We start from the raw sequence: 144,179 nt of genomic DNA on the forward strand, positions 1-144,179 counted from the left end.
AAAAAAAGAAATTGATACACCTGGGAAAACAAATAAAAACTGCACATTTGAGAGAAAGACGGACCTTTAAGCATATAAATATTTTCGATATGTAAGTGGTGGCAAACAACTTGAAGAAGTCTATGGAAAGTTTGTCCATTCCTCAAAAGCTAAAAAAACATTTAAGCAAAATTTTTTTAAAATTATTTGTATAAGAAAAATGGACTAATTAGAGTACAAGGGTACCTTTGCTCGATACAAGAAGCATTAAAAATTTAAGAAGTCTCTAGGACTTTTACATCAGTCATAGTATCTAACACACACTCTATTCTTTACTCCAATTACAACCACAACCACGAGATCAGTTCAATGTTCGACACAATATCATCAACAAAACTAATTATGTTATTAAACATATATAATGTTGTTTCTCATCAACCATAAGCTAAGCACCACACAGTATCCATCCAAATCACACCAACATTAGATTTTCTTGCAATACTGTAAAAAAAAATGGAAATGATTTCTACCGTCCTCATTCTTCTCCTCCTCCATATCTAACCAATGGAAAATATTTTCCCATACCTTTAGCCCTATTCTACATTGAAAGAACAGATGAGCTAAAGTTTCTCCATCTTCCAAATAGCAAGCATGTACCTTAACATGAATATCATGCAGAATCCCTCTCCTTGAAAGTTGATCTCTGGTTGGAATTCTATTAAGCAACATCCTCCATACAAAAATCTTTATCTTTGAAGGAACCTTTATCTTCCAAATTCGTCTCACATCTCCTATAGTTTCTTCCTCCCACTCATCTTCCTTCTCTACCAACAAAACTTATTTGCTACATCTGGCTTCAGTTCAACTCCCTTCCGAATTTCTACTAGTTGTAATCTCTACTCTCTAACTTCTACATTTTTATCACTCACTTCGATGTGGACAAACATATTCCAAACTCCATCAAGCCAACCTTCCATATCACTAATCAAGCCATTTGGTTTGGCAGTCGCCTGGAACAAACAGGTAAAGTAAAGATCAAAAGCTTACTACCTAACCATCTATACTTTCAAAAAAAATATCCTACTTCTTGCACCTACTTTGCTTTAAATACTTGTAATAAACCAATCATCTTGAGCTTGATTTTTCCTAATAATTTATTGAATGTTAATCCACTAATTTGGTGCCTTTCTATTTCCTCTCGGTCCATTACCTCACAGAATGTACTTCTAAAGGTTTCCATACATAAACGTTAGAATATCCCTCCAAATTGCCTCATCTTCAAGCAACATCATCCATTTCCACTTGAAAACTAAAGCAATGTTAAAAGATTACATGTTCCTTACTTCCAAGCCACCAGCCTCTTTTGGTTTGAAAATATTACTACATTTTATCCAATTGATTCCTCTCTTGTCTTCATTACCACGGATACGAAATATGTTGTCAATTTGGATAATTTCCTTGATGATCTTCTTAGGAGCTTTATAAAAAGACATGAAATAAAAAGGTAAGCTTGGAAAGACATAATTCATCAATGTTACTCTTCCTCCTAGTGATAGCCAATTATCTATCCAAGACGAGAGCTTCTTATTCATGCTATCAACCATAGGTCTCCAAGTTTCACACCTTCTTGGATTAGACCCTATAGGAATGCCAAAAAACATGAAAGGTATAGACTCTACACAACAAGATAAGAATTGAGATGTTGCCTCCAAGACATTCTCCTCTATATGAATGCCAAAAAGCTTGCTCTTGAAGAAGTTCACTTTTAACCTTGACACCAATTCAAAACCCCTTGGAGTTGCAGTAAAACTCAAAAAATTCTCCCAACTACCTTTCCGAATTATAAGTGTGTCATCTACAAATTAGAGAATCTTATGCTCAGTTTGATTATCTATTTGGAACCTTGCAACAACTTCTAACCAAACTGCTTTATTGATTAGGAAAGCCAAACCTTCTACTGTTATGGAAAACATAAAAGTGGATAGAGGATCCCCTTGTCTTAAGCCTCTTTTAACCTTGCAATCATTTGTCGGGCTCCCATTTACTAAGATTGATATTGAAGGATAGAAAAACACTTAGAAAGGGGGGGTTTGATAAGTGTAGTCTAAAAACTTGAACGATAAAAACAATTTGCACAATTATTTTTATCGTGGTTCGTTGTTAACTAAACTACTCCAGTCCACCCCCACGGAGTGATTTACCTCTCCTGAGGATTTAATCCACTAATCGCAACAGATTACAATGGTTTTCCACTTAGCCCACGACTAAGTCTTCTAGAGTATCCTGATCACAACCTGATCACTCTAGGAACAAATGCTTAGACACAAGCTAAGACTTTCTTAGAGTATCCTGACCACCACGTGATCACTCTAATTACAACTGCTTAGACACAGGCTAAGACTTCCTAGAGTATCCTGATCAACACTTGATCACTCTAGCTACTTACAAATTAATGTAATCAGTTCTAAGAGTATTACAAATGCTTCTGAAAAGCTATAATCACAACAGTGATATTTCTCTTAACGTTTAAGCTTAATCTCACTAATATATTACAACAGCAATGTAGTGAGCTTTGATGAAGATGAAGTTTTTGAGATTTGATTTGAACAGCGTTTCAGCAAGTTAATATTCACAGAAATCGTCAAGAATTGGTAACCTTGCTTCTCATCAGAACTTCATATTTATAGGCACTTGAGAAGATGACCGTTGGGAGCATTTAATGCTTTGCGTATTCCGTACAGCATTGCATTTAATGTTTCACGCTTTTGTCAACTACCTCGAGCCTTGTTCACGCTGTGTCTACTAACGTTGCCTTTAATAGCTTCCAACGTTCCTTTTGTCAGTCAGCGTAGCCTGCCACCTGTACTTTCTTCTGATCTAATGTTTGTGTATACAACGTTTGAATATCATCAGAGTCAAACAGCTTGGTGCATAGCATCTTCTTGTCTTTTGACCTTGAAGTGCTTCTGAGCGTGATACCATGAGAACTTCAGTGCTTCTGCTTCTGATCTCAAGTTCTTCTGATGCTTCCATAGACCCATGTTCTGATTCTGCTTTGACCATCTTCTGATGTCTTGCCAGACCATGTTCTGATGTTGCATGCTGAACCTTCTGAGTCAAAGCTTCTGAGCGCTGATTTGTGCATACTCTTTATATATTTCCTGAAAGGGAAATTGCAATGTATTAGAGTACCACATTATCTCACACAAAATTCATATCCTTGTTATCATCAAAACTAAGAATATTGATCAGAACAAATCTTGTTCTAACAATCTCCCCCTTTTTGATGATGACAAAAACATATATAAATGATATGAATTCGCGATCCAAAAGAGCAGACGGCTAAAGACAATTTACACAGCTATAGCATAAGCATGTGAATATGTCTCCCCCTGAGATTAACAGTCTCCCCCTGAGATGAATAATCTCCCCCTGAAATTAATACTAGAAGAATTTTATAAATAAAAGACTTCCCTGAGTATTTCAGTAGAGACGTTCATAGTGCTTGATCTTTAGAACATTCATGACTTCTGATTTCTGCTTCCATAGGACAGCTTCAGAACGTTGAGTTTCTTTATATCCTCAGAACATTCACAGCTTCTGATTCCTGCTTCCATCGGACAGCTTCAGAACTTGAATTTCTTTGATCTTTAGAACATTCACAGCTTCTGACTTCTGCTTCCATCGGACAGCTTCAGAACTTGAATTACTTTGATCTTCAAAACATTCACAGCTTCTGACTTCTGCTTCCACTAGGACAGCTTCAGAGCTTGAATTTCTTCTTTCATCACTTCATGCTAGAATGTATCAGAACATTGTTGAATGAACCAGAGCATCATCAGAGCATCTCTTCATCCTGAAATGTTACATAACAAAACTAAACGACAAAAGTCAGCATGAAAGAGTCAGAACATAGAATATGTTTCATAACACTTAATATGTATCAGAGCCATATGGTATGTGTCAGAACACATAGACATAATGTTTCAGATCATATTCTATCATCAGAATGTCTGAACATTCTTCCTTCTTGCTTCTGATTCTGAAGCTTCATAGCACTCAGCTTGCTTCATGAATCCAAGAACTTGATTCATCTTGTTGCTTCTCATGTTGATCTTTAAAGAGAATCTTCAATTCCTGCAACAACACAACTTAAAGCATAGAACTTTGCAAGTTCTGTTAGTAATGTGGGGCCTTTTTACCCGGTAACTGATAATATTAATCAGATCATTTATCATATATTTTTCTCCCCCTTTTTGTCATAACATCAAAAAGAATATAAAAGATTCAGATGTAGAAAACGACAAAGGAAAGAAACAGAATTAAACTTTTCATTAATTAAGCAAACAGAATTACAAAAGATGTATGCAGAACAAGCAGATGCAACAACCAAAGAAAACTACAAAGACCAAAGACTAAGACCCTAGCCTAGACAAAATCTGCGCCAGTATGTCATGAATCCGGTCAGTGATCTTCTGGAAGGTCTTCAGCCTCAGCATATTCTGGCTCGAGCAACACAGAAGCTCCAACTTTCAATGCCTGAAGAATAGCTAAGTAGGCGTCCCCTCAACTGCACGCACGCTTGTCTAGAAATAGTGAACACGTGTTTACCATCTGGATAGCCAGTTACAGCTGTTTTACTAGGACACATGTTGGATGCATACGAGTTTTGGCTTCTTTACTTTCAGAAAGATTAAACTTCTTCAGAAGTTCTTTCACATACTTCGTTTGATGAACATATGTTCCATCAGAAGTTTGGTTGATTTGAATCCCAAGGAAATACTTGAGTTCTCCCATCATGCTCATTTCAAATTCAGCCTGCATAGACTCAGCAAACTCCTTTTCAAGTGTAGCATTAGATGTTCCAAAGATGATATCATCAACATATATTTGACATATTAAAATATCCTTTTTAAAGGTTTTACAAAAGAGAGTAGTGTCCACTTTTCCTCTAGTGAAACCATTTTCCAGAAGGAAAGAACTTAAACGTTCATACCAAGCTCTAGGAGCTTGCTTCAATCCGTATAATGATTTCCTTAATTTAAAAACATGATTTGGAGACTTGGAGTCTTCAAAACCAGGAGGTTGATGGACATAAACTTCTTCATCTATATAACCATTTAAGAAGGCACTCTTAACATCCATCTGATAAAGAGTAATGTTGTGTTGAGTGGCAAAAGAAATTAATAGACGAATAGATTCTAACCTGGCCACTGGTGCAAAGGTTTCTGTATAGTCAATCCCTTCTTGCTGACTATAACCCTGAGCCACCAGTCTGGCTTTGTTTCTTACCACTTCACCTTTCTCACTCAGCTTGTTTCTGAAAACCCATTTTCTTCCTATAATATTGAATCCTTTAGGTCTTGGAACAAGATCCCAAACATCATTCCTTGTAAACTGATTTAACTCTTCTTGCATGGCAATTATCCAGTCTGTATCTTCTAGAGCTTGATCAACAGAAGTTGGCTCGATCAGAGAAACCTGACCTAATTGACATTCAGCATTGTTCTTGAGGAATGCTCTTGTTCTGATAGGATCATCTTTCTTTCCAATAATGACATCTTCTAAGTGAGCAGATGTGAGTCTAGATGATCTTCTGATAGTTGGTTCTTCAGAAATTCTCAGATTTTCCAAGGATGCAGCAACTGGATCTTCTGATTCTTTGCTGCTTTGGTTTTCAGCTTCTGAAACTTTTCTTCTTGGTTCTTCAACTTCTGAGATATCAATATCAATATCTGCAAAATTTTCAAACTGCTTTGGCTTTTCAAGACCAAGCTTATCATCAAACCTGATATTGATTGATTCTTCTACAACTGATGTATCAGTATTGTATACTCTGTAGCCTTTTGAGCGTTCAGAATATCCAAGAAGGAAACACTTTTGTGCCTTAGAATCAAACTTACCAAGATGATCTTTAGTGTTCAGAATAAAACAAACACATCCAAAAGGATGGAAATATGAAATGTTGGGCTTTCTGTTCTTCCACAATTCATAAGGAGTCTTATTTAGAATAGGTCTTATAGAGATTCTATTCTGAATATAACATGCAGTGTTTATTGCTTCTGCCCAGAAGTGCTTAGCCATATTGGTTTCGTTGATCATGGTTCTGGCCATTTCTTGTAGAGTCCTATTCTTTCGCTCTACAACTCCATTTTGCTGTGGAGTTCTAGGACAAGAGAAATCATGGGCAATACCATTTTCTTTGAAGAACTCCTCAAAGAATTTGTTCTCAAATTCACCACTATGATCACTTCTAACCTTTATGATTTTACACTCTTTCTCAGTTTGGGTCTGAGTGCAGAATTCAAAGAACACTGAATGAGACTCATCCTTGTGTTTCAAGAACTTTACCCATGTCCAGCGGCTATAATCATCAACGATGACTAATCCATATTTCTTCCCTTTGACAGATGCTGTTTTGACTGGGCCAAACAGATCAATGTGCAAAAGTTCTAACGGCCTTGAGGAAGAGACAACATTCTTAGACTTGAATGCAGGTTTGGAGAACTTGCCCTTCTAACATGCTTCACAAAGAGCATCTGATTTGTATTTCAGATTTGGGAGTCCTCTGACCAGATTTAGTTTGTTAATCTGAGAGATCTTTCTCAAACTAGCATGTCCTAATCTTCTGTGCCAGACCCATTGCTCCTCAGAAACAGACATAAGACAAGTCACCTTCTGATTCTTAAGATCTTGAAGATCTGTCTTATAAATGTTATTCTTTCTCTTGCCTGTAAATAGGATTGAGCCATCCTTCTGACTTACAGCCTTGTAAGACTTTTGATTAAAGATTATGTCATAACCATTGTCACTTAATTGACTTATGGACAATAAGTTATGAGCTAATCCATCTACTAGAAGTACATTAGTTATGGAAGGAGAGTTACCAAGACTTATGGTTCCAGAGCCAATGATTTTGCCCTTCTGATCTCCTCCAAACTTGACTTCTCCACCTGGCTTAAGCACCAGGTCTTGGAATGTAGACCTTCTTCCCGTCATGTGTCGCGAGCACCCAGAGTCCAGGTACCATGACATTTTGCTTTTTGTCCTCTTTGCCGCCAAGGATATCTGCAATAGAAATTATCTTCTCCTTAGGTACCCACAATTTCTTGGGTCCTTTCTTGTTAGTTTTCCTCAAGTTCTGATTGAACTTGGGTTTAGCATTATATGAAATAGGAGGAACAGAATGATAGTTTATGTTCTGAGTTCCATGATATTTATTAGGTTTTGTCACATGCTTCTTGGTGTGTTATGTGAAAGCTTTGAGCATGTGATGTGTGCCTAATATCATGGGAGTGGCCAAATTTAAATTGGTTATACAGAGGCTTGTATGATATTTTCATATCATCCACAGATTCAAGCTTGTATGGGATTTCACCCTCATAACCAATGCCAGCTCTTTTGTTTCCTGACACAGCATATATCATAGAAGCAAGTTGACTTCTGCCAATACTTCTAGATAAAAACTTTCTGAAACTTAAGTCATATTCTTTCAGAATATTGTTCAGACTTGGAGTAGATTTTTCAGAGACAGAAGGAGATCCAGTATTTTTGGATAAATTTAAAACTTTTTCCTTCAGTTCAGAATTCTCCACTTCAAGCTTCTTAGTTTCAAATTCAAATAGCTTTTTCAGCTTCTTGTATTTGATGCTAATCTGAGACTTGAGTTCCAGAAGTTCTGTTAGACTGGAAACTAACTCTTCTCTAGATAGTTCAGAAAATACCTCTTCAGAATCTGATTCTGATGTAGATTCTGATCCGTCATCCATTGTGGCCATTAGTGCTAGATTTGCCTACTCATCTTCAGAGTCTGATTCTGATTCTGATTCAGAATCATCCCATGTTGCCATAAGACCTTTCTTCTTATGAAACTTCTTCTTGGGATTCTCCTTCTGAAGTTTTGGGCACTCACTTTTGAAGTGTCCTGGCTCATTGCACTCATAGAAGACAGCCTTCTTCTTGTCAGATCTTCTGTCACCAGAAGATTCTCCTCGTTCAAATCTCTTTGAACTTCTGAAGCCTCTGAACTTCCTTTGCTTGCTCTTCCAGAGTTGGTTTACCCTTCTGGAGATCATGGACAGTTCATCTTCTTCTTCAGATTCTGATTCTTCAGGATCTTCTTCTCTAGCCTGAAAAGCGTTAGTGCATTTTTTAACATTAGATTTTAATGCAATAGACTTTCCTTTCTTCTGAGGCTCGTTTGCATCCAGCTCTATTTCATGGCTCCTCAAGGCACTGATAAGCTCTTCCAACGAAACTTCATTCAGATTCTTGGCAATCTTGAATGCAGTCACCATTGGACCCCATCTTCTGGGTAAGCTCCTGATGATCTTCTTTACATGTTCAGCCTTGGTGTAGCCTTTATCCAGAACTCTCAATCCAGCAGTTAGAGTTTGAAATCTTGAGAACATCTTCTCAATATCTTCATCATCCTCCATCTTGAAGGCTTCATATTTCTGGATTAGAGCAAGAGCTTTAGTCTCCTTGACTTGAGCATTTCCCTCATGGGTTATTTTCAATGACTCATATATATCATGGGCAGTTTCCCTGTTAGATATCTTCTCATACTCAGCATGAGAGATAGCATTCAGCAAAACAGTCCTACATTTATGATGATTCTTGAAAAGCTTCTTTTGATCATCATCCATTTCTTGCCTTGTAAGCCTTACGCCACTGGCTTTCACTGGATGTTTGTAACCATCCATCAGAAGATCCCATAATTCACCATCTAGACCAAGAAAGTAACTTTCCAGTTTATCTTTCCAGTTTATCTTTCCAGTATTCAAAGTTTTCACCATCATACCGGTGTTCTAGTATAACCATTGTTACCATTGTATTGCTCAGCAGAGCCAGATGTAGATGCAGCTGGATCTGTTGGAATTTCACCAGCCATCTTTTACTGAAGCGTTTTTCTCTTCCTGAATCTTTTCTAAACACGGTTAAGTGCTTGCACCTTAGAACCGGCGCTCTGATGCCAATTGAAGGGGGGTTTGAATAAGTGTAGTCTAAAAACTTGAACGATAAAAACAATTTGCACCGTTATTTTTATCCTGGTTCGTTGTTAACTAAACTACTCCAGTCCACCCCACGGAGTGATTTACCTCACCTGAGGATTTAATCCACTAATCGCTGTAGCAACCTGCCTAAAAATTTAATGTTTAGAGTCTCCACCTATTCTGAAGGGCGAATAGGAAACCCTACGTAGATACGAGATTCGGGGTAAGATACTATATTCAGGTCGAGGGAAGGTGTTAGGCACCCTCAACCCTTTCCTAAAGGCTAACACTTAAAGATAAAGGTTTACGGCAAAACATAAAGAAAGATGACAGACAGTAAAATAGGGTTAGAGGCTAATTATTTGAACATGATTAGGGTTTGAAGGAAGGGGACTCGCCTTGTTGCCAAGTGCCTACGTATCTCCTTAGGGAGAATCAGAGTCAACGTAGTTCGGGAACAGGGTTGTACGCCTTAGAATTGATTATGAATGTATTTGAAATTGTTTGGAGGCTTTTTGAATGGCCTATCGTAGTTTTGAAAGTTGTTAATTGAAAAGGATGAACATCCGTAGTATCGTGGTTTAGTGTTTTTTAGATTTGGGCGTACAACCCTGGTTTTTTGTACTATTAATCGCGATGATCAATAGGTTTGATCACCATAATTAACAGATTAATAAAAGCATTGCTAATTATTCTAATCGGTTGGTTCGATTATCACCGTTAGCAAATTGATGTGTTTTAATAATTGATTATTGATTTTATCGTTATCCCTCATAATCGATAGATTCGATTACAAATAATAACGAGTTTTAAAAGGTATGCTAATCATCGTAACCAATAGATTTGGTTAAAACCATTTAGCAAAATAAATGTTATTTTAATTATATTTGATTTGAATTTGAATTAATTGAATAACTGATTATTACCCACCGCGATTAATTGATTTAATCGAAGCGAATAAAATTCTGAGATTGTTGGGATAGAAGCTAAGTTGGTTAGAAAACCTAATCCTAATGCTTTGGTTAATGGTCAATGGGATTGAGTAAACCCTAATACCCTCGATAAACCTATTTAGGGTTTTTATAATTAAATTTAGATTAAATCGAATAATCGAGAAAATAATCCTAAATAATTACAACCATAATCCTTATCATATCATTAATCCTAGTTAAATAGACTAATTTTAATTAAATAAGTTAACTAATTTAAACATAACAAATTAATCTAAATAAAAAATAAATAAAAAATATTGAAGAACCTGGCTTCGATTCTATGCAGCGTGCCTAGGAATGTCCATGATGCACCTTCATCTCTGGCGCGTTGGATTTGATCTTGATGTGATCCAAGGGTGTTGATACAAGAGCACATGGTGAACGTGCGCGTGATGTATACATGGAATCTGCAACTGAAAGGAAACAAAGAATTTGGAAAAATTAATGCAAGGCGCTGGGATCGAACCCAGGCCTTCTTGGATCCCAATACGCATGCCTTGCCACTACGCTGCAGTTGCTTCGTTGTTCAAAGCCGCACGCACATAAATATATACAAAAACTAAATACGAATCAAAGGTTAAAATCTCCCGCGTTCAGCTTCGTCTCCTTCGTGGAGCTTTTCTTTTTCCAGAATTTTAGCTACGAACCTGCTACCCTTTAGCCATGGCAATACGCGTAGCGAATCTTTGCCAAAATTAAACCTTCAAAATATGTTAGATAAATTCCAAATAAATACATTAACCGACCATAAATCTTCTTCTGATCATGATAGAATCCGCGATTTTGGCCAATTTTGCCTATACAAAGAGCCCCCAAATTTGGAGCTTCCAAACCTAGCAATGGTGAATTCCAAAACCTGTGTCAAAACTCAAATTAAATACATCAGGCACGTTCCATACTTCATCATGAATCATAATATACAATAAAAAACTATTAATCACGCATGAATCAATAAGAACGAAATCAATTTTTTTATGGACAAAACCGTGATGTATACGTGTGTTCTTGATGCTGCGACTTTGGAGAATGAATGGCACACGTTCAGTCAAATCCCAGGAACACATATGGACCCTCAAAACGCCTTGAATCAACCCCTATCCTTGAACACAAATTCGTTATTTGTCGGAATTTTATGAACCCGATATTGGTCCTTGGAGGCCAAAAGAACCTCCCTTTTTGCAGTTGTTTCTCCGTTTTATATATCACTGAATTAGGTTAACAAAATTCTAGTCTATCAATTGTGATTGTCCTATTTTTGGGAAGATTTGATAGATTTCTTTGTATGAGAGATTTGGTCTGATATTGGAGATCTTGCAAATAGGGTCCCTTTTTTTCCATGAACGTGAGTGAACACAGACTTCTAAAATTTGGCCAATTTGGTTTTTTTTTCTTTTCTCTTTTATTTTTTTTATTTTTTTATTTTACTAGCCTAACAATAACAATTAATACTAAGAAAAAAAATACTAATTATATATTATTATTTACTAAAAGAAATCAAGTAAAAATAAAAATAATGGTAAATGACAATAATTAAAATTAATAACTATTCTATTCAAATTAACTAATAACCCTAATCAATAAATATTAACCTAAATAATAGTACTAATTCTAGATAATATTAATAATAATATCACATAATATTAATATTAATATTAATAATAAAATTAATAATATTAAATACTAATAGTTAGAAGTAATAAAAATTACTAATAATAATCCAAAAAATGCAAATGTTAGTAAAAAGAAAATAATATTAACAAATGATGAAACCCTTGAAACACCTGTTAATCGCACCCCATTTATTTCTCAGGATATTTTATAAGAGGGCGGGTTTGACAATAGGAATGTCAAACCCCATGACTCTTAATTTTGACCCTTGATGAATTAAAAGATATAGATCTTATCGGGCAAATTTTGGGGTATGACAGCTGCCCCTGTTCAATCTTCTTAAACCTGAAGAGTCAGATAGGCACGTCTGCCTATCGTGGTCTAAAGGTAGAAGATGATTGAACACTGAAATGCCCTGAAATTTGCACTTATTGGGAAGGATGTTCTGCGGGATATGGGCTTGAAGATTCCACCCAAGGTAAATACCATTTTTTTCTTGGATGTGAAGCAGATGCTTTCGAAAGGGACCCCTGTGTTTTGGTTTTAACACGGCCTAAAAAGGCAACCTGAATTTTATGCAATGATATGATGCATGTGATGTATGATGCGGTAGGCCTCTCAAAATAAATGAGAGCGATGTATGCATATGGATTATGTATGAATGAAGTATGTTAGTTGAATGATGCATGATTGTTAGTTGAGATGTGTTAGTAACTTTGAAAAGAAAGATAGAACCTTTACTTGTTGTTGATAAAATTTTGGGGAACATCACTGCCGAGGGACTAACGTGATAAACCCAATTGAAGTATCGTTTGAAAAAACCTTGTGCTTGAGTGTGAGAGTAAAGAACCGTCCTGCTAAAGCCTGAGTCTTACATAGCGAGGATTTGTAAGAGGGATCACTTATTATGATTCTAACAAGCTCACCTGCATCAATAGGGTCATTTGCGAGGGTTATCGCAAACTCACCTGCACCATTAGGATCATTTGCGAGGGTTATCGCAAACTCACCTGCACCAATAGGGTCATTTGCGAGGGTTATCGCAAACTTACCTGCACCATTAGGATCATTTGCGAGGGTTATCGCAAACTCACCTACACCATTTAGATCACTTGCCCTAGTTTGGATGGGCTCACCTGCACCAAAGGAATTGCCTGCCATGATTCTGACAAGCGTACCTGCATGAAAGAGATTCACCTGTTTTTAGACTCACGACTCGAGGGTCGGAGACTGGGCTGTTGTCACAGTCAGACGGGAACTGACTACCAGACGGGAACTGGATTTTGATGTAACAGTCAGACGGGAACTGACTACCAGACGGGAACTGGATTTTGATGTAACAGTCAGACGGGAACTGACTACCAGACAGGAACTGGATTTTGATGTAACAGTCAGACGGGAACTGACTTTGAAAATGATTTGGATGGCCAATAAAAATTGGGTTTTTTGTGATATGTGAATGCATTAGATGATATGCATATGCTAGTGCGTATGTATGTATGCTGATGCGTGAAATGAACAGCAAGGTTGTTATCATCGGTGAGGTTACCGGAAAACATCAATCAGGTGATTGAAAAATAAATCTCAGTAAGGTTACTGGCATCGGTAAGGTTACCGGGAAGCAAGTGGACAATGTAGCTTAGCACCAGAGTTTTGAATTGGATGTTTGGATGTATGGGATAATGCTTATGCTTATGCATGTGTTGATTGATGTATTGTGTGGAATGAAGCAATGTCTTCTATAAGACTACCTGAAAAGGTTTTCCGAGATGGATATGAATATTTGTCTTGAAGAAGACTACCTCAAAAGGTACTTAGAAAAGGAATGTCCTGAAGAAGACTACCTGAAAAGGGACTTAGAAAAAGGAATGTCTTGAAGAAGACTACCTGAAAAGGTACTTAGAAAAAGAATGTCTTGAAGAAGACTACCTCAAAAGGTACTTAGAAAAGGAATGTCCTGAAGAAGACTACCTGAAAAGGTACTTAGGACAAGAATGTCTCGAAGAAGAATTCCTGAAAAGGTACTTAGAAAAAGAATGTCTTGAAGAAGAATTCCTGAAAAGGTACTTAGAAAAAGAATGTCTTGAAGAAGAATTCCTGAAAAGGTACTTAGAAAAAGAATGTCTTGAAGAAGACTACCTCAAAAGGTACTTAGAAAAGGAATGTCCTGAAGAAGACTACCTCAAAAGGTACTTAGAAAAGGAATGTCCTGAAGAAGACTACCTCAAAAGGTACTTAGAAAAGGAATGTCCTGAAGAAGACTACCTGAAAAGGTACTTAGAAAAGGAATGTCCTGAAGAAGACTACCTGAAAAGGTACTTAGGACAAGAATGTCTCGAAGAAGACTACCTGAAAAGGTACTTAGAAAAAGAAATGTCTTGAAGAAGACTACCTGAAAAGGTCCTTGGAAATGACTATGATCGTCTTAAATAAGACTGCTTGAAGAGGTTCCTAGAAAGGATGATGAACGCCTTAGAAAAGACTACTTGAAAAGGTTCCTAGAAAGGATCGTAGGATTTGTCTTAAAGAAGACTGCGTAAAAAGGTGTGGTGTAATGTATTAGCCAATGTATGTAATGCATGATTTATATGTATTTGCATGATGCCCCAATGGTAGGTTGTTGATAACCAAGCGTATATAGCTCGTCGAGGTTGGATGGTCGTTGGATGCTAGCGCGATACCTATATTTTTTTTAACTTTGTAGTTAGGAGAAAGATTGATACGAGGTTGTAAAGCATGAAGATGCCTTTTCCTTTTGTTGTGCGTCTTATGGATTTGATATCCATTGCCCCAATATTTTCACGGGAAAAGATGCTTATGAGGGAAGTGCCCCGGGAAACAACCTTGTCATATGCTTTGATGTTTAAATTGAAGGGTATGCCTTTGATCTCCAGGATATGGAGGGTTATCCATGGTTTTCTATCCGTTTTGAATTTATCCCATGCTTGACATGCCCCTGATTGAGATTGCTTCGAGATGTGACCCAAGTCAATTGAACCTTAGAAAGAATGCCCCTAGTTAATAGGATATTTGATTGTATGCCCCTGTTTAGGAAAACCCTCTGGACGTGGTTTCCCCATTCAAGAGTCTTTATCAGAAATGATCGCCTTTGTGCTAAGTGTATATTCGTGGATGGCGTTGTACCCATTGAGAAGTAACTCTAATGTGATGCGCATGCAAGTTTTGAAATTGAAGGAGTGGATGATTAGAAATGAATGCTTGAAGAAGCGCAATGGTTAGAAGTAGTTTTAACAAACTTTAGGAGTCAGTATAACAAATCCTACTTAATATGCTTTCGTAGTTGACCTTGCCTCAATTAGGACTTTTGAATGTTGTAACTTGGCTTGGTTCATGGTTTAAGAAACAATGGATATAAGGCTCAGAATTTATATACCCACCCATTTCTCCTTGATGTTCTCCAAGTCCTAAAAATTCGCCTAATCCAATGGACGTGCTTTGTTTGTAAGAGAATTGTTTCAGTTTTAATGTTGAGCGGAAGCCTTAGTAGGGATCCAAGCACCGATGAAAAATGTTGTAAAGACCCAAGCATTGATGTGAAGCTTTGATGGTTTAGCAGTCACAAGACTATCCTTTGTATTTCGCTTTTATCCCTTATTTTTGCATGAATCAATTCCTTTGAATGTGATCCATCGGGATGCCCTAATTTTGCCTAAGTCATTTTCCTAAGATTTTTCATTTTGACTTAGCGGGCGTTTTTCTTTTGAATGCTCTTTTGATATTTGATCCTTGTATGTTGAATATTGAATATTGTGACTGCCATGTTTGTTTTTGATTTGTAAGCTTCGAATTTGATACTTCCTCGATCTTGAATGATGTATTGAGGAAGAAGATGTTGTGAATGTCATCTCCATTGCTCCCTCAGTCTTGGATGAACGCGAGGAAGAAAATATGCTTGAACCTTTGCTTTGCTTGATCCTTTGCTTGGATTGACTGATTCTCTTGACAACCAAAATACACCATTGAATTAATTGAAATCTACCTTGCCCCTGGTTAAAATCAAGGTTTATATGAAAAGTAGAAACAGGCTCCAACTCCTGGCTCGAGGGGGTAACGAGGGATTAACATCCTTATATCTCCACTGTTTGGGAATTGAAGCAATGCCTGTACATCCTCGGCTCGGTCTTACCTTGAAAGCATATGTTTAGCTGGACTTAGTTATTTGTGTTCGTCATTCTCCCTCAAGTTTGTTAATGATTTGAAAGATAATTTGAAATGGAAAGTCGTAGTAATGCAAGAGCGGAGCGAAAGAATTGATTTCAAAACATGCATGATTATTTTATTGAATTACTATTCGAAAGGTACAACGTTTTGCATCAAATAGCATTTTGTGATCGTAGGAAATACAACTTGAAATGATAAACCTAATGATCCTAAGGGCAATCTCCTTTGTGGATCCATTGATCTTGTTTTACTCCTTATCTCTTTAGACTTGTAGAAGTAAAAGGGTAACCTCGAATTCTTCTTGGGCACGTCAAACCTGTCGGAAGTAATTGTAAGCGATGGGTTTTCGTCGTATCGGAACTTCATGAGTTTCCTTTGACTAAACCTCTTTTGCTTTTCCTACGGATAGTATCACACCGTTTGCAACCTCCGGAGTTTGTAGATTGATAGAGAGAACCTATGACCCTTTTGCCCCTTGGTGTGGAGTTAACACACGTCGCCTTCTCTCCATCGTATTTACGCATCTTTGTTCAGGATTTTGCCCCAATTGGACTAATCCTTGCCCCCGGGTTATCGTAGAGCGTCCTCGAAAGTTTGATATGTTCTAAGATGAACCCCTTTATGACTAGATACATCTTGAGTGTATCTATGAGGGAACTCTTTGCTGAACTGGTCCTTGCTCGATGAAAACCTTTATTGTATTTATAATCCTGTTAAGCCAAGGCATGGACACGTGGCTGGCACGGTAAAAGACGTCCCCTTTTTTAGCAAGACCAAGATCTTTTATTCTCCTTTCTCCATAGTTTTTTTTTTCTTTGATTTTTTGGCGAGTTTCGGGAAACCGGCTAGCACGGTTGGTATGGATGCGGGTGAAGATAGAAATGCAAATGTGAATGTATGAATGCATGAAAATGCAAATGCACGCGTAAGCGAGAGACTCCTTATATTGTAACTCCGTGTATGCAATGCAGACGTGTAACCTATGATCCTAGGGATAGCCTTAGAGGCGACAGTAGACCCTCGTGGAATCTTTGCAGGATAAATGTTATGACATGCTAAGGGAAGTCCCTTAGATTCGAGAGTATGCAGAAGGTAGTTGCTGCTGACCGTTCAAGACAGTCACCAAGTTTCATGGCCATCGAGAGGCCAATCAACGTGTACCGATGAAGTTGTCCCTCGTGGGAAGGTTCTCTATGCGGAACACAACCTATCTAAGGACGACATCGGATGAAGGGAAATCCCTATAGGCTAGGGATAAAAGATGTATAGATGGAAATCCAAACCCTACAAGTTAGAGGGTGGCGGAAACAAACATGGAGTGACCGTTCAGGACGGTCACTAGATCTCATAGCCATCGAGAGGCCAATCGAACGCATGCTAATGAAGTTTTCCTTCGAGGAAGGACGCGTCTTTGTGAAAACACATGGATGTAAAAGAAAAATCCCTGCAGGCTAGGGAGTTCTTAAGAGCGAGCACGTGGTGACCGTTCAAGACAGTCACCGAATCGCATAGCCATCGAGAGGCCAATTGACGTATGCTAACAAAGATGTCCCTCGTATGAAGGATACGTTTTTAGAAATATAATCCCTACAGGCTAGGGAATACGTAGGGATACCTGTAATATTGAAACACATAGATACTCGAAGCATATAAATTGCAAATATATAATCAGCACATAAGCCCAAAAGTCCCAGGTTCATAGGTTCGACGTAGCGGCTCTTGGGAGCCAACCTTTTTATAGAGGGGTTCTAAAAGGTCTCATGGGGTCGTTCGTAGCCTTCGAGACTTTTTTGTCTCTTCGGATTTTAGAACAACTCATTTTATCCATGAGGTTCGAATTTTTGGGGTAGGTTCTCGGAGAGATCAGCCAAGTATCCAGTCCTGCCCTCAACAAAGTCAAGCCTCGTTTTGGACATTTCTGAATACTCAACCCACTCCGAGTGGAGTTATCAATGAGACTCGTAGGCGATTCATACTCCCCTATTGATCTCAAAGTTAACTCCCACACTTAGGGTTTAACACAACATAAAAAACACCAGCAAATATAATAGAAATAAATATTCACTTAAATAAATATTTAATTAAATTGCAGTAATGAAATTGAAAAGGAAAATAAATAAATAAATAAAATTTAAATATTTGAAACTAACCTTGAATCCGGCCGCTTGCAATTTAAAAAAATACAATACGCAGCAAATATTTAAATAAACAGATTTTTTTTATAAACAGGTATTTATTCAATTGATGTAAAAGATGAAATTATAAATAAATAAATAAAGTAAAAACTTTAAATATTTAAATATAAATAAACCCTAATTTTTGGCAAATTAGCCAAACCCTAAAAAAGTTTGCCAAAAACCTAAACCCTGCCAAAGCCTATAGGAGCATAGTATTCACTATTTAAGTGTCCCCAGCAGAGTCGCCAGCTGTAGCAACCTGCCTAAAAATTTAATGTTTAGAGTCGCCACCTATTCTGAAGGGCGAATAGGAAACCCTACGTAGATACGAGATTCGGGGTAAGATACTATATTCAGGTCGAGGGAAGGTGTTAGGCACCCTCAACCCTTTCCTAAAGGCTAACACTTAAAGATAAAGGTTTACGGCAAAACATAAAGAAAGATGACAGACAGTAAAATAGGGTTAGAGGCTAATTATTTGAACATGATTAGGGTTTGAAGGAAGGGGACTCGCCTTGTTGCCAAGTGCCTACGTATCTCCTTAGGGAGAATCAGAGTCAACGTAGTTCGGGAACAGGGTTGTACGCCTTAGAATTGATTATGAATGTATTTGAAATTGTTTGGAGGCTTTTTGAATGGCCTATCGTAGTTTTGAAAGTTGTTAATTGAAAAGGATGAACATCCGTAGTATCGTGGTTTAGTGTTTTTTAGATTTGGGCGTACAACCCTGGTTTTTTGTACTATTAATCGCGATGATCAATAGGTTTGATCACCATAATTAACAGATTAATAAAAGCATTGCTAATTATTCTAATCGGTTGGTTCGATTATCACCGTTAGCAAATTGATGTGTTTTAATAATTGATTATTGATTTTATCGTTATCCCTCATAATCGATAGATTCGATTACAAATAATAACGAGTTTTAAAAGGTATGCTAATCATCGTAACCAATAGATTTGGTTAAAACCATTTAGCAAAATAAATGTTATTTTAATTATATTTGATTTGAATTTGAATTAATTGAATAACTGATTATTACCCACCGCGATTAATTGATTTAATCGAAGCGAATAAAATTCTGAGATTGTTGGGATAGAAGCTAAGTTGGTTAGAAAACCTAATCCTAATGCTTTGGTTAATGGTCAATGGGATTGAGTAAACCCTAATACCCTCGATAAACCTATTTAGGGTTTTTATAATTAAATTTAGATTAAATCGAATAATCGAGAAAATAATCCTAAATAATTACAACCATAATCCTTATCATATCATTAATCCTAGTTAAATAGACTAATTTTAATTAAATAAGTTAACTAATTTAAACATAACAAATTAATCTAAATAAAAAATAAATAAAAAATATTGAAGAACCTGGCTTCGATTCTATGCAGCGTGCCTAGGAATGTCCATGATGCACCTTCATCTCTGGCGCGTTGGATTTGATCTTGATGTGATCCAAGGGTGTTGATACAAGAGCACATGGTGAACGTGCGCGTGATGTATACATGGAATCTGCAACTGAAAGGAAACAAAGAATTTGGAAAAATTAATGCAAGGCGCTGGGATCGAACCCAGGCCTTCTTGGATCCCAATACGCATGCCTTGCCACTACGCTGCAGTTGCTTCGTTGTTCAAAGCCGCACGCACATAAATATATACAAAAACTAAATACGAATCAAAGGTTAAAATCTCCCGCGTTCAGCTTCGTCTCCTTCGTGGAGCTTTTCTTTTTCCAGAATTTTAGCTACGAACCTGCTACCCTTTAGCCATGGCTATACGCGTAGCGAATCTTTGCCAAAATTAAACCTTCAAAATATGTTAGATAAATTCCAAATAAATACATTAACCGACCATAAATCTTCTTCTGATCATGATAGAATCCGCGATTTTGGCCAATTTTGCCTATACAAAGAGCCCCCAAATTTGGAGCTTCCAAACCTAGCAATGGTGAATTCCAAAACCTGTGTCAAAACTCAAATTAAATACATCAGGCATGTTCCATACTTCATCATGAATCATAATATACAATAAAAAACTATTAATCACGCATGAATCAATAAGAACGAAATCAATTTTTTTATGGACAAAACCGTGATGTATACGTGTGTTCTTGATGCTGCGACTTTGGAGAATGAATGGCACACGTTCAGTCAAATCCCAGGAACACATATGGACCCTCAAAACGCCTTGAATCAACCCCTATCCTTGAACAAGAATTCGTTATTTGTCAGAATTTTATGAACCCGATTTTGGTCCTTGGAGGCCAAAAGAACCTCCCTTTTTGCAGTTGTTTCTCCGTTTTATATATCACTGAATTAGGTTAACAAAATTCTAGTCTATCAATTGTGATTGTCCTATTTTTGGGAAGATTTGATAGATTTATTTGTATGAGAGATTTGGTCTGATATTGGAGATCTTGCAAATAGGGTCCCTTTTTTTCCATGAACGTGAGTGACCACAGACTTCTAAAATTTGGCCAATTTGGTTTTTTTTTCTTTTCTCTTTTATTTTTTTTATTTTTTTATTTTACTAGCCTAACAATAACAATTAATACTAAGAAAAAAATACTAATTATATGTTATTATTTACTAAAAGAAATCAAGTAAAAATAAAAATAATGGTAAATGACAATAATTAAAACTAATAACTATTCTATTCAAATTAACTAATAACCCTAATCAATAAATATTAACCTAAATAATAGTACTAATTCTAGATAATATTAATAATAATATCACATAATATTAATATTAATATTAATAATAAAATTAATAATATTAAATACTAATAGTTAGAAGTAATAAAAATTACTAATAATAATCCAAAAAATGCATATGTTAGTAAAAAGAAAATAATATTAACAAATGATGAAACCCTTGAAACACCTGTTAATCGCACCCCATTTATTTCTCAGGATATTTTATAAGAGGGCGGGTTTGACAATAGGAATGTCAAACCCCATGACTCTTAATTTTGACCCTTGATGAATTAAAAGATATAGATCTTATCGGGCAAATTTTGGGGTATGACAATCGCAACAGATTACAATGGTTTTCCACTTAGCCCACGACTAAGTCTTCTAGAGTATCCTGATCACAACCTGATCACTCTAGGAACAAATGCTTAGACACAAGCTAAGACTTTCTTAGAGTATCCTGACCACCACGTGATCACTCTAATTACAACTACTTAGACACAAGCTAAGACTTCCTAGAGTATCCTGATCAACACTTGATCACTCTAGTTACTTACAAATTAATGTAATCAGTTCTAAGAGTATTACAAATGCTTCTGAAAAGCTATAATCACAACAGTGATATTTCTCTTAACGTTTAAGCTTAATCTCACTAATATATTACAACAGCAATGTAGTGAGCTTTGATGAAGATGAAGTTTCTGAGCTTTGATTTGAACAGCGTTTCAGCAAGTTAATATTCACAGAAATCGTCAAGAATTGGTAACCTTGCTTCTCATCAGAACTTCATATTTATAGGCACTTGAGAAGATGACCGTTGGGAGCATTTAATGCTTTGCGTATTCCATACAGCATTGCATTTAATGTTTCACGCTTTTGTCAACTACCTCGAGCCTTGTTCACGCTGTGTCTACTGACGTTGCCTTTAATAGCTTCCAACGTTCCTTTTGTCAGTCAGCGTAGCCTACCACCTGTACTTTCTTCTGATCTGATGTTTGTGTATACAACGTTTGAATATCATCAGAGTCAAACAGCTTGGTGCATAGCATCTTCTTGTCTTCTGACCTTGAAGTGCTTCTGAGCGTGATACCATGAGAACTTCAGTGCTTCTGCTTCTGATCTCAAGTTCTTCTGATGCTTCCATAGACCCATGTTCTGATTCTGCTTTGACCATCTTCTGATGTCTTGCCAGACCATGTTCTGATGTTGCATGCTGAACCTTCTGAGTCAAAGCTTCTGAGCGCTGATTTGTGCATACTCTTTATATATTTCCTGAAAGGGAAATTGCAATGTATTAGAGTACCACATTATCTCACACAAAATTCATATCCTTGTTATCATCAAAACTAAGAATATTGATCAGAACAAATCTTGTTCTAACAGACGTGCTACAAATGAAGATGCATGCTTCCATCTACTTCATCCATCTATCTTCACAATCAATACTCATAAGAATAAACATGAGGTCATTCCAACTCACACAGTCGTGAGGTTGTTCAAAATTAATTTTCAAAAGCATACACTGCTTCTTGTCTTTGTTTGCTAAATCTATTATATCATTAAGCACTAGAACACCATCTAACATTTGTCATCCCGTAACAAAAGATGTTGTGATTCAGAAACCACCCTACTAAGAATACTTTTTAGTCTTGCAACCAACCGTTTTGAGAGAATTTCATAGAAACAACCAACAGGGAATTTAGGCTTATATTCATCTAACTCTTGAGGGCTCAGAATCTTTGGGACAAGAGCAATAAAAAAAGTTGTTATAGACTTGTGCATCTTAGCATTCAAATGGAAAATTAGTAAACAATTAAAAATATCTTCTTGTGTAATTCATTTAACTTTTAACCTTTAGGTCATTAGTTAAACTACATTCATAGTTTTCTCTTACTTAAAAGTGCTTTTGGGCTTATAGACTATCATATAAAATTAAATGAGAGCTTCTATAGAATTATAAGAATAAAATATATTTTTAACTTAGAGGAGATGTTATTTTAAAAATTCATAGTTATTGCAATATTATTTTAATATTTAATATATTATATTACCTTTTCTAAAAAGGTTTATTTAGATGTTTTAGATATGGTTTATATCAATTGCTTAATGGGTTTCTATTTTTCTCAAAAGTTACTGAGATACTTCTTGGAGGTAGTTCTGCATTAGTTGAGAGGAAATTGGAAACTGGACACACTCATTAGATACTTAATTTTAGAAACTCTCAAAAAAATAATACATGGCCAAGGCCAAATATGGTTGTGAATAGAAATAAAGGGGATGTTTAACGTTGGAGTGAAATATGTCATCATAGATGCACTAATAGAGCACTTTTAAGAGCCAACTATAGGATGTACATATAACAAGTTCTTGTGATAGGTAATGTTGAATGTTGCATTGAGCTTGTTTTTAGGAATTAGAGTTGGTTTGGGCTGCTAGTTAATATATCTAGTCGGAATCTTAAACCATTATTTAGTTTTATTTGGTTTGATGAGTTTCCTAACTATGCTTAATTGGAAAATAATTAAATTTCAATTTGTCTAACCTAATATTATTGTCAGTTCTCTAGATTTAGGATAGGCATTAATTTTAGTAAAACAAATATAGCAACACTGTGATAAATAGGATGTGTTATCTTGGTTAAAAGAACAGGTTGAACAAGATGTCCTATGAAGAAGCATGTTGAGTTAAGATGTTCTATCAACTAAAGCAACATGTCACACAAGATGTCTTATGCAGAAGCTATTTGACATCGTGATTGTTTTGGACTGGGTTGTTAGATAGGTTCAAGATTTAAATGATTCAGAATATTCTGGGAATATTATGCTATCCTATGTAGAGCTGACTGTTAGGTTTGGAAGATTCGAGTCTAAATCAAGAAGAATATTCACTTTCTAATTATGGAGATAATTTAGGAAGATTTGATTGAAGACCTATCTTTGTGCAGAAGTTTTCTGCTGATTTGTAGCAACCAATAAGCTGTGATTAAAAGCCCAAATCCAGTTGGGAAAAAGGTTATAAATAGAAGCATTGTAACCTAGGAAAAATTACTAGTCGAAGATGTAAAAGTTTAAATTATTAAGGTTGAGTCTGTAAGCCACTCTCTATAAGAGTTGGTATGTGCGAGCCTCTCGAATATCATGTAGATATGAGAGTAGGACTGATGTTTAGAGTTGTAATTCTCCATTGTTCATTCTTAAGCTTTTAAGCATATAATGTTTATTATTCTTGGAGGAAGCTTTTAAGCCACTCTAAATATAGTTCTTAGTCAAGAGTCTTAGCTAGGTATTGTTCTGGAAGTGTGTCTTCCTATTTTATATATCGAAAGTTTAACATCAGAAGCCTGCGGGATTGATGCAACCGTTAGAAGTTTCGGAATGGAAGTGGGATAGTATTTCTATGGACTTTGTGACGGGATTACCTAATACTTCAAGAGGACATGATTCTATTTGGGTGATTGTTGATAGGCTTATGAAGTCGGGTCATTTTATTCCTATTAACATCACATACCTAGTGTCGAAGTTGGTGGAGATTTATACCAGTGCGATTGTTAGGCTGCATGGCATTCCTTTGTGTATTGTGCCGGATAGAGATTCGAGTTTCACATCTGATTTTTAGAAGAGTTTGCAAGAGGCGTTGGGTTATAAGTTGAGACTGAGTTCGGCGTATCACCTCAGACGGATGGTCAGACGAAAAGGAATATTCAATCATTGGAGGATCTGTTAAGAGCATGTGTTCTTGAACAGGGCGGTTTGTGGGATACTTACCTTCCATTGATTGGGTTCACATATAATAATAGTTACCATTCTAGTATCGGAATGGCACCCTTTGAGGCATTGTACGGTTGGAGATGTAGGACTCCTCTGTGTTGGAATGAATTTGGAGAAAGTGTGGTGCTTGGACCAGAAATTGTCTGATAAGCTATCGAGAAGGTGATGTTGATTCGAGAAAAGATGAAAGCTTCACAAAGTAGACAAAAGAGTTATCATGATAAGCGATGGAAGGATTTGAAATTTCAAGCGGGTGACCATGTAATTTTTAGAGTTACACCTGTGACTGGTGTTGGGCGAGCATTGAAGTCTAAGAAGCTCACTCCTCGTTTTATTGGTATGTATCAGATATTGGAAAAATTTGGAAATGTGGCGTATAGAATAGCGTTACTGCCTAATCTTTCGATTTTGCATGATGTGTTCCATGTATCACAACTCCGGAAGTACGTTTTCCATCCGTCGCATGTGGTTCATATGGATGATGTGCAAGTACGGGATAATCTCATGGTGAAGACGATGTCGTAATGAATTGTGGATCGTGAAACAAAGACGCTCAGAGGCAAGGATATTGCGTTGGTGAAAGTGGTTTGGACGGGAGCTGCTGGAGAAAGCATGACTCGGGAGTTGGAAAGCAGGATGCGGGAATCCTATCCCGAGTTGTTTGGATCAGGTAAATTTTTTAGGACGAAAATATTCTAAGTGGGGGAGATTTGTAACACCCGTATATCGATTTATTATTTAATTTGAATTATTTTAGTATTTATTGAGTTTTGGCGTATTGTGAGCGACCGAGTTGGTATTTTTGCGGGATAACGGGTCGAGAGTCAATCGTGAATTTTAATATTTTTAGTATTAGAAATATTATTAGAATAATATTTGGTGTTTTGGGAATTTATCGAGTAATTAAGATTAAACCGAGAATTTGAGACTAAGAGTAAAGGGGGTATACTGTGAGTAAATTAGATGGGCTAGAGGTAAGTGCTGTACGTGAATAATTTTGTTTAGGCCCAAATTTAGTAGTGATGCACTTAGGGTATACCACTAAGGTTTTACAAAACCAGAAAACATAACATTGTGGATAAATAGCAAAGCAGCAGAGAAGAGGAAAATAGGAGAAGAGAGAATACGAGCAATATTCATAGCGGAACGATTTTGGGGGATTTTGACCGGAAGGTAAATTAGAGAGACCTTTAATCCAAAGGTAAGGGTGGGGTTCTTGCTCTATAAACGAGGGTATGATGAATTGTATGTGGGGTTTAGGGGATTAATATTGTCTCTGCGTTTCGATTGTCGCTCTGATACGTAGCACTCGGGGGACAAACGGGTGTTTTATTAATTATTTGTTTTGCTGAATTTTCAATGACGTTTTGCAATTTAATTTGTACTTTGAAGTTGTTTTGCGAAGATGCTATGGTGTTGACTTAATTTTTGGGAAGTTTTGTGAATCCGCTGCGTGGTTAAATTTTATTCGATGAAGTGACTTTTGGAGACTAAATAATTTATTATAGTTGTCCGTTTTGATTATATGTGCTATGTATCTATGTGAAGGTGTGTATGCCGTAAATGATTTAAATGAAGAAATGTGATATCCCATATGAATGTTTGAAATTTTATACTCAGATTTATGAATAAATATTGGGGTAGAATTGGGGTGTTACACGTTGTGTCAGATCAGATGTCCCAACAAGTCATAGGATGTCTGGAATCTGATATACCCTAATTTCAATTACCTCTTCAAATTACAAATCATTGTGTTCCTATATGACTCAAATATCAATGATAAAATGTTACTTTGATTTGTAGTTGATGACATGGATTGTGGTATGAGCCAAAAAATTAGTCATTGTTCTAATTATTCCATAAATGGTTTGAATATGATGATACAAAATATTTGATCTCTTTTAATTGAGCCAATGCTTATTAATAAAAGAGTTGGCTAAGGACGACTTAAGTTAAACAAAATAATTGTGTAAAGTATATAAGACAATGCTTATTAGCAGAAAGAGATGCCTAAAGAGAACTAACACCAGTTCTTTTATCAGAAAAGTAATGTCTAACAAGGATATACGCCAACATTTTTATCAGAAAGTGCTTTTGAATGATGCCTTACATCAGCACTTTCATTAGAAAGTGCTGCCTAAAGAAAACTAACATCATCTCTTTTATCAAAAAAAATTGTCTAAAAAGGATTTATGCCAACACTTTTATCAGAAAGTGTTTATTAATGATGCCTTACGCCAGCACTTTTATCAAAAAGCGTTGCCTTAAGAGACTTACGCTGACATTTTTATTGAAAAGTGCTACTTAAAGAGGACTTACGCCAACCTGTCGCTACCGCGAAAATTAACAGAGTCGCCACTAACATATTTATCCTAAAAAGGAAGGAATGCCAGCAAACCACAAAACAAAACAACGGTCTCACGACCAGAGAAAAGGGTAAGGGAGTCGGTTACGCGAGGGGAAGGTATTAGCACCCCTCACGCCCATCGTACTCGATGGTATCCACGCCTGTGTCTAAATCTATGGGTGTGTAAGCAAACTACGCTAATCTGGACTAAAATGAATGCAAAATGTAGGGAAAAGAAAGGATTGTGCTCGCACGGGCCCTACCCCGCTGCCTACGTATCTGTTTTGCAGAATCAGAGCTACCGTAGCTCGGCTAACTAATTTCTGTTTGTTTTGTGTTTTTTAGGTGAACAGGTTACATTCACACTCCGCTGCTCAACCTTTGGAGGCTTATGCTGGGAATGGAGCGGAAATAACAAGTTCTTAAGAAAAGAAAATCAAAGAGTGTGGTTTGTGTTTTAAAGAATGCATGAGGAAAACCTAAGCTAAAGGGGAAAGCTTGCTACCTAATGTTATCATACAAAGGGTGCATACCTAAGCTAATCTATCAACCTACGAGGGAAAAGGGAAGCAAACAATAATATCACACAAACGAGCATCCGCTCGTAAAGCAAACAAAACCAACGGCACTGGCCGAGTGGTAGAAAAGCGGTCCCGCCATAGCCAAGGGGAGCAACTCGACCCAAGTCAACCAAGCATTAGACCTCGCGAAAATGATCGGGCCATAGACAAGAGGAGCGGGTCCCTCTCAGCAACCAAGCTGTCACGGATCGTAAAGGAAAACGGTGCATGCGTACACCGAGCATCAACGTCGAGCGACGCGAGCTATAGGAAAGGCGGGGGTCCGGCTGCATGAACCCTTTTCCTGACATACTCGATAACAAGATCTTGTGGAAGTTCAAAATCGAGCCACGCGTAGCGTGCGCATACTAAACGGACTCGATGTGACTAGGCGGGGGTTGATTGCTAACCCTTTCCGCGTGCCTTCCGTGAGGACTTAACGGAGTGCCATATAGGACTTATTACACCGTGACTCCCTGCCGCAAAGCACAAATGTAAACACACCAACAAAAACAGAGCCTCTTTCGAGGGCTTAGCCAGATGCATGTCTAGGTCCTACTTCTCATGTTATAGGATGATGCGGAAAGCAGTAAAAGGGATAAGGAGACGATACCGAACGGATAGCAAATCCGCAATGAGCTAGCAAGCGTAAGCAGAGAAGAAACTTCACGTAATCTAACATCCATCAAAGCCAGGAGTCCAGCATAAGCGTCAAAGCGATGCGGTGTGAAAATAAATCACAACCGCTATGTGGTGCGTATCAAACACAACCACACAAGCAACCTGCAAGAGAACACAAGCCAGACAATACAGGAATATACATCTCAATGAATGAGAGACCAGATGAATCGCATCGAAATAGTTCGTGTCCCACAAATAAAGTGGAACACGATGCAAATCAATCGCACCGGAAGCGAATTCGTGTCCCACAAATAAAGTGGAACACAAAGCAAGTCGAATCTCAATCGAAGGCTCTCTCGAAGTACCTCGCACATCTCAGCAAACAAATCAGTAATAACAAGGAGACACGCACCCGCCATAGAAAATAATAGAAATTAAATTCTAAGTAAATTCTAAAGCGAAATCTATCAAGATTAAATTGTTTTTTCTGACATTTTTATCTAAAAGTAATAGATCAAAAACTATGTACAAAACAATTAAATTCTAACAAGAAAATAATACATGTTTTTATTATCTTTTTTATCATGCAAAAGTCTAACAAAAACAATTGATTTTATATGTCATTATCATGTCAAAATATAACAAAAATGTCAAGTATTTAATATACTAAAAGAGATAGAAAATAAACTAGTAAAAAAAACTAATCTAGAATAGAAAACTTATGTACACAGGGGGGTTTAAGGTTGAAAACATGGTGCAGAAGGGTGAAGGGCGCAGGGCCCAGGTGTTGCTGGTCCAAGGAAACTGTTTTTATTTGTTTTAACTCATCAACCAAAAAAAAGCTACGCTGGGCTCAGGGGAGGTGTGGATTTCGTTCTCAGCCCAAGGAACATGGTCCATGGATTCACTTCAGATTTTATTCCATTTAATCACAATTAATCAACCAGATTTTCACTTAATTCTCCACTAATCACAATTATATTCAGTTAAACACAATTAAACACACCTAAACACATGATTAAAAATGAAAGGGATTTAGGTTTACACAATTGGCGATTCAGCTTTCTGAAGAGAAACTCGTCTCCCTCCTCTCTCACTCGCGGCGCCGGCGAAAGTCCTCACCGGCGAGATTCTCCGGCCAGACTCTCGCTCTCCTCATCTCTCCGTCTCACTCTCGTATCTCTCTCTCATCTCCTTCGGATCTCCGCTCTTAGACTCTCGATCTCATTCAAGTTTCGTTCTCCGTTATCATCCATCTCACCGATTCAACGACGGCGAACAACAACCGTGAAGTAGCAAAGGATTGGAAGCATGTCAACTGGAGATTTGTGGATGACAATGAAGAGGAATCCTGAGATTCTTCAAGATCCGGTATGCTTTAATTTCGGCTCTTCCTCTTCTTTCTAAGATTTCTGTTTCTTTCGATGCGTGAACTTGACTAACACTGCGTTTTCCGTATGCAGTGAGGTTGTTACGTTATCGGCGAATTGTAGGTTGATGCGAAGATGACGCCGTTTGTTTGCGAGAGATTCCAAAGAGGACGTTGAAGATGATGAAGGTTTTTCTGTGTTGTGTTGTTATGAAGAGTTGAACAATGATTATTCAGGTGAAGAACGAACTGCAATAATGATGTTGATTCAGTCACGTTGCTGCTACGCGGAGAAGATTGTGAGGATTGAATTGAAGAGATGAATGGAGATGCGATAACGATGATGAAGAATTGCGAAGGTGAAGATTAAAGGTTCAATTGAAGCGTTGATGCTCACTGAAGTGTCTTTGTCCATTTCTGTTACATTCTCCTCTAAATTCTGTTATGCTTTTTGTTATCAGGTTGAATCAAGAGAGAGAGAATTGAAGAAGTGAAGATGTGTGATGAAGGTTGAGGATTGCGTTGAAGATTATTGATGATTTTCTGTGAATCAATGGTGCGGTTCAGAGGGATAGCATTGGCGGTGAAGGATTCTTGTGAATTATTTTGGAGAGTGCAAGATTAGTGAATGGTGAAGAAGATGAAGGTTTTTTGTTGAATAGAATCCCAGCAAACTGAAGAGAGAGCCCCCCAATTCTGTTATGAAGTTTTTCTTCTGTCCTCTCCTATTTTTCTCTGAACTTTCTTCTAATATTTCTGTTAGCCATTTTCCCCGTTAGAATTCTACTCTTGAGCCTTCCTCTTTTGCTGTGAACCGGTTTTTGAAGTGCAGCCGGTTTATTCACGATGCATAGTTTATAGTGAACCGGCTTCTCTTTTAATTGAGTCATGTCGAACCGGTTCGGGTTTTGTTGTAGGTTTATTTGGTTCTCTTGCAGCTAGTTTTGAGTTTATTGAATCGATTTCTTTGGCTCGGTGCAGGTTCGGCTAGCAAGTGCGGTTTGAAGCTTCCCGTTGCCACATGGTTCATACGTGACCTTAGTTGAAGAAAAGAATAACACTAACATTGGAATTTTATTGAAAGATGAATGATGTAACTTGAAAGACTATTAAACTTGAATGGATTGATATTTGAATTCTCTTTTTGTGTAATGATTTTTGTAACAAAATCTTCTCTTTTTGAATGATTTGAATGATAATTTGGATACCGACTTTCACCTCTTGAATTCCAACTAAAACTTGAACCAACATTTCTAGTTAACAAAACCCAAGAATCCATACACAAATGGTTAAGATCTTTGATTCATTCGATTATCTTTGACCTCAAACTCGCTCGAACTTTTAATGAACAAATCCAATTAACTTGTAATTTCAATGAAAATTTAGTCCACTTGATAAATCATCATCTTCACACTTCCAATGACAACTCTTGAATTCCCCAATCTTAATTTCCAGAATCAACTTGCAATTGAAGTAACAAGTATATGGTGTGAGCCAAAAATTACATTGATCAAAATGAATGAACAATTCAATCCTTTATGCCATTGCACTTGTGTTTCAACCCACCAACACAATAATGCCTTGAAAGAATCCTCGAAGAAGATATGAACTGAAGCATGTACGAACACTTTGGCATGAAACCCAACAAACCTCAATTGTATTAGCGATTTTGGACACGGTGTATAACAAAACTCTTTAATTTTTTCTCTAATTTTGAACGACGAAATAAACGTCGTTGATAACTTATAGCACAGAGAAGAGGGCAAATTTTGGGGTGCAACAACTGCCCCTATTCAAACTTCTTGAACCTGGCGAGTGAGAAATGAAAGTTTTGAACCGTTGAGGTGGAAGGAGATTGAATACCAGAATGAACTCGAAAATTTGCGCTCTTGATCAATAGAAGATTCCATCTTGCAATAAGAAGGAATGTACCACCCCGCAAGCAGGGAGAAAAAACTTCAATTGACCTGGATAATTAAATAAGCTCCAACTTGCGATAAGAAGGAACGGGCACCCACAGGCAGGGGAAACACTTCAAATGATTTGGGCATCAAGAGAAGGAACATCTCGACTGATCTGAGTATCAGACGTAGCAGATGTCTCCGAACTTGCATCGGGATAGTGTTAGAACAAGATTTGTTCTGATCAATATTCTTAGTTTTGATGATAACAAGGATATGAATTTTGTGTGAGATAATGTGGTACTCTAATACATTGCAATTTACCTTTCAGGAAATATATAAAGAGTATGCACAAATCAGCGCTCAGAAGCTTTGTCTCAGAAGGTTCAGCATGCAACATCAGAACATGGTCTGGCAAGACATCAGAAGATGGTCAAGGCAGAATCAGAACATGGGTCTATGGAAGCATCAGAAGAACTTGAGATCAGAAGCAGAAGCACTGAAGTTCTCATGGTATCACGCTCAGAAGCACTTCAAGGTCAGAAGACAAGAAGATGCTATGCACCAAGCTGTTTGACTCTGATGATATTCAAATATTATATTCACAAACATCAGATCAGAAGAAAGTACAGGTGGCAGGCTACGCTGACTGACAAAAGGAACGTTGGAAGCTATTAAAGGCAACGTCAGTAGACACAGCGTGAACAAGGCTCGAGGTAGTTGACAAAAGCGTGAAACATTAAATGCAAAGCTGTACGGAACACGCAAAGCATTAAATGCGCTCAACGGTCATCTTCTCAAACGCCTATAAATATGAAGTTCTGATGAGAAGCAAGGTTACCAATTCTGAACGAAATTATTCTAAAAGACTTACTGAAACGCTGTTCAAATTCAAAGCTCAGAAACTTCATCTTCATCAAAGCTCACTACATTGCTGTTGTAATATATTAGTGAGATTAAGCTTAAACGTTAAGAGAAATATCACTGTTGTGATTATAGCTTTTAAGAAGCATTGTAAAACTCTTATTTGATTACATTAATTTGTAAGTAACTAGAGTGATCAAGTGTTGATCAGGATACTCTAGGAAGTCTTAGCTTGTGTCTAAGCAGTTGTAATTAGAGTGATCACGTGGTGGTCAGGATACTCTAAGAAAGTCTTAGCTTGTGTCTAAGCAGTTGTTCCTGGAGTGATCAGGTTGTGATCAGGATACTCTAGAAGACTTAGTCGCGGACTAAGTGGAAAACCATTGTAATCTGTTGCGATTAGTGGATTAAATCCTCAGGTGAGGTAAATCACTCCGTGGGGGTGGACTGGAGTAGTTTAGTTAACAACGAACCAGGATAAAAATAACTGTGCATATTGTTTTTATCGTTCAAGTTTTTAGACTACACTTATTCAAACCCCCTCTTTCTAAGTGTTTTTCTATCCTTCAATTGGCATCAGAGCGCCGGTTCTAAGGTGCAAGCACTTAACCGTGTTTAGAAAAGATTCAGGAAGAGAAAAACGCTTCAGTAAAAGATGGCTGGTGAAATCCCAACAAATCCAGCTGCATCTACATCTGGCTCTGCTGAGCAATACAATGGTAACAATGGTTATACTAGACCACCAGTATTTGATGGTGAAAACTTTGAATACTGGAAAGATAAACTGGAAAGTTACTTTCTTGGTCTAGATGCTGATCTATGGGATCTTCTACTGGATGGTTACAAACATCCTGTTAAAGCTACTGGTGTAAGGCTCACGAGAAGCGAAATGAATGATGATCAAAAGAAAGATTTCAAGAATCATCACAAATGCAAGACTGTTTTGCCGAATGCTATCTCTCATGCTGAGTATGAGAAGATATCTAACAGGGAAACGGCCCATGACATATATGAGTCCTTGAAGATGACTCATGAAGGAAATGCTCAAGTCAAGGAGACCAAAGCTCTCGCACTAATCCAGAAGTATGAAGCCTTCAAGATGGAGGATGATGAAGACATTGAAAAGATGTTTTCAAGATTTCAAACTCTGACTGCTAGATTGAGAGTTCTCGACAAAGGCTACACTAAGGCTGATCATGTGAAGAAGATCATCAGAAGTTTGCCCAGAAGATGGGGCCCAATGGTGACTGCATTCAAGATTGCGAAGAATCTGAATGAAGTTTCTTTGGAAGAGCTGATCAGTGCCCTGAGGAGTCATGAGATTGAACTTGACGCTAATGAACCTCAGAAGAAAGGTAAGTCTATTGCTTTAAAATCTAATGTTAAAAAATGCACTAACGCTTTTCAGGCTAGAGTAGAAGATCCTGAAGAATCAGAATCTGAAGAAGAAGATGAACTGTCCATGATCTCCAGAAGGGTGAACCAACTCTGGAAGAGCAAGCAAAGGAAGTTCAGAGGCTTCAGAAGTTCAAAGAGATTTGAACGTGGAGAATCTTCTGGTGACAGAAGATCTGACAAGAAGAAGGCTGTCTGCTATGAGTGCAATGAGCCTGGACATTACAAGAACGAGTGTCCAAAACTTCAGAAGGAGAATCCCAAGAAGAAGTTTCATAAGAAGAAAGGTCTTATGGCAACATGGGATGATTCTGAATCAGAATCAGGATCAGACTCTGAAGGAGAGCAGGCAAACTTTGCGCTGATGGCGACAGAAGATGATGGATCAGAATCTACATCAGAATCAGATTCTGAAGAGGTATTTTCTGAACTATCTAGAGAAGAGTTAGTTTCCAGTCTAACAGAGCTTCTTGAATTAAAAGCTCATCTTAGTATCAAATACAAAAAGCTGAAAAAGCAATTTGAATTTGAAACTAAGAAGCTTGAGTTGGAAAATTCTGAATTAAAAGAAAAAGTTTTAAAATTATCCAATAATGTTGGATCTCCTTCTGATTCAGAAAAATCCACTCCCAGTCTGAATCATATTCTGAAAGAATATGATTTAAGTTTCAGGAAGTTCTTATCTAGAAGTATTGGCAGAAGTCAGCTAGCTTCTATGATATATGCTGTGTCTGGGAACAAGAGAGTTGGCATTGGTTATGAGGGTGAAATCCCATACAAGATTGAATCTGTGGATGATATGAAAATATCATACAAGCCTCTGTATAACCAATTTAAATTTGGCCACTCCCATGATATTAAGCACACATCACATGCACAAAGTTTTCACATAACACACACCAAGAAGCATGTGACACAACCTAAGAAATATCATGGAACTTAGAAAAAGAAGTATCATACTGTTCCTCCTGTTAAATATTTTGCTAAACCCAAGTTCAATCAGAACTTGAGGAGAACTAACAAGAAAGGACCCAAGAAATTGTGGGTACCTAAGGAGAAGATAGTTTCTGTTGCAGATATCCTTGGCGGCAAAGAGGACAGAAAGCAAAATGTCATGGTACCTGGACCCTGGGTGCTCGCGACACATGACGGGAAGAAGATCTTGAGAAGCAGAAGGTGACTTGTCTTATGTCTGTTTCTGAAGAGCAATGGGTCTGGCACAGAAGATTTTGACATGCTAGTTTGAGAAAGATTTCTCAGATTAACAAACTAAATCTAGTCAGAGGACTCCCAAATCTGAAATACAAATCAGATGCTCTTTGTGAAGCATGTCAGAAGGGCAAGTTCTCCAGACCTGCATTCAAGTCTAAGAATGTTGTTTCTACCTCAAGGCCGTTAGAACTCTTGCACATTGATCTGTTTGGCCCAGTCAAAACAGCATCTGTCAGAGGGAAGAAATATAGATTAGTCATCGTTGATGATTATAGCCGCTGGACTTGGGTAAAGTTCTTGAAACACAAGGATGAGTCTCATTCAGTGTTCTTTGAATTCTGCACTCAGATTCAATCTGAGAAAGAGTGCAAGATCATAAAGGTCAGAAGTGATCATGGTGGTGAATTTGAGAACAAACTCTTTGAGGAGTTCTTCAAAGAAAATGGTATTGCCCATGATTTCTCTTGTCCTAGAACTCCACAGCAAAATGGAGTTGTAGAGCGAAAGAATAGGACTCTACAAGAAATGGCCTGAACCATGATCAATGAAACCAATATGGCTAAGCATTTCTGGGCAGAAGCAATTAACACTGCATGCTATATTTAGAATAGAATCTCTATCAGACCTATTCTAAATAAGACTCCTTATGAATTGTGGAAGAACAGAAAGCCCAACATTTCATATTTCCATCCTTTTGGATGTGTATGTTTTATTCTGAATACTAAAGATCATCTTGGTAAGTTTGATTCCAAAGCACAAAAATGTTTCCTTCTTGGATATTCTGATCGCTCTAAAGGCTACAGAGTATACAATACTGAAACATTGATTGTAGAAGAATCAATCAATATCAGGTTTGATGATAAGCTTGGTCTTGAAAAACCAAAGCAGTTTGAGAATTTTGCAGATTTTGATATTGATATATCAGAAGTTGAAGTATCAAGAAGCAAAGCTGCAGAAGCTGGCAGTCTCAGAAGCAATGGATCAGAAGATCAAGTTGCTGCATCTTTAGAGAATTTGAGAATCTCTGAAGAACCAACAGTCAGAAGATCACCTAGACTTGCTTCAGCTCATTCAGAAGATGTGATTCTTGGGAAGAAAGATGATCCTATCAGAACCAGATCATTTCTTAAGAATGACAATCAGAAGCAGTGATCAGAATCAAAAGGCGTAAAGTCTATTCATATTTTACAGCTGTCATCCATTATCTGATGGTGAACACGTGTCTGTACGATTAGTACAAAGCGTGCAGTTGAAAAGACGCCGACCTAGGTAACTGTGTTAAATAATTTCATTTACCACGTTCTCTCACCTAACGTCACTTATCAATAAATGAAAATTGATTTCTCTTGATTCTGTAACTGTTCATTTTCTAATCTTATTGCATTTTTTTAATCCGTCTCTATATATTCTTTTCAAATCATCTCATATATTTTTTTTCGCTCCGAGTCTCTCTTTCTTCTTGCATACTTTCTTTTGAAATCGTCTTAGTTGCTTCTAAAACCCTAACCGAAAACCCAGAATTTTGTTCTTCCTAGCTGTTCATTTTGTTTCAATGGCTGCTTCTTCATCTCAAAACGTTGGTTCATCTACTCTTCTCCATATTCAAGATGAAGTAAATCAGGAACTCACTCCAGTTGTTGCGTGCTCTATTCCTAAGGATAAATTAGAAGTTCTATGTGAACTTATGGTTGATTTTGATAACATTGAAGAACACGATTTTCATCTCAAAGAAGATATAATTTTTCAAGGATGGACTTCTTTGTTTGCTGAGTTCTGTGGACCAGTCTACCCAGATCTTGTCAAGGAATTCTGGGTACATGCAGTTGTCGCTCCAAAATCCATATTGTCTTTCGTCCATGGAAAGTTTGTGGTAGTAACTGAGAACATCTTAAGGGTGATGTTTGATCTGAAAAACTCTGAAGGAGCTTTTGAAATCGATCAAAGGGTAAATTGGGAAGATGTTTTATCTACTCTCTACCCAGACATAAATGAAACTAAGAATGTCAAGGACTTGAGAGATCTTTACAAAATCTGGACCAAGATTCTTCTTGGGTGTTTCTATCACAGGAAAGGAACACATGCTTCTGACTTCATCAACAATGAGCAAAAATACATTCTGTACTGCATTGCCACTAAGAAGAAGGTTGATGCTATCTACATTATCTTCAACCATATGTGGAAGGCTGTGAAGGAGTCCAGAAATGCCTTCAGAGAAAAAAGTTGTACCATCATTCCGTTTGGTAGAATTATCTCAAATCTTCTGGTTCATTCCAAGATTGTTGAAAATCTGGAGTCTGAAGGTATTATCAAAGACCTTGCTGTCACAATTGGGGCCTGTCTGAATGCCTTCACTTTAAAGAAGATGAAAGTGATTAAGGCTATCATTAAGACTCCTCAACCTCTTGCTGGAACAAGAATCAGAAGAGAACCAGTTCTAGCTGAATTTAAAACCTTCTTCAATAGTGAGGTACCAGAAGTCAGAACTAGGTATCTGAAGTCACAAAAAGAGGATAAAAGTCTTAAAGATCAAGAGAAAGGTGCTCCAATTACAGTGAATCGCAAGAAGGAAGAAAGGACCAAAAGAAAGTTTGATCATCCTGCTGCTACCACCAAGAAAGAAGTGGTCCCAGAAGAAGTCATTGCAAAAGTTGTTAAGGCTGTTTCTGTTGATTTTGTGAAGAAAAAGAAGGAAGCTGAGAAAAAGAAGAAGAAGTCAAATAACAATGCTGAGATTGTTGAAGTTGTTGAGAAGAAGAAAACCAGAAAAAGGAAGATGATTCTTCAAGAATCTGATGAAGAAAATGTTGTTCAAGAGGCTGTGAATCAACAAGAAAGTCTGGCAAATGTCAGAAGGAAAGAGATATCTAAAGGCAAAGCAAAGATTGTTGAAGAGCCTAAGAATAAGAAAAAAAAAGAGGACTGAGGCTGTGGTCGAAGCTTTTCAGAGAGCATCCAAAGGTATATGCATTTCTGAACCTGATTCTGCTCCTGCTGATTTTTCAGAAGTTACACCAATAGCGGTTGCCCCTACCCCTGAACCAGAAAAAGCCACATCAGAATCACCTGTATCTGTCCGTGTTCTTACACCTCCATCTTCTCCCACAACCAAACCAAATTCTCCTCCTCTTTCACCAATTCCAGATGCCTCCATCCCTTCTCCTTCACCCTCAACTAACTTTGTTTCTGACCAAGCTGCTGTTGATCATGTTCTAGATATACCACCAATTCAAACTCTCTTTCCACCACACACAAATATCTCCATCTCTCAACCTCCTCCCCATGCCACCTTTGAACCTATTCCTTCTACCTCTCTAAATAACCATAGTGACTCTTTTTTTCCAACCTCTGCATCACATGAACAGCTGCTCCGTGATTGCAACTACACTCCCAAGCCTCGTCCTAAAGCTGAAGTGGTAGTGTTAGATTCTGATACTGAAGCAGAATCTTCTTATAGGTTGAATAGAGAACCCCAACCGTACTTCATCCCCAACCCTGCCTTTTCAAAAACCCAATTAAAATCCCACCCCATCTACCCTATTGGTGAAATTTTTGAAAAAGTAAAGAGGAATCTCAGAAGTATCTTTGATACTCTCAGAATTGCTGAAAGTTCTGGCTTGAATGATGTTGCTATGCGGAACTTCTGGAGGATCCTACGCAGAGAATCAGATGCTCTGTTTTTAGAACTTCAGGAAGCCTGTATAGAAGCTGCCCCACGGCCTCGTGGAATTCTGAGAAGCTATGAAGACTTCTGGTTTGTTCGTCTCAGAGGAAGACATCTTTTGGAAGAGAAGCCCTTTGTGGATGAATTGGAACAAGCAAGGCTGGCTGCTGCATTAGAAGCTAATCTATGCAGGGATATTGTTATCTGGATTCCTGATTATCCAGTTCTGCTCGGGGATTTCAAGACCCTCTTTGACTTTCTGAGGGAAAACCCTTCTGAGAAAGACCCAAGCTTGGTCATTCCAGAAGTTGTTAACCCACCAGAAGTTGAAGGTCCTTCTGCTCCCAGGAATCTTGCTGCCATTCTTCAGGCACTTGAGAATGGAGATTCGGAAATTTCTGCTGCAGAATATGGAGATGCTTCTATGCAAGAAGCAAATGTAGAAGATCATGTTGCTGAATCAGTTCCTGTTGAGGAAATCCCTGCAAATGATCTATCTATGGAAGCTACAGATCACAATGTTATTCCTGTGGTTAGAAGCGGTGAAGCTTCTTCTGATGAATCTTCTCGTCTTGCAAGAACTCTGGAAGATATTCAGAAGAAACAGGATGAGTTTAGAGCTTTCATAGAGAAGCAGAATGAGCACAACAATGGGGTTCAAGAGATGCTGGCCAAGATCCTGTCAAGGCTAGGGCCGTCTTAGATTGAGTCTATGTTGTTTCTTGTTTTTCTTTTTGCTTTTGCTGCATCTGTTTTGTGCATCTTGTCTTCCTTCTCTTCGTGTACTTCTGTACCTGTTGTTTGAACTTCAATGAAATCATCCTTTTTCCTCCGCATGTTTCTTTTTGTTTATATCTGAATCTTTTCTGCTTTTTGATGATATGACAAAAAGAGGGAGAAATATGTGATAAATGATTTGATTTAATCAGTTGCTGTACTAACAGAACTTGCAAAGTTCTATGTTTTTAAGTTGTGTTGTTGCAGGAATCGAAGATTCAAGATCAATATAAGGAAGCAACAAAATGAATCAAGCTCTTGGATTCTTGAAGCAAACTGAGTGCTAGGAAGCTTCAGAATCAGAAGCAAGAAGGAAGAATGATCAGAAATAGCTCTTGGATTCTTGAAGCAAGCTGAGTGCTAGGAAGCTTCAGAATCAGAAGCAAGAAGGAAGAATGATCAAAAATTCTGATAATAGAATATGATCCAAATCATTGTCTATTTGCTCTGATACATTGTCTATTGGATCTGATATATTCTATATGGCTTATATGGCTCTGATACATATTTTGTGTTCTGATACACATTTTATGTCCTAACTCATTCATGCTGACTTTTGTCGTTTAGTTTTGTTCTGTAACATTTCAGGATGTAGAGATGCTCTGATGATGCTCTGGTACATTCAACAATGTTCTGATACAATCTAGCATGAAGAGATGTAAGAAGAAATTCAAAGCTCTGAAGCTATCCGAGGGAAGCAGAAATCAGAAGCTGTGAATGTTCTAAAGATCCAGAAAACTCAAGTTCTGAAGCGGTCCTAAATGGAAGCATGAATCAGAAGCTGTGAATGTTCTGAAGATCAAAGAAATTCAAGTTCTGAAGCTGTCCTAAATGGAAGCAGGAATCAGAAGCTGTGAATGTTCTGAAGATCAAAGAAATTCAAGTTCTGAACCTGTCCTAAATGGAAGCAGGAATCAGAAGCTGTGAGTGTTCTAGGGATCTAAAGAAATTCAAGTTATGAAGCTGTCCAATGGAAGCAGAAGTCAGAAGCTATGAATTATCAGAAGACAGAAGCTTATGTGATCGTCTCTACCGAAATAATCAGGGAAGTCTTTTATTATTAAAGTTCTTCGAGTATTTATTTCAGGGGGAGATTGTTAATCTCAGGGGGAGACATATTCACATGCTTATGCTATAGCTGTGTAATTTGTCTTTAGCCGTCTGCTCTTTCTGATCGCAAATTCATATCATTTATATATGTTTTTGTCATCATCAAAAAGGGGGAGATTGTTAGAACAAGATTTGTTCTGATCAATATTCTTAGTTTTGATGATAACAAGGATATGAATTTTGTGTGAGATAATGTGGTACTCTAATACATTGCAATTTCCCTTTCAGGAAATATATAAAGAGTATGCACAAATCAGCGCTCAGAAGCTTTGTCTCAGAAGGTTCAGCATGCAACATCAGAACATGGTCTGGCAAGACATCAGAAGATGGTCAAGGCAGAATCAGAACATGGGTCTATGGAAGCATCAGAAGAACTTGAGATCAGAAGCAGAAGCACTGAAGTTCTCATGGTATCACACTCAGAAGCACTTCAAGGTCAGAAGACAAGAAGATGCTATGCACCAAGCTGTTTGACTCTGATGATATTCAAATATTATATTCACAAACATCAGATCAGAAGAAAGTACAGGTGGCAGGCTACGCTGACTGACAAAAGGAACGTTGGAAGCTATTAAAGGCAACGTCAGTAGACACAGCGTGAACAAGGCTCGAGGTAGTTGACAAAAGCGTGAAACATTAAATGCAAAGCTGTACGGAACATGCAAAGCATTAAATGCGCTCAACGGTCATCTTCTCAAACGCCTATAAATATGAAGTTCTGATGAGAAGCAAGGTTACCAATTCTGAACGAAATTATTCTGAAAGACTTGCTAAAACGCTGTTCAAATTCAAAGCTCAGAAACTTCATCTTCATCAAAGCTCACTACATTGTTGTTGTAATATATTAGTGAGATTAAGCTTAAACGTTAAGAGAAATATCACGGTTGTGATTATAGCTTTTAAGAAGCATTGTAAAACTCTTATTTGATTACATTAATTTGTAAGTAACTAGAGTGATCAAGTGTTGATCAGGATACTCTAGGAAGTCTTAGCTTGTGTCTAAGAAGTTGTAATTAGAGTGATCACGTGGTGGTCAGGATACTCTAAGAAAGTCTTAGCTTGTGTCTAAGAAGTTGTTCCTGGAGTGATCAGGTTGTGATCAGGATACTCTAGAAGACTTAGTCGCGGACTAAGTGGAAAACCATTGTAATCTGTTGCGATTAGTGGATTAAATCCTCAGGTGAGGTAAATCACTCCGTGGGGGTGGACTGGAGTAGTTTAGTTAACAACGAACCAGGATAAAAATAACTGTGCATATTGTTTTTATCGTTCAAGTTTTTAGACTACACTTATTCAAACCCCCCCTTTCTAAGTGTTTTTCTATCCTTCAGATAGATGTCTTAAGTCGATCTGGGAATCGAGGGAGATACATCGGTTGAATCGGACATCAACGGGTAATAGGTATCTCTGATCAGGGAATCATGATCTGGGAATCTGGGCAGACATCTCTTCTGATGCAATTAAATCATCAGGCAGATATTCCTACTAATCTGGGAATAAGCGGCTAGCTCCTTCGTAAGACCACGGGGATCCGGAGGCGGTTCCTTCAACTGAACTAGTAATCAGGATAGGAACAATATCTCTTCCGAACTGTGTACGCCGGGGAAAGAATGCCTTTAAACTGATCTGGACATGATGCCAGAAAATAAGTAGGACAATCTTCATCTGAAAGACAAAGTCGATCAGGCAGACATCTCCATCTGATCTGATGATATCAGTGGCTTGCTCCTTCGTAAGACCTTGGGAGATCCGGAGGCGGTTCCTTCAACTAATCTGAATCTGAATATTAGGATAGGAACAGATATCTCTTCCGAACTGTGTACGCCGGGTAAAGAAAACGTCCTCAACTGATAGTAAGGTATCAGGACTGGGCAAACGAGTTTCTTCTTCTGAACGAACTAAATCGTCAGGGAATAGATATTTCCAACTGATCTGATGTATCAGAAGGCTTGCTCCTTCGGAAGATCTTGGGAGATCCGGAGGCGGTTCCTTCAACTGAGCTGAATATCAGGATAGGAACAAATATCTTCCACCGATCTGGGGGCATCGGGAATAGGAATGTCTTTGAACTGATCTGAGCTATGCCAGAAAATAAGTAGAACAATCCTCTTCTGATTCAAAACATCAGGATAAGCGCCTGTAATGACTAGGCGAATATTGCTCTCTGGGGAGCATTTGAATCTGGATAACTTTCCTGTAGAAAGAAACAACAGATATGATATGATTTATGCATGATGCATGTATGAATGTGTATGGAATAACGTTTCCGAGGAGGAAAACGCTACACGCTTATAGAATGCAATGCGAATGATGCATGATTTGGACGTTGCTTAAGGAAACAACGGATGAGCACTGAATTGCTGAAGAAGTCCTGAAGAGATTATAGAACTCTGCGGGGAGGACAAGATGAGTGACTAGAAGTCACAAACTACGAGCTGACAGAGATGAATCAGAAATATGCTGGAGACGATCAAATCCGGATGCGAGCTCTGTTTGGGGAATAAATCCTGCTTGGGGATAAGAACATCCCACTTAACTTCTTGGGGAAGACCCTTGCAACTTCATTAGAGAAGCAAATTCTCGACATACTGGGGATGAGGAGATAAAGGCAAGTCATGAAGATAACTCTGGCGAGGAGTGAACAACCTGCTGGTGTAGGACGCATCCCGTTGGGGAAGTCCTAGATGAGAACATATCCTGCTGAGGATGCAAATGAATCTCTGTTGAGGAAAGAAGCTCAGTGGGGAAGATGAATACTTCTACAAAGCGAGCGGCTGAGGAGATGAGAGATCCGCTGGGGATAAGGAACTTAGCATAAGAATCTTTTGTTAAGATCACTCCACTGGGGAATAAGATGACTCTCTTGGGGAAAACAGGTCAATCTGTTGGGGAGAGAAAGCCCTCTACTGGGGAAAATGAGGCATTCAGGCAAGGAACCTCATTAAGAGCTTGCTGGGGAATCGGATACCATTCTATCATGACTCAACTGGGGAGAAAGAATTCCGCCGGGAATAAGGCTTCTGAAGCACGGGAATTGCATCGAAATGTGCTTTACTAAGGATATGAGAATCTTGGAACAAAGAAAGTCTCATCTGAATGTACTCAGCTGGGGAATGAGAATCTCTCACTCGGCTAGATCCGCCAATGTGTTGATATGATGCGCTCAAAAGGATGTACCCACAATGGGAAAATGCAAGAGCAAACAGATTGTCAGCCATCTTGGCTTTGAAACTTTCCATACAGGCAATGGATTCAATGAGCTAATAGGCAAGCCATGATTAGAACACCAAACAAGTATTGGCCGGAGCATCAAACAGGCATTAGTTCTTCAAGGGAACGCCACCAAGAAGTGGGGTTAATGGGTCAAGCAAGTGTTGACTTCAAAGGGACCAAACAGGCATTGGCTTTCATAGTGTTCTGCATATTCGTATTGATTTTAAAGATGCCAATCAAGTAATGGACTTTCAGTTTCTAACTGCTGAGGATGAAGACCCTGACGGTTCTCAAGTTCATAAGTTGTTTAGCTCACACCTGAACTTAAATGACGAAATGTGATATCCCATATGAATGTTTGAAATTTTATACTCAGATTTATGAATAAATATTGGGGTAGAATTGGGGTGTTACACGTTGTGTCAGATCAGATGTCCCAACAAGTCATAGGATGTGTGGAATCTGATATACCCTAATTTCAATTACCTCTTCAAATTACAAATCATTGTGTTCCTATATGACTCAAATATCGATGATAAAATGTTACTTTGATTTGTAGTTGATGACATGGATTGTGGTATGAGCCAAAAAATTAGTCATTGTTCTAATTATTCCATAAATGGTTTGAATATGATGATACAAAATATTTGATCTCTTTTAATTGAGCCAATGCTTATTAATAAAAGAGTTGGCTAAGGACGACTTAAGTTAAACAAAATAATTGTGTAAAGTATATATAAGACAATGCTTATTAGCATAAAGAGATGCCTAAAGAGAACTAACACCAGTTCTTTTATCAGAAAAGTAATGTCTAACAAGGATATACGCCAACATTTTTATCAGAAAGTGCTTTTGAATGATGCCTTACATCAGCACTTTCATTAGAAAGTGCTGCCTAAAGAAAACTAACATCATCTCTTTTATCAAAAGAAATTGTCTAAAAAGGATTCATGCCAACACTTTTATCAGAAAGTGTTTATTAATGATGCCTTACGCCAGCACTTTTATCAAAAAGCGTTGCCTTAAGAGACTTACGCTGACATTTTTATCGAAAAGTGCTACTTAAAGAGGACTTACGCCAACCCTTTTAAAAGAAACCACTTCCTAAAGAGGACATACGCCAGCTCTTTTTAACATAAAGCATTGCCTAAATTGCGCTTAAGCCGACACTTTTACATTTAAAAAATGTGTTGCCTATGCGTACAACAACGCCTAAATAGATAGTGCTTGAAAGCGGTGCCTAAGATGATAAAAAAAAGCATTGTCTAAGTTCTTATTTGCCATAGTGTGACTTTTCCTTGGTCCATAATAGCGTGGAAGAAGTCATGGAGAAGTTAACCACACTCTCCTAAATAATAGAGGATTAACTACCTACTCCCACATCTCTATAAAATGGTTGTTATTCTCGAGGGGCATAGGATCCTGGCTCAATACTACTATAAATACTTTAACCTTAAAGTTTAAAAAGAAAATCTCATATTCACACAAATACTAGATACATAGAGCTACCAATGTCTCTTGATCTACAAACACGATTGAGTTGTCTTTTATCGCGTCTTGAGCTCCTAGAATAGAGTTATTCATTTAAAATTATTGCTAATATGTAAAGAGAAACAACTAATAGTTAAAGCATAGTGTTGATATCAAATTAAGTTTCACATCCTCGTTGAAGTCATCAATGGAAAAGGATTTCATAAGGGCCAAAAACCCTAACATCTTTCTAGAGTATATATCACCACATATTGTCCCGCCATCAATGATGAGTTTCTCTTTAAAAATTCCCTTCTCTAAAAAACCCTAACGTAGCAAACGATTGTAAAAGAGAGAAAGGTTTTAGGCTTAAAAAAGACTGACTCGAAAGGTTCTTGTTGAACATTTATCCAAAGGGATGTTGGTTAAAGGATAAGTAGCCAAAGGATGTTAGCAAAGATTAAAGAAAGAGACGTGAAGAAAAAAGGTTCTCAAGATCCATGAGAAACGAAAAAGGGGATGTTAAATATAGGGCTCTCCGTATATCTTACAACAAAATGAAATTGCACGATCTATAGTAACTGGTATTGGGAAACGTGAACCGCGCCACCAATTGCTAATATCATATTTCATATTGGTCATAATACACGAGGACTCTGGTATAAGAAGGCATCAATATTTCCAAGCATAAATCCAAGCATCGAGGATCCCTAGTAAACATTTCTAATCACGGGTACGGTCTTTAATGCATCTGTTCATAATGTTACTAATGTCCAATCTAAGATTTTCCACTCTCTCCCTTATACTAGAGGCCGAACTAAAACATGCACGACAAACCCTTATTCTTCAAGTATGAACATTGGCTTAGGGGAAAACTGTTCTAGGCTGCTCGTAAGGCTCGCGTCGAAAGGCCGAATATCATGCATTGCGTGTAAAGGCCCGTAGATAACATGAGACTCAACCACACCTGAGGGAACGTGATTCCGACCTCAAGCACACTACCCACAGTTGGATTAGATCGAAGGATCACCTGCATTAGGCGTCAAATTTCATGGAGACGGTTTTTAACTACCCTCCTTATATAAAGCATAACACGTGTCATTTCAAATACTATATCATCCACGCACTATAATTACATTTCATTCATTCACATATATATATATATATATATATATATATATATATATATATATATATATATATATATATATATATATATATATATATATATATATATATATATATATATATATATATATATGGTGTTTACCATTTAATAACATTGCAAACTTTTCTGTAAGAGATCTTTAAAAAGTATATGTTAATTGTGCACTGACAGAGTTGTACGTACAGCCATTATGAGATAAGGGGAGTATAATTAATTCACACGTCAGAACATAATAAGGTAATGTTGTTTAAAAATAAAAAACTAATTCAAATTTAGGATTATTTATAATAATTTAATTTAAAAATAGAAAACAACCAAATTATAGATTATGTTGCTAACAACAAATCATCCTTATCGTCATCTTCAATAATGTTGTTGTTCCTTTATAAATATGAGTGAAAACAATTAATCAAAATATATTACAAATTTACAATGTCTTTCTTACCTTCTTTCACTTCTTTTATTTTCTCCTTAGTTGTATGTTTGATCATTTTTGAATATCACGTAGATGCTAACTCTAACGATATCACATCAAAACTAGTGATTGATGCCGGTTCTGGAAGACTTATTCCAGATACATTTTTTGGAGCTTTTTTTGAAGTAAATTACATTTTTAATTGATTTTTATAATTGTTAATATTACATATAAATTATTGTATGCGTGAAATGTTATCTTATAATATATTAATGTAATATATAATTTTCAGGAGATAAATCATGCTGGAGCTGGGGGATTATGGGCAGAACTTGTGAATAATAGAGGTATATATATTGTCACTGAAAAAATTCATCTTTGAGTTTATTTTCCTAATAAGAAACAAATTTCATATATTTACTTTAAAATTTTATGTTACTAATTTTGTTTCCTTTTTAATATTTATTCTAGTCGTTAGATCTGTTTCACTATTTTATATATCTTTTGTAAATTAATGTTTCAGGTTTTGAAGCAGAAGTTTCCACTAATGGGACCTCAAATATTTATCCATGGACAATTATTGGAGAAAATCAATCATCCATTATCGTATCAACCGAACATTCTTCTTGTTTTGAGCGTAATAAAATTGCATTACGTATGGATGTTCTTTGTCATAAAAAATCTTGTCCTCGAGGTGGTGTCGGTATTTCCAATCCAGGTTTCTGGGGAATGGTGAGTATCAATTAATACAACATTCTATTTATCATTTAAAGAAAATTGGAGTTATTTATAATATTTTTACAATGTTTTATATAAACAGAATATTGAGGAAGGGAAGAAATATAAAGTAGTGTTCTATGTTAGATCACTTGGTCCAATTAATTTACAAGTTTCATTTGTTGGATCTGATAATGGTGTCAAAATAGCTTCAACCAAAATAAGGTTATAATTCTATTTCTTTAATTAATTTTTTGAAACGACATCTTGTTTATTATTTTATTATTATCCAACTAAAATAAACTAATTATTGAGTTATTAATGAATGAATATCAGAGCTTTTGGAGTTAATGTTACAAAGTGGAGTAAGATGGAAACATTTCTTGAAGCCAAAAGTACTAATCACAATTCAAATCTACAAATAACAACAACTAAAAAAGGAGTATTATGGTTAGATCAAATCTCAGCCATGCCATTAGATACATACAAGGTATTATGCATAAAATAATAATTATTATTATTATTATAATAATAATTAAATTATATACAATTATTTTATTAATAATTATATTTATAATAATAATAATTAAATTATTTTTAAAAATTTGGAATAGGGTCATGGTTTCCGAAGAGATCTTTTTGAAATGTTGGCGGATTTGAAGCCAAAATTTTTTAGATTTCCAGGTATGATAAAATAATAATAGTTTAATTTTGTAACTTTGATTAATTGTGCTGAAATTGATAGTAAAATGATTATTAATATTATTTTAATTTATAAAAATTTATTTGATCCCTAAATTTTTATTATTGGTTATAGGTGGTTGTTATGTTGAAGGAGATTATTTGAGAAATGCTTTTAGGTGGAAAGATACAGTTGGAGCATGGGAAGAGAGACCTGGCCACTATGGTGATGTCTGGAAGTATTGGACAGATGATGGATTTGGTTATTTTGAGGGGCTTCAAGTAATTTTTTTTAATACTTTTTTCAATATTAAATATTTTTCTTTTCTAATTAAAAAATATTAATATTTTTGTTTATTAAACAGTTATCTGAGGATCTTGGTGCATTTCCAATTTGGGTGTTTAATAATGGTATTAGTCATCATGATGAAGTTAATACGTCTGCGATATCACCATTTGTGCAAGTATAATTTTCTTAATATTATTTTTTATTATTTAAAATGTATTTATAATTTTAATTAACTTATTTATTTATTTTATTTACACTTTTTTATTATTAATTAATAGGAAGCCTTAGATGGTATTGAGTTTGCGAGAGGTTCTCCAAAATCAAAATGGGGTTCTCTTAGAGCTTCCATGGGACATCCACACCCATTTGATTTGAGATATGTTGCAGTAGGAAATGAAGATTGTGGTAAATATAATTATGAAGGAAATTATCTCAAATTTTATGAAGCTATAAAACATAATTATCCTGACATTCAGATTATCTCAAATTGTGACGGTTCTCAACAACCACTCAATCATACAGCAGATCTTTATGATTTTCATGTAATAATATTATTTAATTTAATTATTTATATTTGTTTTCAATTTTAAAAATATTACTTTTTACTATCATTAATTTTGAATTGATGTAAAGTGACTTACATGTTATATATATTTTTCAATTATTAGATTTATTCAAATTCAAAGGAGATGTTTTCCCAATATACAAGGTTTGATAATGCATTACGATCCGGACCAAAGGTTTGATTATTAATTATTTTTTTGAATTTATTTATTGAAATAATTATTAATTGTTGGAAAAATCTATTCATGTTTTATTAATTACACTTTATAGGCATTTGTTAGTGAGTATGCTGTTTGGAAGGAAGATGCGGGAAATGGAAGCCTTTACGCAGCTGTGGCTGAGGCTGCATTTCTTATTGGACTTGAAAAAAATAGGTTAGATTATATATATATATATATATATATATATATATATATATATATATATATATATATATATATATATATATATATATATATATATATATATATATATATATATATATATAACATTCCATTAGTTTTTTTCCAACATTCTACTAGCTGAAATGTCATTTTTGCACTCAAATGTCCCTGCACAGTAACTTATTGAGTTGGTTTAACGTACCAACATTTCATCAATTTTGACATAAATTTTAATTATTTTTCTATTTTTTACAGTGATGTCGTCAGCATGGTTGCCTATGCACCCCTCTTTGTAAACACAAATGACAGAGCGTAATTTTCTAATGTCTTGCCATTCATTTTTATTTACCATTTATATACATCTATATAAACAGAGATGATTTATTTAATTTATTTTCTATATATTTTCAGTTGGATGCCAGATGCAGTTGTATTTAACTCTTATGAAAGTTATAGAACTCCAAGTTATTGGCTCCAACAATTTTTTATTGACTCTAGTGGAGCAACCTTTCTTAATTCAATTCTTCAAAATTCTTCTAGCTCAATTGTTGCATCAGCAATTCAGTATAAAAATTCTCAAGATGGAAACAATTATCTAAAAGTCAAGGTAATAATAACTTAATTTAAATAAAGATAAATGTTAGTGTTTCGTACTTACTTAAAAATTAAATAAAATTGGAATTATTAACTTTTGCAGGCAGTGAATTTTGGAAATGCAACGGAAAATTTTAATATTTTAATAAATGGTTTAAAATCAAAAGTTCAACAATTTGGTTCGTCAATGGTGGTGCTTACATCCTCCAATAAAATGGATGAGAATTCTTTCTCAGAACCAACAAAGGTACACTTTATTTTTAAACAAAATAAATTTACAATTTTTTTTAAAAATAGAAACTATTTTTTATTTTTTAATCAGAATTATTGCAATATATAATTTTTTTAATCAATTTTTTATATGTGCAGATTGTGCCTAAAAGAACTCCACTTTTTAATGCAAGCAATGACATGATTGTTGCTCTTCCTCCTTATTCAGTTACATCACTAGATTTATTAATTTAAAACAATATGATGTTGGATGGTTTTTTTTGTTTATATTGAAAGAATGGGAGAAAGTTGTTTATAAGCAATTAATGGAAAAAATGTATAGAGTTTTATTTCTACTGCATAGATTATTTCTCCCTTGCTATATATATATATATATATATATATATATATATATATATATATATATATATATATATATATATATATATATATATATATATATATATATATATATATATATATATATATATATATATATATATATATATATATATATATATATATATATATATATATATATATATATTTCGATCAATATTTAAATTTTATATCAAATTAAGTAAATATAATATACTCAAACCAAAAAAAGAAATTGATACACCTGGGAAAACAAATAAAAACTGCACATTTGAGAGAAAGACGGACCTTTAAGCATATAAATATTTTCGATATGTAAGTGGTGGCAAACAACTTGAAGAAGTCTATGGAAAGTTTGTCCATTCATCAAAAGATAAAAAAAACATTTAAGCAAAATTTTTTTAAAATTATTTTTATAAGAAAAATGGACTAATTAGAGTAGAAGGGGTACCTTTGCTCGATACAAGAAACATTAAAAATTTAAGAAGTCTCTAGGACTTTTACATCAGTCATAGTATCTAACACACACTCTATTCTTTACTCCAATTACAACCACAACCACGAGATCAGTTCAATGTTCGACACAATATCATCAACAAAACTAATTATGTTATTAAACATATATAATGTTGTTTCTCATCAACCATAAGCTAAGCACCACACAGTGTCCATCCAAATCACACCAACATTAGATTTTCTTGCAATACTGTAAAAAAAAATGGAAATGATTTCTACCGTCCTCATTCTTCTCCTCCTCCATATCTAACCAATGGAAAATATTTTCCCATACCTTTAGCCCTATTCTACATGGAAAGAACAGATGAGCTAAAGTTTCTCCATCTTCCAAATAGCAAGCATGTACCTTAACATGAATATCATGCAGAATACCTCTCCTTGAAATTTGATCTCTGGTTGGAATTCTATTAAGCAACATCCTCCATACAAAAATCTTTATCTTTGAAGGAACCTTTGTCTTCCAAATTCGTCTCACATCTCCTATAGTTTCTTCCTCCCACTCATCTTCCTTCTCTACCAACAAAACTTATTTGCTACATCTAGCTTCAGTTCAACTCCCTTCCGAATTTCGACTAGTTGTAATCTCTACTCTCTAACCTCTACATTTTTATCACTCACTTCAATGTGGACAAACATATTCCAAACTCCATCAAGCCAACCTTCCATATCACTAATCAAGCCATTTGGTTTGGCAGTCGCCTGGAACAAACAGGTAAAGTAAAGATCAAAAGCTTACTACCTAACCATCTAGACTTTCAAAAAAAATATCCTACTTCTTGCACCTACTTTGCTTTAAATACTTGTAATAAACCAATCATCTTGAGCTTGATTTTTCCTAATAATTTATTGAATGTTAATCCACTAATTTGGTGCCTTTCTATTTCCTCTCGGTCCATTACCTCACAGAATGTACTTCTAAAGGTTTCCATACTTAAACGTTAGAATATCCCTCCAAATTGCCTCATCTTCAAGCAACATCATCCATTTCCACTTGAAAACTAAAGCAATGTTAAAAGATTACATGTTCCTTACTTCCAAGCCACCAACCTCTTTTGGTTTGAAAATATTACTACATTTTATCCAATTGATTCCTCTCTTGTCTTCATTACCACGGATACGAAATATGTTGTCAATTTGGATAATTTCCTTGATGATCTTCTTAGGAGCTTTATAAAAAGACATGAAATAAAAAGGTAAGCTTGGAAAGACATAATTCATCAATGTTACTCTTCCTCCTAGTGATAGCCAATTATCTATCCAAGACGAGAGCTTCTTATTCATGCTATCAACCATAGGTCTCCAAGTTTCACACCTTCTTGGATTAGACCCTATAGGAATGCCAAAAAACATGAAAGGTATAGACTCTACACAACAAGATAATAATTGAGATGTTGCCTCCAAGACATTCTCCTCTATATGAATGCCAAAAAGCTTGCTCTTGAAGAAGTTCACTTTTAACCTTGACACCAATTCAAAACCCCTTGGAGTTGCAGTCAAACTCAAAAAATTCTCCCAACTACCTTTCCGAATTATAAGTGTGTCATCTACAAATTAGAGAATCTTATGCTCAGTTTGATCATCTATTTGGAACCTTGCAACAACTTCTAACCAAACTGTTTTATTGATTAGGAAAGCCAAACCTTCTACTGTTATGGAAAACATAAAAGTGGATAGAGGATCCCCTTGTCTTAAGCCTCTCTTAACCTTACAATCATTTGTCGGGCTCCCATTTACTAATATTGACGTGCTACAAATGAAGATGCATGCTTCCATCTACTTCATCCATCTATCTTCACAATCAATACTCATAAGAATAAACATGAGGTCATTCCAACTCACACAGTCGTGAGGTTGTTCAAAATTAATTTTCAAAAGCATACACTGCTTCTTGTCTTTGTTTGCTAAATCTATTATATCATTAAGCACTAGAACACCATCTAACATTTGTCATCCCGTAACAAAAGATGTTGTGATTCAGAAACCACCCTACTAAGAATACTTTTTAGTCTTGCAACCAACCGTTTTGAGAGAATTTCATAGAAACAACCAACAGGGAATTTAGGCTTATATTCATCTAACTCTTGAGGGCTCAGAATCTTTGGGACAAGAGCAATAAAAAAAGTTGTTATAGACTTGTGCATCTTAGCATTCAAATGGAAAATTAGTAAACAATTAAAAATATCTTCTTGTGTAATTCATTTAACTTTTAACCTTTAGGTCATTAGTTAAACTACATTCATAGTTTTCTCTTACTTAAAAGTGCTTTTGGGCTTATAGACTATCATATAAAATTAAATGAGAGCTTCTATAGAATTATAAAAATAAAATATATTTTTAACTTAGAGGAGATGTTATTTTAAAAATTCATAGTTATTGCAATATTATTTTAATATTTAATATATTATATTACCTTTTCTAAAAAGGTTTATTTAGATGTTTTAGATATGGTTTATATCAATTGCTTAATGGGTTTCTATTTCTCTCAAAAGTTACTGAGATACTTCTTGGAGGTAGTTCTGCATTAGTTGAGAGGAAATTGGAAACTGGACACACTCATTAGATACTTAATTTTAGACACTCTCAAAAAATAATACATGGCCAAGGCCAAATATGGTTGTGAATAGAAATAAAGGGGATGTTTAACGTTGGAGTGAAATATGTCATCATAGATGTACTAATAGAGCACTTTTAAGAGCCAACTATAGGATGTACATATAACAAGTTCTTGTGATAGGTAATGTTGAATGTTGCATTGAGCTTGTTTTTAGGAATTAGAGTTGGTTTGGGCTGCTAGTTAATATATCTAGTCGGAATCTTAAACCATTATTTAGTTTTATTTGGTTTGATGAGTTTCCTAACTATGCTTAATTGGAAAATAATTAAATTTCAATTTGTCTAACCTAATATTATTGTCAGTTCTCTAGATTTAGGATAGGCATTAATTTTAGTAAAACAAATATAGCAACACTGTGATAAATAGGATGTGTTATCTTGGTTAAAAGAACAGGTTGAACAAGATGTCCTATGAAGAAGCATGTTGAGTTAAGATGCTCTATCAACTAAAGCAACATGTCAGACAAGATGTCCTATGCAGAAGCTATTTGACATCGTGATTGTTTTGGACTGGGTTGTTAGATAGGTTCAAGAATTAAATGATTCAGAATATTCTGGGAATATTATGCTATCCTATGTAGAGCTGACTGTTAGGTTTGGAAGATTCGAGTCTAAATCAAGGAAGAATATTCACTTTCTAATTATGGAGATAATTTAGGAAGATTTGATTGAAGACCTATCTTTGTGCAGAAGTTTTCTGCTGATTTGTAGCAGCCAATAAGCTGTGATTAAAAGCCCAAATCCAGTTGGGAAAAAGGTTATAAATAGAAGCATTGTAACCTAGGAAAAATTACTAGTCGAAGATGTAAAAGTTTAAATTATTAAGGTTGAGTCTGTAAGCCACTCTCTATAAGAGTTGGTATGTGCGAGCCTCTCGAATATCATGTAGATATGAGAGTAGGACTGATGTTTAGAGTTGTAATTCTCCATTGTTCATTCTTAAGCTTTTAAGCATATAATGTTTATTATTCTTGGAGGAAGCTTTTAAGCCACTCTAAGTATAGTTCTTAGTCAAGAGTCTTGGCTAGGTATTGTTCTGGAAGTGTGTCTTCCTATTTTATATATCAAAGTTTAACATCAGAAGCCTTCGGGATTGATACAACCGTTAGAAGTTTCGGAATGGAAGTGGGATAGTATTTCTATGGACTTTGTGACGGGATTACCTAATACTTCAAGAGGACATGATTCTATTTGGGTGATTGTTGATAGGCTTATGAAGTCGGCTCATTTTATTCCTATTAACATCACATACCTAGTGTCGAAGTTGGTGGAGATTTATACCAGTGCGATTGTTAGGCTGCATGGCATTCCTTTGTGTATTGTGCCGGATAGAGATCCGAGTTTCACATCTGATTTTTAGAAGAGTTTGCAAGAGGCGTTGGGTTATAAGTTGAGACTGAGTTCGGCGTATCACCTCAGACGGATGGTCAGACGAAGAGGAATATTCAATCATTGGAGGATCTGTTAAGAGCATGTGTTCTTGAGCAGGGCAGTTTGTGGGATACTTACCTTCCATTGATTGGGTTCACATATAATAATAGTTACCATTCTAGTATCGGAATGGCACCCTTTGAGGCATTGTACGGTTGGAGATGTAGGACTCCTCTGTGTTGGAATGAATTTGGAGAAAGTGTGGTGCTTGGACCAGAAATTGTCTGATAAGCTATCGAGAAGGTGATGTTGATTCGAGAAAAGATGAAAGCTTCACAAAGTAGACAAAAGAGTTATCATGATAAGCGATGGAAGGATTTGAAATTTCAAGCGGGTGACCATGTAATTTTTAGAGTTACACCTGTGACTGGTGTTGGGCGAGCATTGAAGTCTAAGAAGCTCACTCCTCGTTTTATTGGTATGTATCAGATATTGGAAAAATTTGGAAATGTGGCGTATAGAATAGCGTTACTGCCTAATCTTTCGATTTTGCATGATGTGTTCCATGTATCACAACTCCGGAAGTACGTTTTCCATCCGTCGCATGTGGTTCATATGGATGATGTGCAAGTACGGGATAATCTCATGGTGAAGACGATGTCGGTATGAATTGTGGATCGTGAAACAAAGACGCTCAAAGGCAAGGATATTGCGTTGGTGAAAGTGGTTTGGACGGGAGCTGCTGGAGAAAGCATGACTCGGGAGTTGGAAAGCAGGATGCGGGAATCCTATCCCGAGTTGTTTGGATCAGGTAAATTTTTTAAGACGAAAATATTCTAAGTGGGGGAGATTTGTAACACCCGTATATCGATTTATTATTTAATTTGAATTATTTTAGTATTTATTGAGTTTTGGCGTATTGTGAGCGACCGAGTTGGTATTTTTGCGGGATAACGGGTCGAGAGTCAATCGTGAATTTTAATATTTTTAGAATTAGAAATATTATTAGAATAATATTTGGTGTTTTGGGAATTTATCGAGTAATTAAGATTAAACCGAGAATTTGAGACTAAGAGTAAAGGGGGTATACTGTGAGTAAATTAGATGGGCTAGAGGTAAGTGCTGTACGTGAATAATTTTGTTTAGGCCCAAATTTAGTAGTGAGGCACTTAGGGTATACCACTAAGGTTTTACAAAACCAGAAAACATAACATTGTGGATAAATAGCAAAGCAGCGGAGAAGAGGAAAATAGGAGAAGAGAGAATACGAGCAATATTCATAGCGGAACGATTTTGGGGGATTTTGACCGGAACGTAAATTAGAGAGACCTTTAATCCAAAGGTAAGGGTGGGGTTCTTGCTCTATAAACGAGGGTATGATGAATTGTATGTGGGGTTTAGGGGATTAATATTGTCTCTGCATTTCGATTGTCGCTCTGATACGTAGCACTCGGGGGACAAACGGGTGTTTTATTAATTATTTGTTTTGCTGAATTTTCAATGACGTTTTGCAATTTAATTTGTACTTTGAAGTTGTTTTGCGAAGATGCTATGGTGTTGACTTAATTTTTGGGAAGTTTTGTGAATCCGCTGCGTGGTTAAATTTTATTCGATGAAGTGACTTTTGGAGACTAAATAATTTATTATAGTTGTCCGTTTTGATTATATGTGCTATGTATCTATGTGAAGGTGTGTATGCCGTAAATGATTTAAATGACGAAATGTGATATCCCATATGAATGTTTGAAATTTTATACTCAGATTTATGAATAAATATTGGGGTAGAATTGGGGTGTTACACGTTGTGTCAGATCAGATGTCCCAACAAGTCATAGGATGTGTGGAATCTGATATACCCTAATTTCAATTACCTCTTCAAATTACAAATCATTGTGTTCCTATATGACTCAAATATCGATGATAAAATGTTACTTTGATTTGTAGTTGATGACATGGATTGTGGTATGAGCCAAAAAATTAGTCATTGTTCTAATTATTCCATAAATGGTTTGAATATGATGATACAAAATATTTGATCTCTTTTAATTGAGCCAATGCTTATTAATAAAAGAGTTGGCTAAGGACGACTTAAGTTAAACAAAATAATTGTGTAAAGTATATATAAGACAATGCTTATTAGCATAAAGAGATGCCTAAAGAGAACTAACACCAGTTCTTTTATCAGAAAAGTAATGTCTAACAAGGATATACGCCAACATTTTTATCAGAAAGTGCTTTTGAATGATGCCTTACATCAGCACTTTCATTAGAAAGTGCTGCCTAAAGAAAACTAACATCATCTCTTTTATCAAAAGAAATTGTCTAAAAAGGATTCATGCCAACACTTTTATCAGAAAGTGTTTATTAATGATGCCTTACGCCAGCACTTTTATCAAAAAGCGTTGCCTTAAGAGACTTACACTGACATTTTTATCGAAAAGTGCTACTTAAAGAGGACTTACGCCAACCCTTTTAAAAGAAACCACTTCCTAAAGAGGACATACGCCAGCTCTTTTTAACATAAAGCATTGCCTAAATTGCGCTTAAGCCGACACTTTTACATTTAAAAAATGTGTTGCCTATGCGTACAACAACGCCTAAATAGATAGTGCTTGAAAGCGGTGCCTAAGATGATAAAAAAAGCATTGTCTAAGTTCTTATTTGCCATAGTGTGACTTTTCCTTGGTCCATAATAGCGTGGAAGAAGTCATGGAGAAGTTAACCACACTCTCCTAAATAATAGAGGATTAACTACCTACTCCCACATCTCTATAAAATGGTTGTTATTCTCGAGGGGCATAGGATCCTGGCTCAATACTACTATAAATACTTTAACCTTAAAGTTTAAAAAGAAAATCTCATATTCACACAAATACTAGATACATAGAGCTACCGATGTCTCTTGATCTACAAACACGATTGAGTTGTCTTTTATCGCGTCTTGAGCTCCTAGAATAGAGTTATTCATTTAAAACTATTGCTAATATGTAAAGAGAAACAACTAATAGTTAAAGCATAGTGTTGATATCAAATTAAGTTTCACATCCTCGTTGAAGTCATCAATGGAAAAGGATTTCATAAGGGCCAAAAACCCTAACATCTTTCTAGAGTATATATCACCACATATTGTCCCGCCATCAATGATGAGTTTCTCTTTAAAAATTCCCTTCTCTAAAAAACCCTAACGTAGCAAACGATTGTAAAAGAGAGAAAGGTTTTAGGCTTAAAAAAGACTGACTCGAAAGGTTCTTGTTGAACATTTATCCAAAGGGATGTTGGTTAAAGGATAAGTAGCCAAAGGATGTTAGCAAAGATTAAAGAAAGAGACGTGAAGAAAAAAGGTTCTCAAGATCCATGAGAAACGAAAAAGGGGATGTTAAATATAGGGCTCTCCGTATATCTTACAACAAAATGAAATTGCACGATCTATAGTAACTGGTATTGGGAAACGTGAACCGCGCCACCAATTGCTAATATCATATTTCATATTGGTCATAATACACGAGGACTCTGGTATAAGAAGGCATCAATATTTCCAAGCATAAATCCAAGCATCGAGGATCCCTAGTAAACATTTCTAATCACGGGTACGGTCTTTAATGCATCTGTTCATAATGTTACTAATGTCCAATCTAAGATTTTCCACTCTCTCCCTTATACTAGAGGCCGAACTAAAACATGCACGACAAACCCTTATTCTTCAAGTATGAACATTGGCTTAGGGGAAAACTGTTCTAGGCTGCTCGTAAGGCTCGCGTAGAAAGGCCCAATATCATGCATTGCGTGTAAAGGCCCGTAGATAACATGAGACTCAACCACACCTGAGGGAACGTGATTCCGACCTCAAGCACACTACCCACAGTTGGATTAGATCGAAGGATCACCTGCATTAGGCGTCAAATTTCATGGAGACGGTTTTTAACTACCCTCCTTATATAAAGCATAACACGTGTCATTTCAAATACTATATCATCCACGCACTATAATTACATTTCATTCATTCACACACACACATATATATATATATATATATATATATATATATATATATATATATATATATATATATATATATATATATGGTGTTTACCATTTAATAACATTGCAAACTTTTCTGTAAGAGATCTTTAAAAAGTATATGTTAATTGTGCACTGACAGAGTTGTACGTACAGCCATTATGAGATAAGGGGAATATAATTAATTCACACGTCAGAACATAATAAGGTAATGTTGTTTAAAAATAAAAAACTAATTCAAATTTAGGATTATTTATAATAATTTAATTTAAAAATAGAAAACAACCAAATTATAGATTATGTTGCTAACAACAAATCATCCTTATCGTCATCTTCAATAATGTTGTTGTTCCTTTATAAATATGAGTGAAAACAATTAATCAAAATATATTACAAATTTACAATGTCTTTCTTACCTTCTTTCACTTCTTTTATTTTCTCCTTAGTTGTATGTTTGATCATTTTTGAATATCACGTAGATGCTAATTCTAACGATATCACATCAAAACTATTGATTGATGCCGGTTCTGGAAGACTTATTCCAGATACATTTTTTGGAGCTTTTTTTGAAGTAAATTACATTTTTAATTGATTTTTATAATTGTTAATATTACATATAAATTATTGTATGCGTGAAATGTTATCTTATAATATATTAATGTAATATATAATTTTCAGGAGATAAATCATGCTGGAGCTGGGGGATTATGGGCAGAACTTGTGAATAATAGAGGTATATATATTGTCACTGAAAAAATTCATCTTTGAGTTTATTTTCCTAATAAGAAACAAATTTCATATATTTACTTTAAAATTTTATGTTACTAATTTTGTTTCCTTTTTAATATTTATTCTAGTCGTTAGATCTGTTTCACTATTTTATATATCTTTTGTAAATTAATGTTTCAGGTTTTGAAGCAGAAGTTTCCACTAATGGGACCTCAAATATTTATCCATGGACAATTATTGGAGAAAATCAATCATCCATTATCGTATCAACCGAACATTCTTCTTGTTTTGAGCGTAATAAAATTGCATTACGTATGGATGTTCTTTGTCATAAAAAATCTTGTCCTCGAGGTGGTGTCGGTATTTCCAATCCAGGTTTTTGGGGAATGGTGAGTATCAATTAATACAACATTCTATTTATCATTTAAAGAAAATTGGAGTTATTTATAATATTTTTACAATGTTTTATATAAACAGAATATTGAGGAAGGGAAGAAATATAAAGTAGTGTTCTATGTTAGATCACTTGGTCCAATTAATTTACAAGTTTCATTTGTTGGATCTGATAATGGTGTCAAAATAGCTTCAACCAAAATAAGGTTATAATTCTATTTCTTTAATTAATTTTTTGAAACGACATCTTGTTTATTATTTTATTATTATCCAACTAAAATAAACTAATTATTGAGTTATTAATGAATGAATATCAGAGCTTTTGGAGTTAATGTTACAAAGTGGAGTAAGATGGAAACAATTCTTGAAGCCAAAAGTACTAATCACAATTCAAATCTACAAATAACAACAACTAAAAAAGGAGTATTATGGTTAGATCAAATCTCAGCCATGCCATTAGATACATACAAGGTATTATGCATAAAATAATAATAATAATTATTATTATTATAATAATAATTAAATTATATACAATTATTTTATTAATAATTATATTTATAATAATAATAATTAAATTATTTTTAAAAATTTGGAATAGGGTCATGGTTTCCGAAGAGATCTTTTTGAAATGTTGGCGGATTTGAAGCCAAAATTTTTTAGATTTCCAGGTATGATAAAATAATAATAGTTTAATTTTGTAACTTTGATTAATTGTGCTGAAATTGATAGTAAAATGATTATTAATATTATTTTAATTTATAAAAATTTATTTGATCCCTAAATTTTTATTATTGGTTATAGGTGGTTGTTATGTTGAAGGAGATTATTTGAGAAATGCTTTTAGGTGGAAAGATACAGTTGGAGCATGGGAAGAGAGACCTGGCCACTATGGTGATGTCTGGAAGTATTGGACAGATGATGGATTTGGTTATTTTGAGGGGCTTCAAGTAATTTTTTTTAATACTTTTTTCAATATTAAATATTTTTCTTTTCTAATTAAAAAATATTAATATTTTTGTTTATTAAACAGTTATCTGAGGATCTTGGTGCATTTCCAATTTGGGTGTTTAATAATGGTATTAGTCATCATGATGAAGTTAATACGTCTGCGATATCACCATTTGTGCAAGTATAATTTTCTTAATATTATTTTTTATTATTTAAAATGTATTTATAATTTTAATTAACTTATTTATTTATTTTATTTACACTTTTTTATTATTAATTAATAGGAAGCCTTAGATGGTATTGAGTTTGCGAGAGGTTCTCCAAAATCAAAATGGGGTTCTCTTAGAGCTTCCATGGGACATCCACACCCATTTGATTTGAGATATGTTGCAGTAGGAAATGAAGATTGTGGTAAATATAATTATGAAGGAAATTATCTCAAATTTTATGAAGCTATAAAACATAATTATCCTGACATTCAGATTATCTCAAATTGTGACGGTTCTCAACAACCACTCAATCATACAGCAGATCTTTATGATTTTCATGTAATAATATTATTTAATTTAATTATTTATATTTGTTTTCAATTTTAAAAATATTACTTTTTACTATCATTAATTTTGAATTGATGTAAAGTGACTTACATGTTATATATATTTTTCAATTATTAGATTTATTCAAATTCAAAGGAGATGTTTTCCCAATATACAAGGTTTGATAATGCATTACGATCCGGACCAAAGGTTTGATTATTAATTATTTTTTTGAATTTATTTATTGAAATAATTATTAATTGTTGGAAAAATTTATTCATGTTTTATTAATTACACTTTATAGGCATTTGTTAGTGAGTATGCTGTTTGGAAGGAAGATGCGGGAAATGGAAGCCTTTACGCAGCTGTGGCTGAGGCTGCATTTCTTATTGGACTTGAAAAAAATAGGTTAGGTTATATATATATATATATATATATATATATATATATATATATATATATATATATATATATATATATATATATATATATATATATATATATATATATATATATATATATATATATATATATATATATACATTCCATTAGTTTTTTTCCAACATTCTACTAGCTGAAATGTCATTTTTGCACTCAAATGTTCCTGCACAATAACTTATTGAGTTGGTTTAACGTACCAACATTTCATCAATTTTGACATAAATTTTAATTATTTTTCTATTTTTTACAGTGATGTCGTCAGCATGGTTGCCTATGCACCCCTCTTTGTAAACACAAATGACAGAGCGTAATTTTCTAATGTCTTGCCATTCATTTTTATTTACCATTTATATACATCTATATAAACAGAGATGATTTATTTAATTTATTTTCTATATATTTTCAGTTGGATGCCAGATGCAGTTGTATTTAACTCTTATGAAAGTTATAGAACTCCAAGTTATTGGCTCCAACAATTTTTTATTGACTCTAGTGGAGCAACCTTTCTTAATTCAATTCTTCAAAATTCTTCTAGCTCAATTGTTGCATCAGCAATTCAGTATAAAAATTCTCAAGATGGAAACAATTATCTAAAAGTCAAGGTAATAATAACTTAATTTAAATAAAGATAAATGTTAGTGTTTCGTACTTACTTAAAAATTAAATAAAATTGGAATTATTAACTTTTGCAGGCAGTGAATTTTGGAAATGCAACGGAAAATTTTAATATTTTAATAAATGGTTTAAAATCAAAAGTTCAACAATTTGGTTCGTCAATAGTGGTGCTTACATCCTCCAATAAAATGGATGAGAATTCTTTCTCAGAACCAACAAAGGTACACTTTATTTTTAAACAAAATAAATTTACAATTTTTTTTAAAATAGAAACTATTTTTTATTTTTTAATCAAAATTATTGCAATATATACTTTTTTTATCAATTTTTTATATGTGCAGATTGTGCCTAAAAGAACTCCACTTTTTAATGCAAGCAATGACATGATTGTTGATCTTCCTCCTTATTCAGTTACATCACTAGATTTATTAATTTAAAACAATATGATGTTGGATGGTTTTTTTTTGTTTATATTGGAAGAATGGGAGAAAAATGTTTATAAGCAATTAATGGAAAAAATGTATAGAGTTTTATTTCTACTGCATAGATTATTTCTCCCTTGCCATCCATATATATATATATATATATATATATATATATATATATATATATATATATATATATATATATATATATATATATATATATATATCAATATTTAAATTTTATATCAAATTTAGTAAATATAATATACTCAAACCAAAAAAAGAAATTGATACACCTGAGAAAACAAATAAAAACTGCACATTTGAGGGAAAGGCTAACCTTTAAGAATATAAATATTTTCGATATGTAAGTGGTGGCAAACAACTTGAAGAAGTCTATGGAAAGTTTGTTCATTCATCAAAAGCTAAAAAAAAAAAAATTTAAGCAAATATTTTTTAAAATTTTTTTTATAAGAAAAATGGACTAATTAGAGTACAAGGGGTACCTTTGCTCGATACAAGAAACATTACAAATTTAAGAAGTCTCTAGGACTTTTATATCAGTCATAGTATCTAGCACACACTTTATTCTTTACTCCAATTACAACCACAACCACGAGATCAGTTCAGTGTTCGACACAATATCATCAACAAAACTAATTATGTTATTAAACATATATAATGTTGTTTCTCATCAACCATAAGCTAAGCACCACATAGTGTCCATCCTAATCACACCAACATTAGATTTTCTAACTTTGCAATACTCTAAAAAAAAATATGGAAATGATTTCTACCGTCCTCATTCTCCTCCTCCTCCATATCTAACCAACGGAAAATCTTTTCCCATACCTTTAGCCCTACTCTACATTGAGAGAACAGATGAGCTAAAGTTTCTCCATCTTCCAAATAGCAAGCATGCACCTTGTCATGAATATCATGCAGAATCCCTCTCATTGAAAGTTGATCTCTGGTTGGAATTCTATTAAGCAACATCCTCCATACAAAAATCTTTATCTTTGAAGGAACCTTTGTCTTCCAAATTCGTTTCACATCTCCTATAGTTTCTTCCTCCCACTCATCTTCCTTCTCTACCAACAAAACTTATTTGCTACATCTGGCTTCAGTTCAACTCCCTTCAGAATTTCTACTAGTTGTAATCTCTACTCTCTAACCTCTACATTTTTATCACTCACTTCAATATGGACAAACATATTCCAAACTCCATCAAGCCAATCTTCCATATCACTAATCAAGCCATTTGGTTTGGCAGTCGCCTGGAACAAAGCAGGGAAAGTAAAGATCAAAGGCTTACTACCTAACCATCTATACTTTCAAAAAAAAAATCCTACTTCCTGCACCAACTTTGCTTTAAATATTTGTAATAAACCAATCATCTTGAGCTTGATTTTTCCGAATAATTTATTGAATGTCAATCCACTAATTTGATGACTTTCTAATTTCTCTCGGTCCATTACCTCACAGAATGTACTTCTAAAGGTTTCCATACTTGAACGTTAGAATATCCCTCCACATTGCCTCATCTTCAAGCAACGTCATCCATTTCCACTTGAAAACTAAAGCAATGTTAAAAGATTATATGTTCCTTACTTTCAAGCCACTAGATTAAGAAAATGATAAACACAAACTGGAATTGAAGGAATAGGAATTATATAGCAAAATTATATTAATCTTGTAGTATTGGAACCTGAATACGGAAGATTAACCAACGACCATTAGTTCTCCATCAATTCGTTAAAAGCCAAGGTTTGGAAGATGAAAATCGTGAATAGTAAAATGTGAGTGAATAGTGTACGGACAAACATAGGTGTATGGAAAACAAGGAATTCGGTTTACAACCCAACTGGGTCGAAAACATAACTCATGCCCAAAACTAACGACCCAAAACTAAAATAAAAATAATGCTGCAACTTCAAACGAAATTCTAGAAAATATGAACTCCGAATATGCCCTTGTGTCATACCCCAAAATTTGCCCATCATATTTCAATATATCTTGACTCATATGATCTTCAGTTAATCAAGCATATGCAAGAATTGGGCACACTTACTTTTCTCCTAAACAAACAACCCACAACTAGGGTTTTGGCTTCTCCTCAAGAAAAAACAAGTTCTTACAATTCACGTGGACCTCATAACCTCTCATATGCCTCAAAGGACCCTCATGCCAATTTTCAAGCCCTGGTTCATAAGATTGATCAATCAACTGCTCAAACGATCAATAATCGACTGGTTGACCTAAAAGTCAAACTATGGTCAAACCACAGTCAAAACTCCTGATTTTTGGTCAGCATCCTCATTATGAAGTATCATTCATCTGATCAAAGGTTGATCATGATCCATCAAGAAAAGCTCCAAGATCATCAAAAACCTAAGTTTCTAAATTAGGGTTTCTAGGTAAAAGTCAATCGAACTTTGACCAGCCATAACTCTCTCATACTTTCTCAGAAATTCCTTAAACAAAGCTCATTCTCAAGGAAATTTGATTCTCTACAACTTTGATGTTGGGCCCAAGGTCAAGAAATGCTTCCGCATAAGAGATATAAGCCAATACATTACAGGTCCTTCTAGAAGATCGCAAAAAGTTGTTTTTTGTCATGAGCCATATCATCAAGATAAAATATCCAAATGCAAAATATGTTCCAAAGTGGCTTGTAGAAGACATCCTGAGGTTTTCAAAAAGTCCTAGAACACCTTCATTGGTTTAAAATTGAGAGAGCTATGACTGTCAGAAGTTGGAGAAATTTGAAGAAAAGCATGAAACCCTAAATAACAAAGTTCAAACTTTTAAGTAATGGGCTCATATTTTTATGTTATCCACGTGATTCCAAGCCTATGGGGGGCCTAAAAATGCATTTGTTATTATTTTATGATTTTTATTTCTTTTAATTTGAATTTATTCATTTAAATTCAAAATAAAATCAAATAAAATCATAATTAAATGATGAAAATCTACATGTTTATTCTTCCTATTTTTAATCAATTCAAAAATCATGATTGGGACCCATAAGACTATCTCATGCAATAATTCATGATTTTATTATTTTATTTTTGAATTTATTCATTTAAATTCAAAATTAAATCAAGTAAAATCAAGATTTAATTGTAAAAAGTTATGAGATGAATTTGGTAAGTTTAAATGGCTAAGGTTACACGTGAAAGGGTTTGGAAAATAGCATGGGACAAATTTAGAAAGATCTCATGCAAGAATAAAAGAAATCAATCAAATATTTTCTTCAAATAATCTCATGCTTTCTCTCCAAGATTTTTTAACCCTAATTCACCTCTTATATAAGGCCAACAAGGGCAGCCTTTCCAAGGACGAAAAAAGAGAAGGAGGGGAGAACTAGGGTTTCAAAGAAAAAGAAAATATCAAAGGAAGGTGCAATTCTCTTATTCTTCACTCAAGGAGTTTCAAAGCCAAATAGCCATTCAATCTTCTTCCTAAGGTATTATATGGTAAATTTACATGATTCATAGCATGCCATACTGTCCATAATCCATGTATCATGATTCCCATATTCATTCATATTTTTTATTTTCGTAAGTCTTGATTTACCATGTTTCAATGCAAACTAACCACGCATGTGAGTTTATAATAATGTTTAGAAGGGATTGGAACCATTACTTTGAAGGTTACACGCGAGGAACGAGTCACACCATTGTTAGGGCACAAGCCTTTTCTTCTTCGTGTTTTAATTTTCAGGGCGTTTCCGGCCAAACTAACAACACCATCAGATTCCTGGGGCCTTAATTAGTGGATCTGGGTGTTTCCCTTGTGTGTTTATTTTGTGTTTTGCAGGTTCCAAGATTCAAGGATTGGCCATGGCGAATGGAAGCAAAATCCGCAAGTAAAGTGGTGGCTGAATCCGCAGGTAAATCCGCAGGGGCGGAGGAAGAAGATGATGACTGGGACGATGGACTTGTTGACTATATGCGTGGATGTTTCCCATAACGCCATTGGACGGTTAACAAAACTGGTTTCTCTCCCCAACTTTAATTGGTCATGCGTAGCAACACTAGGTCCCACATGCTGTTTGGTTGACTTTTTTCCTTTAAAGCACTCGATTACATATTTCTTCTTTTGTTCTCATTTAATATCAGCAAACGCATATGGTACAGCTGGCAAGAGAAAGATGCTGATGGCCTAAAGGAGTTGGTTCGAATCCTCTCCCTTGCAGAATTTTGATTCTTTGTTTTCTTTATTTCTGATTCACAGATCCAATGCATACACGCTCATCAGGACATACGACGCACCCTCAAACGTACACCACTGGATGCACAAGAGGACTAATCTAATGGCTAAGAACACGCAAGCTCACCATGGATCCTCCCCAACCAACCACACAGGATCAGAGCTAAGTGCTTTTTAATTTTCTTTTTATTTTTAATTACATGAATACTTTTATTCTATTATTTTTCTCCTTTTCTATTATAATTATATTGTTTATTTATTTTAAATTGGTTTTTTTATAGTAAATTATAATTATTTATTATTTAATCAAAAACCCGATTTTTCTTGCAACATTAAAAATAATTTATTTTAAATTGGTTTTTTTAGCTAGTAACTATTTTAGGGTAATAATTTAATTTTAGGCTAATTAAAATTATTTTGTACCTTAAACTTTGATTTCATCATGACCACTAATCACTGTTAGGTAGATGTCATCATCCATCAACCTAGGGTCTTTTCTCCTAAAACCTCATTCCCTAAAATCAGGGTTTACCCTCGCTTCAAAACTTTTTGTTCACCTTGTATTGTTTGCCTTGCCTTTAGTTATTCTATTAACCTGGTTGTATTAATCAGTTAGGTTTGTAGATCTTTAAATGCACTGACATTTCTCTTCTTTATGCCCAATTTTTAGGGTTGATCAAAGATCTTTCAGCCACGCGCCTCACCCTACCGAAAAAGCTAAGTTTTCTAATTTCCTTGTTTAAATAACTTTTTTTTATTTTATTTTGCCTTATAAAATCTAAATTAGGGTTTATTTTCAAATGTCGATGAATCTCTCCTACACTCACCCCTATTATTTTTTCTTTTCAGATTGATCAGGGGTTCGAGGAAGATCAAGGCTCAAGATAATTAAACTAATTATTCATCCCTCTTATTTTATGTTTTTATTCCCCATCCCCGCAGGTGTTTATTGTAATAGCGTAGGAAATTTTGTTTCTGCTTTTATTTTATTTTAATTGTGTGGTTAGTAATTTAGGGAGTGAAAACCATGAATTGAATCTAGAATCACCTAATTACAAGATAAATATCATCGAAGTTAACCACGTGATTGTTGCACCCACACACCTTTAGGGTAATCCCTCTTGTTGCCTCTGTTGCCTGTTGCCTTATAATTCTGTTGCCTCTAAGTATACTAAATAGTCAAAGTCCCTCGATTCTGAGGATACCTAAAGCAAATGTTGCCTTATTCAGTGATATCATCTAGTCCCTCGAAGTTGCCTCGGTTTAAAAGATGATTGTCCCAAATTACTAAGGTATCCTCGCATGATGCCTTAATTGACTATTATATCCTTCCCTTAGGCTACCTGCCCTCTTTATGGCAAGGGACAGTCTTATGGCGAACGATATCTCGATGACCCTTAACATCCAATTGAAAGACTTCCTGCCCTCTCATGGTATGAATAGACCCTTTCGCCCTGAAAAGCTAAAAGAACGAATTTCAAAACTTAGGATAGTTGCTATTAATTGCTTGCTCTTTTTCAAATCCAAATTCAAAAATTCAAAATCTTTTCCCACTTCTTTTCAAAGAATATTTTCAAAAAGACTACGCTTATTTACAAGCTAAAGTTCTTCTACAAAGTTTTTACTATTCACACCCTACTTTTCAAACAATTCAAACATTTTTGAAAACAAAGTGAGCTAAGCAATTAAGAGCCCATGGATGCAAAGGGTGCCTTACACCTTCCCTTTGTATAACTTACCCCCCGAACTCAAAATCTTTTTAAAAGGTCTTTTTCTGTTCTTTTAGCCTTTCTATTAAATTGGATAAAATAAAAGTCGGTGGCGACTCTTGCTTACCGCGACATTTCTTAAAGTCAGTTCACCGTATTACAGAATTGGAGACTCTGCTAGGGATGCTTTCAATTAAAAAGAGGGGTTACCTTAAAGTTTAGGATTCACTTTAAAATTGTTTGAATTGATTGATTTATATTCTAAAGGCTGTTTTGGGTATTCTTTTGTGTGAAAGATCCTAACCCGGATCTGAGTACCTTAGGTAAATGGCATGAGACCAAGGATACTGCGCAGCGTATACTGATGTGGTTGATATGGTGGTCATCGTTAGTGTGACACATTGGTTTGTCCTGGTGTTCCTTGGGATCCGACTTGAGGAAACACTTGGCTGCTGCGTGGTGTCATTAAGCACTAATTTGCCCCTAGAACCCTAGTTGAACTTGACTTTGGCCTATTAGAAAGTAGCGAGATGGTTGGCTTTTGTTCCGACCGAAGTTGGTTGATACTCGAAGCTACACTTATATGGACTGGACTTTCAGGACCTTCTCGGTTGGTGATTCGATTGCCGAACTGAGATAAGCGCCTTCGAGAAAGGTCAATGATATGAGCTCCCTAGAACCCGATCTTTATATAGGACAGGTTGAACCAAATTAACTTCAGTGGGGAGGGTACTTACCTACGAACTTCATGCGAGCCTCTAAACCTAAGGGCACTTGTGTGACTTGTTTGTGTTTGCTACTAACCTTTGTTTCCTTGCAGGTTTTGTTAAATGACTTGTTTACCCTTACTATCTCACACTATGCCTAATGAACTGCATTCGCATAACATCATGACATCATGAGCATAACATAATTTAACTAACCCTTTCAAGGATCTTAGGGATTTAGGGCGCACAATTTCAGGTACTCCTATCAAGGACCGATTTCCTAATCAAGGGGCAAGAGGATTTATTTTCCTCTGGCCACACACCTTCCAATTCAAAGACTCGGTACCTATCAAGGGGTAAGAGGATTTATTTTCCTCTAGCCATGTACCTTCAAATTCAGAAGTATCCCGAATCAAAGGCGATGACCCACTCGATATGGTGAGCTTGATTCCCATAGAAGAGCATCCAAGAATCAGAGTTTTTATTTCTTCGTTTGCCTTTTGCTCTTTTAGATTGTTCTTCCGATCTCGAGATCAAAAAGAAGTTGTTCCTTCAAACTTTTTCCTCGAAGCATAAACAGGAATTCCACCACCTATCCAAACACTTTAACAAACGTTGCAAAAAACAAACAAATATATACAATATATAAACAAATTCACAAAGCTTAAAAGTATAGAAACTATGGCAATGTTTTAATATCTTAAACGCCAATCCCCGAAAATGGCGCCAATTTGATGTTGTGTAAAATCAAATGTAAATATTGTGTTTTATCGTATCAACAGGGATTGGGGTGATATTAAAACCGTTCAACAACTTCTATAATTCTAAGCATAAGTTCAAGATGTTTGTTTTAAGTTACGAAAAGTAAAATTGCGTAAATAACAAAAGATAAGTTTATAGGAGTAGACTTGTTGGGAATTGGTTTTCATCCACCGATTCAATATGCAAATCTCGGATCAGTTATACACAATTTAGGCATGTTTCATTATCATCATGTATTGCTCACAAACAAAGTTTATATCTAAACATTTAATGAGAAGTCTACCTTATGGTTTAATCGACGATTTCTCATCCTATTAAACAATACGGTAGCATTAAGGTTCTATACTTAAAGAGAATATTAAACCTAAATCTATGTCTAGCATTTAGAGTTTAATAGATGTTATCTTAGAACGAAATTAGAATTGTATTTGTCAATATCAATTCAATCCATGAAATAAATGATCGAGATTAGAATTGTATTTGTCAATATCAATTCAATCCATGAAATAAACGATAAAATGAAGATAACATCAATAATGATTGAAACATAAATTGCATATAACGCCATGATCAAAGTAAATACATACAGTTTCGTTGAATTACGACCAATCCCAACAAGAGAGGGAATTAGATACTCATGGTAGCGTGATGAACAATGGAAGAATTATGTTGGAATGACATCAACGACGATTTCCCGACTCTTGATGTGTATCCACCTCTTTCTCCCTAAAACCTCTTTTATTCCTACTTTACAAGGATATAATGTATTATCAAAAAAGTGAATTAATTCATTTGAGCTGAGTTTCTGCCCTATTTATAGCAGTTCTAGCCGCCTGAGTTCGCTACGCGAACTATACTTCGCTGAGTGAAGTCTTTGTTTCTTCTCCACTAAGTCTGCTTTTCAAACCACCTTTAAGAAGCCGCCAAAGTTCCCTACGCAAAGTGAGGTTCACTTAGCGAACTACCTTTCTTCGGCCTTAAGTCTTTCAAAATATCTTTGAGAGACTGCCAACGTTCGCTGCGCGAACTTTCTGTGTTGCTGCTCGCTGCTAGCGAAACTGGGTGATTTTGCTTCTAATTTTATTCACTACAAGAAATATGGCTCACTTAGCGAATCAGGCTCTCGCTGTACATTTGCTTAGTAATTTGTCTATTGTCTGGATTTTGCCTTTAACTTCGCTGGAGGTTCACTAAGCGAACTGTTTGCTGCAACTTTTGCTTAGCGAAGTGCCTGTTTTCTAGTTTTTCTTTAAGAGCCAAAACCTGCACAAATTCACAAATAAACTCAAAGTAAACTTGTAAAATTATTTTATTTCAATAATTGGGGTGTTTATGTCAGAATCTTGTAAATTATGTAAGATAAATGCCATATTTTTATGTGATAATTTACTATGAATTAAACACTTATCACCTGCACACCTTTACCTTTCTTACCTTCTTTGTCCTTTTGATAGTTTCCTCCTCCTCCTTTTGAGGATTCAAAATTTCTATCTTCGACCAGCTGCTTGTGAGAGTTCGACCAAGGCTTTTTGCCTTGACTCTGGTCGACTTTGCCTTTGAATTTGTTGGAACCACCATTATTTTTTCATGACTGAGCCTCCAAAGCTTGGATCGAATCTTGAACTCCTTTTCTTTCAAAAATCCTAATCTCATGCACCTCCAATAAACCAACCAAATCTTCCAATTTTAGGGTTTTAAGATTGTCGAATTCTTGAATAGCTACGATAACAAGATCAAAGTGAGAGGTCAACGTACGCATTACTCTCTAAACTATCATCTTACCAGTTATGGTTTCACCATAACCCTTCATGAGATGGACGAGTTTTGGCATCTTCGACACATACTCTACAACCTTTTCGTCTTCTCCCATCGACAACAATTCATATTATCGAGGCAAGGTCTACAACTTGACAACCTTGACTTTCTCACCTCCTTCATAATACTTGACAAGAATATCACATGCCTCATTCGCCGATTCAGCACGAGAGATTCTGTTGAAGTTAGTCGTATCAACCGCCGTCTGAATGCAATACGCAACCTTGCAATCCTTCTTCTAGGCTTCGACGTGGGTAGTTTTCTGTGCGTTAGATGCATTATAGCCAGCACATGACCTCCATTAGTAACCAGTTCTAGGATTTCATGAAAGCCAAACAGAGATTTCATTTTTTCTCCATCGAATCCAATTCTTACCGTCAAGCATTAGAAGAGAATTCTGAATGCCATTAGTACCATTCATCTTTGCAGTGATTGATTCACATTCCCTGGAAACACGACCACTAGCGTGAAGTTCTTAAAAAAACGATCAAGAACAATAATCAGAAGCTCTGGATACTAATTTGTTAGTGCGTGAGGCACTTTTAGTGAGGAGATATTAGAGAGAATAAAGGAAATAAGGATTATATTATTGAATTGAATTGTACAAATAATTATACAGACTATGACTATTTATATACAACTTTGATTGGGCTTGGGCTTACAGAACTTGAATTATATTTAATATTATTAGATTTGATTATATTTGGTATTATATATAATATCCCAACAATGTCTTAACAGTTTTAAGTGTGAGCAATCTTAATTTTGTTTGATAATTTTTTCTAGTGTTTGGCAAGATACCAGAATTAAAATACCTTTTTGGCAGCTTTCTGATGGAAAAAGTATAGGAACAAATTAATTATATGGTTAACATGGTAGGATTTCTTGGTAGTTTTTGTATTTGTCAAAAAGTATAGAATATGTCGCATCCCTATGCTGGTAAGGGTGGTCAGAATACTTAGTAGTTTTATGAGGGTTAGGGCTTGATCACAGTGGTAAGAAACTTTGTTTGGTGGTGTTTACGAGAGAGCAAGCTCACATGAGATGAGAAGCTCTGCAGCTTTTAGGGATATCTTATGTATGTCACCTTCTGTCCATCTCAACCTTAATATTGAGGTAGTTATAGAGGTTTATGAGTCTAGGGTTTAGGATACTCCTAAGAAATGGTAAGCGTTCCCTCTTAATCAGGAGAGCTGTTGACCACCTATTTTCTAGAGAGTCATGGTCATGACTACACATGCAGTTATGGTTTAGGATAATAGTTATTGTCCGCATTAAACTTGTCTTTTACGTTGAATCCAGGAGCAATATAGTGAGAAAAATGTTACACAACTTGATAGATCTTAAATGAGTCCAAAAAATATTTCAATAATTTTTTATCATCAAACATTCTATACCTAGAGACATATTCACACTCATCCATCAATTTGAGTAGATAATGCATTTCACTTCTGAGACTCCTTCTAAATTTGTTATTTAACATTACAAAATTTGCACAATAATAGTCATCAAGTCTGGTTTATATCTTTTCAAAATCATGATTTTTTTTTGGAAAAAACCATATTCATTGTTATCTCATTAACCAGGTCATAGTCACGCACACTAAAAATAAGTTTGGAAATTAGTCCAACTTGGTCGAACTTGGTTCAACCCGACTTAGATCGATAAGAATTGAATCATCTATAAACTTGGGTGGGTCAAAAACTAAAAACTCCATTTTAGTTTCAACATTGGAGAAGCATCTAGTAGCATAAATAATACTCCACAACTAGGGAAAAAACTATGGCATCAACATCCGTCAGAGAAAATGAATTTCTATGGAAATCGGAGCCCTAATTTGAATCCCTCGTCTCCGTCACGCTCACACTCTCCATCACTTCTCCTTTCACTGCTCGTCCCACCAAACTTCTGTTAGGAGTGAATTAATGGTAATTTCATGTGTTAATTTAACTACCTTTTGAGCTAGAAGTGAATAGATCTTGTGAATTTTACGGATTTTATAGTTAGAATTGAACTTTCGAGGTTTGATGTTAATTGTAGAACAACTTGCGTCACTTTGGGTGTTATTTGTGCAGATATTGAAGTAAAGAAGCAAAGACGAAGGAACACGCAAGCGTAGAGGCTCTGAAGAAGTGGAATCACAAAGAATTGATTTGAAGCAAGTGGCGAGCCGTGCCAAAGCAGAGGCGAGGAGCGCGAAACCCTCTGTCTTAGGTTCGCGCCGCGCCAGCCCGTGTCGCGCCGCGGTGACTACGTTATAAAGAAAAAGGCTATAAATACAAGCCTTAATCCTCATAAACCACAACTTTGGATAACTTTTAGAGGAGAGACTTTTGTGAGCGAAATTCAGAGAGCAATCCTAATCCAGAACAACAAACAACATCCGACGGAGAATTCAACATCAATTGAAGACATTCCCTTGATGAATATGAATCTATCCATGAAACCTTGTTTGTTCTTCATGTCTATGGAGAGCTAAATCATTCTTGTTGAGTTTAAGGTAGTAGTTAACCTATGAATATACAATACCATTGATTCTTTCCTATGAACAATTATTTGAATTTATTATCAATAAGAAACCTTGCTTTTATATTAAATTATCGTGAAATCTTTGATCGAAAGAAAAGGTTCTACTTTTGCCCTAGGTTACTATATTGATTCAATCTCAATTTGCAGAGATGGAATTGTGATTGAGTTTTCATAATTATCGTGCTTTATTACTCTTATCGATATTGATATTTGGAGAGATCGAATCTCATACCGGTAGAAGTTTATCTAATTTGATTTGCAGACATGGAATCATATTTGAGGATAAGTGAAGATAATATTTCAAATGATTGTTCGAATAAGGATTAATTAATAAATTGTATAGGAATAGGTTGATGAACCCTAGAACTCAACATATTCGTTTACCTTTGTTAACCATCTTTAAGCTTTTTATCAGTCAATTATTATTCTGTTAGATGCAATTTGAGAATAAACAAACTCAACTATTTTTCTAACTCAAAATAAACAACTATAGAACGGCAGTAATATTAAACCAATCTCTGTGGATACGATATATACCGAAAATATTTACCCACAAATACTTTCAACAACTTCACGACTCTATTTCTTGACTCTCATCGTATTCTCCTTCTCCAACAACTGATTCTCTCTATTGTTCTTCCATTATTTTACTACCGACACCGCCAATCACAATCGTTCATTCGATCAACTCCTTGTTCCAATCATCCACAACGTATTTAATTTCCCTCCCTTTTTATTAATCTGAAATGTTTGTTTTGTTTTTTCGTTTTTGTAATACCATGTTTGTTTGATTTGTTTTACAATCGTTGAAATGTAAGGACTCAAATCACGGTGGCCAAGCTATGATTCTCCTCAACTGACTTTTTTAGGATGAACTTATTTTCGTACCTGTTATTCAATCCCTTGTTAGTATCATCGCTAGAAACCATGATCGTCATTTGTTGTTTGGTTGGTGTATCCTTCTTAGGAGCCTTTGTTATTCGTTGTTTGGTTGGTGTATCCTTCTTAGGAGCCTTGTAGATTACGATAGTTATGTTCATCAATCTATGCTCGGTGGTGAGTTTTCAATTTTCACTTATTAAACTGTTCTTCATATATTATTAAATTTTTACTATCAAGTTGTTTTCACGTTTTGGTGTAATTTTATGGTGTTTGGCAAGAATAAGGGATATACATGTTGATTTATTGAAGATACACTCAACTTGCCTTCCTGATTTGGCAGGAATTACGACTAAAGAAAGGTATTCTCCTTATGGATGAATCACTTTTGCCTTACAAATTATGGTAGTAATGTTGTTCAGTGTAAAATTTTACTTATATATGCAATGTATGTAGCCGAGAGAATGCTGTGTATTTGTCTATGTAATTAGTTACCTTCAATATGGGTTAGTCAATATGTTTTTCTTATATATCATTAATCTAAGGCTCTCAACATTCATCAAAATAGTACCCTTTACTACCGCTATTACTATTTTTGTGAAGTATGTTTAACGACCTACATTCTTGCATTTTAGATAATGTTTGCAGTTTGCAGCCAGAAGATTGACCAATTATTGCTCATATATAATGACAATACCAATCGTATATAATTGTGCATCTTCATAAATATGTTGTTTCATGTTTGTTATTGTTGAGGAAACACATCATCCATTTAATCCATTTAAGTTTCCGATATTGTCAAATCTATATCTTAGTCCTGCCATTTTTATAGGTTAGCATCACCATTTTTATTGGTTAGCATCTCCATACAAAATGGTCTGTGCAATCACAACCGTACAAAATTGTCGGTAAAAGCTCAAACCTTGAATTTACACCACCAGATTTTTTACAAATCCTTTAAAAATCTAATAACTGCAGGAGGTTTTTAAAATGAATAGTTTTCCTAATTTTTTAAGTATAATATCTGATTTGTTCTATCGATTTTTTTGTCTAGACTTTTTGAGTGACAAGAATAATATCGGTATTATGAAAAACTAGAGGGGTGTCAGGTCAAAATTGGGAGATGGCATGATAAATTCTCCATAAACCTTGCCAGAAACCAATGTCAGCCCGACACGTATTGAGGCCTGAGGCAAAATATTTATATAATATTTAATTAAAATTCTGATGGTCTTGTTTAAATATTTCCATGGATTCATCCCTATTTATTGCATTGAGTAATCACACCTTTTCCAAATCATTTCCAAATGAATCATGAACATTTTCTTAAAATATTACCATTGTTTTATAGAGGTATCATATACACTACAAATGTCATAAATTTTCAAGAATCAAATTTCCTCTTCCATTCAAATTTTTACTTCAATTCAAAATTTCTATACTTGAAATTTTTTCTACATAATTTCATAATAGTTATGAAAAGTTTCATAGCAATCAAATTGTATTATATTTGAATTATTCATTATTGGAAGATAAGATCATTCTCTGTATAGGAATTGATTCAAGTGCATCAACTTACTTCAAATCTTTATTCAAAATTTTGTTTTGATCACAAAGTGTTAGTGATCATTGTATGCAAAGGAAAGCAATGTGCTTTTCTTTTCTGAGTTGTAAAATCAGAAGGTGGCGTGCCTTCTTGATTGTGTTAGAAAGTTAAGAGAGTCTTGGTGTGAGATTTTAACATTTTCTAACATTGTGAAATCTCTTAGGAGGTATGAGGGGGATTGAAGTACTCTTGTTTGGAAAGAGAAACCATAATTGTTCTATATTTTTCTACATTTATATTTCTGCACTTTACTTCATAAGTTCATCAAAACAGTTCTAGAAAAATAAGAACATAAGAACCATTACACAAAAACGAGAAAAAGTATAAAAATCCAAAAAATCTAATTTGCCCACCTTTTAGATTACAATCTATAGTTACAAGACTAGGAGTTTCTTTGGGCGAAACCAAACACATACACATCGCCCAAAAGGCACAACTAATTATCTATGGTAGAAGTCTCGCCAGAGAGGTCACACGCCTCATCATTCAGACTCATCATAACATTGCTTAAGAACCCAAAGCCTAGCCGGTCTTGTTTGTTACACATATCATCGAGAAACTTAGGATACTCCAACGTTTTATGGTCTCGAAAACACCTCGCCCTTTATTAAAGTCCTCGTGCACTAGTACAAAAATGTTAATTTACACCCGTTTTTAATTAAATTTACACCCATTATTTTTAATAAAAATCGGGTGTATATCCACAGGGTGAGAAATGTCTAACGCATTTACACCCGTTTTACACCCGTTTAAAACGGGTGTAAATACGTTCGTAATTACTCCCTATTTTAAGAATATCGGGTGTAAATACGTTATACGTTACACCTTATTTTAACAAAAATCGGGTGTAATTGGGCGTAATTACGTTTTTAATTACACCCTATCTTAATAAAAATCGGGTGTAATTACGTTTTTAATTACACCCTGTTTTAATAAAAATCGGGTGTAACTGGGCGTAATTACGTTTTTAATTACACCCTGTTTTAATAAAAATCGGGTGTAATTGAGTGTAATTACGTTTTAATTACACTCTGTTTTAATAAAAATCGGGTGTAATTGGGCGTAATTACGTTTTAATTACACCTTGTTTTAATTAAAATCGGGTATAGATACGTTCTTAATTGCATCTTATTTTAATAAAAATCGGGTGTAAATACGTCATTTATGAATGAACAATTATATTATATTTAAATCTATTTACACCCTATTTCATATACACCATTTAGTTATATTTCATTTTCAGTCATAATATTGCAAATACTATAAAATCATACACATAAAAATCATATTTTAACTAAGTCAAAATACTGATTGTTCAATCTGAATTACATTATTCATTTGCTTGTTTGATCTTTATACATGATTCTCCAATTTATACATTAATACAAAATCATGAAAATTTACATCAAGAAACAAAGACTACAAGTTTCAAACATTACATATCTACAGTTTAAGGTGGCCTCAGTCTGCTGCAAAGTATAACAATTCTTTCACTATAGGACTGCGTCTGCAGTGATTATCTAACAATTTCCTAGAAGACACAATCTGCATATAGCATCTTGCAAAACATCTTGAGGTTTCTATAGACACAATCTGTAGTGATGCCACTGGTTTACCTTTCTGTTATTCCAGCATTGCTTCATGTGGGAATTGCTTATGGATTTGTTGATTGGATAGGTTTGAATTTCCTAGAAGCACACTTGAGATATAATTGTAGCCGACTCAGCACTAACAGTTTCGAAAACCAACATTTCTCCGGTAGGTCTGCAATAACAAGGGTACTAGCAGAATTCCTCGGAACAATCCTCAGTCAGAAACACCATCAGCTACCACAGTGCCAAATTTACATGATTAGTTAAATAACTAATACCTAAACCAAATTTAAATGACAACAACACAAATACTCAAACAGTGTTTTTTATTTGATATGAACTGAACCAAATTACCAACCCATCAATGTTCTTCTAACTTTGTCCACAATCTGACTTCTTGCTTTACTGCTGTCCAATGGAAATTCCCGACTTTCCTCCAACAAAAACCTGTAGACTTCCCACTGGCGTTCTTGTGTCGAATGTCTAACAACTTCAGCCTATGGTAAAATCAAGACATCATCGTAGTGAAATCATCAAAGTCTGTTAAATTGTTAATGTGTAGTTATTGAACTGTAACTTGAATAAATGCTTACCGAGAAAATGAATACTCCCAATGCTTTTAAGGCCAATGTAACGTCATAGAAAACACGAGGTCTTCCCCCTCCGGACAATTCTACAGGATTGGCAACCAGTAGTTCTCTATCAGGACCACGGTTCACTATAATTACCCGTAAAGGATGAAGCATCTCTTCTTTTAAGGTAGCGCATAGAGTTTTATGACGTTCGGGATCTATGATCTTTTGCCCATCTTCTTTTTGTTGAACAAATAAGTCAATATTTTGAAAGCCTTTCACACTTGAAGTGAATCTACCATAAGCAACCTGATTGAGAAGGGCAAAGCGAATATAAATATACCAAATAATCCAAAAAATGCATGTACGATGATTGAAGAGAGTACAGTAAAAACTCTTTAAATTAACAATGTTAGGACCGGAGAAATTTATTAATTTAGAGAGTTATTAATTTATCGATAAATTAATAATTATTAATTTATCGATAAATTAATAATTATTAATTTATCGATAAATTAATAATTATTAATTTAAAGAGTTCTTAAGTAATTATACTGTACATGTTAAACAAAAAGGAAAATTAGTCTATGCCTCTTATAATTACGTTGCAGCGAACCTTGGGACTCAAGGTGAATTAGTAACTATTGTGTTCATATGCATTGGAAATCAATAATGACTTTTGAAGTATAATAAATGTAAACAAGAGGAACAAATGTGTTCAATGTATTCTTAAAGGAAAACAAACAACTATTGAATCATATTTCAATATAGTGTAATATATATTTTTTAGTTTCTATGAATTATTAATTTATGATTTTCTTGGGACCGAAAATTATAAAGGGATCTCCTGAAAATTTATTATCTTATTATTTTATCGAGTTTTTTAATTTTTTACATTGGCCCAAGTCGGGACTGGACAAATTTATTATTTTAGAGAGTTTATTAACTTACCGAGTATTAATATAAAGAGTTTCTACTGTATGCAGAGACAAAATACCTTAATACCAAAATCCTTTGAAATCCTCATAATGTCATAACACAAGCCCTTTTGATCAACACACTGTATCTGAAGCAAGGTATGAGTCGGGCTCAACGTATTATCCACAGTAACACTCGGTTTTTTCAGTGTTGTCACGTCTTGACTGAGAGGATGCAGCCACACCTTGTCTGATAACTCAGGACCAAATAGTTCTTCAGAATAAGCTGGTGGAAGAGAAGAAAACCCCTGCAAATGTCCATCATATTCAGGTCCAGCCAACTGAAGCTCACTGGAGATACATTTCTCTCCTAAAGCTTCCATAAGATATTCACATACATCGTCTCGCCGCTTTTTCGTATGAAACAATTCCCTGTTTTTAAAACAAATATGGTTTAAAAGAACTGTGATAAGCTATGATGCAAGGATATGAGTATCCACTTTTTTTTGGTAAATGTATGTTGGAATTTAACTTTTTCGATCATATCATTGCTTTAAAGATGTGATAGTAAAGAGAACCCAGCAGAATCAGAATATAAACTAAATCTTAACAAATATGAATCCAATATAGCTACACTCACATTTCATCAGTGATAAAGAACAAATCTAGGGCCCTTCCATCAGGAGTTGGCATCACTTTAACTCGCTGAATCGTAAGTTGGAGGTTACACAAGATTTCGTTGATATCTATAAAGATAGAACAAAAAATAAACATTGTATTTGATTCCACATGTGACAGCAAAAAAGAGAATACTCATCATGATCTAGCGCAAGTTGTTAGTGCGGAGAGTGTGTGTGGGTGGGTGGGTGAATGTTGTAAACCCTAGATATCAAGTCCGATTCTTACTGATATAAAAAAAAAGCAAAAGAGAGAACATAAGAGAATAGTGCTAAGTGTTAACATAACTAGTTACCGTATAATAATCCTTTATGATCAAAAATCCAAACCTTCAACAAGTAAATTTGATTTGGTGAAGGATTAGAGGATTGTTGTTTGAAATGATAAGAAAACAAACATGGAGGACAAGGTGAAAGAAGCCTTGTCTTCAAGCTTTCCCAGTCAACTTTGAGTGAGTCAGGATGCGGAATAACCCAAAAGATCATGTAGCACCATCTTCCATCCGTCGAAATATCTACATCAACATAAAATTCATCATGAAAACAGACCAAAAACAACAACAAAGTCTAATTACAAATTTCAAACCATGAATAAACCGAAGAATTAAACTTTGCACTGGTTTTTTTTCTAAAACTTAAAAATAAATAAATAAATCAAAATAAAACAAGCAAATATAAAAGGAGTTGGAAAAAAGGTAGGTTCTAGGCAGTCTTGTCTATGGCGGAGAGCCAAAATCCCACCTTAAAAGCCGCTTGGTGGCACTATCATAGCACAGATTATGGTGGAAAAACTCGCAATAGTGGGTGATATTTACCATTGCGGCGAGCCTAAAAACCGCGACATATATCCGTCATAGCGCTGCCATGGCCGATATTCGATAACACTGGTGTTTTTTTCTTCCTTTTTTGTAAGCTTGATTTTTATCATTGTTGTAAGTAATTGATTCACAGGCTTATGAAAAGAAGGGTGAAATACATTTATGGCCCCTGAAACTAGTATCTTCAATGGTGTGGTGTGTGTCATTGTATTATGTGAACTATTAGTATCTTCAATGGTGTGGTGTGTGTCATTGTATTATGTGAACTCTTGGTAACCAATCTGTGTCTCTTGCAGAAATTAAAAAATTCAGGGAGATTGGGAATGAATCTTTCTCACCGGATGACTCAACCAAGTTTAGAAGTGTTGTTGAAACAAGTTCTGTTGATCTATGATTCTATGACTCATGCTCATCATGTGACCATTCTGGTAAACAAACTTCACCAAGTTTCATGGAACTTCAGGTACTGAGCCTGACAGAAAAACTAAACATTTTGGAAAGCCAGTTAGAAGAATTGCAGGGTGAGCTTGCCCTTAAGAATTCCAGGATTGCTGAACTTGAGTTAGCCCTTACTTGTGATGAGTTTCCTAAGGATGAATCTAGTTACACCATATGTTTATTAGATGAAAAATTTAAAGAGCTGGAGTCTGAGTTTGAGAGTCTTTTTCAGGAAAAGATCGAAGCCGAGGTCAAATATGTGACCATCAAAAACACGATGCAGAAGTTGAAGGTTGCATCAGCTTTAGTAGAAAAACAAGAAACAATGTACCATATTGTTTTCATACCATTTTTAATCCATAAACAAAACTCATCAACATTCACAAATAGAAACCCACCCATCAACACCAAAACTTTTCCCATAAGAAAAAAAACAAAACCAACTAAGTTCCCACAACAACAAAAAAGAAAAAGAAAAAGTAGAATGTACCTAGCACTGGGAACATGGCCCGAGATCTCAACTTCAAACTCAACAGGAAGCCCAAGAAACCTGTTGAGTCATAATTTTAAAATTAACTAAGAAAATGTTGTCTCACTTCAAAGTTGTAAGCATGAAAGCTTTGCATCTACTACAATAATAGAGAGCTTACATGAATAAGGTTAAGAACTAATATACAAAAAGCCAGAGTGATGAATCTTACGAGTTAAAAATATCCTGCAACGAAAAAGGAGCCATTAATAACCAAAATAAGAGCCCATTTAAATTAACTTAATTGAACTTATCCATAGACATACACATTTGTGAGACTTTTTTGGAATGCTTATACAAACCACTTATGACATAATCATAACCTATTTTCAGCTTTGCATCTACTCCAATAGTCACTCCTGTTCAAATCAAATCACATTTTTGTTTATCATTTCTTTTAGGATTCAATGCATTGAAGAGGAAATGTTGTAAATAAATAGTACCTGAGAGTACTGGTTGAACACTGTTTAGCAGTGTAGAGATCGATAACAAAGGCGATAACTCTCCGACCGCTACAGCCACCTCTTTGTTTGAGGTAAATATGTAAGCAAGTCTTTCCCTAAAGAATAAGAAAAACAAAAATAGACAGGTTCCGATGGCCAACGATGTAAGCACTGTCACGACGATTGAGAATTTTGCGGCTTTCAACTTCCTTTGCCAAGCTCGTTTGATACTCAACGCTACACGATGATTAGATACATCACAATGGCCCAGAAGAACTTGAATTTGTTAGGACAATTTAGATAATTTATGCATCATCCAAATCATATGATTAGTGTTTGTGTCAATAAATATACTCAAATAAATCAATCTAAATACTTACTCTTGTGAGAATACTTACTCTTGTGATAAGAAGAACAATTTGCAGCATCATGATGAGTTCCACTTCCAGAAGAACAGTTACAAGAAAAATGAGAAGAATCATTATGATTTGTACCACATGTTCCTCCAGATTCTCTGCAACCATCACACTGAGAGGACCACCCTACACCTTCATCATACATCACATCAAAACCTTGTTCCGGCGTATGAACTCCACTCTCAGAATCCCAAACAACATCCTTAGAAACTTCAACTTGGAAACTAACACGACAGTTCCGAAATCTTGAGAACTGGTTTTGCATCTGAGTTTCATTATTGACAACATAGAAAACATGTACATTGCTACCATTTTTCTCACATGTAAAAGTGTTTATGTTTTTCATAACTGAACTATTCTGAATAGGACAATCATAGAATATAGTGAGATTTCGAACCGTTGGAAGAAAACTAAAGGGAGTTCCAACCAAAGAAGTGTTTGTGAAATTTGAAGAACAAATATCATTGACAAGATCAGTTCAAATGATTCTCATGGTAGAAACATTCTGGTTAATGTTTAGTACATTGAATTTTTGTGAACCAATTTGAATAGAGGTGTTTTCATTATGCATGCAAGTGAGTTTGAACTCAATTTTGCCACAAATGTTTGGTCGGTTCTTTCCCCAAAAAGGAAATAGTTTATAGCACATTAAAAATCTTATTTTCACAAACTACATCATGAAAATACCAAATAAAAACAAACAAAAGCAACGCTACATGTATACATATATACTACCATTGTTAATCTCCGCGAATTTCTTATTAGCTTCTCCATTCCTCGGATTCTTATCAGGATGATACTTCAATGCCAGTTTCCTATACGCTCTCTTAATCTGATCATCCCCCGCACTCTTCGACACTTGCAGTATATCGTAATACCTCTTTCTGCATACGAAAACATCAAACAAACAAATACAGAATCAGAATTTTCCAAAGAAATCGCAAACAGAGAAACGGAAATAAAAAAACCGAAAGCATGGAAATTACGCGGCAAAGGAATTGAGTGCATAACAAAGAGCGCAGAGAAGGAACAGCAATTTCACTCTTCGATGTGCCATTGAAGATTCGGATCTCTCCGAAACTCTACTATACTCGTTCGGATCTCGATGTGAATTAGGGTTTGTGATGAAAAATGAAATGTGTTATATCGCGTTTGGCATATGAATGTGTTGTGGAATCGCTTCTTCAGTTACGATGAAGCTTCATTTCTACCCGAAACTCCAACAATCGTTTCAGATAGTCCATGAACAACTGACTCTTCATTTCTACACACACAACATTAATATTGTAAACATTGCATTAATTTGTGATAAGTGTAAACAAAAGCGTGAATACAAATGCAAAATTGAACCATACTATTGAACTGAAATTTAGACCCATTAATATTTAATCAATAATTTGTTAATAATATTTAAATTATTTGTTAATATGTCATATATTTATATATTTTGAGTTATAAAATTAAATTAAATAATTTTTGTAATATATAAATTTACACCCGATTTTTAGTTTAAAGGGAGTAATTGAGATTTGATTATAATAATATTTTTAATTTAAACCCGTTTTTAAAAAATAGGGTGTATATTGTCATCTAATAATGCTTGAAATGACACTTTATTTACGAAATTGCCATCACATTTCTCAATTACACCCGTTTTTAATATATTGGGTGTAAATTTTAAAATTATATTAAACTTTTTGCACTAGTGGTGCTTGAGGGACTGTGTACTATTATATTAGTAAAATACCTAGCAATGACAAAGCTTTATAGTCCCTAAAGAGGGGCGACAACCATACGTCACCCTCCACGAGGTATTGCCTCACCCTTAAGTACCTTCCACTTGCCCGATAGTGGGAAACATAGGAAAAACATTTTTTGGTTAGAGAGAAGTCAGGGTCAAGTAGCTGATCCACGTCTCACTAGGAAATATGAATTCAACGAACCACCATTAACTGAGTGAACGGTGATCCTTCCCAAAGAAAGAAACTCTAGGCCCAAAGGGCTATAAATACTTCTCCCCCAATGAAAGAAGAGGGAAGATAACTTACATACTCATATCTAAGAATTACGATGATATACAAAGCCTTTCACCTCACGTGATTAAGTCCTCTAAAAATACCGTAAGACCACCCTAAATAAGAAAATGTTTTAGTTAAAAGAATACTCTTGTAAGTCAAAATGTAAGATTTCTATAAATTAAACTTAATTAAACAATCATCTTTAAAACTACTTTATTATCTTTATAAAAATTATAGATAAATATTTTTAATTTTATGTAACACAAGTTTCATATAAAAATAATGAATAGTACTAACTTGTATCTTTGCGGCACATATTACAAAACTTACAAATAAAAGTTTTGTATTAAAAAAATAATATAATAATTAATTATAAATTTACATTAAATTTAATACACAATTTTAAAGATTTTTTTATTATATTTATTTCTTAACTTGTGCCTTGGACACAAATTAGCATCACGCAAAAGTAATATTTATAATTTAAAATATTGCTAACAAAAATAAATTTAAATGCAATATTTCATCTTAAATTCAAACACTGTACTAGATGTTCTTAAAAGAATTAAAAAAAAAAAAAAAACTAAAAACTCCATTTTAGTTTTAGCACCGGAGACGCAGCTAGTAGCAGAGATACTATGGCAGCATCCGGCAGAGAAAATGAATTGCTATGGAAATCGGAGCCCCAATCCGAATCCTTCGTCTCCGTCACGCTCACACGCTCCATCACTTCTCTTCTCTCTTCTCGCCCTAACAAACTCCACGACTCTATTTCTCGACTCTCATCACACTCTCCTTCTCCAACAACAACCGCTTCTCTCCACGATTCTCTATTCTTCTTCCACTCTTTCGCTACCGACACCGCCAATCACAACCGTTCACTCGATCAACTCCTTGTTCCAATTATCCACAGCGTATTGCTAATTTCCTTTCTTTTTATTAATTTTAAATGTTTGTTTTGTTTTCGTTTTCGTAATACCGTCTTTGTTTAATTTGTTTTGCAGTCGTTGAAATGTAAGGACTCCAAGCACGGTGGCCAAGCTTTGATTCTCCTCAACTGGCTTTTTCAGGATGAGCTTATTTTCGTACCGGTTGCTGAAGCTCTTGCTAGTATCATCACTAGAAACCATGATCGTTACTTGTTATTTGGGTGGTGTCTCCTTCTTAGGAGCCTTGTGGATTATGAAAGTTCTGTTCATCAATCTATGCTCGGTGGTGAGTTTGCAGTTTTCACTATTAAACTGAACTGTTCATCATATATTATTAAGTTGTTTGCTAACTTGCTTAATCTTTTTGGTGTAATTTTATTGTATTTGGTAGGGATAAGGGATCGGTATGTTGATTTATTGAAGATACTCTCAACTCGCCTTCCTGATTTGGCAGGAATTGTGAGTAAAGAAAGGTATTCTCCTTACTGATTAATCTCTTTTGCCTTGTAAATGATGGAAGTTAATGTTGTTTAGTGTTTGATTTTGCTTGTATATGAAATGACTGTAGCCGGAGAGAATGTTGCGTGCGCGCGCGTCTCTGTATTTAGTTACCTTCAATTTGGGCTAGTCAATATTTTTTGCTTATCTTCATAAATTCCTGTGTCTCTGTATTTAGTTACCTTCAATTTGGGCTAGTCAATATTTTTGCTTATCTTCATAATCATAAATCTGATGCCCAGAACGATCATCAAAATTGTACCCTTTTCTACCGTTATTACTATTTTAGTAAAGCGATGGCCATAACTCTTGCATGTTTAACTACCTACATTCTTGTATTTTAGATAGTGTTTACACTATGCAGTCAGAAGATTGACTAATTATTATTCTGATGTAATGACAATCTCAATTGTATATAGCTGTACATCTTCATAAATCTGCTGTTTCATGTTTGTTCTTTGTTGCGGCAACATGTTATCCATTTAAGTTTTTGATATCGTCAAATCTATATCTTGCTCTTGCCCCTTTTATGGGTTAGAGTAAGATATAGATTTTGACAATATCTTCATCAATTTTTGTTTTCTGATCTCTCGCACTTCAGCATATTGCAGGATGGTTTTGAGTTGCCATCTCGCCTTGGAGTATCTGCCGCAGACTGCTTTTTGGCCATTTCGGGGGCATTGACAAAAGAGGCCAAGCTTAAAGATAAGAAGTCAAAATTTAATAAAAAAGCAAAAGATCAGGGAATCACTGTTGTACAATGTCTTACCATTGACAAGAAGGTGAAATCAGATTCGAAATCTTTGTTGATGTCAAAGTTTGAAAGGGAGTACACTCTTTGGCATCATATAGATGACCTTATTTGTTTGGTGCAAAGACTCCATGCTGTAAGTTATACTCTTAGTTTTTGTCTAAATCATTATGTTTTAGACAAGATGTCATACACATATATTCATGTTATGAAATTATGGTATCCAATCATGAGAATTTTATCAAATAAGTGAACAATAGAAAGTGATGGCATTATATAAGTACATAGTCCACGAGCAAGACTTTTAGAAGGTCAGTGGCTCAAATGTGGAGCTTTTCCTGTCAAATTGGTTTTGGTGCAAACACCTGTTCTTATTTTATGTTCATGATTTATGTTTAGCCCTGTTATTCCCCAGACAGATCTGCATACTGAATAAATGGACTAAAAAGAGAAGCTATTGAGTCCTTTTTCCACATTCTTCCTCAGAGTAGCTACCGATATTAAACTACCTTGGTTTTTGTGTTGGGCTCTTATATGTTTCCACAAAACACTATATTTAGTATTGAAATTGAATTTTAAATACCATAGGTTCCAGAACAGGGTTCAATTGTTTTAGTACAAATTTATAACGTGCATGTACACTTAAAATTAGAATGTAAATAACCTAGTCAAAGCAGTAATTCTGTTAAAATTTGCACCAAACTTATTCAATTGTTCTACCTTTCACAACAGTGGAGCAAAAAGAGTCGTTTTTTACACGCCAAAGGCTTGGAGCAAGTTCTTAAATGGCTGGAGGAGATTAAGGATCACTACGGGTCCTTTCAACCAGAGGCAGGTTCTGGAATCATTGCATTTTTAATGGCTCCTTAATATTTAATTCATTCTCATAGAACTTTGAACCATATTTTTTTTGTCTGCTACATTAAGACAGATTCTAATGCTTTCAAGACTGGGGATTTACTACTCTCTTCTTGCTGGAAACATTATTACTTGCTATTACACTTGGAAGATCGGAAATTTTCTCAGTGTCACAAGGAACTATTGGACCAATATCTTTCTGGAATTCAGGTTTGATGTAGTAGAAATTAACTGCGATGCTCTTTTGTAATAATTTTGGCAATCACCTTGTGTCCCAATATGTCAGATAACATTGTGTTTCTGTTTGATATTTTCCAAGGGAGATAAATTATCTTGTTTGCAAAGAAAATGAAGGCTGATTGTATTCCCTTCCCTCATAAGTGTTAACCACTGTACTATTTGCATGTGTAAATTAGTGACACATAAAGTGCTTCTGTTTCCGTTATGATTAACTGTTAATAGTTAGTTCGAGGTTAGAAGTTATTCAACTCGTTCCATTATTGTTTTCAGAATACAGCTTAGCTAAACTGATTTTGTAACTTGCTTAGGAGCCAATCAATGTAAATCTTCAGATACCATATCAATAACATTGAAAAATCAGATTCAGTTTCTTTTCTTCTCAAATTCCTCTCTCAAATTCTACTAATAAACTCACGGTTTCATATAATTAGGACTTGTAGTCTAATATTAATTTTAAAAAAAGGCCAGTGCTTAATCTTACGCATCACAACTTATCAGTTATTAAGTCATCATGCACACGCAAATATTATTCAAATATCTATTCTCTATATTTGGCTCTCCCTTCTTAAATCTGTATAATTTAAATATGATATTTAAGCCGGAGTATCCACCTTGAGCATAGTTTCTTTGTTTCGTTGAGTTTTATATTTAAACCGGAGCATAGTCTTAGATGTGATTTGGCCCCCATCTCTAGAGTCTAATCCCATGTACAATCTAGTCTCCATCATTAGACCCAGGTGCAATCTGGCCTCATCTCCAGCCTGATATGTAGTTTGGTATCTTCTCCAGTCCCAAATACATTATGGCCTAACAATCTAGTTGTGCGATTGCGATCACAAGCAAAGCTGCAATCCATTTGAGGGTGTAGGACTAACAATCTATCGGATGTTTAAGATTGATGGGTTTGGCAAGTATTTTGGCGGGATCAATGATATAAGTGATTTGAACTTCTAGTTTAGGCGTTCCGTATTTGACCACCTAACTTTGGTGTTTATATCTTTGCATTTATAAAAAACTTGGTGCTTTGTATGCTCCTAGTTGGAGTTGTTAAGTTGTATTACTTGTCAATATTCCAACTTAAGCTGTTAATTTGTGATCCATCAGTTCTGTATGACTTTATTATAGATTTTGAGTTCAAGTTAATTAAGTAATTTTAGTGATTTTAGTGTTCTTATTCCTATTTATGCTATTCTATATGCATATATATGACTTTATATTCACAGAACAGATATGATTTGTGGTATAACCCTATGATTTACAATCTTAACTTCCCCCTCTCATTCCTAAGTAAATTATCGATTTTGACTACCATAGCCTCATCTACTTTCAATGAATTTAATATATGCTATAATGCCACGTTAATTCAATTCTTCATGGCTTTATATGATTATGTATGATGGAATTGTTTTGTTGCTCACATCCATGAAAAATACAGTACTATATGGATAATCACGCCAGTGGATCTGCCGACAACAAGGATGGTGGGTTGGAGACTACAAAGTTTTTCTTGAATTGTTTATGCTTACTACTGGGGCGTCTAGACAGCAAAAGATTTGAAAGCACAATGTCAGAAATTGGGATGAAAATCTCACGCATTCTAGTACCACAGGTACCTCTACCTAAGATCTTGAGGAAATAAATTGAAGATATATTTGTAAACAATGCCTTTCACAACCATTTAGTCCTTCTAATGAATATTATTATATATTCTCCTTAAATATATTGCATACACTTTCTGTTAATATATGTATCTGATTTAAATTATACCATGCTAAATGAGATGATTTGAATTGCTTGAGAGAAATTACCCTCAGCCTTGTTACTTATAGCCAGGTGATTACAATCAATTCTACAACTAAATCCCTTGATTATAGGGATAAAACCAACAAACCTAATCTTAGATATTTACTTAACAAACTATAATTTAAATCTAATACATATCTTAACACTTTCCTATGCATTTTGCTATAGCTGAAAATTAGTTGTTGACATTTTTTATTTTTGACCTAAGAGATGGTGTTGGCAATGCCTTAAGTGCAGTAATAATGCCTTTGGCATTTCAAAGAAGGGTCAACATTTTAATTTTGGGTGGTTCTCTTGTCAAAGTGACGGTTGACCTTAATCTCAGATTTACTTTTCCCTCTTGTCTGCAGCTTAATTGCACTGATGAAGATGTGATAGTAGGGGTTGTTTCAATATTCAAGGTTATCATTTTGAAGCCAAATCACTCACAAGAAGAGGCACTTGTCAATAGTAGGCAGGCGAATACTGTAATTCCGTTTCTGCTTCACCTTCTAGATGAGCAGGATGGTACATCTCGAGCTGTGGTTATGCTGATAGCAGAATACTGCTCAATGTAATCAATCTTTTCTTTCTCATGTGATACTGAGTAGGAATACTTTTTAGGTTTAATTGCTCTATAACTCTCTGAACTGTTTGAATATTTTTAAAAAGATCCTTGAACTTAAAAATATATTCTTGGAAGTACTCCCTCCGTCTCATAATAAATGTCTTATTTGAGTTTTGCGCGGTTTTTAAGAAAATGATTAGATGTGTTGGTTTTAATGAAAAAATTAGTATCATTTAGTAAAGTACCCTTATTTATTATAGGTAGTGGAGTAGTTGAAAAACGTGAAAGTTAATATATAGGGGTATAGTAGTGGAAAAAAATAATAAATGTTGCATTGGTATTTTAAAGAGACATTTATTTTGAGACATAGAAAAAGTGCAAATGAGACACTTATTATGAGACGGAGGGAGTAATTTGTAATTAGATCTTTACACTTTCAAATTATTTGTATCAGGTCCCTGTACTTAGGGACCAAAATACAAATTATTTAAAAGTTTTGGTACCTAACTTAAATTATTTAAATGTTTAGGAGAGACCTACTTGTAAATTATTTAAAAGTTCAGGGACTCAATTAAGAAAACGGTTCAGGGATCTAATTAAATATTTTTGACAAAGTCAGGGGCTCCATTGCAAATTCTTTTAGTTAAGAGACCCAATTAAAAATTCCCAAATACTTAGGGACCTTCAAAATAGTTAAATCTACTTTTCAAGTCCGAAATCTTTCCTTTTTCTAATTTAGAGCTTTCTTATGATGATCCCCCAGAAGCAAAGATGATATGTGCCTCATGGAAGTTCTGAAACGCCTTGGTTCTGAAAACATTTCACAAAGAAGAAATGCCATGGATGTTATAGCAGAGATCTTGCATATATCATCAGAGTCAAAAAATTCATTGCCTTATTCTGCTTGGTATGGCTGCTCATATAATTATACCGTATTTTTTTAGTTGTTTGTATATTTGATTATTCATATGTCCATTTTAGGCAAAAAACTGCCGACACATTGCTTGAGCGGCTTGGAGATGAAGATATTAGGATTCGTGAGCAGGCATCTAAGTTGCTTCCAATGATAGGTTAGCATTAACACACGGAGTATAAGGAGTATATTTTTTATATTTCATATATAATATTGATTTAAAACTATTATTGGGTTTTCTAGGTGTATTTTTTAATATTTTTAATTTATTATTGGGATTTCTGGTATTGACTGAAGCTTTAAGGATGGTTGACATGGTTATGGAACTTCTTTTGTCCAAATGGTTAAAGTGCCTAACTTGATTCACTCCATCTTTTTTCTCTAAATTAAATTTCAAGTAGAAGGTATTAGTGGCCGCCACTGCACACGTGCTTCATTCATGCCTCAAGTCTAAAGGGCTTTCACGTTGAGCAGTGTGGTTGAGATGTAATCAAACTCATTTTCGGAGTTTGCACTTGATAGGCTTGTTTGATTTCAGAAAATGTTTTATGTTTTAATTTTGTCTTCATGTTTAATTACAAAACTACCACTTTGTTTGCTGTTTTCAAAATATTTTAAAGGAAACAGTGAAAACTACTTTATCTCTTTTCACTATTTCCCTTACAAATCTTTGGCAATAAGAAACCAAGTGAAATGTACAATGTGGCATACTGACATTTTTGTAATTAAAGCTGAAAACTGAAAATGGAAATTTTTTTCTTAAACCAAACAGGCCTTTTAATTTTCAGGTTCATTGCTTCTTTGCGTTATTCTCCTTTCACTTCTGTCCTCTCTTACTTTATTTCCTTGTTTAAATACTTCATTATTTGCCATTCCTTGTTTTGATCCTTCTTTGTACCATTTCTTTTACTTCCCATTTTTTTTACTTCGACTTCTATCTCATTGTTTTTATGAAAATATGTTAACTGATATATATGAATGATTGTGACACTCATTGTTTATCCCCTAAAGATTTGGTGCTCATTACTCAAACTTATGTTCTTTTGTAGTTTTATTACTATTTGTATGGTGGTATATTCTCATAGCTGCTTCACTTAATCTTGTAGACCCTTCATTGTATTTGCCTGCATTGGTGCGCCTCATATACTCCTCGGATGAGAATCAATCATCTGCCAGCAATGCTATCATTGGGGTGCTCAAGGGACATAGCCAAAATATTGAAATCATATTCTTACTTGTTGACAGTCTTAAGTATGTTTTCTTTTCTTCACTGCTCTTTCTAATGTGCGTTTAAAGTTGTCGAGCAGAACTTATAAAAGCATAAAGCTGTAAACTTCTGTTTCTACAGCTAGAGTTCAAAAACTATGAATGCATTGACTTGTAAAGATACCACAGCTTGACTAAAAGTTTGTCTCCTTACTTGCAGCAACATCAGCCAGAGCCTAGATCTTCCTCAGTCAGCTGGAGATAAAGGTAGCGTACAAGGTTGTCAAACACGAAATTCTAGGTAAAACCATTTTGCGTAGGTAAACTTGGATCATAAACTCGACTCGTAGACTATTAAGACTTAACCCAATATTAAAAACTGGCATATATACTTATATAATACTAATAAGACAACAAAAATTTAATATTTTAACACCATAACAAAAAGTAGCATACCAACAAAATAAAGCAAAGTACTAAGTTAAGGAGATGATGTTGACAACCCTTTACTTAATTAAAGCAAAGCACAAAATCTTTGTCATCATCAAACTTTCCCCCTGATGATAAAGGATCTTCAACTTTAGCATCAAAGACCAAATTATCAAAATTATCAAAATGCAAGAGATTGTATGTATTTCTTTAGCTAGGGAAGTATGTTAAACTCGTGATCTTTAGAATAACTAACTTGACAGTTGTCTGTCTGGATTGGTTAGAACCTGCTATAGCAGGTCATTTCCCAGCTTGTACTCTACAGTGTTACAGGTCTAAATAAAAGGTTGCTCCACTCTTGTGAGTCTACTATCCGAGTTTACCTCTAACCTCTTAAATTAGAAACGAGTTTACCTCTTAAAATTGAAATGAGTTTACCTAGAATCTCAAGTTTGACAGCCTTGAAGTATAACAGGTTACCTCTATTCCATGTTGGTTAAAAACATGATCCATTATGTTCTTATGCTTTTTTCTTTGGTGACAGAGTCAAAGTTGGATACTGCCCGAGTACTAAAGCTGGTTCCAGAATGGTCTAAAAGTGTAAGATTGGTTATGTAGTTATAAATATGGCTATGAAGTATTCATGATTTTTTTCCCCTCACAATAGAGTTTGAACAAGAAATATGCAAATAGGTGATTGTTATACAGAAAAATAAAAAACAGTTTGTTTGGCTGAGAATTTCTTGACATCTAAGATATCATAGGTGTTGTGAATGCAAATAGATTATTTTGACATTTTAGGACTTCTAAAGTAATGTGTTAGCGGAGTCCTTGAATATTGTCAAGAACCATAAAATCTTAAAAGCTTGTGTTATTTCGTGTACGCATAAGAATATTTCTTTTTCTTTAATTCGCACACTTACATGAAAGTATGTTGCACTGCTGCTTGCATGGACAATGACGTAACACTAGCCCACCTAACCAGGTTAAAGTTTAATTTAATTATGAAGAGTTGGGATGGCTACAGCAAACATAACTCTTTGTTAGAAGTTGCTCTGATTCATTTTAATAATCAAGTTGGTATAGTCCCTAAATGCTTTCTTCTGCATCTAACAAAACTGAATACTTGAAGAGTTAAGGTTTGACACTCATTTTTATATGAAATTGTTCTCTACCTTTTGATGTATCTACTTCCCCATCAACAGGCACAAATATCATCACCATGTACATTTGCATTTTGTCTTTGTTCTGTTGGCTCTATACAATGCAATGATGTAACTGTGAAGTGTGAACGACTGCTGCACACATGGATGCTTTTTCTGACTTGCTCTTTACATATTTTCTGAAATGTTCATAAATTGTTCCAATCAATGTTCTTAGATACATGTGATTTAGATTACGAAGAATATTCTGTTTTGTTAATTCTGATGCGTAACAGGTTCAGGACTGGAACAACTTAATTGGACCACTGATTGACAAGATGTTTGCAGATCCATCAAATGCAGCTATTGTCAAGTTATTCAGTTATATAAGTGAAGACCTTGCAAATGTTGTTGATCTTGTATTGCATCATGTTCTGTTGCATGTTAGAGAACTAAAGGGGTGAGTCTGTGTTACCTTTTTAAAGTAGTTACACTGCTTATTTCTTCAAACAACTCTTTTAATTATCAGAGATGTTCCTATAAACCTTTTAAATAAACAGTTTCGCTGTAGTATAATCCCTTAACCTCTATAGTTGTGTACTGGAGAGCTTTAACTGTAACACCAAAGAGCTGTATCTGTTTATATTAAATATAGGATACGTCAGACAGATCATAAGACAGTTAGATTTGTACTCGTAAAGCCTACCCTGAGATAGAAACCTGTTGCGTACACCATTTGAGTTCGAAGAAATAAAATTTGCTTTATTAAAAAACCTGTTGTATGCATCTGTTCAATGATCCAAGCACTTTGGAAACCCTCCCTTAAAAGATAGTTATTAAGGGGGAAGAACCAGGTCACTTAAATATTTCACCTAGTATTCCATAATACACAAGTCCCTATCATAGCACTGCCCCTGAGGATCGGTGTCCCGGCGGACGCACAATTTGACACTTCACTCAGCTTTTCTGGTCAGCCCCTCCTTAGGCAACCCTTTTCCAAGCCACCATCTAGAAACTATGATACCGTTTGATAAGTCTCCAAGCACTTGGAGAACCCTCTCTTAAAAAGTATTTATTAAGGGGAAGAACCAAGTCACTTAAGTACTCTGCTGAGCATCACATACTACTTGATGCAGGACTTGTGCACCCAATAATACCCAATTCCCTAACTATGATGCAAAAGAAATGCCTGGGAGTAATATTATAAATATATAATGATTGATCATGCTGCTCTTTATGGAGACAATGGGTGTGAAGCTTACATATTTGTTTTATGTTGCTTGGTCTTATAAAACATTAAACCTTAAGCTCTATAAAAAATGTGTCTGGTCTTGGCTAAGTTTTGGATGCTTGAAAAGAGAAGTAGCAAAATATTACCTGATTATATGGTAATTGTCGTTTTAGCTAAGCTGTCTTTGCCTGTCTTCTGTTAATTTGGATTTATTGGTAATTCTGTATGTCATCTAAGTGGTTTGTCGTTTGGTACATTCTCAATTCTGTAGCAGGATTGATGAAAGTTTCTTATCGAAATGGGAGTGTAGAACCTACACCAGTGGCGAGTATGATGAAATGCAGCGAACTCTATTTGATCATCTTTGCCCGCTGCTCATTGTTAAGATGCTTCCCATGAAAACTTTTGATGATCTCAGTTCATCTGTTATGTATGGACGTTTCAGTCAAAATAAAATGCTTGGTAAGTATTCATGCTTTCATATCTCCCTTTTGATGTGTGAGTTAAACTATCATGGAAGCAAGGTGTTATTTCCGGTCCTACAAAATTATAAATTTAGAATTAGTAGTTGAAATTTACCTGCTGAGATTGTGACTTAAATTTTAGTTATTTTTTTATCATTCCAAAATTTGGATGGAAAACTTGCCAACTTTCTTATTCTTTTATATAATCAAATGTTGTAATAATTGTCTTGCATTCTGAAATCTGAAACATTGAGTCACGTTTGATGTTCCACTAATTTGTATAGATATGCATATGCCCTCTTGTGCACCTAGACTTGATAACCTTGTAGTTGTAAGAAAGAAATTGAATACTCGATTTGGTCATTGAAATTGTCAGACTGTATTAACCCTGTTCCAAGTTACAAAAGGTTAATAAGATCTGTCCCTCCGTTGGTATTTGCAGGGGTGGACTATAATGACTTTAATTATGAAATGTTGGGGATGCATTTGAAACTAAGTGAATAATGTCTGATTGCCTAAGTGGGTCCCACATGTACACATCACTACTTTATATTTGTTTTTAATGTTAGTACTGAATAAGCATTCAGTCACTCCAATCCAACATCTCAAAAATTAAGTAGGCCCCACCAATAATTTGTATTATTATTATTATTATTAAATTGAAAAATAAATCAATATAACTAACATACTTTTTGTGACATTTTCTTTCACTTTTTAATGGTGGGCCCACATGTAAGGATGAGAGTGGCTATACAAGGGTTGGTTTCTACTGGTTTCTATTAGGCTCTCTTTATTTTCATCCTCCAATGGGGGTGCCTAACATGTTTGGTACCTATTAGGTAAAGCATCTCCCATTGGAGATGATGCGGGGCTATGTACAATGGAGGTGTTGAATAATTTTTTCAATAGTTGAATGCTTGCAATGAGGTGTTGAATTGAGTGTTGAAAGTGAGGTGGATTAATTGGTGTTGAAAACATTCAACATGTTGAATGAGGAGGGAGTGGGACCACATAAAATATTTTGCAAATTCTTATTGGTTTTTGTGAATATTTAGATTTTTAGTGTGTTGTGAATGGTGGTGGAGTAGGGTGTTGAATTTTATTAAACAAAACCAATGTAATGAGTAAAAATTGAACATGTGTTGAATTATTAGGTGGAAGAAAGAGAAGATGATGTGGAATATAAAAAGTGAAAAAGGAGGGTGTTGAATTTATAAACCATTGTTCACAATGCTTTTATTATTCAACACTCTTCTTTTTCATTTTTTATACTACACATCATCTTCTCTTTCTTCCACCTAATAATTCAACACACATTCAATTTATACTCACTACAATGATTTTGTTTAATAAAATTCAACATCCTATTCCACCACCATTCACAACACACTAAAAAATTTAAACATTCAAAACAACCAATAAAATTTTACAAAGTATTTTGTGGACCCCACTCTTTCCACATTCAACATGTTGAAAACTTTCAACACCAATTAATACACCTCACTTTAAACACCCTATTCAACACCCTCATTGTAAGGATTCAACTATTGAATTTGTTTTTCAACACCCCCATTGTACATAGTCATAGTCTAAGGTGCTTGAAACTATGATAGTAATTGAGACTTTTTGAGTAGGTAATAAAAGGTTGACCTAGAAATCTTGATGCAAAATATCCGGTTGTGAGGCACAAATCCAAATCCGTTTTATATAATCCGGATATAATTAAATGGTTATCAACCGGTTAAATTATTTTTGGATTCGGTTATAATCCGGTTATTATCCAAAATCCAATATTAATCCAAATATTTTAATTTCATAATAAATTTTTTAATTTTCAACATAAAAAATATTTTTAAAACTGGATTTTTTTTTAAAACTGGTTATATAATCATAACCAAATTTATAATCGGTTTTTTGACCAGTTTTGATAGAAATGTGATTATGGTTATAAATCCAAACCATTTAAATGGTTTAAAAATGGTTATGGTTTGGTTTCTAAAAATAACCAACCATGCACACCCCTAGTTCTACGAATTCATCACTTTGGATTTCACTCTTAACAGTCTACTCCAGGTTCTCTAGTACTGTGCTTAAACTACTGTAATTGTGTGTACATTCTGCCTGTAGGTTTTTTTTTTCTTTCAATACATCATAATCTCTCTTTGCATGGTTGGTTTAGGCAGCAGGAGCCCAGAGCTTGATCATGAGTGTATTGCTTCTTTCCTTCTTAGCAGGTTGGTATTTGAACAATGATTATAGCCTTTATCTTCTTCCATCATTATAAACGACTGGTGCATGACGTGCTAATAATTTGTTTCAGGGCACTTTGTGAGTTTGAATTTGAAGATGTTCGGAAACTTTCTGCTGAGTTGTGTGGACGCATTCATCCACAAGTAATGAATAACTTTATTTAAGTCTGAATGTTTTAAAATGTCATATTTATTTTATCCCTAAAGCTTAGAAGAGCCTTTGTTTTATTTACATTTTAGTCTGAGAATTTTTTACAATGTACAACATGATTGAAAACTTGGCAAGCAGTTCATCATGCATCCCAGATAAACTTTTGCTTTGACGAAGTTCTCATTTCTGTCAGTTTAGATAATTGGTTGTGACGATTTTTACAGCTTTAAATGTACAATTCCTTAGATTGCATTTGGTTCTCTTTTTGGCAGATATCTATCTGGATCAAATCCTGTTTTGGCACTGCAAGAAACCTTTATCATTTGATTTGCAGTTTTTAGAGATTACTTTAACCTTCCCATGCTGCTGATTGTTTAGGTCTTATTCCCAGTTATTTGCTCCAAATTAGAGCTGTCGGTTGATTCTAAAAACGTACTGAAGATAAAGACCTGTTTATTTTCAATCTGCACATCCCTGATGGTAATTGTTTTCTTCCATCAATATTTAGTATGTCATGTTCGGCTTTATAAATGTCTGTCTGTTTCAGTATCTAGCATTATCCTTTTTCAAACTAGTATGCAGTGAAGTAGCTTTTTTGGATATATAGGTTAGAGGCTGGGAGTCACTTTCTCATCCTTTGATGCATGCAATTAAAAGGATGGTTGAAACAGTGCTGTTATGGCCTTGTCTGAATGCTGATTCAGGTCTGTAGCTATTTAGTTTCTTAAATCCTTTCAAATTTATATGAACTAAAACTAATTTTGAAAAGCACACTTTTTTTTTTTCAGTTTCTAAAGTACAACATGGATGCATTGATTGTCTAGCACTGATGATATGTGTTGAACTACAAGCTGAGGAATCTATCACAGACTCCACGTCAGATAGAGTTAGGGTTATTGGAAAGAAAGGTATCATTGAGTTGTATGATATGAGGATTTTAAGTATATAATTGTAGTTGAATGTGGCGTATTCGTAAACCTTTTGAGTCTGCAGCTGCAGGAGATTCCATTGTAACCTATGTGATGAATCAGTTCTTTAACGATAAGAAGAAACAGACTTCAAATCCCGAGTTTGGGGAAAACTGTGAATCTGTGGCTGCAGTTCCTCTCTCTTTTCGCTTGTGCATGGGTAATGTTCTCATCAGCACTTGCCAGAAGCTTTCAGAACCTTGCAAAAAGCATTTTGCAGCCCAAGTTCTTCCTTTTCTCATCGATTCTCTTAAGGTACCACTGTAAATTTAATTCTTGATTACCTGAAAGTATGATTTTGTTAAGACTCAACAGTTCTCGAAATTCTACCATCACTATTGTTGGATTATTATGACACTGGTACTTTGTCAACAGTTTGAATTAAAGTCGGAGATTAGAGCAGCATGCATCCAGGTCCTATTTTCAGCTGTCTATCATCTACGATCTGCAGTTCTTCCTTACGCATATGACCTTCTCAAAATCTCACTAAAAGCTCTGAGAAAGGAGTCAGGGAAGGTAAATTTCTCTTTTCTACAGTAATACCATAAAAGTAATTTAATTGAGATAAACAATTTTAGTAGATTCTTCCATATGTCCGGTACAAATGTATTTAATGTATTGGTGTATTATTAAATGTTCAACAGGAGAGGATGGCTGGTGCAAAGCTTATAGCTTCTCTTATGGCCAGCGAAGATGTGATTTTGGAAACCATATCAGTTGGATTATTAGAAGCTAGGTCTGTACTGTCAACTGTATCTTCGTCGGATCATTCACCTGAGTTGCGACAGCTATGTCAGAAGTTGCTAGCATGCATATCTTCTCCTTGAGTTCCGACAACTTTTTTTATTTTATTTTGTAGTTGTATCACTCTGTATTTATTTGTTAGTTGTACATAATTCACTTTTCTATATGCAGGCTGATAAAATAGTTGAGATTATTGCCTTATAGAGTGGATTAAAACTAAGGTTATGTAGATAGATAAATGGATTTGTTAGAAGGAATGAAAATATTTAGATTTTTTAGTCACACTTCAAAAATAACCTTAATAGAAACTGTCATTATTCATATAAATTTATCAAAAACCTTTTTTCTTTAATCTTTTGTAATAAATTTTCACCTGATCTTTCTTACAAACATTTATAGATATGTGATCAATTTCATTGAAAAATTAAAGATATTAAAGATTAAATTTCATTAATACTATATTGCACAAGTTAAAATTTTTTATGTTTTAAAATATGATATTTTTGTAATTTTTTCTATATGGATCAAGTTGGAATTCAATTTATGTTAAAATTTCTAATCAACAAAAGGAAGTAGAAAATTACTAATCATAAATTTAGTAAAGCTGTAAATTAATAAAATGAATTGTTTTAAATTGAAAATTAATTAACATGATTTTGAACTCTTGATTATACATAAGTTCAACATAAAATCAAAAAGAACTTTTTATGAATAAAGAATATGGATGTGACTTGGAGAAAATCCAATATTTAACAACTCTATGATCTTATCTTATTTGGTACTCCTTCTGGTCATAATTATAAGTAAATATTTTTTTTTTAAATTCATTGAATAATAAATGTATTTGATATTTTATAACGACCAGATATATTCATTATTCAATGAATTAAAAAACATATTTGCTTATAAATTATGACCGGAGAGAATACCAAATAAGGTAAGATTATAGAGTTGTTAAATATTTGATTTTCTCCTGTCACATCCATATTCTTTATTCATAAAAAGTTCTTTTTGATTTTATGTTGAACTTATGTATAATCAAGAGTTCACAAGAGAATATTTGCTTATAATTATGGCCGGAGGAGGGAGTACAACCTTTTTTTTTTTATAGTATTATTGATCGAAGTGTTTGTTTGAATAGTTTCTTTCTTTAAGGCTTTTTTTGGACATATTCAAAAATATATAAAGTTTTTTTTTTTTTGCTTTTTAAAAAAAAAAACTGAGCCAATTCTTACTATATAACGATGTATTTTTTTTAAAGTCAGTCCTAAACTTGTACAAGAGGAATATAGTATCTACCTAATTTTAATTTAATCCATGTTAAAAAAGAGTTAATCAATATAGTTAAATTAACTAACTTTTAATTATAAACTAAATTAATTATTTATTCAACTAAATAAACCACATCTTTATAGATTATTGTGTTGTTTTATTTTGTTGGAGTATAAGAAAAATCCTCTAAACTTTTATTAATACTAGTAACAAACCCGTGCATACGCACGGGTTCTGGTCTGATACGCGCATTTATTTACATAATATATTTATTTTAAATAAAATATTTAAAATGAAAAAATATTTATATCAATAATAAAGTTTTCGTATATTAAAATATTTAGATCAATAATAATTTTTTTCCTCTTATATCATTCTTGGATCATAAATATTTGAATCATAAATATCATCTTTCTTATATATAAATATGTAGACAAGAATATATTTTTTTCCCGTATTCAAATATTATTTATGTTTAGGTATCATTTACAAAAATATTTGGATAAATTGTAAATTTTTGTATATAAAAATATTTAGATCAATAATAGATTTTTTCCCGTATATCATTTTTGAATAATTTTTTTTCGATCATAAATTCCATTTTTCGTATATAAAAATATTTAGATCAATAATAGATTTTTCCCGTATTTAAATATTATTTATGTTCAGTATCATTTATAAAAATATCTGAATCAATAGTAAATTTTTTTAAATAAAAATATTTAAATCAATAATAGACTTTTTCCCGTATACCATTTTTGAATTAAATTTTTTGGATCATAAGTACCATTTTTCATATAGAAAAATATTTAGATCAATAAAAAAAAATTTTCCGTAGACAAATATTATTTATGTTTAGGTATCATTTACTAAAATATCTGAATCAATAGTAAATTTTTGTATATAAAAATATTTAGATCATTAATAGATTTTTTCCCGTATACCATTTTGGAATTAAATTTTTTTGGATCATAAATACTATTTTTCATTTAGAAAAATATTTAGGTCAATTATAGATTTTTTCCCGTATACAATATTATTTATGTTTAGGTATCGTTTATAAATATATCTGGATCAATAGTAAATTTTTGTATATAAAAATATTTAGATCATTAATAGACTTTTTCCCGTATACCATTTTTGAATTAAATTTTTTTGGATCATAAATAGTATTTTTCATATAGAAAAATATTTAGGTCAATTATAGATTTTTTCCCTATACAATATTATTTATGTTTAGGTATCGTTTATAAATATATCGGGATCAATAGTAAATGTTCGTATATAAAAATATTTAGATCAATAATAAATTTTTTCCCGCATATCATTTTTGAATTAAACTTTTTGGGATCATAAACACCATTTTCATATAGAAAATATTTAGATCAATTATAGATTTTTCCTGTATACAAATATTATTTATGTTTAGGTAATGTTTACAAAAATATCTATATCAATAGTAAATTTTTGTATATAAAAATATTTAGATCAATAATAGATTTTTTTCCCGTATAGCATTTTTGAATAAAATTTTTTGGATCATAAATATCATTTTCCGTATATAAAAATATTTAGATCAATAATAAATTTTTTCCGTATACAAATATTATTTTTGTTTAAATATCATTTATAAAAATATTTGAGTGAATAGTAAATTTTCGGATAAAAAATATTTATATCAATAATTGATTTTTTCCTGTATACCATTTTTGAATAAAATTTTTTTTAATCATAAATAATATTTTTCTTATATAAAAATATTTAGATCAATAATAGATTTTTCTGATACAAATAATATTTATGTTTAAGTATCATTTACAAAAATATATGAATGAATAGTAAATTTTTGTATACAAAAATATTTAGATCAATAATAATTTTTTTCCTTATATTTATTTTTTATTAAAATTTTGTGGATCATAAATACTAGTTTTTTTAAAGAGTAAATGAAGTATAGAGAGATTAGGGTAGAAAACTAAAAATTTGAAGAGAGAGAAAGAATGGTGAAAATAAGTTATAATATAGTTGAATAAAATATTAAGATATAATGGATAATTGTGTGGATAGACTAAAAAACCAACAATTTTAATAGGTGTACAAAAAGTAAGGATGTGTAATTTTGTAAAAACCAGAGCCACTTATTTTCTTATATTATAGATAAGTGGAATAACAAAAGTAAAAGGTATATATTACAAAGAGATGGATGGAGTGTATTTTTCCCTTGAATGTGACAAACACATTGCCCGGTCTCCCCTCCTCCACGAGACAAGGATTGAGAAAACAAAGTATCCATCACTATCATATCATAAATCCATTCTTAATCCAATCCTAACTTCTTAACCATAACCTTTCTTTGTTTCTCTCTTGTCACAAAAACCAAATCATAATAATGCTTCAACTTGTATTTGCTGTGGCTTTTTCTGCTGTTCCTCTCACCTTATACATTCCACCAATACGTAGCTTCAATCTCTTTGTCCATACCATCCAACTCTTCCTAAGAGACTCTTCTATCTTCTCCGATCGCACTTTTCCTCGTATCCGACTCGCGCTATCTCGCATCTTCAATTCAATTCTTCACATATCATGGTAGCTAATTAATCATTCTAGTACATGTATTATGTAGATCCTCTTCTTTTTCTTTTTTTTCTTCTATATTAGGATTGAATTCTTAAAAAAATGAAACTTTTAAGGTTATGTTATGTTACTATTGCTATGATGTATATGGTTATCGTTGTTGATCCATGAATAAGAATCCTTAACTTCTTGTTTTTTTGATTTTGTTAATATTGTGTTTCAAGAATGTAACTATGTTTTTCTTTTTGTTGAAAACGAATCTATCTATATGTTGTTATTGGATTATAATTTCTTCTTTTTAGAATTGTTTTTATGTTGGATTGTGTGATATTGGTTGATCGGATGCATATAGAGTACTATTGCGATGAGATCGAATAAAATTGTCAAAGTTTAAGTTAGTAATTTTTTTCCAACAAATTTAAGAAGCAAAAAGGAGAAAAGATTCTCTTTAATGTGATTTTCACGCAACAATTAAAAAGTAATATATTATCATTTAGTTTTGTCATGTGTTTCTCTTCTTCCCAGTGGTGTTTACCCAAAGATGTATTTCTTGATCCTAGATGTTCCAGAGGTCCGAAGCTAAATGGCTTAAGGAATGCCAACACATGTTTTTTCCATGTTTTTATTAAGAAAAAAAAGGAATAAGAGGAATTCTTATTTTCAAGGTGAATTTTGCGGGAGACTTGCTTCACTATAATCTAGGGTCTTTGAATTTTAAATATCTTGGTTTATCAGTAAGGGTTAATCCTCGCCTTAAGACAACTTGGAACCCTTTTTAAATCTTTTCTCTAGGCAGGTCCACTCTTGAAGGAATATATATGTTAGTATGGAAGGGATAATTATCCTACTTAATTCTCTTCTTAGTGATATCCCAGTTTTCTTCTTATCCTTCCTTAGATTTTCTTTTAAGGTTTGAAAAGTTTAGTTTGGATTCAAAGGAAATTCATATGGGGTGGGGTCAAAGAAGATTTTAAGATTACTTAGGTTAGTTGGTCAGATGTGTGTAACTAGGGGCGGCAAACGAGCATTTCTTCCCCATAAAAGCCCACAAAAAATGGGGCGGAGCGGGACATACACAGTTGAAGGTGCATGCCTAAAATCTTGGTCCGTCCCGCACTAAAAGTGAGGATGGGTGGGTCGGGCCCACGGATACTGCACCTTTTTAGCCTAAAAATAAAAAATTTATATTAATATCTATGCCGACAAAAGCCCGCAAAAAAATACGGGCGGACACTTTAGAAGGTGCATGCCTAAACCATTGGCCAATGGGTCGAACCCGTTTTTCCACCCCTAGTGTAAACCAAAGAGGAGAGGTGGTTTAAGGGTTTAAGATCTCCATTTAGTTAACTTAGCTCTACTAATTAAATGTAGATGAAGGTTGATCTCGAGTGCGACGAGTGCACGGGTAGATACCATATCTGTCAGATATAGACTTGATAATGTTTACTCTTTCTAAAGGGGGAGAAAATCCTCCTATTATTGATTATCTTCCACCTGGTGGAAATATGTGTCTTTGTTGAGTTCTAAATTAGATGATATTTTGATTGGTTTCTGGATGGCCTTCGAAGGAGAATGGGCGATGTCCTTCAAACCTCCTTTTGGGACGATCCTTGAGTGGGGTCTACTTATCTTAGGGTTAGGTTTTTTAGGCTTTATAGTGTCTCTAGTAAGATTGCTAAGTATTTTGTCGAGGTTCGGGCCTTGGTGGACGAGGTGCTTCATTGGGACCTTAGATATAAGAGGTCTCTTTTTGGTGTATGAGCAGAAGATGGTCAAATTTTTCCCTCTTTGCTCGAGATGTGATTCCATCTCAAGATCCTGACCAGTTATGGTGGAAACATGCCAAAGATGAAGTGTTTTCGGTTGCCTCGACCTATTCTTCTCTTATTGACCGACCCCTTCATCTACTTATCCTTCTTCGACAGTGGGTTCGATTTTAACACTAATTTGGGACAACTGGACTCCTTTTAAAGTGATGATCTTGGTAGCTCTTGCATGATAAGATTCCTACCAGGGTTAATCTTTTTAAGCGGGGGGGGGGGGTTATTTGTGGAACCTTGTTTTGTAGATTACTAATCAAGGAAGTTCCATTAAAGACAAACATGCTTTTGGTGATGGCAGCCAATCTTTAATGACAACAATTAAAGTCAAGCATAAATCGATTAAAGATGAAATTAGATTAATAAAGATTGGTAAGTTGGATTCTATGTTGATTGCACTTAAAGGAATATAAATCAAGCCTCACCTCAAAATAAATTTCAAGAAAATGTTTACAAGATAGAAGCATCTGACAAGTCTTAAAGTATATGAAAGTTGACCTCGATACGTCTGAGTGAATTTATTGTAAAATCATAATGGCTTTCTCGTAAAGTATACGTCTAACCCCACACATACACACACGCTGAAACATATTTTTAAACTTAGATTTCTTTAAAAAAAATTATAAAAAATGCCTTGAAGTTGTGCCAGATGAGTTAGAAATTGTCAAAAGATCTCTTGGCAAATTTTTGTCTTTGCCAATCGATTGACACCTTGACTCAATCGAGTGGGTCAGTTAAAAAATGCTCCCTAAGCGATTAGGACAACATCTTAATGAAGGCAACGACTAAATATCTTTCCTTACATTTTTGAACTTATTAATTGATTAATTTTAGGCCTACGAATCAATTGGTGCATGATGCCAATCGATTGAATTATCATTTATGGCTTTAAAAATTTTCCTTTTTTGTGACAACCTCTAGCCTATAAATAGAGGTCAATTCCCACACATTTTAACATCCAGAAACGTGAGATCTCATTCCTCACTTCTCACTATCTTTATATTTTTTTGTTTACTTTCTCTCACCAATGTTTAACCGTAGCGCTTTTGAGATTTTGCGAATGAGGAAATTGTAATTCTGAAAGGGTAGATCTGTAAGTTCACCGAGGAAGTTTGTTTTTGCCTAGGATGAACAACTTATTCATTTAGAGATTATTTGTCTGGGTTCGAAGATAAACCCAAGAAAACCTTTAGTTTGGAGATTATTTTATCAAGTCTCCATTTCAATTCGAGATCAACCCGCTGTTAAAATATCACAAGTTTTTGGTTAGTCCGATATAAAACCAAATTTTGGGTTGCAAGCTCATCCCGATGTTAAAAGCTCTAAAAATTTTGAGATCAGCCCGTACAAAATATTGGTTTAAAGCTTGAAAACTATCTACTCTAAGTTTCTTGTGGACAAAAGACTAACCACTTCGATCCACCATTTGAAGGAAGACTCGCCGCTTCACTCCTTGTTTGCTGTTTGGTTGGAAGTTAGCCACAAACTTCATTTTCCTTGTATAAGGAGGTTCGAGAGTTCAACCTACTAAAAGCTATTAAGTTTATTGAATACTCTCAAAAGAAATTCTCGGAGAGAGGATTAAGTCATTTTATTTTGACCTAACCTCTACAATACCTGGCGTTCTTCTCTCTCCCTTAACGTTTACTATCTGTACTTTACTTTTCTGCTGCTTAATCCAAACAAAAATCTAAAATATTTTCAAACTCTGATGTTAATTCAAAAAGTTTTTCATATTCAAGTTTTTCTGAAATACATAATTCACCCTCCCTCTTGTGTGTAGAGCAGTCAAAATGGACCGGCCCATCGAGCCCGAAATAAGTCAGGGCCTGGTCCTTATTTTTTGAGCCCATTAATTTATGGGCCTTTTTTAGCCCGACCCGAAAAATCCCTAAAAAATATGGATCAGCATGTATCGAATATGGGTAGTCCGCCAACCCAAAAAATCAAATATTTTAATATAATTAGCATTCCCTAGCCATAAAAAAAAATTCAACAGAGAAAAAAATTTAATTAGGCAAGCCAACCGGCCAATACTCTTAGCCCAAACATCACACAACCTAACCTAATGTATCCTCAAATTCAACCTAATATCAGACTATCACTATCCTCTCCTCTCAATCTCAATGGACATTGCTACAAATAAAGTTAATATTGCTCTCACTCTCTCACTCAATGCGAATCAAGTGTGCGGTTTTTCTCGTCTCTCTCTCACTCGTGTTTTGTGAAGCTCTCTCGCCTCTCCCTCACTCGCATTCATGTGGTGTGACTGTGAAGCTCTCTCGCCTCTATTTTCAGGTAAGACGTGTATCTTCTCTCTGTCTCTCTCACTGATTCATGGTTGAAAATGATTCACGTTAGTTTTGTCTATAGTTGAAATTGATTTTTACTGATTATTATTTTTGTAATATATATATATATATATATATATATGTATATATATATATGTATATATATATATATGTATATATATATATATATATATGTATATATATATATATGTATATATATATATGTATATATATATATATATATATATATATGTATATATATATATATATATATGTATATATATGTATATATATATATATATGTATATATATATATGTATATATATATATATGTATATATATATATGTATATATATATATGTATATATATATATATATATATATATATATATATATATATATATATATATATATATATATATATATATATATATATATATATATATATATATATATATATATATATATATATATATATATGATGTGCCAATTCATCCAACTAATTTACTAACTATTACTCCCTCCGTTCCTTTTTAATTGTCACACTTGCCAAAATCTCTATAACCAAGACAACCAAAAAAGAACAAAAATATTCACTTTTTTTCCTAATTTACCCTTACTTTTATCTTTATTCAGCCCACCATGCCGCTTTTCTATAAAAAAAAAAGCAAGGGTATAATTGATTTTATACCTATAAAGTGACAATTAAATAGAAACAAATTTTTTTGACAAATGTGACAATTAAAAAGGAATGGAGGGAGTATTAATTAAAACTATTTTAACAAATAAAATGTATTAAAAATCAAGCGAAACAATTTTTTTGTAGTAAAGATTGCTATAATTCAAATGAGACATATTTATTATAATGAGAGGGAGATAGTGACACTTTCCCAACTGAGAAAACATACTATATATTTGTTCCATGGTTGGTTTTTCTATCTGACTTTTCCATTGTTGGATGGTGGCATTTTTGGAACAATATAGTGATAGTTTCCCAACACAACCATCATTCTGATTCTAACTGTTAGTTAGCACCTATTACTACGTGTTGTATACTAACAAAAACAAATTTATGGTCATCACTCATCATTATTGCAATTGCTACAAATTATATGGTCATCATTAGTAGGCATAATTTCACAATTAAAGTCAAATGGGACAACTTGTTCATTAATAAGCTGCAGTATTCCTATTGTACGTGTCATAGAGATAAGACTCCACGTCTAGGCCGTTTTTATCTTCAATTTTAGCAAAGTGTGTTTAAATTTTTTATTTTTTATTTACACAATTTAACTTATATCATTAATAAAAAGATAAAAAGATATTCAATACAAGGAAGTATTAAGTGAAAATTGTTACGTCAAGACTAAGAATTGGCTTGTACTATATTTTTTATATTATTTTTATATTTTAAAATCAAATAATATTATTCTTATATTAAAGTCATTTGTCTACACTATATTTTACAGTTTTATTTTTTAATCAACGTAACTTCATAATTTCACTAACAAATATTTTACATTTTATTAATCAAAATTTTTTTCTACTAAAAAAATATATTTAATATCTAGATGTTTATTAACCAACTTCACAATTTCACTAACCAATATTTTATTTTTCACTAATCAATTTTGTTTTATTACTAAAAATTATTTTTAATATCTGGACGTTTAATAACTAACTTCATCACTTCATTAATCAATTTTTATTTTTATTAACCAACTTTATTTTACTACTAAATTATATTTAATATCTAGGTATTTATTAATCAGCTTCATCATTTAGTTAACCAACTTTTTATATTTCATTAACTAACTTTGTTTTACCACGTTGTTCACATATTATTCACAGACACTATTTACGTCATTGTTCGTAAATATATTTTTTATTTAAACTTGTTCATCGTAAAAATACAGTAAATAATATTTGGTGTAAGTATTGGATGTATAATATCGATGTAAGAATAACTATCCTATTTGTTATATGCTTGGTATTAAACATACTGTTTTCATAAGTAAAGAAAGCGAATTTGTTTCAATTGACAAATTACTGTTTTGAAGAAATTACTTGATACTAGATTGTGATATCAAGATACATGATGTTACTTTTTCTATTACCAAAATACCAGTGTTATTAAATAACTGCCATGGACTATTGTGCAAAAAAAATTCGGCGGTTATGGCTAATTTGTGAAAAATATGTGTGCCATAGTGGTTGAAAGAGCTTATATAAAAGACACAGATTGAAACACAGGCTGATAAATTCTCAATTCAAGCTGAATATAGATCAGTATCTCAAAACTGAGGTTGAAAGAGCTTATATAAATAGTCTCATATATGCTAACATAGTAGGTTCTTTGATGTATGATATGGTATGTATTTGACCAAACATAACATATGCAGTACGTCTTGTAAGCATTAAAGTGGATTGTTAGGTACATAAATGAGTCTCTGAACAAAGTCCTAATTTATAGTTGAGTCTATGGTGAAGATATTAAAGCAGTAATCGAATGGTATGTCGACTCTGATTATGCAGTTTGTATGTATTCCAGGAAATCTATTTCTAGATACGTGTTCACTATTTTTAGCACGTAAATAAGTTAGAAAGTGACGCTTCATAAGGTTGTAGCCTTATCAATCACTAAAGCGGAATTTATCGCCTCATTAAAGTTGTGAAAGAAGCATTGTGGCTTAAAGGTTTATCTAAGGAGCTGAAACTTCAAGGTCAAGTTATCACTGTTAAATGTGATAATCAAAGTGATATACACGTGTCAAAGAATTCAGTCTATCATGAGCGAACCAAGAACATCGTTGTGAGGCTGCAATTTATCAGAGGGGTAATCAAGCGTGGAGAAGTCCAAGTGCTGAAGGTTTCAACAGATCACAATGTTGCTGATATGATCACCAAGACATTGCCAAGTTGTAAATTTTTCCATTGTATACAGTTGATAAAGCTGCATGAAGAAAGTTAGTTTGTTCTTTGATGTTATAGAGTTTGTTCCAAGGTGGAGATTTGTGAGATATTGGATCGAACTATAGTATGGTCGAATGGTAGCTTCTTGGTTCGACAATTTGACATGTTTATAGCATGTCTTCGAAGTCTGTTCTCATGCTGTAGTCGAAGTATGCTAGGATTGTTAGCATGTCGAATTAGGCTTGTTTGCTATACCAATTTATTTAAGTTAGCTTTTTCTCTAGGTTAGCTTGTGTAATGAACCTGTGTGAAAAAGCCCATTAATTTAGAGTGTTAGTTTGCTTTTAAATAGCATAATAGTCTCTCATCATTGCATAGTGCAAATTCTAATTAGGGTGAGAGAGGTTATTTGTTATTCTATAACACTTATAATCTTGTTTCAAAGAGAAAGTAAGGAATAACAGTTTATAACCAATTCATTGTGCTTTTCTTGCTTCCCTCTTTTCTACCCTTGTGTGTTCTTGTCGATAAAAAAACCGATTATACTTTGTTATTCCGACATCGTTTTTACAACACTCACATATTGGAGGTCACTGGATACTCTGACTCAAATTTTCCTGGAATCCAAAATTGTGATTAGTCATGATTGACTCTGAATACGATAGTGTAGGTCTTCGATGCGGTAGCGTATAGTGGACCTTCAAAATTAGCAACTTCAACACTCAAATCGATTACGTAATCCAAAATGGAGTAGAATGAAAATCTGGAAATAGTGTGTATACCATATATTTTACATATGCCAATTATATACAATGGATCATTGTTAGTGGGTTTCACCTTATTGGACTCAATGCTTGAGTGCTTCTGAATTTTTGATTAGTGCAAAAATATATATTATAGAAGAATTCTTTCTTTCGGTCGAAAGGATCATTTAAAAATAGTCAATACTAAAATTTGAAGTCTTTAAGGCTTTGTTTGCGAGTTTGGAGGAGAGAAGAAAGCTTCCGAAAACAAAATTTTAAAAAAATTTAGAAAAATATTTGACGTTTTTTGAAAAAATGAATTTGTTTAGAATGATAAAAGAGTCATTACCATTACTATATTTTTAATTTTCAGAATACTATAACAACCTAAAAGATATTTGAAAATTTTATGTAAGCCCTCTAAACCCTCATTAAATACAATTTCTGAGCTCCCCCATTTTATGGGGTTTTTGGTGTTATAAATCAAATCAAATCCTCCAAAATTCTACTATCCAAAATCTTTCTATTCTTTTCATCCAATCCTTCCTATTTTCCAAAATCTTCCTCTCTTTTTTCCTCCAATCTCGCAAACAAAACCTAAAATATATGTGGAGCGAAAAGACAATTCTCTATATTTTTTTATTACATAAATAATTGAATTGAATTGGATTAAATTTTTGAATTGAAAATTGTAAAATTGACCCGATCCAACAAATTATCACCTAGGCATATATTGGAAATTTTATAATAATATACAATGCATTATATAAAATAAAATATTGTGAACATATAATAGCTTTTTTATACCCTTGTTCCCATGTTAACATATATCATCTAAGCCTAATTTTCGAAACTCAAATATCTCATGAAACTTAAGTTGATCCCATGGTATGAGAAATAATTTATTAATGAATTTTTATATGTGGAATGTTTTCAAATAATAAGTGTATAATTATTAATAAATAATGATATATGTATATGTGTGAGTGATAACGGGCAAAAATGGGATCCATTGATAGAGAGAAAACATACATGGGATAAAGATGAAGTTGAGTCTCGAGAATCAGGGGTGTGTATAGCAGGACAACAGTGATTTGAAAAAATGTTGAGGTGAGTCTTATTCTTATCTAATGACTAAGATTCTCCCCGATGACAAATTTAATTTTGTATGATCAAAATAGAATCCAAGGATGAGTGTGTCAGACATATACTTCATTCATGACAATCACTATATCACTTCCCAAAAGTCTTCATTTGCAAATATTCTACTCACAATCTCAATCCACCATTCAATAACATTACTAAATATGAATGCATTTTTATATTCAATGAATTATCGTGACCAACTGATGATGATGATGCCATTTGGAGCTCAAGGAAATCTGTGTCACCCGTGAAGACCACAACCAGAAAGAGTGTGTAGAGTGAAATAGTCAAACAAAATAATCAATGGAATGTTTCTTTCTTTTTTTCTTGCAAAGGAATAATCTATGGAATGTAAACATCTTCATCCTTCCTTAAATATATGTAGTGCATGTTTGGATTGGCTTCTACAAATTTCAAAAGCACTTCTAGTGCACTTCAACATTGCTGGCGACGTGGTTATCTTGTAAAGAAAAAACAACGTATTTGACTTAAAAAAGTTAATTATATGTAGTGCATGTTTGAATTGGCTTCTACAAACTCCAAAAAAACTTCTAGTGCACTTCAACATTGCTAGCGACGTGGTTATCTTGTAAAGGAAAAACAACTTATTTGACTTAAAAAAAAGCTAAGATGATAATTTTGTTAAGCCAACTCAATTAGTAATTTTGCATAATTATTATATATATTTTAATTTATTCATCTTTAAAAAGTGAAATTCAATCTAATAAGCTATTTGACCAAAGAAAAAATTATGTTTATGTTTAAATTTATCTTAATTTTCTATAAAATAAAGAGATGTTTATCTTGTTTGTTGTGCAAATAAATCATGAAAAAAAAATGATAATTTGACAATATTGACACCTTGCTATATTTATTAATAATTGAATGCAGTTAATAAATTTAAATTAATATTTTAAAAATCAGACCGATCATCAAACTGATAAGAGTACTGAGTTATTGATTTTTTGATCGAATTATTGAGTCATTGATCAAACCGCACGATTAAACCGAATTAAACTAGATAATTCAGGTGTATAAATGAGTATCTAGAACAAAACTATATAACTGTTAAACCGGATGACTTGATCTCTAAAAAAAATCATGACACCTACAAATTTCAAAATTTCAAAATATCATAATAATTTTGCTCATTTTTTAAATTCTAATTTTAAACATAGTTATCAAAAACAACAAAATAATGCAAAATACAAATCTAAATAAATTAAATCCAACGAGGGAAAGATGGTCTAAATAAATTTTAATCGAGTTTTAATTTTATTTTTTTTTAAAAAAAAACTATCAAAACAGCTTACCCAATCTCCGATTTTCCCATTTTGACGGGTTCTAACTTATTAATATTATCACTAGTTTAATAGCTTACACAATCTAACAATCGAACCATACCGATTCAACTAGTCAGTCGGGTCAGATTTTTAAAACATTGGTTTAAACTATATTAACCATTTGATCTGTTGTTGAGTTTCGATATTAATTCGGTGTGTGAAAATAACAATGTTCAAATAATAAATACATGTAAACTATCTGTCATGTGTTAAGACCATGCACGCTTATACTTTTAAGGCTGTTCAAAATAAGAACAAAAACAGAAAAAACCTAAAACATTATTAGCAATTAAAAAACTTGTAGAAAGATTAAAAAATGAAAATGAAGAAAAGAAAAGCGTGATTTGAAACAATGTGAGTATGAGTATGTATGCAGTGTGTACTCAGTAACGGTCACATGGATTTTGCTATTTCTCCAACCGTGAAAACATTTACACCAACCACCACTCTTTGCTACTACATATTCCGCTCCAATAACATGCAATTCCAAGTATCACTCATACCAGTTTCACTTGTTCGGTTCTACTATTTCCTCAATATACTTTATGGATACATCATGTAAGAAATCTCCTTTGAAGCCATGGAAGAAAGGGCCAACAAGGGGCAAAGGTGGCCCCCAAAACGCTTCTTGTGAGTATCGAGGCGTTCGTCAAAGAACATGGGGAAAATGGGTTGCTGAGATAAGAGAGCCAAAGAAGAGAACTAGGCTGTGGCTTGGTTCTTTCGCCACAGCGGAAGAGGCTGCTATGGCTTATGATGAGGCTGCAAGGAGACTCTATGGACCAGATGCTTACCTTAATCTTCCTCACCTGCAACCTCATTCTGTTTCGACTATCAAAACTGGAAAGTTCAAGTGGTTGCCTTCGAAGAATTTCATTTCAATGTTTCCGTCTTGTGGATTACTCAACGTAAACGCTCAGCCTAGTGTTCATTTAATCCATCAGAGGCTACAAGAGTTTAAGCAGAATGCAGTTGCTGCAGCAAGTCAATCACTTTCTAGTTCGTCGGAAGATCCAAAGACAGAAGAAACTCAGAATGTACTAGACAGCGATAAGAATCATGCAACTCAGAATGTACTAGACAGCGAAAAGAATCATGATGATCCTCCAAAGGAAAAAGATGTTCAGACGTCGGTGAATAAGATGGTTGGAGATCTTCAGGAGGAGAAACCACAGATAGACCTACACGAGTTTCTTCAACAGATGGGAATACTGAAAGAAAATACACACTCCTCGGAACAAACTGAGAGTTCAGGAAGTTCAACAGTGCATGAAGCTGTGTCAAGAGATGACAATGATCATTTGGGAATATTTTCTGACATGAATATTAATTGGGAGTCATTGATTGAAATGCATGGAATTGAAGATATTCAGGAATCAGAAACCACCCAGCTTGAAGCATTTGACCCGAATGACCAGCTTAATTTCTCAACTTCCATTTGGAATTTTTAAGAAACTTAGCTGGTTTGTCAAGAAGAGAGGAACTACCTTAGCTATAGCTTATTTGGAGTTCAAATCTAGTTAGATATGGTACTCTACTTAGTAACTCAGCCTAAGCTTTAGACCATCAGACTGTTTTGGTTCTATTAGTATTCAATTGCTGTTTGTCTTATATGTGCTGAATTTCAATCTATTGAAGCAATTTAAGAGTAGGAAAGTAGCTAGGAAGGTGCTTATTTTAGTAGTTCTAGTGGCACAGAGCATGTCGCATTCACGCAATAAAGGAACAAATTTTAAGATTTTGACAGAAGAACTTTAAATTAAAAGTGATGTTTAGAAGCATCATATAGTAAATATTCTAATTCCAGATGATTCTAAAAGTAATAATATGGAGACCAATAATTTTCTCTTCTAAATAAAATGACGTTGCCTTCTTTCTTCTATAAAACATCAACCTTCTAGCAAAAAAAAAAGATTTTAGAAACCTTCACAGATCTACATCACTAAAATCGACAAATTGATCACATAAGAGCAATAACAGCAATCTTCACCTTGGGGAATTTCGCCTACTAATTCTGGTACTCAGATGCACTCTGATATTCGCCGTGCTCTTCAAAATATTCAACCAACCGCTTTAGAAATCCATCATTACTGACTGTCTCAGTGTCACAGATAATACAGCATTGCCTTCTTGCTCGTGTAACGGCCACATTCATTCGCCTGCGATCACTCAGAAAGCCCACCTGAAACATATATTTCAAGTCTCTTCTTTTATTCTCTATGCCATTTTTACAAATTTGTCATGTAAGACATATCTGATGCAAATTAAAAACCAGCAGACTTGTTTAAAATACCTCCTTTTTTGAATTTGATCGAACCATTGATATAATAATGGCCTCCTTCTCCCTTCCCTGGAAACCATCAACTGTTGAGATCTCAATATCCTTCAGCGAGTTTTCCTTGTTTTTCAACATTTTGAGTAAAACAACCTGCCAAAAACAACATTGACCATACTGTCATCTTTCGTAAAACTATTTAAAGATGAAGTTTGAGCCCCCCAAACATTTATATATTAACAATGTTGTCAAACGCAGATCACAGAAAAATAGTGGGATATTCAAATTCTGCTGATTAACAGTGCTTTAGCATCGCTATAACTGCTATTTCATAGAACCACACTTTGTTCAAGTTCCACTATGCTATAATGCTGCAACACAACACTTCATATTAAAAGTTCCCGCAGAACAATTCCATACCTGAGCAGCATATGGGGTAATGATTCCAATATCAGAAGGAAGCACCCCGCTTTGCACTAATCGCTTTGCATGAGCCATAGCAACTTCAGATTCTCCTTCGTTAAGAGTGCTGTCTTCCTCATCTTTCTTTTCTTCCATATCACATCTGAAGCAATCAATATAATCAGCTGGATTATATTCTGTTTGAATGCTCCTATCAACAACTTATATTTTGCTTAAAATGAAATACAATGACTTTCTCACTCCAGCTTCCACATATCAGCTCAGATATTTGTTAAAATTCTAATACCGGTCACTGGATATTGATTAATCAAAATGCGAAATCATTGTGTATAAAATGATGGTTCAACAGTTTTTATTAGGAAGAGATTTTCACATTTTTATTCCACACGTCAAGACTAATCAAAATCAGTTCTGAGATTATGGATATTTCAACTAATGACATCATCCAACATACCCAGTTGTGTCTATGAGAAGAATGGTTGGTTCAGTTGAAGATGTCCTCTTCACATTCTCAAGATCATATAGTGTATGTGCAGCAACGCTCGGATGAGCCTTAACCTGTTATCACATAATCCCATGCATGAAAATCTAACAAAAAGTTTATCCCCTAATATAATCTAACTATTCAGTTCAGGATTGAAAAATTCTGCTTTTTTATTAGTGGTTTAACAGAACGAAAAATATATATTTCATTGTAATGCAAATATCAAGACAAGTGCTTTGAAAATTAGGAGCACCTTACTGTTGTAAAGCTCTTTAGAAGACCAATCCATGATAAGTTGATGCATACGATATTGGACGGTAAGCATAGATGTGACTTCCTCTCCATACAGATCTGCAAGTCGTTCGAAGAGGGTTCTTCCTAAGCCCTTCTTCTCAGCTTCAACACTTTGAATGGTGGGAGGAAGCTGAAGATGATCTCCTGCAAGTATACATCTTGTACCCTAAAACAATGAATTCCACTTAATTCATTATAATCAAAGTGACATTTGAAATAATGATTAGAAAGCAATGTATTTTAAATTTTAATTCTGAATCAAGTGCAGGTTTAGTATTAGTCTGTTAGTTTTGCCAGTTCAAAGCAACTTCTTTTTCAGACATTATTGGAGGAACGAAAAATGTTGTTGGAGATTATGATTATTAATGGCCGTAGTTATAGTAATAGATGACGGCAGCAATAAAACATAACCTAACAAAGGCATGCAATCAAGAGAAGATAAAAAGGAAGTATGAATACAACAGTGTAATGAATATCATTGAATGTAGTGTTTAGGCATCAACATTACCTTTAGCAGAGGTATCCAACAAGCTATCTCAAGTGCTTGAGCAGCTTCGTCAATAATCACCAAATCAAATGAAGTGCGCTCAAGTTTCTTAGTGAAAGCCCCAATCAGAGTAGTTAATATTACATCTGCAGTTTTAATCACGTCTGTAACAGCAAGCTGTTGCCTTTTCCGCTCTTCTCTAGATAGAGTCCTAAGTTCCTTCTGTATTTCCCTCCTCGTATTTTTTTCTTTGGTTTTTAGCAGCTTTCCATTCAATACCTGGAAAAAAGAAAATCAATGTTGCTAAGCATTATGCTAAAATGAAGTTAATGCCGACATCAATCATCAAAGATAATATCATATGAAACATTAGAACATCAAGTAGATGACACTATTAATCTTGGTAAATGATAAATTAATTTATACTTAGAATGGAGATTTGGTTCAGTGAGAAAATCAAGAGAATTAAGAAAGTTGGTTTCCGTATTAGTTTTTTGATAATTGGTGTTGTTTTACAAGTTGATCCTTCATGAGAGAATTAGTTAATACTTTCATAGAGTAGTATTGCAGAAAAAGATGTAACATAAATAAGGATAAGGTGGTAAAGAAATAATTAATGTAGTTGAAAACTTGAAAAGGGTTTTATAAAAAGAAACCAAGAAAAAACTCAAAAGTACACTTAGGGACAGAGGTAGTAAAACCTTACCTTCATTTCTTTCCGAATGTCATTTGCAAGGCCACTATTATCTCCTCGTAGTACCTAAATTCAAAGAAATTCAATATGAGAGGGAGAAAACAAGTATGATACAAGACAAAAATAACATTTCATTTGAAGCTTCAATAAGAGAGAGGCTGTCCAAATAGATTGGAGTGCGAGCACTTTTGAGCTGGGTGGTATTGCCTTTTTTTTTTTTTTTTCAGTTTTTTGTTTTCTTTTGTAGCCCTAGGAGAATCTTGCCTTCCTGACTTGCTCTTCTGTTAATTCTCTTTATGGAATCTTCTTTTATTAACAAAATAATAAGTTAACAGAGGATAAATACACAACACTGAAGTAAATTTGGCCATTTTACTGATGCTATTGTGGAATAGTAATAAAAAGAGGTGAAAGAAACCATGAAGAGAAATATTAAAATTTTATCATTTAAACAGGTGGTCGCTGTGTACCTGAGCATCCAGTGCACTGTCCAGTACTTGGGGCAATAAACGTGCAGGGTGACCAATCCTCACCAGCTTAACTCTAACATAAATGTTGGATATCATGCATGAGAATTGGCATGTGATTTTACACTCTTGATAAAACTAAACCAAGTAAGAACACATCTCTCCACAGAATGAGGAAAATAACAAAATAAATAGAAGCTTTAAAAAAGGCTTGCAAATTTTAAAATCTATAATTTGCACATCATCAGTATTTTGTCAAGGGGAAGAACTTTGGAGTAAGAAAAAACATATTCATTCATTCTAACATTACTGATTCTGTAAACAATTTTCTGCAGGGGGTAGACACTGTTTATCTGTGCTATTCAGTGTAAAATCTGCCAGTCTGAAAAACCAGCCAATTATTTTAGTGCCAAAGAGATGATAAAATGATTATACCTGTGTGGAACTAGCCGCTCAACGATGTTGTCAACAGCAATATTTGAGGCAGCACAAACGAGAATCTTAGATCCACGTTTCACTTCTTGTAATATAATTTCAACCACTGTTGTAGTTTTTCCAGTTCCAGGAGGTCCATGTAGCAAAAAAACATTCTTCGACGATAGGGCTTTTGAAATTGCATCTTTCTTTGGAGATAAGAAAATGTAAATACATGATTTTAGAAACATAGGCCAAATCCCAGATGTGCAAAGAAAAAAAATTATGAATACTCGAGCAGAAACACCATTATTGTGAAAATAGGGATGTATTGTTTAGTTGCTATCCTAAAACCCACGAAAAATAAGATCACAACATAATTAAACCACTTAAATTTGATTTCGCATAATTCACAAGAGTTTTACCAAGAACAATGCTACATATCCATTCCCCTAACCATACAGTAACAAACAGGAAGGAACAGTTTACTGCCCAGGTGGTTAAAGTCACAAACTACCATTGTATCCATAATTTTGAATGCTATAATAATCAACTAACGATTATATCAAAACTCTTAGCTGATTAATAGGTCCACTAATTTCCAACCAACATCATATAGAGCACGTTCAATATTTTAGCTTAGTTACTTATCTCATAAGTAATTGATAAAATTCATCTAATCTCAGTTCAATTGTATCTTTCTAGTTATGCTTGGACGGACAATAAGGGTCTGTTTGTATTGGCTTATTTGAGCCTACCTACTAGCATAAGCACTAATGAGATTATTTGGGGGAGCTGATGAAAATAGCTTATGACATGTTCACAAGTTGTTTCCAACTTATTTCCATCAACTCTCTAGGATAACATATGAAAAGAACTTGTAGCTTATATGAAAATATTTTGACTTTATTCTATATTTTGTAATTGCTGTATAAATAGCTTATACATAAGTACTTATATGATGAACACACTTTGAATGTCATTTTAAACAATAGAGTGGTCAGTGAGTATTATCGTTGGCACTGGCAGATGGTGGTCTGTGGCGGAGAACCAAAACATAGCCATAACAACCGTTTTATGGCAGAAAAACCCAAAAACCACCACGGATATCCGCCATGGCAGATATTCGATAAAACTGAGAGTCTTTAATGATTCTGAATTGAAAATATACTTTATGGAGTCCTGAAATTACAATTCTTTAAATTTCCCTTAAAGAGGACTTATGGATAGCAATAGGAATTATTAGACATATTTGTGCAAAAAAATGTGAAATATGACTTACACTAATTACATAAAATAGACAACTGGAAAAAAATGAAATCTAAAACGACCAAGCAAGAAATTAGATTACACACCTGGGAGTGATCAAGATTTCTATTAACGGAAGTGAAGGATACATCCTTCTTGGACACTGTTGGTTGCCTCTCCCCAAACAAGACAGGGATTAGATCAGAAGCAGGGCCCTTATGCACACCTTTACTCAACTGTATTAATGCATCTTTCATCCTGTGATATGTCACCTGGATAAACGATAAACAATTCTGTATATAAGAACCCAAGAGCAAGTAATTGAGTAAAAAAATGGATAAAATCCCAAGCAAGGTGCTAACATGTATGTTTACAAAAACACATAAGAAAACAGTCAAGGAACTAATCAAAAGCGAGATACAAAGCATCACAATGAGTTCCTATTTAGTGCAGTTCATATATTTCACAAAAACATACAGTTAACGGCTTTGAATATCATTTTATTAATTGAATTGTCTATAATCAAACCATAGAACTATTCTAAACAAAAAGAAATAAGAAGTGCCTAGGGAGTAGGAGTTTATCGTCATACCTCATTTGCAACTTTTTCCAGCCTTAGGGGACTGTTTAAACCATCTTCTGGTATATCATCAAAAGCTACAGTAATTGATGAGTCCTGTTAGAAATTGCATCAAACAAGCAAGTTAAAGTAATATCCAAAGGCAAGACCGTCCACAGCTAATGGCATGGGCAATTTTTTTCTTTTCCCAAAGAAAACCAATCATATACCTTCAATCTGTAAACTACACCTTGCCCAAGAGCAGGAGAACCTAAATCAGCCTTGTTGAGTTTTAAAACAACAACATCATGAGTACCAAACTGCACAAAAAATAAAAACTCATTAACTCCTAAAAGTAATACAATATCGATTTAATTCATGGAAAATAGCCTCAATCCTTATCAGTGCCACAAGATGCTTTTGTTTTATGGCATAATAAAAAGTCAAAAGGAAAGAGAAACTATGCATACAATAAAAGTAGGCTTATAAAATACACTGCTAAATAAACCCTACGGAAATTAGTCGACTCAACCGTTAACAGAAGACAGAGATAGAAGAAAATCACCCCTTTACCTTGTGTGCAGGAAGAACATCTGCTTTTGTGGATTGGAGCTCGATCAGAGACTTTCCCATAAGCCCTGTCTATTTTCAGAGTAAAACAACAAAAGAAGAGTCACGATATAAGAATACCATATGAATTGAAGCTCCACCTGCTTACTACTTAAACGCACAGAAAAACATGAAGGAAAAAACCAACTATATACCTAGCTCCTTTTACTTCATAATCTTATAAAAGATCTCAACATTAATGAAATAAGTGAAATATAAAATCAAAATTCAAACATCCACTTTCATTGTTATTCTCATATTTTTGAATCCCATCTTTTTCTGTCTTTTAACTTTGTCTCCATTATCAAACCATCAAATTACATAACAACAACCAAGTCTTATCCCACTAAGTAGGGTCTACTACATGGATCAACATTTGCCATAATGTTTTATTTAAAACCATGTTTCTATCCAAATTCTTAATCTCGAGGTCTCTCTTAATACTTTCTATTATAGTTTTTCTACGTCTTCCTCTACCTTTAGTTGTCTGACTTCTCTCCATATGATATTCTCTCCTTACCATAGAATCTACATGTCTTTTCTCTACCTGCCTATGTTAGCTTTGCTACCGGTCCCAAGTCCGAATAAAAGGGGAGGGTTGTGTTAGGCAGTCGACGGCCAACGTAAAATTTCGTCGAATCTCTATGACATCAACATCAAATTACACACATTGAAAAAAACCTTTTTCCAAAAACACTTGCGTAAAGGGTATTGTGAAAACAAGAGAGAAGAACTGAAAATGAGGCAACCTGAACATCCACACACTTCAAATTGAGAATTGTTGATCCTCTCTTTTGAGCAGTATCCAAATTCCTGGATGCACCAGTGGCGATTGAACTCGATATCTCAGCCTCCTGAAGCAAAAACAAAAGGATAAAATTAGGGTATATGAAAGTTGAAGCGTATCGTTTGAGAAGTGAATTGGATTGGAAAAGAGAGGAAGAAAGTGAGTACCTTTTCCAAGTCGAGAAGAGGGGCAGTGATGGAGATGAATTGTTCCAAAGAGAGAGGTGGTGCTTTCTTCTTAGTCGCCCCTCTCTCCATTGCCACCGTACAGAGAGCGAGAGAGGTGAACGAACGTTAGCGAAATGCAGGGAGCAGCAAAACTCACGTCGCCTGAACCCATTATTTGTGTTCTTCTTCTTATAATTTTTTTTATTGAAAGTCTTTTTTTTTAATGCATTTTTTTTCATAAATATTTACAAGGTTTAATTGTAATTTGGTTTTTCTATTTTATTTTTTTTAATTTTAAATATTTTTTTAATTTTTTTTCTTTTTCAAGTGTTTTTTATTATATTATAGATGACACTGGTTTGATAACGTGTCAATGCCATATATGTTAAAATTTAATCTATATTATTTATTTAATTTATATTAATTATTCAATTGTATTAATAATATTTTATTAATATAAATAATAATTAATCAATTTTCAAATTTTCAAATATTTCCATTCACTTTTAAAAGTTGCAAATGAGAGTCTTTTGCAAATAAGAGATGTCTCTAAAATACAAAACTCAAACGTTTCAATTTTGTTTATGAGCCATAAATCTTCAATCTTCAAATGTGTTTGTCATTGCATGCAGGAAAAAATCCGATTTTCTAAAAAACAAATCCTTCTATAAAGGTACTTATTAGAGAGTTTGAAGATGAGGGGAAGGAAAGATTTTTGAAACGAAATTTTAAATAAATGTAAGAAAATATTTGATATTTAAAAAAAAAAAGATTTATATAGAATGCTAAAATAATGTTTATCATTACTGTATATTTTTAACTTTCAAAATAATATAACAACATAAAAAATATTTAAAAAATTTATGTAAGTCCTCTAAAATCCTCCTCCAATACAAATTTCGAGTTCTCCCAAAGTAGAGGGTTTCGGTGTTATGACTAAAAGCAAACACTTCCAACCAAAATCCTTTAATTCTTTTCACTCAATCCTTCTTCTTTTTTCTCAATCTAACTTTTATATCTATATTCTAGTGTGTGTTGATTGTATTACTAAATGGGTCGAGGCAGTTGCTTGCAGTTCTAATGACGCTCGTATTGTTACTAATTTTTTTGAAAAAGAATGTTTTTGCTAGGTTCAAAGTACCCAAGATTTTGATCAGCGATGGGGGAACACACTTCTCTAACAAATACTTGGAAAAGGGATGGAAAATACAATGTTAAGCATAAAGTATCAACACCGCATCACCCTTATACTTGTGGTCAAGTAGAAGTGTCAAACAGACAACTTAAATAGATTTTGGAAAAAAAACAGTTGCATTATCAAGGAAAGACTGGTCCAAGAAGCTAGATGACGCTCTGTGGGTTTATAAAACAGCTTTCAAGACACATTTAGGATTTTCTCTGTATCAACTAGTTTATGAAAAGACATGTCATCTTCCTGTGAAACTGGAACATAAAGCTTATTAGACAGTTAAATTTTTTGACTTTGATGAAAAGTTGGCTGGGAGGAAAATATTACTGAAGTTGGATGAGTTAGAAGAGATGTGTTTATTCGCCTATGAAAATGCGTTAATTTATAAACAAATGACAGAGATATCATGACACCACTACGAAAAACACATATAATGATAGTTGCAAAACACATATAATCATGGTTGCACGTCCGTTGTTAGGTAGTGTGTCATTGTATGTATGTTGGTTACCACAACGGACGTGTGACCGTGGTTATAAGTTAGATATCGCGCTACTTATAACTACAGGTGAATGAAACAAACGTTGTGAAATAATTCATAGGTCCTGGATTCGAATCCTAGCAACGTCATTCTTAGGTTTTATTATTCAGGATAGCGCTCTACTTATAACAACAGTTGAATTAGAAATTGCTGTGATATTATTTGTTTTTTTAAGATATATTTTTTGGGTTTACAGAATTCCTAAATTTTTACCTGAATATCATACCAGAAACGACAATATACCTATTTGTGAATTAAATTAGACCAAAAGTTGAATTACATCAATGACACAATTCCATTAGGAACAATTTTTTTTTTATAATATATCAAAATCAAAATGGAACAAAGCAACCTACAATGTACACATCATACATCAAGTAGTATGATCTTGGTGTCTTGACTTTAAACACCTATAATTTCAAATAATAATAGTTGTTAGAAAATAACATCATTAGCAATTATAACATACATGTGTGCGTGTGTGATCTAGCGGTGAAACGCTTGTGTCTCGAGAGTGTGCTCCTCTCAAGGTCTCAGGTTCGAAACCCGTTAGATACAAATTGCTTATTAAAAAAAAAGCAATTATAACTTAATGGTAGTGCACCGTGTACAATATCGAAACCCGTTAGATACAAATTGCTTATTAAAAAAAAAGCAATTATAACTTAATGGTAGTGCACCGTGTACAATATTTTACACAGTTCAGTACGTCATAACATTTAAAAAGAAATATTCTTATATTTGATTTAAAGAAAAAGTCAAACTTTTACGATATATATTTTTTTTAATAGGATTATATAACACCAAAATAAACTAATATCAAAAAAGTAGGGGGAGACTAAACCAAAACCCACTCAAGGATAACAAAATCTAAAGAAAGACAAATCAAGCTGATTCTTAACAAAATTAGGGATCGAAATAAAGTTAGTGTAATTTAGAACCGTTAGTCCTAAATTGGCAAGAGAGTTCGCACAACTATTTTCCTCTGAAAATATGAGTTGCAACAAAAGACATGTTAGACGTTATGTTGACACAATTGATCTACCTGATACGAACTTGTAACGACACATTAAAAGGAGAAGAAAAAGCTTTCACTACCGCTATAGAGTCAAATTCTAAGCAAATATTTTGCCAACCCTTCTCATGAGCGAACTTAATTGCAAACATCGCACCATTAAATTTGACAATAAGAGAGTTGAAAACACCAATAAAAATAGTAAAGACTCCAAAGAACCTACCATCATAATCTAACAATACCCCCGTAAGAAGAAAAATCCAATTTGTCTTGAGAAACACCATCACAAGTTAATTTTAATCCAATCCCAGAGAGGAGGTTTCCAAATTCCAATTAACTTCCAACACAATATTTTCACAATAATATTCATTCACGTGCTCTTATACTTCTTTTCATCATTTTATTATAAAACTAAATTTAATATTCATGTACCCTATTTAATTATTTTTATATATTGATAAGGAAAAAAAATCATCAAAGGCACAAAAATGCCAGATCACCCCAGTTACATGCGCACTCCTACGATATAAAGTAGTCAAATATGACATTTTCTTCCTGGCAAAGAGAACCAGCTCTAATATATTTTGTAATAAATATCAGTTGTCATGCTAGCAAAAGCAAACTAACATAACTACCCTCTAAAGACAAATACAAATAATGAAATTGATGTTTCAAATTCAACATTAATTCACACTAGCTACGTTAGCTTCTTCTAATTAATACAATGTCCATGTTCATGCAGTAACCTTGAGTTCACAACTCTAACATTGAAATCAACATATAGTATATCCTTTCCAACACGTAACATCACAGTCATCTTCTTCTCTCTATTTAATAATTTCCAAGCTTATTTAATTTTATAGCAGCAATGAAGAAGAATGCATCATCTCCTTCTTCAGAGGATTGCATGCCTGTTACCACTCCTCTTCTTGATTTGGATAAGGTAACTAACTACTTCCACTCTCCAACTACAATAATCTAATACATGCATAATGTTTATCGTATACTTAATTAAGCTGTTTATCCAAGCAAGGCTTGATTAATGTTTTTCCTTTCAATTTGCTCTTTTCCTTTGTTTTTTTTTTTGGATTAGGAATCTGAGATATCAAGTGGTGAAGGGTCTCAAAATAGGGTCATAGAATTAGAAGATGAAGGAAAAGATGAATATAGCATTAATGATAGTCCTATTGAACAAGTGAGGCTTACAGTTCCAATCACCGATGACCCTTCTCAGCCAGCACTCACTTTCCGGACATGGATTCTAGGATTAGCATCATGTGTGCTCCTTGCATTTGTCAATCAATTTTTAGGCTACAGAACCAATCCTTTGAGCATCTCTTCTGTGTCAGCTCAGATCATTACACTCCCTCTTGGGAAACTTATGGCTGCAACACTTCCCACACAACCAATTCAAGTCCCTTTCACAACCTGGTCTTTTTCGTTGAATCCGGGGCCATTCTCTTTAAAGGAACATGTGTTGATAACTATCTTTGCTAGCTCAGGGTCTAGTGGTGTTTATGCAATTAACATAATCACAATTGTGAAGGCTTTCTATCACAGAAGTATTAATCCAGTAGCAGCGTATATGTTAGCACTATCGACTCAGATGCTAGGGTATGGATGGGCTGGAATTTTCAGAAGGTTCCTTGTTGATTCACCTTACATGTGGTGGCCTGCAAACCTTGTGCAAGTGTCTCTATTTAGAGCATTTCATGAAAAAGAAAAAAGGCCTAAAGGAGGAACTTCTAGGCTGCAATTCTTTTTCGTAGTCTTTGTAGCTAGCTTCGCGTATTACATTGTTCCAGGATATTTCTTCCAAGCAATATCAACTGTCTCTTTTGTTTGCTTGATTTGGACAGATTCCATCACTGCGCAACAGATCGGATCAGGCATGAAAGGCCTTGGCCTTGGTTCATTTGGCCTGGACTGGAACACAGTTGCTGGCTTCTTAGGTAGTCCTTTGGCTGTTCCTGGCTTTGCCATCATCAACATAATGGTTGGATTCTCATTGTATATGTATGTTTTGGTTCCAATTGCCTATTGGAACAATTTATATGATGCTAAAAAGTTTCCCCTCATTAGCTCTCACACATTTGACTCTACCGGTGCAACTTACAACGTTACTCGGATCCTCAATACCAAAACTTTTGGCATTGATATAGACAGTTACAACAATTACAGCAAGATCTATCTTAGTGTCATATTTGCTTTCGAGTACGGATTGAGCTTTGCAGCTCTTACAGCCACAATTTCACATGTTGTCCTCTTCCACGGAAAAATGATTCTCCAGATGTGGAAGAAGACAGCAAGTTCACTAAAAAACCATCTCGGAGATGTCCATACAAGAATTATGAAGAAAAACTATGAACAAGTTCCTGAATGGTGGTTTGTTTCCATTCTAATTCTAATGGTTATGATGGCTTTAGTAGCTTGCGAAGGTTTTGGCAAGCAACTTCAACTTCCATGGTGGGGAATTTTTCTTTCTCTAGCAATTGCATTAGTTTTCACTTTACCAATTGGTGTCATTCAAGCAACAACAAACATTAGTACGGGTCTCAATGTGATCACGGAGTTGGTTATCGGTTTCATTTATCCAGGAAAGCCACTAGCTAATGTAGCTTTCAAAACCTATGGTCATATCAGCATGGTACAAGCACTTGCTTTTCTTGGTGACTTCAAATTAGGCCACTATATGAAAATTCCACCAAAATCAATGTTCATTGTGCAGCTTGTTGGCACAGTAGTTGCATCATCTGTTCACTTTGGAACAGCATGGTGGCTTCTAACATCTATCGAGAACATATGCGATGAATCATTGTTGCCAAAAGGTAGTCCTTGGACATGTCCCGGTGATGATGTGTTCTACAATGCTTCCATCATATGGGGAGTTGTAGGGCCAAAGAGAATGTTTACCAAAGACGGCGTATATCCTGAGATGAATTGGTTTTTCCTTATTGGTCTACTTGCACCTGTCCCAGTGTGGCTTCTATCTATCAAATTTCCGAACCACAAATGGATTCAACTCATTAACATTCCTATCATCATTGCAGGTGCATCCGGCATCCCTCCAGTGAGATCTGTGAATTATATTAGTTGGGGAATTGTTGGAATATTTTTCAATTTTTATGTTTATAGAAAGTTCAAAGCATGGTGGGCTAGATATACTTATATTCTGTCAGCAGGTTTAGATGCTGGAGTTGCTTTTATGGGTTTATTACTTTACTTTGCTCTTCAGTCTTATGGTATATTTGGTCCATCATGGTGGGGTCTTGAAGCAGATCACTGCCCTTTGGCTAGATGCCCCACAGCTCCGGGTGTACAAGCAGAGGGTTGTCCTGTCCTTGACTTCCAAGTTACCATTTCATCTCCAATATTGCCAAGTTAATATGATAGTGGACATGTAAAATGTACAACTCTAAGAACATAGTTTATTTTGATGTATGTGTATTTGAAATATTTAATAATCTTTATTTTCACTATTGGTATTAAACTGTTATGAAATTATGTCTATCTTGGCTAGTGCTTTTCGTCCTTGGTGTGTAACCCTTGGCCTCGGATAATAATTCCACTATGTCAGCTACAGTTTTCTGCCATCTTTTTCATTTGACGCTCACCACGAGATCCAATAAAACAAGCTCGAGTCCGAAGATCCAATCAACAGATATACCGTCAATACAACAACCAAGCATTATCTAACTAAGTGCGGTCGACTACATGAATCAAAATCCACTTAAAGTTCTATCCAAGAGTTGTTTCTATCCAATTCATTAATTTCTAGATCTTTCTTAACGCTTTCTCTTATATATTATGTAAAATTGTTATCCATTCATGTTAATGGTCATCACTATTACATCCCTGAAGAAGATCTTGAAGTCATTTTTCATTGTATTGCTTCTATTTATATTTATAATAACATGAGCATTTCCAACCATTAATTATAAATATTTTAATGATGTTTTTTTTTCTAAAAATGGAAAATATATACAATTAAGAAAAATCAAATCACTCCATATTAACATCCTCATCAAATTGACATGAGTGGGAAGGAGCATCAATTTATTAACAAGAAATTGATGATGTAGACGCAGAATGACCTTGGTAAAAATATTTACAACTTGAAACTGAGTATTAACATGAGGAAGTGATATTGATTGATCATTATAGATATGATAGAATGAATGACAATCGACTTTGATATATTTGATGCGTTCATGAAAAACAGGATTTGCAACAACTTGCATGACACGTGTATTGACACCATATAAAATATCACAAATCCAACTTATTTTTGACATGTATACGATACTAAGATTCAGTAGAAGATTTAAAAATTCTTTCTTGTTTTTTACTTTCCCATGAAATCAAAAAAGAGCCATGAAACATGCCCCATTCAACATCACTATCCAATCAAAATCTATAAGCACTCAATCAAGGGACTATTTTGGAAGAAAAAAATAAACTAAAGTGTGAGGTTCCTTTCAAGTAATGAGTTAAATGACTAACTACTGCTAGGTAAAGATGGTGAGGAGAATGCATGAATTGACTTACTTAGTGAACAACAAAAGATATGCTAGGGTGAGTAATAATCTAGTAACTAAGGCTACCACAAGCCACCAATACAATGGATTAGTCAAAAGATCAACATCTTCACAATTATATTTAACATTAACCACAAAAGTATTTGTAACACCCCAAATTAGATTATTTAAGAATTTTGTGCATTTATTTAATTATTATGTGGTGATAATTAAATAAATGGGGGCGATAGTAAGGGTGTGTGATCTTATGGTGGGAGTGTGGAGGATAATTAGAGAAAGAGAGAATAGTCGGAATTATTTTATTATTTAAAATAACTATTTGATTATATTATTTAAATAAAATAGATATATAAAGATAAAATAGAAGTTGTAGAGATATGGAGGGGAGGGTGGGGATTAGAGAGAAAATTAAGGGTAAAGTATGAATATCCTAATTAAGAGACTAGGTTTTTAGTGTAAGAAGAGAATTAGAAGGAGGGAGTTGAGAAGTACGTAGAATTCTTGGGAGAAAAGAGGAAAAGGAGGCTAGGGCAAGAGAAAAAGAAAGAAGTGGCATAGGAAGAACATCCATTGATAGAGCTTGGAAGAATTTTACAACAAAAATCTAAGGTAAGGGGGAGAATAACTTTCAATAAAAAAGGCTTATGCATGAAGGGTAGGGTAGACGAGTCCTTAATCTCCAATAGGATTAATGAATTTTGTTGATGATATTGAATTTGATGATTCTATGTGATTTATGTGATTATGAGTATTGAAATTCATGTGTCAATGTGTGAATAAATTTATGTTTTGACGTGTTCATGTATTTTCCACCATTGATATGTTTGAAGGTTTTAGAGAATTGTGAAAGTATAGAAATATATGATTATGTTTGTTAAACGATTAAATTATGAGGATGTGATGAGATAATGGTTGCAATGTTGGTTTACTATGTTAGAAACTCGAAATAAGTTGTTTTTGGTGTTAGGGAGTGTTTGGGAGGAGTTTAGGAATTAAATGATTCTAATGCACATATTTAAAATTGAAATTTTAGGAAAAATAGCAGACGCCAATCGATTGGCCTAGGTGAGCAATTGATTGGTTTTTCTAAAAAATTATGAAAAACGCAACAGTAGGTTAAGGCAGTCGATTGGACTGGCAATGTAATCGATTGGTCTTTTATAAAAAATTGGAATTTAAAAAAAATACACGGACCAATCGATTGATCCAAAGGTGTAATCAATTGGCTCCTTCCCAGTTTTGAAAAATCACGTAAACAATAGGTCTCTACAATAGATTGTTTTGAAGCGTCAATAGATTGGTTCGCCGAATGTTTCGATCATAACTTTTAATCCGTAAGTCCAGACGAGATTCCGTTTGAAGCATTGAAAAGCTGACGCGATTTCCTATCAAGTGATAATGTAGTTAGAGACTAAATGTGCCATAACATTATAGTTAACTGACGTGAATTACATGTATTATTGACGTGTTGTCGACGGTGAATGCTATGATTAATATGTTTATGAGATATTGGTGGGAATCGATGTGTTATACATGTTGAGTGTAATTTTTATGCTATTGTATGTGGTTGGGATGTGCTGCTATGCTGAGTATTGTGTGAGTTGGTTTGGTAATCCAGAAGAGAGGATTACACGAGTTTGTCAATGCATGTATGTTAGGATCAAAATGGGGGTCTTAACACATTGAAATTTTGTTAACATGTTAATACATTCATGTTGAGTTGTGTCAAGAGGCAGGTCGCTAGTTCATAAAGGGGACTAGTGACTTGTTCCAAGCTCAGAGAGGGGGCTCATGGGTTCAAAAAGGGGACCCGGTTCCTAAGTGAACCATTGTTGAATTGGTACCTCATGCATATGCATTATGTTGCGTTACATACATAAGTTATATGCATTTTATCTGTGGTGTGTGTTTGTTGAATGTGATTATCCTTGGAAAGTGTATGTGTTAATATCCTATCTTGCAGTACATGCATGTTATTATTGAATGCGATATCTCACCCTTGTGTTTGAATGTTACCTTTACATAGGCATCGTGTAGATACTCGAGAGTAGTATTTCCAGAAGTAAGTGGAAGATATCTCTTAGAGGGACTTCTATTAGTTTTTCATTTTATTATTAGGGTCTTGCTCCTATCATGTAACATCAGGCTGTAAATGTTCGCTTTTATTTGCTTGGCTTTGTTTTGTGGGAGTTTTTTTTTTTTAGATCTAAAAGTGTTGAGAGTTGGATAATATAACTCCTTTTGTTTACAATATAAAAGTTGAAGTGGATTATATGAGACTAAATGCTATGAGTGTTATATAATTTATTTTTGTATTGTTTTGATTATGATTATGCTACGAAGATATCAAATGAGCTGGATGTCGTGTATACATCCCAAGTACAGATTAGAAGAAGTTTTATATCGTGTAAACATCCTAATTGCAAATCTAGCCATTAAATTATTTTGTGGTAACCCGTGTTACGGAACAGGCCATGTTTGTTGTGTGTGACACTCTAAGTGCTTGTATTTATTTAATTAAATTATTTGATAATTATGTGTGAGGTTTAGGGTGTTAAAGTATCCACTAGATTAATCAATTCAAGTTCAGTCAAAGAAATCAAACATTTGACATATTTGTGTTGATGGAGAAATATACCGTTAGACTTAGAGTGGACCCCAAAACCAAACAAATAACGCTTGTTGAAACACAATTGGTTTGTATCTTATCCCGAAGGTTTTGGTGGTTACAAGGTATTTAAAGAACAATTAGGTATACTAACTTATGTTCAAGTGTGCAGGACCAGAAACTAAAATTTGTGATACAAGATAAGTTATAATATTGAATTTGAACATTGAAGAGAAGCTTAAAGATCTAAATCTGAAGAAACAAAACCTGAGCATCTAAATTTGAAGACTCAGACTCTAAAGGAGGTCAACTTCTAAAGACCAGACTCTAAAGAAAGTTAACCTCTGAAGTGCCAGACTCAGAAGCAGATATCAACTTCTGAAGAATAAGACTCTAAAGAAGGACAACGTCTGAAGATCCAGACTCTAAAGACTCAGACTTTGAAGCTGGTTAAACACAAGGATCAAGAAGACTCTAAGAGGTCACTATCGAACTTAGAGGTCATTTTTGTCTTCTTTTGATCTCGTGCAGAACAAAGCAAAAGATTTACACAAACAATAGAGATGGAACACATAATTCCTTTTGAAGCTAAGGATTTTCAAAAGTGTTTTTTCCAGACAATAACCATTTGAAGAAACAACTCAACATCTTTGATAAAAGTTTCTCAAAGACTCACTTGTGCAATAAGTCTTCTCCAACGCCTCTGTTATGTTTCTCTATATAAGGAACTAAAGAATTGAAGAACAACATAACAAACTATTAACAAACAAATAATTGTTTAGAACACCACCATTTGAATGATATAATTCTATAGAATAATTTAATTGTATTCTATGTGTTTTGAATGGTTGAGGTAGTAAGGGAGCCTTGGGTATGGGGTAGTGTCCCTAGAATATTAGAATTTTAAGTGAGGGGCGTGGTAGTAATTAACGAGAAGTAAGAGGTGTTGGACACAATGAGATTAATAATATTACTATTAGATTTAATTAAATTAATTTTGTAGTAATAGTAAATAAGTTAATTTTTGTTTAAAATAACAATAGTAATAATAATATAGAGATAATATTGCTTTTATTATTATTTTATTGGAAAGTTGGCCTAATAATATGATTTAGAAAATTATATATATATATATATATATATATATATAATTTAATTTTTTTAGTTTGATTTAATATTATAGTAATAATAATAATAATAATAAGATTTAAAAATAAGTTAAAATGAAAGATTTAGTTGGTCTACTTATAAGAAGGTGAGAAGAGAACAGAGAGTGAGGAATATACGTGAAAGAATTGGAAAAGAGAGAGTTAGGGAAAGAGGCAAGGGTAGGAAGAAGAAGAAGATCACCATTGTAGAAGAGCTTGGAGCTTAAAATTATAAGATAAGGGGGGAACTATTTCTATAAGGATGTCTAATTATGAGAGGGTAGTGAGGGGTCCTTACTCTCTTAGGTTGGTCTTATGCCATGTTATGATTGTTGTTGATGTGTGACCATGATTGTTAGGAATGAATTGTAATTGTTGTGGCTATAGCAATTTATATTTGTTGATGATGAATTTTGAATTGTTGTTGAATTTTATGTTTGTTATGACAATGTGGTATGAAATTGTGAATTTATTGGTGTGATAATACGAATATACAAGTATTGCTGGTACAATAGATAATAAATTTTTTGAATACAAGCCAACTTCTTTAGCCAACACATATCTAAATTGACTATTCCTTATGTTGAAGTAGAATACTCAAATTGCAATTCTTTCAAGATCTTCATTGATCATGATCTTGATCTAACAATATTTCTAGATACAAAAATCATGCTCCAAGCTTTCTTCTGTTGTGACCTTTACCCAGCCCTACCAATTTCTTGTTTGAGTGTCTGTTTTACATGAAATTCTGACACTTAAAATAGATATCAAGATTGACGTCCCAACACCAAAAAAACACAATGTCAAGACACATGTTAATACATCATATGTTAACATAATACTTTTACCAAACCAATAAGTTTTGCATAAGTAAAGAGTAGAAGGTAAAAGATACAATGAATTGTTAACCTAATTCAATGTAACGTCACCTAATCTGGAGACATCCAAGCCAGAAAGAAAATCTAATATGATAGTATTAGTTCAAAGCTAAACAACCCTAGTTTACAACTTATCACCTAATAACTACCTTATGAAATTTCTACTGAGGACACTCCTAGATATGAGAATCCTTTCTCACTTTCCACAATCACACACATGTGATTGTCAACAATAAAAATTGACAGAAGAACACACTTCCAATAAAACAGATTTCACTCTTGCTTAAAAGCTCATGAGTGAATCAAAATGAACAATCAGTCAAACTCTATGCATCAAACAAGATACATGAGTGACATACAAAGAACAGAAGAAACCATAAAAGATAATAATCCTTATTGACAGCTTCGTGATCTTCTTAGATTTAGACTCCTCCTTGTATAAGCCAGTGCTACTCTTTTGGATATTCAATCTGGCTATAACCTTCTGCAAATCAAATCATATCTAATCAAATCTTCAAATGCAAGGCAGAAGGTTTTAACATCCAATCAAGCAAATCAGATATTATGTTATCTCTTCCACTTTGAAACAATTTTTTTGAGAATCCAATCTCCAATGTGCTGCTTGATCCACAAAACAAATCTTCTAGAATAGTAGAAACAGATCTTCTAGAAATAGAAATAACACAGGCTGCAATGTCGTATCAACATGTCACGACATCTTGCTGATTTATTGGTTTACCAAAATGCACCCATCAAACTAAATTCTAATATTACACAAGAAAGATTTGACTACTCCCAACTTTGTTCTGTAACAACCTTTACTCGGTTCCCCCAAAACCTTTTATGGAGTATAGAGAAACTCTTCTCTTACTGGATATTCACAACCAAATACCATAGAAAAAACAAATTCTTTTTCCAGATACACACAACAAAACTTAAAAAAAAACATTGGCTTCCCTAATGCACCTTATCTAAGAAATCTCACATAACACAGCTTAAATATCACAATATCAATTTCTGAGAAGCTTTTCACAAGTTTGAATCAAGGACCAGGAGTATTTGTTAATGAAAAAATTCTCATTGGTTTTTCTCAAGCTTCTTGAAAAATATGTGTTTGATCTCACTAGATATCTCTGGAAGAAGTGAGACTTCTTTTTGTTTGAATATCATCTCATGTTAGTTAACACAATCAACAATGCTAGCCAATAACGATGATCTCTTTGAAAAATTACATTTAAGAAATTTATATAGGTCCTAGAGGTTAGACACAAAAAAGTAAAGAAAAGAACAAAAAGATTTGAGTCAAATCACAAGGTTATAATTTGAATCAAAAGAAAGAATGTCATGAATCAAGGTAGTAAAATTAGGAGGTTGCCATTTTGATTTAAATCATAATTGGTATTCATAATTTGAGTCAAGCAAAAATATGATTCAAATAATTGTTGTTTTAGAAAAATATTTTAGTCTCATGCTTCAAGTTAAAATTGCAAGTCATTCGGATCAAATACTGCTATGATTCGAATCATGCACATCTCTAATTCAAATCAAGTAGTTAGTAGCAAAATTCTAATTTTAACTTAATGTTGGATTCGAATTGGCAGTATACTTGATTCGAATCAAGCTTAAAATTTTTTGTTTTAAGCTTTCTAACTTATGATTCAAGATACAATCAATCCATTGAATTCGTCAATTTTCTCAGGCTAAAAAAAATACATTGATATAGGTCCAATGTTGATTTATTGAATGCGAGGGTTGCTCAATGTACAAATTTAATGAGATAAGCAAAATTACTAAATTACACATAAATTACAAATAATGATAATTAAATTACACATATCAAATTTAACAAAACATTAAAATAAAAGTTGATATCGACTGTAATTGCAATTTTTACCCTATTCTTTTAGAGGGATAACCCACAAAGATACATCTAAGTGCACGTGAACCTAACTTAGTTCGATGTTTTTTATGGACATGGAAAAAGCTACACAATCAAATACTCGAGATTTGAGACCACGCAACATAGAAGCAAAAGGGAAAAGTGAGATCATAAATTGAAAATGACTAACATTACCTATAATACGAGATGACACACTATTAATTAGATAATCAACAGTAAAAAAATGATTCTCCCCAATATGATTTTGGAAGAGATGTTTGAAAGAGAAGAGCTCGAGTGACTTCAAGTAAGGGACGAAAAAAATTCTATGACACCATTTTGTCGTGGGGTGCCGACACATGTAAAATTCTAGATAATCTCTTGTTTATTGGTAAAACTATAAAAATTATAATTGACAAATTCTTTACCATTGTCACAACATATTATCTTACTACCTTTCCTAAATTGTGTTTGTATCATATAATAAAATTGAATAAATAATTGTGGTACTTCTGATTTATTATTCATCAATCCATGTTACTCGAAAACAATCATCATAAAAGAAACAAATAATTTTGCATCAGAAATGTTAGAAACAAGGATTGGTCCCCAAACATCAGAAAGAATAAAATCAAATAGTTCAACACTTTAGGTAAGACTAGAAAGAAAAATAGTCCGATTATGTTTAAAAAACTAACAAAATATCACATTTAAAAGACTATATAAATTGTTTTGAAAATAGGGATGAAAAGGAATGATGACCAAAACATGTGCTAAATCATATTTGAGAGACAAAAGATGACTCTGATTATGATGGAAGTGTAAAAGACAATACCTTCTAATCATTTCCTACATCAAAGAGATAATATAACCCTCGATATTCCTTAGCAACTCCAATTGTCTTCTTTGTTGTAAGTTCATGAAAATTACAATGGGAATAAAAAAATATAAGTGCACAATTATTATCATCATCTATAGGTTTATAAATAGAAATAAGTTTGTTCGATATACCAAAATGTGAAACACATCTTTCAATTTAAAAGATTGAAGATCAATGTCTCCACAACATCAACTAGAATATAAGAATCATCCACAATTACAATATATAGAATGTCGAAAGGGGAATAAACTATACAATAAAAAAATATTTTAATATATTTTAAAGTTGTGATTTATAATAATAGAATAAACAAACTTAAATAGATATAAACTAAACATTACGAGATTACTTAACAAGTCTTGAACTAATGTAATAGATATGTATAAATATTACTATTTACCGATTAATATTTACCATAGAATCCATTATATCTAAATTCAAATTCTTATCTACTTATCTTATAAAATAAAATAAAAAATCAAATTCTTCAATTTTGTCGCCACAAATTTTTATCAATGAATGGTAATGTACTTTTGATGTGCAAAAAGAAAATATCAATGGCGTTGAAGGATGATTTTTCATATTGGTTTTGATCTTACACAATAAAGTATCACAAATGATATTTTGACACTTAAATTTCAGTGTCAAAATTTGACACAAAAGTTTTGATATTTTAGATTCATTCATAAATAATATATTTAAACAAATGGGCATACCCACCCCATTTAGGCCCGCTCAAAAGTCCACTAAAAAATGGGGCGGACATATTTGACAGTGCGGTCTAAAATCTTGCCCTGTCCCACAAAAAAGTGGGGGCGGGAAAGGCCTGCGCGCATTGAACTTTTTATTAACTATTATACCCTTATTTATTAGCCTTCAGTTTATTCAACTACTCTATTAACTATAATTAATAGGAATATTTTAGTAATTGATATTAGTGTTATCATCAAAATTAATACTTATCATTTTTTTAAGAAGTTTATTGCTCCAATAAAACACTTATCAAGAGAAGGGGGAAATAATAAAGAAGGACTTGGAAGTAATTTTTAGGTATAGTAGTATATTAGTGAAATCCGTGTAAGTGTATGAAATGAAAATGTATAGTAGTATATTACTGAAATTTGTGTAACTGTATGAAATGAAAAAATAAGAGAGGTAGAGACATTGCATACGATTTATATACTTCCTGCGTTTTATACTATAAACAAATTTCATTTTTTAAATTCATTATATAATTAATGTATTTAGTCTATATATATATATATATATATATATATATATATATATATATATATATATATATATATATATATATATATATATATATATTCTAGATACATTAATCATTCAATAAATTTTAAAAAAATAAAATTTGTTTATAATATAGAATGGAGAGAGTACGATGTCATATGCGGTGTTAAATATTGAGTGTTCAAATATCACTCTCATAACTCTCATAAAGTATCCGAGATATAGCTGGACGTAATAATTGTACTAATGTAAGCTACCCCATCTAATCAAAATGTTGGCAAACCAACATAACTTCCCTCTAATGACTAACACAAGTTGATATTTTCAAATTCAACATTAATTTAGACAAGCTAGTTTTGCTCCTAATTAATACACCAATTGTGTCCAGGTTCATGCAGTATTAACCTTGACTTCACAACTCTATTACTACTAAGCTTGAATTCAACATAAATATCCATCCAATACTATACTACACAGCTTTCTATTTAAAATTTTGCAACCTTATTTAATTTTTATAGCAGCAATGAAGAAGAATGCATCACCTCTTTCTTCAGAGCATAGCATGTCTGTTACCACTCCTCTTCTTGATTTGGAAAAGGTACATACTTTCACTCTTCAACTATAATAATCTAATGCATTCATAAGCTTCTTTGAATTCGCTCGTTTGAACATATTTATTGACATAAATACATGTATATCATAATGGTTTATGGTATACTTAGTTAAGTTGTTTTGTTACTTTCAACTTTTTCTTTTACTTTGTTTTTTGGATTAGAAATCTGAGATATCAAGTGGTGAAGGGTCTCAAAATAGGGTCATAGAATTAGAAGATGAAGAGAAAGATGAATATAGCATTAATGATAGTCCCATTGAACAAGTGAGGCTTACAGTTCCAATCACTGATGACCCTTCTCAGCCAGCACTCACTTTCAGGACATGGATTCTAGGATTAGCATCATGTGTGCTCCTTGCATTTGTGAATCAATTTTTAGGCTACAGAACCAACCCTTTGAAAATCACTTCTGTCTCAGCTCAGATTATTACACTCCCACTTGGGAAGCTTATGGCTGCAACACTTCCTACAAAACCAATTCAAGTCCCTTTCACAGATTTGTCCTTTTCATTGAATCCGGGGCCATTCTCTTTGAAGGAACACGCGTTGATAACTATCTTTGCTAGCTCAGGATCTAGTGGTGTTTATGCAATTAACATCATCACAATTGTTAAGGCTTTCTATCACAGAAGTATCAATCCAGTAGCAGCATATATGTTATCGCTATCGACTCAAATGCTAGGGTATGGATGGGCTGGAATTTTCAGAAGGTTTCTTGTTGATTCACCTTACATGTGGTGGCCTGAAAACCTTGTGCAAGTGTCCCTATTTACGGCATTTCATGAAAAAGAAAAAAGGCCTAGAGGAGGAACTTCTAGGCTGCAATTCTTTTTCGTAATCTTTGTTGCTAGCTTTGCATATTACATTGTCCCGGGCTACTTTTTCCAAGCAATATCAACTCTGTCTTTTGTTTGCTTGATTTGGAAAGATTCCATAACTGCGCAACAGATCGGATCGGGTATGAAAGGACTTGGCGTTGGTTCATTTGGCTTGGACTGGAACACGGTTGCTGGCTTCTTAGGTAGTCCTTTAGCTGTTCCTGGTTTTGCCATCATCAACATAATGGCAGGATTTTTATTGTATTTGTATGTTTTGATTCCAATTGCTTATTGGAACAATTGGTATGATGCTAAAAAATTTCCTCTCATTAGCTCTCACACATTTGACTCTACTGGTGCAACTTACAATGTTACTCGGATCCTCAATACCAAAACTTTCGATATTGATATAGACAGTTACAACAATTACAGCAAGATCTATCTTAGCATCATATTTGCATTCGAGTACGGATTGAGCTTTGCAACTCTTACGGCTACAATTTCGCATGTTTTTCTCTTCCACGGAGAAATGATTCTCCAGATGTGGAAAAGGACAGCAAGTTCCTTAAAAAACCATCTCGGAGACGTCCATACAAGAATTATGAAGAAAAACTATGAACAAGTTCCTGAATGGTGGTTTGTTTCCATTCTAATTCTAATGGTTATGATGGCATTAGTTGCTTGCGAAGGCTTTGGCAAGCAACTTCAACTTCCGTGGTGGGGAATCTTACTTTCTCTGGCAATTGCATTAGTTTTCACTTTACCAATTGGTGTCATTGAAGCAACAACAAACACAAGATCGGGTCTCAATGTGATCACGGAGTTAGTTATCGGTTTCATCTATCCAGGAAAGCCACTAGCTAACGTAGCTTTCAAAACCTACGGCCATATCAGCATGGTGCAAGCACTTGCATTTCTTGGTGACTTCAAATTAGGCCACTATATGAAAATTGCCCCAAAATCAATGTTCGTTGTGCAGCTTGTAGGCACAGTAGTTGCATCATCTGTTCACTTTGGAACAGCATGGTGGCTTCTAACATCTATCGAGAACATATGCAATGAATCATTGTTGCCGAAAGGTAGTCCTTGGACATGTCCTGGCGATGATGTGTTCTACAATGCTTCCATCATATGGGGAGTCGTAGGGCCAAAGAGAATGTTTACTAAAGACGGCATTTATCCTGGGATGAATTGGTTTTTCCTTATTGGTCTACTTGCACCTGTTCCAGTGTGGCTTCTTTCTCGCAAATTTCCTAACCAAAAGTGGATTCAACTTATTAACTTTCCTATTATCATTGCAGGCGCGTCTAGCATTCCCCCAGTGAGATCGGTGAATTATATTAGTTGGGGAATTGTTGGAATATTTTTCAATTTCTATGTGTATAGAAAGTTCAAAGGTTGGTGGGCTAGACATACTTATATTCTTTCAGCAGGTTTAGATGCTGGAGTTGCTTTTATGGGTTTATTACTTTACTTTGCGCTTCAATCAAATGGTATATTTGGTCCATCATGGTGGGGTCTTGAAGCAGATCACTGCCCTTTGGCTCGATGCCCCGCAGCTCCAGGGATACATGCAGAGGGATGTCCTGTCATTGACTTCCAAGTTAATTCGATATTCGATATGTAAAATGTACAAAACTAAGAACATGGCTTATTTTGATATCTGTATTTGATTTTTTTAAACTATCTTCTTTCATTTTTCACTATTGATATTGAACTGTCATGAAATTATGTCTATCTTGGCTTGTACTTTTCATAGTTGGTGTATACTCCTCATACTCGGATAATAATCCCACTATGTCGACTATACTGGCGTATGAAGGTCACACTCAATATGGATCAATTATATTATGTTATCTAAAAGAACTCTTACCTATCTCTACTTATCATCTAGTCTAGTCTAATGCTCTCATTAGAATTAAGATTAATGACAGTACTAGTATCATCGCGGAGTTGGTTTATTTGGAAAATGCACAATCTTTATGCTCTGATATAGATAAACTACATCAGTTCTGTTCTTTTTTGTATTTGAATTTGAATTGCCAAGTTACATACTTGTTCCAATTTGTTATACATATAATAATCTACTTTTTCTCTCTTAAATTGTACCTAATGTATATTCCAAGCATTGATATAATGTGCGAGAGATAGAGCTTTCTCTCTTTCTACCGGTGCATGAAATTTATCTTTCTGGAATGAATTTCTCTCTCAAGATGGAATGATTGAAATTTGAACTATTCATTATCTCCTCCTATTTATAGGTGACCAAGTAGCTTCATGATCAAGCAACTTGGCGTGCAAATTTATTATGGAAGCCAAGTTTACTTGAGGACTAAGAAAACTTAATGAATAAGTAATCTTGACTAACAATCTCGTACTTAAAGACTGATTTCAACTGGTCTTTACACCTTGAACATATGATGACATCTTTCTCTAGTATGTTGCTCTAGAAGGCCAGGTGAAGTTAAGTGCGAGTGTGCAACTTCAGTTTATCAATGGTTACCACTTTTGTCAACAAATCTGTTGGATTCCTACTTCCTTCAATCTTCTTCGGTGTTAGCACTTCATCCTCTAATAGAGATATGATGAAGTGATAATAAGAATCAATGTGCTTTGTTTTTGAATGAAATGTTGAATTCTTTACTAGTTGAATCGCACTCAGATTGTCATAGTAAAAACACTCTTCTTTTGGATAAAAGTCAACTTTGTAAACAATCCTACATATCAATTCTTTGCAGACTTTTGTTTTTGCCTCATATTCAGCCTCTGTAATGGATATAGCAAGTAATCTTTGTCTGTTTCAACATATCAACTCCAAAAAAGAACATCAGAAAAAGTTATGTTATATACTCTCAACTCCAAAATGATTAAAATAAATAGTTTTACTGAAATCATAAGGGAACTCTAAACATCTCACTAAAAAGCCTTAACAACTCTATAGTGACCCATAGGTACTCAACTTACTCCAAAGTTTCTTACTAACAACTTTAAGGAGAGATGACTATACTCCTCTAAAAGCTGGTTGTTTATCTCGAAATTACTAAAAAAGAATTACCAAAGGTAATAAAAAGGTCATTGATGTCAAAAGTTGCTGATAACCACATTTTATACCGCATTTTCCGACTCGACTCACTTAGTTTTAAT

At 34.0% G+C, this 144,179-nt stretch overlaps 8 protein-coding genes across 12 annotated transcripts; 6 read left to right on the plus strand and 2 right to left on the minus strand.

The window, feature by feature from the left end:
• Window positions 1-46,499: 46,499 nt before the first annotated feature.
• On the plus strand, window positions 46,500-50,194 carry LOC131612660 (alpha-L-arabinofuranosidase 1-like). The gene is made up of 15 exons (XM_058884425.1): window positions 46,500-46,667; window positions 46,775-46,829; window positions 47,006-47,214; window positions 47,303-47,424; window positions 47,536-47,689; window positions 47,814-47,883; window positions 48,017-48,162; window positions 48,246-48,344; window positions 48,448-48,711; window positions 48,838-48,909; window positions 49,004-49,107; window positions 49,372-49,428; window positions 49,528-49,723; window positions 49,814-49,957; window positions 50,080-50,194. Exons 1-15 carry the CDS (start codon window positions 46,500-46,502, stop codon window positions 50,173-50,175), a joined length of 1,956 nt encoding a protein of 651 aa, XP_058740408.1. The 3' UTR covers window positions 50,176-50,194.
• Window positions 50,195-59,218: 9,024 nt separating this feature from the next.
• Window positions 59,219-62,914, plus strand: LOC131614932 (alpha-L-arabinofuranosidase 1-like). The gene is made up of 15 exons (XM_058886465.1): window positions 59,219-59,386; window positions 59,494-59,548; window positions 59,725-59,933; window positions 60,022-60,143; window positions 60,255-60,408; window positions 60,536-60,605; window positions 60,739-60,884; window positions 60,968-61,066; window positions 61,170-61,433; window positions 61,560-61,631; window positions 61,726-61,829; window positions 62,113-62,169; window positions 62,269-62,464; window positions 62,555-62,698; window positions 62,819-62,914. The coding sequence occupies exons 1-15, from the start codon at window positions 59,219-59,221 to the stop codon at window positions 62,912-62,914; spliced, it is 1,956 nt and encodes a 651-aa protein (XP_058742448.1).
• Window positions 62,915-78,435: 15,521 nt separating this feature from the next.
• LOC131614933 (ACT domain-containing protein ACR9-like) lies at window positions 78,436-80,588 on the minus strand. The gene is made up of 3 exons (XM_058886466.1): window positions 80,286-80,588; window positions 79,310-79,597; window positions 78,436-79,213 (listed from the first exon to the last, which is right to left on the minus strand). The coding sequence occupies exons 1-3, from the start codon at window positions 80,586-80,588 to the stop codon at window positions 79,067-79,069; spliced, it is 738 nt and encodes a 245-aa protein (XP_058742449.1). The 3' UTR covers window positions 78,436-79,066.
• Window positions 80,589-86,111: 5,523 nt separating this feature from the next.
• LOC131610375 (uncharacterized) lies at window positions 86,112-100,945 on the plus strand. 3 transcript variants are annotated; one of them, XM_058882304.1, is made up of 23 exons: window positions 86,112-86,458; window positions 86,549-86,759; window positions 86,865-86,946; window positions 87,573-87,858; window positions 88,455-88,557; window positions 88,654-88,790; window positions 90,256-90,429; window positions 90,974-91,176; window positions 91,934-92,077; window positions 92,152-92,240; window positions 93,190-93,334; window positions 93,510-93,556; window positions 94,263-94,318; window positions 95,157-95,320; window positions 96,363-96,553; window positions 98,735-98,789; window positions 98,876-98,948; window positions 99,334-99,435; window positions 99,563-99,659; window positions 99,744-99,863; window positions 99,949-100,178; window positions 100,299-100,439; window positions 100,568-100,945. In XM_058882304.1, exons 1-23 carry the CDS (start codon window positions 86,183-86,185, stop codon window positions 100,748-100,750), a joined length of 3,309 nt encoding a protein of 1,102 aa, XP_058738287.1. In that variant the 5' UTR covers window positions 86,112-86,182; the 3' UTR covers window positions 100,751-100,945. The 3 variants fall into 3 exon arrangements, with proteins under 3 accessions (XP_058738287.1, XP_058738288.1, XP_058738289.1); XM_058882305.1 differs by having other exon boundaries at window positions 96,366-96,553; XM_058882306.1 differs by lacking the exon at window positions 86,112-86,458 and having other exon boundaries at window positions 86,704-86,759; window positions 87,583-87,858.
• Window positions 100,946-115,297: 14,352 nt separating this feature from the next.
• On the plus strand, window positions 115,298-116,420 carry LOC131610377 (dehydration-responsive element-binding protein 2F). Its single transcript, XM_058882310.1, has one exon. It carries the CDS (start codon window positions 115,315-115,317, stop codon window positions 116,218-116,220), a length of 906 nt encoding a protein of 301 aa, XP_058738293.1. The 5' UTR covers window positions 115,298-115,314; the 3' UTR covers window positions 116,221-116,420.
• A 102-nt stretch (window positions 116,421-116,522) lies between these two features.
• On the minus strand, window positions 116,523-123,843 carry LOC131610376 (uncharacterized). Of its 3 annotated transcripts, none has more exons than XM_058882308.1 (16): window positions 123,678-123,843; window positions 123,473-123,577; window positions 122,688-122,756; window positions 122,345-122,434; window positions 122,148-122,231; window positions 121,663-121,827; window positions 120,329-120,516; window positions 119,897-119,969; window positions 119,439-119,492; window positions 118,754-119,011; window positions 118,205-118,411; window positions 117,922-118,025; window positions 117,465-117,609; window positions 117,063-117,197; window positions 116,760-116,951; window positions 116,523-116,663 (listed from the first exon to the last, which is right to left on the minus strand). In XM_058882308.1, exons 1-15 carry the CDS (start codon window positions 123,765-123,767, stop codon window positions 116,778-116,780), a joined length of 1,941 nt encoding a protein of 646 aa, XP_058738291.1. In that variant the 5' UTR covers window positions 123,768-123,843; the 3' UTR covers window positions 116,523-116,663; window positions 116,760-116,777. The 3 variants fall into 3 exon arrangements, with proteins under 3 accessions (XP_058738291.1, XP_058738292.1, XP_058738290.1); XM_058882309.1 differs by having other exon boundaries at window positions 116,523-116,666; XM_058882307.1 differs by having other exon boundaries at window positions 116,523-116,951.
• Window positions 123,844-127,290: 3,447 nt separating this feature from the next.
• Window positions 127,291-130,102, plus strand: LOC131612661 (oligopeptide transporter 5-like). Its single transcript, XM_058884426.1, has 2 exons — window positions 127,291-127,365; window positions 127,516-130,102. Exons 1-2 carry the CDS (start codon window positions 127,291-127,293, stop codon window positions 129,805-129,807), a joined length of 2,367 nt encoding a protein of 788 aa, XP_058740409.1. The 3' UTR covers window positions 129,808-130,102.
• Window positions 130,103-139,988: 9,886 nt separating this feature from the next.
• Window positions 139,989-142,776, plus strand: LOC131612662 (oligopeptide transporter 5-like). The gene is made up of 2 exons (XM_058884427.1): window positions 139,989-140,202; window positions 140,380-142,776. The coding sequence occupies exons 1-2, from the start codon at window positions 140,128-140,130 to the stop codon at window positions 142,660-142,662; spliced, it is 2,358 nt and encodes a 785-aa protein (XP_058740410.1). The 5' UTR covers window positions 139,989-140,127; the 3' UTR covers window positions 142,663-142,776.
• Window positions 142,777-144,179: the final 1,403 nt, after the last annotated feature.

Source organism: Vicia villosa, linkage group LG6 (genome assembly GCF_029867415.1).
Source record: "Vicia villosa cultivar HV-30 ecotype Madison, WI linkage group LG6, Vvil1.0, whole genome shotgun sequence".
Classification (NCBI taxonomy): domain Eukaryota; kingdom Viridiplantae; phylum Streptophyta; class Magnoliopsida; order Fabales; family Fabaceae; genus Vicia; species Vicia villosa.

What these genes read in the sequence shown, in the direction of transcription:
- LOC131612660 (XM_058884425.1), top strand. Translation starts at nt 46,500, where the DNA reads ATGTCTTTCTTACCTTCTTTCACTTCTTTTATTTTCTCCTTAGTTGTA. An exon ending in AGAACTTGTGAATAATAGAG is followed by an intron (nt 46,830 to 47,005) that starts GTATATATATTG and finishes TTAATGTTTCAG; the next exon opens with GTTTTGAAGCAGAAGTTTCC. An exon ending in CATTACGATCCGGACCAAAG is followed by an intron (nt 48,910 to 49,003) that starts GTTTGATTATTA and finishes TACACTTTATAG; the next exon opens with GCATTTGTTAGTGAGTATGC.
- LOC131614932 (XM_058886465.1), top strand. Translation starts at nt 59,219, where the DNA reads ATGTCTTTCTTACCTTCTTTCACTTCTTTTATTTTCTCCTTAGTTGTA. An exon ending in CATTACGATCCGGACCAAAG is followed by an intron (nt 61,632 to 61,725) that starts GTTTGATTATTA and finishes TACACTTTATAG; the next exon opens with GCATTTGTTAGTGAGTATGC. An exon ending in ACAATTATCTAAAAGTCAAG is followed by an intron (nt 62,465 to 62,554) that starts GTAATAATAACT and finishes TAACTTTTGCAG; the next exon opens with GCAGTGAATTTTGGAAATGC.
- LOC131614933 (XM_058886466.1), bottom strand. Translation starts at nt 80,588, where the DNA reads ATGGAAGCTTTAGGAGAGAAATGTATCTCCAGTGAGCTTCAGTTGGCT. An exon ending in CAAAGGATTTTGGTATTAAG is followed by an intron (nt 79,598 to 80,285) that starts GTATTTTGTCTC and finishes CTTCTCAATCAG; the next exon opens with GTTGCTTATGGTAGATTCAC. An exon ending in TGGGAGTATTCATTTTCTCG is followed by an intron (nt 79,214 to 79,309) that starts GTAAGCATTTAT and finishes ATTTTACCATAG; the next exon opens with GCTGAAGTTGTTAGACATTC.
- LOC131610375 (XM_058882304.1), top strand. Translation starts at nt 86,183, where the DNA reads ATGGCAGCATCCGGCAGAGAAAATGAATTGCTATGGAAATCGGAGCCC. An exon ending in TCATCAATCTATGCTCGGTG is followed by an intron (nt 86,760 to 86,864) that starts GTGAGTTTGCAG and finishes TGTATTTGGTAG; the next exon opens with GGATAAGGGATCGGTATGTT. An exon ending in GGAATTGTGAGTAAAGAAAG is followed by an intron (nt 86,947 to 87,572) that starts GTATTCTCCTTA and finishes CTCGCACTTCAG; the next exon opens with CATATTGCAGGATGGTTTTG.
- LOC131610377 (XM_058882310.1), top strand. Translation starts at nt 115,315, where the DNA reads ATGGATACATCATGTAAGAAATCTCCTTTGAAGCCATGGAAGAAAGGG.
- LOC131610376 (XM_058882308.1), bottom strand. Translation starts at nt 123,767, where the DNA reads ATGGAGAGAGGGGCGACTAAGAAGAAAGCACCACCTCTCTCTTTGGAA. An exon ending in TGAAGTGTGTGGATGTTCAG is followed by an intron (nt 122,757 to 123,472) that starts GTTGCCTCATTT and finishes CTCTGAAAATAG; the next exon opens with ACAGGGCTTATGGGAAAGTC. An exon ending in TGGAAAAAGTTGCAAATGAG is followed by an intron (nt 121,828 to 122,147) that starts GTATGACGATAA and finishes TCGTTTATCCAG; the next exon opens with GTGACATATCACAGGATGAA.
- LOC131612661 (XM_058884426.1), top strand. Translation starts at nt 127,291, where the DNA reads ATGAAGAAGAATGCATCATCTCCTTCTTCAGAGGATTGCATGCCTGTT. An exon ending in CTCTTCTTGATTTGGATAAG is followed by an intron (nt 127,366 to 127,515) that starts GTAACTAACTAC and finishes TTTTTGGATTAG; the next exon opens with GAATCTGAGATATCAAGTGG.
- LOC131612662 (XM_058884427.1), top strand. Translation starts at nt 140,128, where the DNA reads ATGAAGAAGAATGCATCACCTCTTTCTTCAGAGCATAGCATGTCTGTT. An exon ending in CTCTTCTTGATTTGGAAAAG is followed by an intron (nt 140,203 to 140,379) that starts GTACATACTTTC and finishes TTTTTGGATTAG; the next exon opens with AAATCTGAGATATCAAGTGG.